Below are 142,500 nucleotides of genomic sequence, written 5' to 3'. Positions count from 1 at the left end.
TCACAACAGATGCCTATCACCTACAAAGACAAGTCAGGCGTGGTACGAAATAGGAAACAGCAGCCTCCAGCCCAGCCCGGAACCTGTATTTGATGCATGGACATCAGAACTGCCTCTTTTAAACCCAAGGTTAGCCCTCGGAGAAGGACCTCCGTTTTTTGTTTCGAAAGGCCCCAAGGGTGCAGAGGAGGAGGAGGAGGAGGCGGCCTCAAAGCACTTGAGAACATCCAGACTTTCTTCTTGGCGTCGGCGTCGGCGCCTCAGTTGGCTCAGTTCGGCACTCGCTCCGTCTTAGATCCGCCCAATCCCGTTAACGCCGGGCGGCTCCAACATTTTCCGGTTGCTCCCCTTCGTCGGTTTTAGACCTTCCGTGGCATGTCCTTTGGCAGACTTCTCCACCCACAAAGGTTGGCCTCAACCAGGAAGAAGCTTTAAAAAAAAGACCGGTTTATGGAACTTGACTTTTTTCCCTCCAGGTTGCCTAAGAAAGAGCGTAGCTAATGCCGGTCAGTTCTCTGCCCTCGGTCGCTACAAGATTTCAGAAGAAGCTGTCTTAACTTCCCCCAGGATCCCACGATAAACCCAAGGTCTCTATTTATTTCTTCTATGAACAGGCCTTGGCTTGCATCAATGTGGTAGCGTTATTTTTTCTCCAAGTCAAGGTATTAAAATTTGGGGCGGAGCAGCCCTGCACGGTTGAACTCTACCCCTTGTTTCCCTTTAAAAAAAAAAAAAATCCTATTTCCGGAGGGTATTTTTGTCCCGTGACGTGGGCTTGTGTAGCGACGGACATTGTCACCCCATGTCCAACGGGGTTTTAAATAGATCTAAGGAAAGCATGGGATTAACGCAGTGATGGTTTTGCACACGCTCCGTATTCTCCCGCCAACCCCCCCTTCCCCCCCCTCTCCGTGTTCTTTTTTTAACTTGGCTACCTGGATTCAGGGGGAGAGAACCGCAGCGACGGACAGACGAGAGACGGTAACGCCAGAGCAGAGCCGGCGGGTAGACGGGCGGGCGGTACGGCTTGTCTGTGCTCTCCACGGCGGCCGACGCGATGACTTTTTTTTTTCCCTCTTTGGCGGTTCCTATATCTTCTTTCTCCTTGGCTGCTTGGCTCAAGGGAAGGGCCGATTCCTACCTTGCCCAGGTTCAGCCTGAAATAGCTCCTGAGGGGTGGTGGTCTGAAGGCCCCTGAGTCTCCCACACACCACACACACACAGTGCACCCAGAACAACTCGCTTACGTACTGCAGACCCAGGATAATAACCCCGCAGGTGGGGTTCAGCTGAGCTTCCTGACTGGCACCTCAAGGGAAAAAAATGCAGGCGCTATTATTCCCCAGGGCCAAAGGGGTCCTGAGACCCCTTTGGATAATCTTTGGATGTGAGTCGTTACTGGAAAGCTAGTTTGAAAATCACCTCCTTTTCTTTTCCGTTCGTCAGCCCTGAGACACGGCGGCCTCCTTGCCTATTGGAGAGAGAAATGGCTTCATTATTCATCAGGCCAGACCGGGAAATGCTGGTTTGTTTTGGATGCTAAGTTAGCAGTAGTTTTTTCTTGCTGTCACCCTCCCTGAAGCTCTTCCCCCAAGGCGGTGTGTTTGGGAGAGAGCAGCCAAGTTTCCAAAACCGCCCCACCTCATCCCACCCCACCCAGCGGTGTGGCCTTTCCCTCCGCTCCAGAGCAGCCGCCAGCACTACACTGACCGAAAAGATGCGTGCAAATCCGACAGGCAGCGATGAGCAAACATCGGTGGTCCCGATTGCTACAACGGCATGTTTGTGCCAAGCTCTTCTCTTGTCTCTTTCTCTCTCTCTCTCTCTTTTTCTCTCTCCCTCTCTCGCCATGCATGCACGGAAACGCTGCACACCGTGAGAACCGGTTCTCCTCGCGCTTCGTTGCGTTCCGCGGCACGCACGGTCTGCCGCGGGCCGTGTCGAAGAGCGAGGCGGTATCGAAACACCGGGGGGGGGGGCAGGGAATTGCTCGGCCGCGCCAAATTTTACGGGCTCGAGGTGAACTCCCTTCTTCCCGCCCTTCCCGAAACGCAGCAATGTATAATAGGTTTTTTTTAAAAAAATAAATAAATAATAAAAGTTGGAAATTTGGGTGAGGGGAGGGGGAACGTTAAAGGATTCTCAGGCTGTTTCACCGGAACCAAACCGTTCCCGTCTCCTGATCCGCGGATGGGCCGAATACTTGCTTAATTTGGGTCAACAAGCCACAAGTATGGCAGTTTTGCATATTGCTGAATCTGTACGCACGGACTTTTGCAAAACTGGAACCAATGTATAATTAAAAAGCATATCTCGGTCGCTCCACCTTCCCCTTTTTTTCCTCTCTTCCCCCTAAAGCTGTGAATCCAATGAATTGTCCCCGGAAAGCTGAAGTCTGTAGACTGGGAATCAATCTTGAATGGCTGAGAGCTCACTACGAACCCGGGGTGGTCCCAATTCTTTTCGGTCTCCCAGTAGGAACCAGTTTGCCGCCTTCCTGGTCCACTGGTTGTCCCAGGAGCTCAAATCCCAAGATGTTTTAGGCAAGATGATTCAAATGCCTCTCGCCCCGGGCCGTGATATTTTTATTTGCAACATTGGAGGGGTGAGAAATCATCAGATTTCTTTCTTGGATTTGGGCCGGGTGGGGAAAAAAAATTCAGCCTTGTTGGACTTGAACCCAGAACCGAAAACAGGGCAGGTTCAATCTTCCTCATCCTGCCTCACGTCTCTTCAATCCAGAGCAGATCTGTCTCAGTGGGGAAGTAGGTCTCTGACCCAGGGACCATTTAAACCAGGGGTCTCCAACCTTGGCAACTTTAAGACTTGTGGACTCCAACTCCCAGAATTCCCTAGCCAGCATTGCCATGGTTAATTATCCTTATGGCCGGATGGGGAATTCTGGGAGTTGAAGTCCACAGGCCTTAAAGTGGCCAAGGCCGGACAGGCCTGTTCTATCCTCTTGCCATAATGTCAGAGTTGCAAAGGGTTGTGTGTGTGTGTGTGTGAAACTACATATTGGTGTGAGATTCCGCACGAAGCACAAAGCCAAACTTTGCAAGGGACGAAAAGCGGACTTCTCTGAGGAGAACTAAAATGGCGGCCTGCTGTGAGGATGATGTTCACGCCCAGAATTCTGGGAGTTGAAGTCCACAGGTCCTAAAGTCGCCAAGGCTGGACACCTCTAGTATATTAAAATACAAAATGCCAACACAGAAGCAGGCCTATCGTTCTATATTTCCCACAATTAAGACGAGGACGGTAGAATCGCAGAATGTCTGAGTTGTGAAGGACCACAAAGAAAAGGGGGTCAATCTATTTGCTAAACTCAGGGTCTCCAACCTTGGCAACTTTAAGACTTGTGGACTTCAACTCCCAGAATTCTGGGAGTTGAAGTCCACAAGTTTTAAAGTTGCCAAGGTTGGAGACCCCTGGTTCAAACTCAATTGACTCCTCATTCCCGAAGCTTAGCCGAAGCTTAAATTGCTAGCTTAGTTGGAAGGAGGCCGCCGGAGTGATCCTATTGAGTCAGCAGCTCCTTCCCAGAGAGGAAGAAAAAATGTCTTTTCCTAATTTGCAAACACTTCCCTTGGTTTAAAGGGAAAAAAAAAAATAATTTTAAAAAATCAGCCCAGAGACAGCATAACGCTACTTTGGCATTTGCAACGAAACGCTGAAGCATTTTTCCTCGCGATGAAAACTTGGTTGCAGCGTCGTTGCCCAAAAGCATCGTTGGCCTTTGCAACGAAAAGCAGTGGGGAAGGTGCCAAGGGGGTGGGTGGGGGGGGGTTTAACCTCACTCCAAAAATGGAAAGAGAACCTGAAGGAGGGAGACGGCTGTCTTAACAATTTGCCTGGTTTACGCCAGGCGAAAAGCTGAAGAGCTTTTAAGCTGTCATCTTATTTAAGCACCACATCGTCGGGCACGGCGAAAAACAGAGACGGCGTATTCCTTTTTTTAAAAAAATGGGGGTGTGGGGGGGGTCTTATCGTTTTGCACCCCGTCTAGCCCTCCGGAATTCACACATCGGCCAACCCCCGTCTTCCTCTTCCTCCATCTTGGCGACCGCGTTGGGTCATCTTGAGTCGGAAAGGGCGCGCCAAGGAGCGAATTCGAGAGGAATTTATTTATTTATTTTTTTTGCAGAAAGCCTTTTGTTTAAAAACCTCCAAGATTGCCATCCTGGGTCTCTCTTAATCGTCCCAGTGTGTTCTGTTTGCTTGCTCGTAATTGCACATTTCTGGCAAGCTGAGGGAGCCCTGCGGGCAATTATCTGACAATTATCCTCCGTCGTTTGGGGTTAGGAGTCGGTTTGCTGGAGAAGGGATAATGCCGCTTTGCTTGCGCATCTGGCTCAGAAGGGTCCAACTTTTACCCCGCGCCTGACACATTTCCTTTTTCTTCCTCTTGAATCTTCTCCGCGAATTACGTTTCCTCACTCAGTGTGGCGAATCGCAAAGCCTCCGGGAACAGACAGGCTGTAAAATGCCTCTTGACAGGTGTGCTCTTCGCCTCCCAGCTCCAAAGAAACACACAGACCTCCCCTTACCTCCCCCACCCTCCCCAATATTCAACTTGATCTCCAAGGTGCTTTTAACACGACTGTCACAAAATGAGCTTGGATGAAAGGAACTCGGGTGGAAATGAGGCGTTCCTTGAGCAAAGGCAGTGGAAAACAGAGCCAGGGCACAGTTAGGATGAATTTTGGTATCTGCTGTGATGCCAAAGGAGTCTCCGGCAACTGGCCGGCCTCCTCTCTTAATCCCCAGATTGAAAATCTGGAAATAATTTGGATTCCTTTACAAACATGGAAACGGGACAGATCTCTTAAGCATTCCTTCCTGTAGACAAAATTCAGCATTTCTTCCAGTAGGTGTAAAGCATTGGGAGAATGTAAGGCAGAGGTGGTCCAACCTTGACCACCACGTTTTAAGATCTGCGGACTTTAACTCCCAGAACTCCCCAGCCAGCATTTATATTTGCTGGCTGGGGAATTCTGGGAGTTGAAGTCCGCAAGTCTTAAAGCGGTCGAGGTTGGACACCCCTGATCTAAAGTCAACATGGACCTGTGAACCCTTGCAAAGGTTTAAGCCAGGGGTCTCCAATCTTGGCTTAAACCTCTCCAAGCTGGCTGAGGAATTCTGGGAGTTGAAGTCCACAAGTCTTAAAGTTGCCAAGATTGGAGACCCCTGGCTTAAAATGTCCTTACTAATTTAGCCGGCTCAGATTTGACCAATTCTTAGCCAATTCTCTGGTTCCCATCCACTTTGGGTATGGAGTCCTGCAAAGTCCAGAGGAGCTCTGAGGCTGATCGATGTGGTAGTCCATCTGTCTTGGAGGACGTCAAGTGGTCAAGGCTTGCGTGGAAATGGTCTTTGAAAAAAAACTCTCCCCATCATCCCACCCAAGCTTGGGATGAAAGGATATTCCTGAATGTAGTTTAGATGAGTCTGTTATTTCCACCCTGACTCATTATCTTGAGTTGAAGACAATTGAGTGTATCTCGAGTTGACTCTTTCTTTCAGCTTTCCTAACCTCCGAGTCACTGGGTTCATTGGGTTTTCTAACTAGGCAGTATGGATTTGGTTGCTGTCTATCGCCATTCCCAATACTGATGAGGTCCAATGTCCCTGTAGGAATTGTGGCTGTGTCTACTTCATGTTGTTTTTGGAGGACAGCCATGGTGGAAGATCCTCATCATAGGAAGACACCTTCAGGCCCAGATTCTCACCTTCTAGCTGACCCATATTCCCACCATCTAGCTGACCCAGGTCCTCACCATCTAGCTGACCCAGTTCTCACCTTCTGGCCGTTCACCACGAGTATTGGAAGCGCCGAGATTTCGCTTTGCATTTTCATCTCAAGAGACCCTCTTCTTCCAAGAGTAGATGACACGACCGTCCTCCCAAGTTCTCCTGGAGCTGGAACCCAAGATCTGAGTTCTCCAAAATCCGAAAAATAGGATTGCAACATCCAAAAAATAGGTTGTTTTTTTTCCCCTCCCTTCTGCCCCAAGCGACAGTATTCAGCTCAAGCCAGAGGAGCGAGGCACGGACGGTGCCCAAGGACAATTCTTGGAAGAGAGACCTACCAGAAGTGGAGGGTCCATCTCTTGGATGGAGCCTCCAACTTGCTCCATCTCAGGGAATCGAAGTCTCCTGGCCCCACAACGAGCACGGTCTTCAGCTCTTGCTAATCTAAGGGATGAGGAAAATCAAGCTTTTAATTGCCAAACTGAGTTAAAAAGATGGGACATTAGCTGACATCAACTAATCGTATCACAGGTTTTCTCAACTTTGGCAATGTTAAGACGGGTGGACTGCAACTCCCAGAATTCCCCAGCCAGCATTTGCTGGCTGGGGAATTCTGGGAGTTGCAGTCCACCCGTATTAACTTTGCCAAGGTTAAGAAACTGCTATGTCAGAACAGCTGCTATTAAATTTAGGGGGAATTTTGCAGTGTTGTTAACATTGCAACCTCCTGCCCTCCGGCCCCCTCCCCAAATCTGCACTAGAAGAAATAACTCAGATTGGGTCCCTGAAAGAAAAAAAAAAAAAAGAAAGCCGGCCCTTTAAATGAAGGAAAAAAGGGGGGAAACCTCCCCACCCCCTTTTCTTTTATTCTGAAAATATGTGCATAAAATCTGCTTTCTTTCGGGCGCTTTTAATTTTATTTTATTTTTTAAAAAAATGTTTTCCTCTTTCCGTTGCAACTTTTTTTTTTGCTCTTCTCCTGTATTTTGGATCCGAACTTAAGTTTTTTTTTTTTCCCTTGCATTCATATGTAAATAATGAGTATTGTAAAGAATTTTATGGCTGGGAGTGGTATTAAAAAAACACGTTTTAGGGCTGCTGAGTGTTTTTTTTTTTTCCCTCCTTTTTGTTTCGTTTCTTTTGGGGGGGGGGATATTTTTTTGTATTGTAAAAAAAAAAAAAAAACCACATTAATTTAAAAGCAGAAACGAGGTGACGAGAACCTGCATTTTAAAAACAGCAATGTGAAGTAATGTGTATAAATAGAAATAAAGAATGAAACTTTGTCCCCCTTTTTGGAATTAAAAAGAGGAAAAAGGAGAGAGATTCTGGTTTAAAGAAAACTCGAGTTTGCCGTTGCTGTATGTGAATTTCGATACGAAACGAATTTCGCATCTGGACGTATTTCACAAACGCAGTGTAAGGCCGTGTTTGGGTTATAAGGGGGAATCCTCAACGTGCGACATTCTTTAATGACCGTTCAAAGTTACAGCGGCACTGAAAAATGTGACTTACGACCGTTTTTCACACTTACGACCATTGCAGCATCCCTGTGGTCACGTGATCAAAATTCAAATGCTTGGCAACCGACTCATATTTATGACGGTTGCGGTGTCCCGGAGTCACCTGATCCTCTTTTGTGACCTTCCAACAAGCAAAGTTAAGGGGGAAGCCAGATTCACTTAACAACCGGGTTACTAACTTAACAACGGCAGAGACTCGTTTAACCATATTGCCATGGAAGGTCATAAAATGGGTCAAAGCTCCCTTAACCACTGTCTCGCTTAGCGACAGAAATTTCCAACTCGATGGCGGTGTTGTGGCCCACCAGAGACTCGGACGATGAGGAGGTTGGGGAGGAACTTGGGCCAGTTCTGGAGTCTGGAGAAGGCTCTGACGGATGCTCTGCGTCGGACGCAGAGATAGAGCCAGGGCTGTCCAACAGTTCCTAGCCACCAGAGAGGCAGCGGCCTTTGGAGGCTGAGATGAGTGAGGAGGAAGAACAGCTGGGGCCTGTTCCAGATGCACGTATGCACAGAGCTTTTAGGAGAGGAGAACAACGGAGGACAAGGAGTCGACTCGGGAAGCAAAGCACACATGGACTCTGAATGGCTCCTCCACGGCTGGGGAATAAATAGAAGGAAAGGGGAGTGGTGGTCGTAGGAGACAACTGTTCGTATTTCTGAAGATTTGGCTCATTGTGTTTCGTTCACTTGCACTTCATTTGCAGCTTTGTGGCTGGGAGCTCACGGCCTGGCAATTATCGCAAGGAACCGATAAGGCTGGGTCAGAACAGGCGGTTGTAAGTCGAGGACTGCCTGTCTTCTGTTTTGAATCTAGGCACCCAGTCCTTCCCTAACCAGAAAATTATTCATCCCAAATCAGGAATGTCCAACTGGCTGTGGGGTTAATTTTCTTAACAGAAATGTTTTGGCCCAATGGCGGTTGTAAATCGAGGACTACCTGTAACTCACCTGCTCCTGCCCCCTCACACACACACACACACACACCCGATCCTTTCCCTTCTGCCCCATTTAGTAACATCCCCGCTTCCGGCCGTCTTCCGCAACGGCGTTTCCAATGATGGATTTAGCCGCGGCGGTGAGCCGAACATTTCCCCGTCTCCCTTTGCCGTTCGCCCACCGCGGCTCCCAGATTTAATTCTTCTAAAAAGCCCGGCATTCATAAATCATAACAGGCGGGAGAGAGGATTGAAAGTAAAAAATCAGTCTCCTGGCTCTTTTACAGACTGACTGTGTCTGGCTCTCTAAATCTCCCTTCGATTTCTTTTTCCTTCCAGAAAAGTCACCCGGACACCACAAATCTCCTCTTTCGCGCACATGGGGGGAAGGGGGGGGGTATCCGGTATGATCAAAGTTACACCGCTAACGCCAAGGTTTTGGGGTGGCCAGGTCTGTACGGAAGCATCGCGGCCCAGCTGCTCAGAAAGGCAAATGCTCTTTGAGGCAGGACAGATAGGAATACGTTTCCATTGGGGTCCTGGGTGCCCAAATGGGCCATGGAATGTTGTGGATTCATGTACGGTTACGACAGCACTGATGGCGTTACACAGTTGGGTAATGAAACGTCTGCAAGAAAACGAACAAGCTCAGAGAGCACAAGGACCGCACGTTGCCTCCTCTTCCTTTCCCTCTCCTTCATCATCTCCTCTTCCTCCATCTATCCACAATCCCTGTTTCCTTCTAGCACTGATAATGTTACCCAGTTGGATTGTAAAACATCTTCAAGAAAACCCTAACTCCATAGCCGCCGCCTTCTTCTTCTTCTTCTTCTTCTTCTTCTTCTTCTTCTTCTTCTTCTTCTTCTTCTTCTTCTTCTTCTTCTTCTTCTTCTTCTTCTTCTTCTTCTTCTTCTTCTTCTTCTTCTTCTTCTTCTTCTTCTTCTTCTCTCCTCCTCCTCCTCCTAGTTCTTCTTTCTTCTTTCTCCTAGTTCTCCTCCTTTCTTCTTCTTTCTTCTTCTCCTCCTCCTCCTCCATCTCCATCTCCTCCTCCTCCTCCTCCTAGTTCTCCTTTCTTCTTCTTTCTTCTCCTCCTAGTTCTCCTTTCTTCTTCTTTCTTCTCCTCCTCCTCCATCTCCTCCTCCTCCTCCTCTTAATTCTCCTTTCTTCTTCTTTCTTCTCCTCCTCCCCCCACTCCTCCCCCTTCTCCTCTCCTTCTCCCCCACCCCCTCTTCCTCCACAAACCCCACTCCCTTCTAGCACTGATGATGTTCCCTAGTTGGGCAACGGAACATCTGCAAAAAAATCCCAACCAAGCTCAGAATACATCAAGGATTCCGTAGTCCTTTTCTCCTCTTCCTCCTCCTCCTCCTCCTCCTCCTCCTCCTCCTCCTCCTCCTCCTCCTCCTCCTCCTGCTCTCTCCATACACCCCACTCCCTTCTATCACTGATGATGTTCCCTAGTTGGGCAACGGAACATCTGCAAAAAAATCCCAACCAAGCTCAGAATACATCAAGGATTCTGTAGTCCTTTTCTCCTCTTCCTCTTCCTCCTCCTCCTCCTCCTCCTCCTCCTCCTCCTCCTCCTCCTCCTCCTCCTCCTCTTCCTGCTCTCTCCATACACCCCACTCCCATCTATCACTGATGATGTTCCCTAGTTGGGTCATGAAACGTTTCCAAGAAACCCACCAATCTGAGCAAGCACCAAGGACACCCCCAATTCAACCCCGAGCTACAATCACACCCTCTTATTTTTTGACCCCTAGCGACCTCACGTGTTCCCCTTCCCCACGACCTCAGGAAACACACCTAAGTTAAACAGAGACGGGCCTTCCAGCCCCTTCAAAGTCTCTTCAGGACGGAACTGCCGGTGGGCTCGTCGACTAGCCAGACTTTAAATTTTCCCCAGTGCTTTAATTACCTGTCTCCTTCCCGGTGGATCCTCAAAAGGAACGGCCGCTTGGCTGAAATACGGCCCCTTTGCTCCTTCATGGTGGCTGGCGGGAGATACCTGAGCCAGTTCAATGGCAAACTTGAAAGTCACCTCTTCTCACCTGGCTTCCCTTAACGGAGCACTCGGTGCTCAATGCGCATTTTGAAACAAGCTTGTTACCATCGCACGCCAGGCGAGATGGCCCTCAATTAATGGACTGCACACTCGCTAATCACTTCCCTCGGGTGGCGATGCGCAGAGAGGTCGGAGCACCAGGTGCAAAACGCCAGGCAGGGTGCCAAGGGTGTGTGCCACAGGGCGAAATACGGGTCAATTGTCGACAGGGCAAAGGTGGCAGCGATGCCCGGCCTCAGGAAGATTTGCAAATGTCTCGAAAGGACCTTGAAGGATGATCTAGACACTGACGAAGCTATTTCTTCTTCTAAAAAGGATCTGGCGCTCGGAGTTAGCAAGAGCAGCTTCACAATTTTGGTCACCGTCAAACGTATCCAACGTGGAGAGCCATTTTGGCCTAGTGGTGAAGGCACCAGGATAGAAAGCGAGAGACGCTGAATTAAAGTCCTGCGTTAGGCATGAAAGCCAACTGGGTGACTTTGGGCCAATCCCCAGGAGACTGTGAGTTCTAGTCCTGCCTTAGGTATGAAAGCCAACTGGGTGACTTTGGGCCAAACCCCAGGAGATGGTGAGTTCTAGTACCTCCTTAGGCATGAAAACCAACTGGGTGACTTTGGGCCAATCCCCAGGAGACGGTGAGTTCTAGTACCTCCTTAGGCATGACAGCCAACTGGGTGACTTTGGGCCAATCCCCAAGAGACGGGGAGTTCTAGTACCTCCTTAGGCATGACAGCCAACTGGGTGACTTTGGGCCAATCCCCAGGAGACGGAGAGTTCTAGTACCTCCTTAGGCATGAAAGCCAGTTGGGTAACTTTGGGCCAATCCCCAGGAGACAGTGAGTTCTAGTCCTGCCTTAGGCATGAAAGCCAACTGGGTGACTTTGGGCCAGTGACTTGGCCCAACTCACCTCACAAAGTTGTTGCTGTGGGGAAAATAGGACGATATAGTAGCATTGTGTGTATTCATGGCCTTGTATTATTTATAAAATAATAAAGGTGGGATGCAAACAAAGAAACAAATTTATATGATTAAAGTTAGGATGCAAAAATCAGTTGTCCTTTCCTAGCAACCAGCACCTTTGAGTACGGCAATTCTTTTCATTGCTCCTAACTGGTTAATTTGGGATTTCAATTAAATCCGGTACTGGAGACTCCTTGGCAGAACCATGTGGGGCTGGGAAGCTGATGGAGATGATTAATGGGAAGGAGGGTTGCCAAAATTTACAACAATTTGTTCAGCGACCATTTGAAGTTACAACAGCACTGAAAAAAGTGACTTATGACCGTTTTTCACACTTACGACCGTTGCAGCGTCCCTATGTTCACATGATGTAAATTCAGACGCTAGGTAACTTGGTTCCTATTTATGATGGTTGCAGTATCCCGGGCATTCCGTGATCCCTTTTTGCGACCGTCTGACAAGCAAAGTCAGCGTGGAAGCCGGGATTCGCTTAACAACCGTGTGGCTAGCTTAACAACCTCAGCGGTTCCCTCTTAGGACCTGCGTCAAGCAAAGTCGTAAAATGGGGTAAAACTCACTTAACGAACGTCTCACTTGGCAACATCAACTTTGGGCTCCATTACGGTTGTACGTCGAGGACTACCTGCATTATTATCGTTGTTGATTCATTTCACAAATGTGGCCAGGAAATAGCGTAAAGCGGGGCAAAATTCACTTCACGCATTTCTCACTTTGCGACGTCCATTTTGGGCTCCGTTGTCGTAAATTGAGGACTACCCGTAGAGCGGGGACAGATTATTCTTGGAAGCAAAAAAGGGGAGGAAAAAACCCCATCTCAATGACTCTATTAACCCTATTTGGGACTTCCAAACCCCCCCTCCAAGTTCTCTCCCCTCTTTCTCTCTCTCTCGCCTGATTTCTGCAGATAATTTACTCAATGCAGTGGGAAGATTGGATTCTGACCATTAATCTTTCTCGCTCCCGGGCAAAGCAAAAGAAAAGCTGACCTGAGTCTCCCTTAATGACTGGACATCTCAACTTGAGTGCTCCAGAAAGAAAGGGAAAAAAAAAAAGAGAGAGAGAGAGTTAATGCAAATGAGAAACCGGGATGGTGGATTTATGGCTGTCCCACCCGAAAAGCTCCCACTGATGGGTCACACTTCAGTTAAAGGGCAGTTAAAAAGATAGATTTTCTTCGGCTTTTGTTTCCCCTCTATTCTGGACCTCCACCACCCACCCACCCAGTTCCCTCCTCCTCCAGCATCTGAGTTAGTTTGTTAATGAGGAGAGAGGAAAATGAGCAGTTGGGGAAAAGGAAAGAAATGGTCTGTTGTAACAATACAAGAACAGAATAGGAATAGGAATAGGAATAGAATAGAATAGAATAGAATAGAATAGAATAGAATAGAATAGAATAGAATAGAATAGAATAGAATAGAATAGAATAGAATAGAAAATATGGAATGGAAAATATGGAATAGAGAATAGAATAGAGAATAGAATAGAATAGAATAGAATAGAATAGAATAGAATAGAATAGAATAGAATAGAATAGAATAGAATAGAATAGAATAGAATAGAAAATATGGAATGGAAAATATGGAATGGAATGGAATAGAGAATAGAATAGAATAGAATAGAATAGAATAGAAAATATGGAATGGAAAATATGGAATAGAGAATAGAATAGAGAATAGAATAGAATAGAATAGAATAGAATAGAATAGAATAGAATAGAATAGAATAGAATAGAATAGAATAGAATAGAATTGGAAGGGAACTTGGAGGTCTTCTAGTCCAACCCCCTGCTTAGGCAAGAAACGAGAGTCTTTGCAGCTTGGGTTGAACTCTGCGGTCTTTGGTGCTCTCTGAGCTTGGGGGTTTTCCTGCAGACGTTTCATGACCCAACTAGGTAGCATCATCAGTGCTAGAAGGGAGTGGAGTATGTGGGGGGGATGGGGGAGGAGGAGCAGGAGCAGGAGGTGGAGGTGGAGGAAGAGCAGGAGGAGAACTCTCGGTCCTTGGTGCTCTATGGGCTTGGTGTTTTTCTTGCAGACATTTCATGACCCCACAAGGTAACATCATCAGTGCTAGAAGGGTGTGGAGATTGGGAGGAGGAGGAAATGGGAGAATTGTGAGGTCCTCTATGTGACTGTTGATAGCCAGTTTGTCTGCGTGCCAGACTTCCAAGAATTCTCTCACATATTTTTGGGGGGGACTTAACTTGATCTAAGATGCTCACAGTTTCCCAGTTGAGACTATGGAGAGGTCTGTCCATATTTGAGATGGACGGCCTATAAATATAATACATAAATTGGAGCTCTGTATCTATGTGTATAGTAGCTACCATTTTGACTTTCTTGACCTTTTGTGGCCGATTTTATATTTTTACTGCACTATAGGCTGCCCAGAGTCGCTTTGGATAGCAAGAGAAGTGGCATATCAATTTAGATAGATAGGTAGGTAGGTAGGCAGGTAGATTAGGTAGCAGTGGTGCTATTCATCCGGTTGTATCCGGTTCAGGAAACCGGTAGCGGCGGCTGCGGGAGGCTCTGCCCACCTACCCGGACATCATCATGTCCCACTTTTTACACTCTTCGTATGTGCCCGCTTCCATTTGCGAACCGGTAGTGAAGGTAAGTGAATATGATAGATAGAGAGAGAGAGAGAGAGAGAGAGGGAGGGAGGGAGGGAGGGATAGAGAGAGAGATAGGGATGGATGGATAGAAGGATAGATAGATAGAGAGAGAGAGATGGATAGACAGACAGAGAGACGGATAGATAGGGGGATAGATAGGGAGGGAGGGAGGGATAGAAGGATAGAGAGAGAGAACGGATGGATGGATAGAAGGATAGATAGAGAGAGAGAGATGGATAGACAGACAGACAGACGGATAGATAGAGGGATAAATAGAGATGGATGGATGGATGGATAGATAGATAGATAGATAGACAGAAATGGATAGAGGGATAGATAGATAGATAGATAGATAGATAGATAGATAGATAGATAGATAGATAGATAGATAGATAGATAGATAGATATAGACAGAGATGGATGGATAGAGGGATAGATGGATGGATGGATAGACAGACAGACAGACAGACAGACAGATAGATAGATAGGAGCTCTGAGTGGGGGTTTTTTGGGTGTTGTGGCCGCCATTTTGATTTTTGGGCCATTTTATATATATACATTTATCTATAGTTATGTAGATAATGTATATTGACACATTTGTGTTTATATAGGTTATATATCGATACATTTATGTTTATATAGGTGATACATTGACACATTAAATTGACACACATATATAGGTTCTATATTGATAACATTAATATATATCTCAATATTTCACCCTGCATTGTGTAAGCCACTTATGAGTTGCTACGGATGGAGAAACGGGATGCATGATAAATTTAACACATAAATAAAATTGGAGCTCTGGCTATTCTTTTTTTTTTTTTTAATGGATGCGGCAACCGCCATTTTGACTTTTTTGGACCGCTCCTGTCCAAGAAATGGCCCCCTTTTCTCCCCTTTCGGGCTCCTCCTAAATCCCGCCACTTTCAGGGAGCTTTTGCCCGTCCTCCTTAATCCCTGTCAGTGCCGAAATAAATGCCGATTCCTCCTGCCAATCTGAGCCTTTATATCTTGTCCTTTTTCTGCATTAGCTCCCCTGTCAACTTTAGATTGTAAGCTTTTCAGGGAAACAAGCCGTATTTTCTCGTTCGCCACGTTGTAAAGGGTTATCGTACCGCAGAGCGGCCACAAGAAATAAATCTCCTCTTTTGTATTCGAGGCTTGCTTTTCCTTTCTTCCTTCCTTTCTTTTTTTTCTCTTCTTCTTGTTTTTTTTTAAAACTGGATCTCCTACTTCCTCTTATAGCTTCGTTTCTCTTCAAATCCGGGCCTGGAAAAAAAAAATTTCCATTTTCAACTGGGTTTTTTTTAATCCCTCGTAACTAAATGTCGTTTGAACTGGTAGCGGCGGTGGTGGGAGGCTTTGCTCGTGTCAGGTTTCGATGCTATCTCAAAATAAATGAATTTCCAAACTGCCGCCCTTCTCCGGAGACTCAGGGCGTCTTACAAGGCGTTAAGCAATAGCCTTCATACTTTTTTGTATATTTATACAAAGTCAGCTTATTGCCCCCACAATCCGGGTCCTCAATTTACCTACCTTAGAAAGGATGGAAGGCTGAGTCGACCTTGAGCCTGGTGAGATTTGAACTTACAGTAATTGCAGGCAGCTGGTGCTACTTAACAGCAGTTTAGTCTGCTGCGCCACCAAGGCTCATTTGGGTACTCTCAAATTGGGTACTCTCAGCTAACCAGCAGTGCGAAGTAAAGCGTTCTATTGGAAATATCACAACATAGACACGCCTGCCCACCCACTCACCCACTCATGTCCCCAGTGGGCGACTAATCTTCCCTCTGCTGAGGAGCATCACACGCCATGGAAGCAACTCCTAACGGCCAGGAGGGACACAATCAGCAGGAACCCAAATTCAAGCATCTTTGAGTGATGACTGTCCAACATCTATCTCTCTGGACACGGTGAAGACTAGCAGAATAAGAGAGTTTTGAAAGGGGCCTTCGAGGTCATCTAGCCCAACCCCCTGCTCAGGCAGGGGACCCGATACCCGAGATGGCGAACCTATGGCACATGCGCCACAGCTGGCACGCAGAGCCATATCTGTGGGCACGCGAGTTGTTGCCCCAGCTCGGCTCCAGTGCGCATGCGTGCGCCGGCCAGCTGATTTGCAGCTGGCCCCGCCCACGCCACCTCTCCTCTCCAAGGAGTCGCCATGCCGCCCGTTTTGGATGCCAGGTAAGTACAGGGCTCGCCCGGAGGATCTGGGAGGGTGTTTTCGGCCTTCGGAGGGCCTCCGGGGGAGGAGGGGAGGCAGTTTTCACTCTCCCCAGGCTCCAAAAAATGCCTCTGGAGCCTGGGGAGGGCAAAAAAACAGATCTACCTCACCCACCTGTAACTTTTTTGCCATCGCGTGGCAAAAGCGGGAGCACAGAGGGGTCACGCGCGCATGCAGGGGGCATCGAATTATGGGTGTGGGCACACGCGCGTGCGACCTCTCTGCCCTCCCCCTGAGTTTGGCACACGATGGCAAAAAGGTTAGCCATCACCGCCCTATACAATTACGGACTGGTTGTCCAGTCTCTTCTTGAAGACATCCAGTGATGGAGCAGCCACAACTTCTGGAGGCAAGACGTTCCGCTGATTAATCGATACAGGTAACCAGTATAACAGAGTCGGAAGGTACTTTGGAGGTCATCTAGTCCAACCCCCTGCTCAAGCAAGTTACTCTATACAATTTGAGACAAATGGCTGTCCAGGAGCCTGAGTGGCGTAGGAGGCTAATGCCTCCTACTAAGGCAGCATTTAACATCCAGCTGTCTGCAATTAAAGTAAGTTCGAATCTCGCCAGGCTCAAGGTTGACTCAGCCTTCCATCCTTTCTAAGGTAGGTAAATTGAGGACCCAGTTTGTGGGGGCAATAAGCTGACTTCGTATAAAATATACAAAAGAATGAAGGCTATTGCTTAACGCACTGTAAGCCGCCCTGAGTCTCCGGAGAAGGGCGGCATATAAAAATGAATAAATAAATAAATAAATGTCTTCTTAAAAACCTCCAGCGATGAAGCACCCACAACATCTGGTGGCGAGCTGTTCCACTGGTTCAGAAGTTGGCAACCCGCAGCTCTGGAGCCTCATGTGGCTCTTTCATCCCTCTGCTGCGGCTCCCTGTTTGCTCAAAGTATGCGTCACAAACTGCCAATGTGCGACACCCACCAACGCATAATTTATTAAGCTTTTCAACCTCCGGTAGGCCAACCATGGATAACTCCAAGAAAAGAAAAGTTTCAGGAGAAAACAATGTTTAATTCAACTACATATGCTAGTTTTGTGGCCGCTCAAGAAATAAGTCAGGCACAGGAAGGGTTTTGTGGCTCCCGGTGTTTTCTTTTCTGTGGGAAACGGGCCCAAATGGCTCTTTGAGTGTTTAAGGTTGCTTAACCCTGCACTGGTTAATTGTTAAGGAAGTTTCTCCTTAATTCCAGGTTGTTTCTCTCCTTTTATTTTATTTTTATTTATTTTATTAGTCATATTTCTTTTTATTATTATTATTATTATTATTATTATTATTATTATTATTATTATTATTATTATATTTTTATTGTTAAAGAATAACAGAAAGGAAAAAAAAATCAATACAAAAAATCAATAGTAAGGAAAGAATTTCCCCCCCCCCCAACGTGTTATACAAACGGAAAGGAAGTTTTAGGAACTTGAAGTCTTCAATTCTTCCAGAAATCTCTTTGATAAGGTACTGGTGCCGATTCATCCAATCTCCCAAGTGCAGATATTGGAAATTAAATGTTGACTTAAAATTAGAAGAACGGTACAATGAAACATGGAAATTTGCATTAAATGATAAATTGACTTGTGATATTAAAAGTAGAAGTGGTATATATAAAGAAAATGTTTTTTTGGAACACTTGGCAACCATTTGTGGACTTTGCACTTTATTAGTCATATTTCTATGCCGCCCACTCTCCGAGGACTCCGGGCGGCTTACACCAAAGACAGTATACTAAATAGCATATTGCCGCCCAAGAATCTGGGTCCTCATTTTACCCACCTCGGAAGGATGGAAGGCTGAGTCAACCTTGAGCCGGTGAGATTTGATCCGCTGATCTGCTGAACTAGCAGTCAGCTGAAGTAGCTGCAGTACTGCACCCTAACCACTGCGCCACCTCGGCTTGGTGAGTTTCTATCTGTTGCTTCTTGTCTTGCCTTCAGGGGCTTTGGAGAGTAGGTGGACCTCCTCTTCTTTGGGGCAGCCCCTCAAATATTGGAAGATGCTAACATGTCACCCTCAGTCCTTCTCTTCACTAGACTAGACATTCCCAATTCCTGCAATCATACTTCTAACGCTTTAATACCTCTCCAGTCACAGATTTCATTGCTCAGCTGTTTTAATGGTTGGGAAGAAATCTCGTCATGTTCCATCAGAATCTGCCTTCCCATAATGTAAAATATACAGTAGGTAGTCCTCGACTTAACAAACAGTTCATTTAACGACCATTCAACATCATAATGGCGCTGAAAAAAGTGCCCTGTGGCCATTGTTCAGCCTTATGCCCGTTGCAGCACTCCCCATCGTCACACCATCAAGATTCAAGACCCTTGGCCACCGACTCGCATTTATAACAGTCGCAAGATCCCGGGGTCTCCTTCTGCGACCATCCGACAAGCAAAATCTACCAGGTTCACTTCACAACCGTTTTACTAACTTCACAACTACGGCCGCCATTCGCTGAACAGCTGCGGCAAGGAAGGTCGTAAAACGGGGCCAAACTCCCTTAAGCTGTCTCGCTTATTAGCCATGGAAATTTTGGGCTGAATATGTGGCCGTCAGTCCAGGCACTCCCTGCGTGTTTTGTTCAGCGCCGTGCAAACTTGGTTGAGGCATCCGGGCTTTCCGTTGTATGGATCCATCTTGAATTTTTGACCCCCTCCACTCCCCACCCCTGCCACCCCAGAGGTGGGTTTCACATATTTTTTATCACCGGTTCGAGGCGCACCGAAAATGTGAGTGCGGGTGTGCGCATGCTCACTTCACGCATGTGCTTTGCTCTGTTGTGACTCCGACCCCCAAGCCCGTTTTATCAGAGGGAGAAGGCTCCAAAAGGGAAGGAGAGGAGTTGGCCGGGCCTCCCTCTCCAGGACCCTCCTCTCTGGCAATGCCTCAGGTGTCTCCCGAAGGAGAAGAGATAGGCCAGGAGACAGGCATCTCCGAGCAGCCACAGTTAGACAGTGAAGGAGATAAGTCTTGTCTGGATCCCCGACAGCGTCGGAAAGACAAGCACGTGCAGCAGAGAAGGAGGCGTGCCAGAGATTAAGCTGAGTCACTGGACCACACCCCACAGGGGATAAAAGAGGGTGTGGTGGCCATTCAGGCTTTGTGACGGATAAAACTGTACAGCTAGCAAGTCATACTGTGTTCCTGAAACTTCGTTATCTGCCTTCCTTGGATTTATTATGGACCGGACTTGACAATTCTTTGGCTTTGTGAATTTATTTTGGTTTATCTGACGGAGGAGGAACACCTCCCTTTGTGAGTAAAGTTTTTGGCAAGCAGCTACTGGGTTGCTGCCAATTCTGTTATCAAAGTAAATTCCTGACTGCTGGTTTTATTAACTCCTGGCTGAGTGTTTGTGTGCGTGTGTGAGACGGGGACAGAACATGCTTGCGCAAGGGGCTTGCACGCATGCGTGCGGCTTAGAAAACGTGGCTAAATAGGACGGCGTAGTTTTCCCGAACCGGCTGAATGCCACCACTGCCCCAACCCCAGTAGAAGAAAAATAGGGTAGAAAGAAACCAGAGAAATCCAGGAATCTGATGATCATTGTGGTTGAGTTGCTAGCAGGGAGCCCTCAGCTTCTCTTGCCCTCTCGCTGCGAATTTCAACTTAGAGGGGCTCTTAACTCTTCAGCCGGCCGCTCCAAGTAATAAGCCGCCATTCATTTGTGAGCCTCTTAACGTCCTCTTCTTCGCCCCGGGAGACTCGGCCCTCAGAAAATCAGCCCTCATCTGACTCTCAGAGAGTCAAGTGCTTTAACACACGTCCCTGGGCCTGTACACCCGCACTGACACGGGCTTCAGAAGAAGAGTTGGGGGGGGGGGTCAGGAGGATGGGGGGAGGCAGGGGGGGTGTCTGCAAATGGCCTGGTTTTGCATTGGCCTTGGGGGGTCCTTCTGGAGACAGTGGCGTCAGTCGCTATGTGAGAAGGGAGGTGGGCTGAATAAACGTGAGAGGGAGAAATGGTGATAAGCAGACCGAGATAGAAAGATGATGTTAGATAGATAGATAGAAGATAGTGAGAGAGATACAAACAGATAATAGATGATAGATAAATAGATAGATAGATAGATAGATAGATAGATAGATAGATAGATAGATAGATAGATAAAGATAGAGATAGATGGTAGGTAGGTAGGTAGGTAGGTAGAGATAGAGATAGAGATAGATGGTAGGTAGGTAGGTAGGTAGGGATAGATAGATAGATAGATAGATAGATAGATAGATAGATAGATAGATAAAGATAGAGATAGATGGTAGGTAGGTAGGTAGGTAGGTAGAGATAGAGATAGAGATAGATGGTAGGTAGGTAGGTAGGTAGGTAGGTAGAGATAGATAGATAGATAGATAGATAGATAGAGATAGAGATAGATGGTAGGTAGGTAGGTAGGTAGGTAGGTAGAGATAGATAGAGATAGATAGAGATAGAGATAGATGGTAGGTAGGTAGGGAGAGAGAGAGAGAGAGATGGTAGGTAGGTAGGTAGGTAGAGATAGAGAGAGAGAGAGAGAGAGGTAGATGGTAGGTAGGTAGAGATAGATAGCTAGATAGCTAGATGACAGACAGACAGACAGATAGATAGATAGATGATAGATAGATAGATATAAATGATAGAAGGTAGTGAGAGATATAAATAGATGGTATAGATGACAGATACCGTTTCCCCCAAAATGAGACACCCCCTGATAATAAGCCCAATGGGGCTTTTGAGCGCATGGCAATAAGGCCAAGCGCTTATTTCAGGGTTCAAAAAAATATAAGACAGGGTCGTATTTCCAGGGAAACACGCTAGGTAGATCGATAGAGGAGGAGGAGGAGATGGGAGAACTGTGGGGTCCTTGGTGCTCTCTGAGCTTGGTGGTTTCCTTGCGGACGTTTCCTGACCCAACTAGGTAACATCATCAGTGCTACTGCAAAGCAACAAATCTGCTCTTTTGGATTCCCTTCCCTCCTCCCACGAGGACTTCCATGGGTCTCATTTGGGGTCCCCCCAACCCTTCTCCTTTCAGGGACATTTCATCACACACACCCCCAGAGACCTCAGAAGGAGAGAAGGCAGCTTCCTGATCTCTTCCTCCACCCACCCCCCACCCCCACCCCCGATGCTGGCTACCCCCAAGGACGATTAGGACCGCCTGTGCAAGCAGCACAAATGGAATAGAGGAAAAATGCACATTTTCTTTTATTTCCAGGTACAAGTTTTTGGAATACAGATACATACAGAAAGAACAGGTAAGACCCCTCCCCAAAGTATAACCAACACCAGTATAAACCCTTTACAGTCTTTGAGTGGTCACCTCCTCGCCACGAAGGACAAATTTTTTGTGTGTGCGTTGGCTTACTGCAGAGATGAGATTCTCTGCAAACCAGGTTTTCTGCTGGTCTATCCCGTCGCTCTGCCTATGGAAATGTGGGGTAAACACGACCAGGGAAAGACATAAACGTGGGAAGAGTGCAAGAAAGGCTGCCATTTGCGACCAAGACTCTTCTCGAAGCATTCGCCTGAATTCCTTGCATCCAACGAGGAAGGGGAAGAGACTTGCCCTATTCACACAACCTCCTTAACCAGGTTAGTGACATCTGCGTGCTTCAGGGTTCATTGCAACCCTGCAATCGGCCTTCTCGGCTCTTCGTCGATGGTGAGAGAATGCAGCTCATGCATTCCGAATGTTGGGCAAAGCTCCAAGATTCAGTAACTGGGTTAAGCCGGTTGTGTGAACACGGTTACTCCAATGTGGCAAGGCCTCGTCAGTTTGACGGACGCTATGAAATTAAGTCTGGGATGCTGGAAAGGGACGGAGGACGATAATCCGGATATGGGGATGCAGCACCATTTCAAAGGATGGAGGGGGCGGGTTCAAACCCTCTTTGGAGGCATCGTTTCATTTCGTGGTTGGTCAAGATTTATAAACCGCTTTGCTCCGCGGAACTCCACGCCACTAATTATGTCTCAGTTTCCCTTATTTCTTAAGAGCTGAATCGGAATTTTGGCCCCAAGGAATCGAGACAGGCTTAATTTGTGATTTTTCATCAAACCTGGAAGATTTAAGGTGGGGGGTGTCCAACGGGGCTGGATTTCATATAATTTTACCACCGGTTCACCGCACACCGAAAATGTGAGTGCGCAGGCGCCTTCCGCGCAGGTGTGTGGCCTTCCGTTCATGCGTTTTGAAATGTGCTAAATAGGATGGCCTACCAATTTCACCCGAACCGGCTGAATACCAGTTCTGGTGTCCAACCTTGGCAACTTTTAAGATCTGTGGACTTCAACTCCCAGAATTCCCCAGCCAGCTTAAGTTGGGTAACCCCTGCTTAAACTTCTTTTAAGGCCATGGGGCCAGTGTAAAAAAACCCCCAAGCAGTGGGTTTCCTCCCCATGTGCAAAGCAACCGTATTTTCATGGAATAAATAAAGCACTCATGTGAACAAGTTGCAAATCTGAAAGAGGTTCGTGAGGATAAAATAAAATTATGATTGAATTCATTCGTTAGATGTCTATCCTGCCTTTCTGCTTTATTATGACTTTATAGTTACCACTTTATAATTAACGCAAGGCAGTGAGCATATATACTTTCTTCTTCCTATTTTTCCTGCAACAACAACCCTTTGAGGTGGACTGGACTAGGAGAGGTTGATTAGCCTAAAGTCACGCAGCCACGTTCCTGCCTAAGGTGGGACTAGAACTCCCAGTCCCCTGGTGATTGGCCCAAAGTCACCCAGTCATCTTTCCTGCCTAAGGCGAGACTAGAACTCACCATCTCCTGGTGATTGGCCCAAACTCACCCAGTCATCTTTCCTGCCTAAGGCGAGACTAGAACTCACCATCTCCTGGTGATTGGCCCAAAGTCACCCAGTCATCTTTCCTGCCTAAGGCGAGACTAGAACTCACCGTCTCCTGGTGATTGGCCCAAAGTCACCCAGTCATCTTTCCTGCCTAAGGCGAGACTAAAACTCACCATCTCCTGGTGATTGGCCCAAAGTCACCCAGTCATCTTTCCTGCCTAAGGCGAGACTAGAACTCACCATCTCCTGGTGATTGGCCCAAAGTCACCCAGTCATCTTTCCTGCCTAAGGCGGGACTAGAACTCACCATCTCCTGGTGATTGGCCCAAAGTCACCCAGTCATCTTTCCTGCCTAAGGTGGGACTAGAACTCCCAGTCTCCTGTGATTGGGCCAAAATCACCCAGCCAGCTTTCATGCCCAAGGCAGGACTAGAACTCCCGGTCTCCTAGTTTCTAGCCTGGCGCCTTAACCTTTGTTTTACAAAGGGAAATCCAGGAGCAAAACTCAAGAAAAAAAGCAAATTCTACTAAAATAATATCTAAGATCAAACAGTACTGCATTTATATCGATTGTACAATTTATTTGAAAAACACAATTCAATTTCCATGAATGATAAAAGAAGAAGAACCAAAATGAATTTTGAAAAATAAAGGACTGTCCTTTATAATAAAGGACGATCATTATATGATTATCTCTGCAGTGTCGCCTCTTATACAGAAAAGGAACCCTTGGAGCAGAATCCTCCTTGCTCCTGAAAAACTACAGGTAGTCCTCGAATTACGACCGTGAGTGAGTCTGCAATTTTAGTCGTCAGTCACAGCCATCCAAAAATGGGCCATCGTGCGACCGCACCTGATTTGACAAACATCCTTGCAATGGCAATAAAGCAAATGCAACCACGGTGGTCATTAAGCAAATGCACAGTCATTAAATGAACCCATGGTTCACTAAGGGGTGATTTTTGCGGCAAAACCAGGAGCAAATCCTTACGTTAAGTGATTCACTTAACGACGGTGGCAAGAAAGGTAGTAAAACGTGGCACAACTCACCGAACAAATGTCCCACTTAACAACGGAAAGGTTGGGCTCAGTGGTGGTCGTAAATCGAGGACTACCCATATATAATGGTAAAACTGGATGGATTGCTTTTAACATGCGAAGGAGCAACAAGGATGATGTTATTGGCTATTAAAAATGTGTAGAGATATCAATTTCCTTTTTAATTAGTACGAAGCCGCGCCACATTAAAGAAATGTATTGTTAATAGGATCGGTGTTTGTGAATTTTAATCCATTATTAAGGAAATGTTGGTTTTGCACCAACGTTTCAAGAGAGAGTGAATGCGTGTGATTCCCCAGAGAATAAAACTGCGGATTTGATGGAGCTGATTATTAAAGGATACGATACATAAAAGCTTTGGATTTTATTCATTTGATTAGATGGCGCGCTATTAAAAAAAAACAACAACACCAGAATATTTGCTACTTCGCACGTTTAACTTTGGATAAGATTTAAAAAAAAAAAACAATTATAGACATGAAGGATAATAGTTAGTCCGTGTTACATTTGTTCCAAGTTTGGGGTTACTTTTAGTTATTTTGGGGAGTAATTTTTTTATTTATTGGTTAGGTTTTCTCTAAACTCATTCTGATCTGGGTTCTTTTTTTATTTTAAGGAATACATTCCTCCGTCTCGTGCACTACAATGCAAAAAATTGGGTCGAATTGTGGAATACTTTTTGTGCACGAAAATGGGGTGGTTTTGGGTGCAAGGAAATGGATTTAACATGTCCAGTGCCTGAAGATTTGGAAAAAATATAGGAGAGATATTTGACAGAAGAGTTTTTCAATCTTGGTCATTTTAAAAGGATTTTTTTTTTCAAGCATGGTCACTTTAAGACGTGTGGACTTCAACTCCCAGAATTCCCCAGCCAGCCATGGCTGGCTGGGGAATTCTGGGAGTTGAAGTCCACACGTCTTAAAGTGACCATGCTTGAAAAAAAAACATCATTCTAAGAGAAGCTAAATCAACCAAATGCCCTTGAATTCTCCAAAATCTCCTTGTCATATCTTATACGGGCCATTTCATAATTTCTTTGCTTCTTTGGAGAAAAAAAACAAACGCAGAAATTGCTAAGAGTTCTGGAAATGCGGCAACGCGGGGAAAAAATTTCACAGCCAGCCTTCCGTTTTTGCTGAGAAAAATGCCCACCGTAACACAAATCGCGACTGAACCCAAATAAAAGGTAATCCTCGATTTACAACGGTTCCGTTTAGTGACCGTTGAAAGTAGCAACAGCCCTGTGACTTATGGCTGTTTTTCACACTTGCAGCATTCCCACCGCAACGGACTCATATTTATGACGGTCCCGGGGGTGGGGGTGTCACACGATCCCCCTTTGCGACCTTCGGACGAACAAACTCAACGGGGAAGCCCGATTCGTTTAACAAACGTGTTCCTAACTTAACAGCTGCAGTGTTTCACTTAGTGACGGTGGAAAGGTCACCAAAATGGGGGGCAAAGCTCGCTTAAAAAATCTCTTGCTTAGCCAGAGGAATTTTGGGCCTCAATGGTGGTCGTAAATCGAGGACTACCTGCGCTGTATATAAAATTGGGCCGACTCTAACTGCCCGCTGATAATCCACCACTAATCATATTATATTGTCTGTTTATTATGGATTTTAATGCTTTTATTTGCAACGGTGGTCTGTGAGTGTTAATAAAATTGGTTGATGGCAACCTTTGGCGAGTGTGTGGTGCCGTAGCGGAGTCACAATCGAGGCCTCTAAAGGAGCATCTTCTTGTGGCAAGGTGGGACTACTATAACCTGGCCCCATTTTGCTGGGGATACCTCCTGCCACCCCCCAATTCACCTGGAACGCTTGAACAGACCAGCAAGATTAGTACAAAATAATGCAAAATGAATATTTCTTGCTTCGGCGGTGGAATTCTGACGTTGTGCACGGAGCACCGAACGATAGAGCGAAAGGCGAAGTGGGGGCCGTTTTCCTTCCTATGAACCCCAGCGGTCACATCCAACCTTGCCACGGCCGCCTCCGATTGCCAGGGTACGCACGCCGTGTGGCACAGTTGCGGTGTCTGCAACGTTTCCGAGGCATGTTCGATTTTTCACCCTTTTTAGCAGGACCTGGCGCCCTGCTGCAGAGTCCTGGAGGGTCAGAACGATTTCCCCGGAGCTGCAGAAGGACCCCCCCCACCCGTACAACCTCAAATCCCCTCTCGGTTTCAAAGGCCGGATAGCTCCAAGCTGGGATTAATTATGGTCTGAACGTGGTGATGGGACATCATGACGCTCATCCATCATTGCCGTGATTGAGACAGGATGGAAAGCCGCTTATTACGAAGCTCTCGGTTGGTGCTGCTTTCGGTGCCTCCTGGTGAGGTCGAGGGGTGAGCAGGGGCTGTGAAATCGGCAGGGATCAATCCAGATAGACCATCTGTTCTCGTTTAATCATTTAGCCTCGGCTCAAAGCACCGACCTTCTCCGGGAAATCAACTCAGGCTGAACGGAGTGGTGATTTCGGTCGAGAAACACAATTCGGCTTTGAAATCCAGGTTGCTACCATCGTAGATTGGATGGCCAAGACTCGGAGGCACCAACAGTGATGGGTTTGCTTTTGAAAACACCCCCCTCCCCTCCCAATTTTGAAACCTAAGTGTGAGACGTCCATCTCGTGGAGATCTAAGTGTGAGATGTTCATTTCATGGAGACCTATGGGTGAGATGTCCATCCCACACACGCTTTTGAGACTTCTACTCACGCTGAGAATGGACCGGGGAGAATCAGAAGATGTCCCCGGAAAGACACACCACACGTCAACCCCGTAGGAGAATTTCCAGTTCCTGTACAAAGCTCCCTTGGTGAAGAACCTCAACTGAACCCAAGCGATGCATTGCCCATAAGAAGAGTGGACAATTTCCATCTTCCAGCAAAGATCCCACCCAAGACCACCTCTCAAAACACATCTCCCTACTTTCTGGTTCTCACCAGATCACTGTGGCTGGAAGGTTCTTCTCGTTGGGTTGTGTAGACACTCTGGGGGCGTGGGGTGGGGTGGGGGGTTGGGCCTTGCTCGACTTCATTAAAACCATTTGAAAAATAAGGGGGCTGGCCACAATTTTGATACCACACATCACATTGGTTTGGGGTGGCAGAGCAATCATCTCACGCCAAGCATGGAGAACTTGGATCTCCACCTGGTTTCGGAAGGTTTTCCCAGAAGACATCAAGAGCTTCTCATTCTCAAGCAAGAGGGCTTCATTGCACCAGAAAAAGAAGAAGAAGAAGAAGAAAGAAAAGGCAGCTTTGACTCACTGGTCAAAGATGAAGAAAAAGACGCTTGTGTGAATTGGTTCCTGTCTGCGACTTCACGTCGATGATGAAGTGCGCAGAAGTTCTTGAAGACATTCATGGTTGACTCTTTCGCTGGAGAACCATCCTTGCTCTCCAGAAAGATATTCAGAGACAAGCTCATGGGATGAGTTTCTTTTTTGTTTTGTTTTGTTTTGTTCTCTTCTCTTACTACAAAGTCCACGCGGAGGATGGTGGTTTTGGGTGCGACCACCTTCCTGAGTCCCAAGTTGGAAAATAGAAGACCCGAGTAGCTCCTCGGTTGGTGGGCGGTCTTGAGCAAGGCCTCAGGCTGGTTCACATGGCCATCAGAAGGACAGTACTGGTGGCCGTGGAGCTCCACACCATCATCCAGAGGTCAACGGTCAGTGCCAGGGCAGCGTCCGAGGCTCCAGCTCCAAGGTGAGATGCGTCGTGCAACAGCTTCTCTTCTGCGGACACCTAGAACGACAACAAGAGTAATGGAGAAGGTGAAGAGATGGGACATGCCGGATTCCCCCGGTGGTGAAGGATTGAGCCCAAGTCAAGAACAGGAGGGACAGGAGGGAAGTTCAGAAGAAAGGTATTCTCACCAGTGGTGGGTTCCTTCCGGTTCGGCCCGGTTCGGCTGAGCCGGTAGCAGTGACGATATGATGTCACCGAACCGGTTCTCTTTGTTCGGGAGCTGGGCCCTCCCTCCCAGCATTATTCTTACCTTTTATTTGGCCCCGCCCCCAATCTATTCGCTGCCTCTCAAGTCCCAGCTGATTGGCTAGAAGGAAAAAAACTGTTTAAACTCTTGCCGCGGGGCTTCAAAGGGCCGCCCTACAGCTGATCAGTGTTAAAAGGCAGTATGGTGGTAGACCGGTGCCTCCAAAAACAAATGAGTAGACCGGTGCCTGCAAAAACAAATGGGTAGACCGGAACGCTCCCCCCCAAAAAATAAAAAAATGGGTAGACCAGGACGCTCCAAGAACAAATGAGTAGACCGGTACAGCTCTGTAAGCAGTTAAAAGCTTGGTAGACCAGTACCTCTGCTAAATCCTAAAGAATTGTCACATGACCATCAAACCACGCCCACAAAATAAGCCACGCCCACAGAACCGGTAGTAAAAAAATTTAGAACCCACCCCTGGTTCTCATCCAGCTCCCCAAACACGACCAACTCTCTGAAGCTAACTCAATGATTCCTTTATTAGGAATGCCGGCAGCCCCGGCAAATAGTTTCTCTCTCACCGCAGGCTAACAAGTCCGTCTGGCAGGGAGACGAATAGTTGTCTGCCACATCTATTCATCTCCGCCCCCTGCCTTTTATCCCCAGAGCCAGGGTGGGGCTTCACTAGTAGCGGTGGCTCTTCCGTCCCAAGGACCGGCCCATAGATTTCCACTGCTCTCCTCTCCTCTTGCCTTCTGTGCATCAGGCACTGGACCCAGCCGTTCCTCCTCTTCCTCATCAGCCACCTCCGGACCTGGGGGCTGTTGACTCTCCATCTGACGGCTGACGGACGGCCCAGGCTCCACCTCCATCTCTCTCTCTGTGCCAGCTCCATTCCCTCTTCCCCCTCGGAGCTCCAGATTCTGACCCTGACTCCCACACTCCCTCCTCTTCCTCCTCTGATTCGGCTCCTGGAGGGGCCGGCATGTTAGAAAGTATGACAGGTAATCCTCGACAATTCGTTTCGTGACAGTTCAAAGTTATAACGGCACCGAACAAAAGGAGTTACGACCATTTTTTACACAACCATTGCAGCACCCCCTGGTCATGTGATCAATATTTGCACGCTTAGCAACGGGCTCATATTTATGACGTTTGCTGTGTCCCCGGGTGTCGTGTTCCCCTTTTGCCACCTTCTGAAAAAGCAAAGTAAAACGGGTCAGCCAGATTCACTTCACAACCGGGTGCCTTAAGTTAACAGCTGCAGGGATTCCCTTAACGACTGTGGCAAGAACGGTCGTACAATGGGGCGAATCTCGCTGAAGAAATGTCCTGCTTAGCAACATACATTCTGGGCTCAATTGCCGTCGTAAGTCGAGGGCTGTGGTTTCTTCCTCTCACTTTTTTTAAAAATTTTTTTTTCTGAAATGGCATAGGGCCGTGATGGCGAACCTATGGCACGCGTGCCACAGGTGGCACGTGGGGCCATATCGGTGGGCACGCGAGCTCAGCTTCAGCATGCCTGTGCGTGCCGGCCAGCTGATTTTCAGGCCTTTTGGGCCTACTGGAAGTCGGGAAAAAGGCTGTTTCTGGCTTCCGGAGGGCCTCCGGGGGAGTGGGGAAGGAAGGCCATTTTTGCCCTCCCCAGGCTCCTAGAAAGGCTCTGGAGGCTGGGGAGAGCGAAAAACGGGCCTACCTTGCCAACGCATGCCAAAAGTTGGGGGAAGTGCAGGAGGTTGCACACACATCCGCGGGGGGTGGGGTGCATAGAATTATGGGTGTGGGCACGCGTGTGAGTGACCCCTCCCACTCCCCCCACTTTTTGCCCCCACGTGATGGCAGCAGGGATGGCTAACCTTTTTGCCATTGCGTGCCAAAAGTGGGGGGAGCACAGTGGGGTCACACCCACGCATGCCCACATCCATAATTCTATATGCCCTGCCCCCCACCCCATGCTCCCCCTGCTTTTGGCACGTGATGGCACGATGGTAGACCCGTTTTTTGCTCTGGAAAGGCTCTGGAGTCTGGGGAGGGCAAAAACAGCCTTCCCCACACTCCCAGAGGCCCTCCGGAGGCCGGAAACAGTGTGTTTCCTGATTTCTGGTGGGCCCAGGAGCCCGAAAATCAGCTGGCTGACGCACACATGTGTGCCGGAGCTGAGCTCATGTACCCACCAATATGGCTCCACGTGCCACCTGTGGCACCCATGCCATAGGTCCGCCATCACTGGCATAGGGTTTTATGCCTGAGCAGGGGGTTGGACTAGAAGACCTCTAAGGTCCCTTCCAACTCTCTTCTTCTGCTATTCTTGAAAAGCAGGCAGGGAGAGAGCTCCGACACCCAGATTCTCAGTGGGAAGGCTTTTATCGCTCCTTTGAAATCGACAGTGCTTGCAATTGGCTTCATGCCTTTTTTTAAAAAAAAAAATCCAGATCGGTGTTTAATACGACTAGCAAATTTCACCTGGAGGGAGAGAAGCCTTAACGGCAACAACATTACAGGCGGGTATCCTTATCACGCCAAGCTCGGCGGGGTTCGCCGGTCTTTCAAGAAATGGTGAGGATTAAGGCTCTCCCTGTGTGTGTTTTTATTTAGTTTTTTTTTTTCCAGAGATAGGATACCCTGGAGAAGAGCTGCAACTCCAGCGAATTTGGATTTAATCCCAGCATTTAAGGTTCAGTTGGATACCATCCAGAGGCCCCTCTGTGAGCTGGACGGGTGGTTAAGGAGTGTGAGATATAAAGAAATATAAATAACTTTGAGTCTCTTTTTAAGGAAAGGGTGGTAGTTGTTAGGAAATGATTATTATCTACGTTGTTGGGTTGGCAATATAGAAACCATCACTATAGCTTTAAGACTGCTGTATTGCATCATACTGTGTCCTGATTGGTTAGCTCTGTAGCCGATCTCCTTAAGAAGGAGCTTGAAACATGGTTTGTTTCTCTTTGCTGTTCTGTATCTCTGTATGCTACTGTTTGCAAATCCAGAAGAACTGTTTATTGTGAATGACTATGACGACTGGTAAGAAGACTTTGTTATTGGATTATCCCTGGACTGTCATTTTGCTATCTCCTGCTTTATATGTGTATGACCTGGACTGTTTATTGGACTGTGCCTTACTATTTCCTGAAAGTAAACACAACTCAGTGTATCTCTGTGTTAACTGTGATTATTCGTACCTACTCTCAATCGCTTTCATGTACACACCCTTGCTACTCAAGGGTTACTCTGCGAATTCCTTAACAGTAGTGGTGGAGGGTGGGGCTGGGGGCCTTGAAATCTGCTCTTTTCTTCTGCACCCCTTTCCTCAATCGGGGTTCCCTAAAAGGGGACAAACCAGACTGACATTTAGAGTATTGGAGACCAATAACCAAGACCACGAAGAGATTGGACTGCCATTTGTCAGAAATGGTGTAGGGTCTCCTGCTTGGACGGGGGGTTGGACTAGATGACCTACAAGGTCCCACTCACCTCTGTTAACCTGTAATCTGTAAAACCTAGAGCCGTGACCGCGAACCTATGGCTAAGCTGATTTTTGGGCCTTCCAGGCCCACTGGAAGGCTATTTCCGGCCTCTGGAGGCCTCTGGGGGGGGGCTGGGAAGGGCATTTTTGCCCTCCCCAGGCTCCTAGAAAGGCTCTGGAGGCTGGGGAGAGCAAAGAATGGGCCTTCCAATCCCACCGGAAGTCAGCAAACGGGCCATTTCCGGCCTCCGGGGGGATGGGAGAGGCTAGTTTTCGCCCTCCCCAGGCTCCAAGTAAGCCTCTGGAGCCTGGGGAGGGCGAAAAACGGGCCTACTGGGCCCACCGTGCCATTGCGTGCCAAAAGCGGGGGGAGCGCAGGGGTGTCACGCATGCCTGCGTGGGGGGAGTGGGGTGCACTGAATTATGGGTGTGGACATGCGTGGGTGCGACCCCCCCCGCACTCCCCCCGTTTTTGGCACACGATGGCAAAAAGGTTAGCCATCACTGACCTAGAGGAAGAGTTTGCAGATAAAAAGCGGGGTTTTTTTCTCCCCCAGCAGGTGGCGCCCCTGAGCAATGTTGACTGATGTTGAAAAAGGAAAGAGGTTGCTTTAGGTAGGACGTGGATGGGAGACCAAGAAGAAATCAGGAGTCCTTGGTGCTCTCTGAGCTTGGTTGTCTTCTCTTGCAGACATTTCATGACCCAACTAGGGAACGTCATCAGTGCTAGAAGGGAGTGGGGTCTGTGGAGAGGAGGAGGAGGAGGAGGAGGAGGAGGAGGAGGAGGAGGAGGAGGAGGAGGAGGAGGAAGAAAAAGACAGTGGGGTCCTTGGTGCTCTCTGAGCTTGGTGCTTTCCTTGCAGACGTTTCTTGACCCAACTAGGGAACATCATCAGTGCTAGAAGGAAGTGGGGTCTGTGGAGAGGAGGAGGAGGAGGAGGAGGAGGAGGAGGAGGAGGAGGAGGAGGAGGAAGAAAAAGACAGTGGGGTCCTTGGTGCTCTCTGAGCTTGGTGGTCTTCTTGCTGACGTTTCATGGCCCAACTAGGGAACATAATCTGTGTAGGAGAGAGGGAGGTTATAGGGAGGAGGAGGAGGAGAAGGAGGAGGAGGAGGAGGAGGAGGAGAACTCTGGGGTCCTTGGTGCTCTCTGAGCTTGGTGCTTTTCTTGCAGACGTTTCTTGACCCAACTAGGGAACGTCATCAGTGCTAGAAGGAAGTGGGGTCTGTGGAGAGGAGGAGGAGGAGGAGGAGGAGGAAAAAGACAGTGGGGTCCTTGGTGCTCTCTGAGCTTGGTGCTTTTCTTGCAGATGTTTCTTGACCCAACTAGGGAACGTCATCAGTGCTAGAAGGAAGTGGGGTCTGTGGAGAGGAGGAGGAGGAGGAGGAGGAGGAGGAGGAGGAGGAGGAGGAGGAGGAGGAGGAGGAGGAGGAGGAGGAAAAAGACAGTGGGGTCCTTGGTGCTCTCTGAGCTTGGTGCTTTTCTTGCAGACGTTTCTTGACCCAACTAGGGAATGTCATCAGTGCTAGAAGGGAGTGGGGTTTGCAGAGAGGAGGAGGAGGAGGGTGGCACCTTCTGACAAGCAAAGTCAAGGGGGGAAGCGAGATTCACTTTAACAACCATGTTGCCAACTTAACAACTATCGTGATTCCCTTAACACCTGTGGCAGGAGAGAGGTCATAAAACGGGCTAAAATTGAGCAAATGTTTCGCTCAGCAACAGAACCTGTAGGGCTCAAATTATGGCTGTATGTTGAGGACTTCTTGGAGTTCAAATTTCAGCTTTATGCCTGACGTAGTTTTAGACAAAAAATAGTCCGTTGGAGTTTTTTTTGTTTTGTTTTGTTTTGTTCCTAGAGAGACACAGTTTCTGTGTCTCTCACACTATCACACAATAGTGACAACAAAAGTCCGTATTATTCTTTTTTAGCTCGATTCGTATGTTTGGTTCCTTTCCTTGTTCCTTTCAACAGTTTGTTAGTGGTTTGGTTGCAAGAAATAATTAAATTTGACTGACAATTATTCTCTGGAAACAAAGGTGGAAGCAGGCCTCACTTGTACCACCCCCCCCCTTTTCTTTTCTTTTCTTTTTTTGTACTTTCTCTCTTTTGGATTTTGTTTTGTGCGCTACGGACTGTATTGAAAAATGCGAATAACATTCTAATAAAAATGCATTTGAAAAGAGAAGCAGAAAAAGAGCTTTGGAGCTCTTCAAAAGCTTCTTTAGAGCAACAGAAGCACCGGAGATGAAACCGATGTTTGCTGGAAAGGAAATAAAATAAAGCCGGGGGGGGGGGGGAATCGCAAGGTTTCTGGGGCGGAAGTTTTTATCACGCCATCCCAGCGAGGAGGGTCAGAATGGGTGAGGGGGAAACCGAAGGGCTGCCTTTGGACCCGGGGCTCAGGCCAAGAGAGGCCACGAGGCAAAAGGTGCTGTCCAGCGCCAACCTACCTGAGCTGCAATACTATGGTCCGTCCCCAGAGGGCAGCAGAGGGTGTTTCTCTTTGCTGCCACCCAGAGGCCACTGCAATTGGTTCAGTCAGATATAGGATAGTTTAGTAAGAGTTGTGACTGAAAAGAGGGGTTTTACTCACCCCATGTTTGTAGACTTCTTTCTTTCTTTCTTTCTTTCTTTCTTTCTTTCTTTCTTTCTTTCTTTCTTTCTTTCTTTCTTTCTTTCCTTCCTTCCTTCCTTCTTTCTTTCTTTCTCGTTCTCATTTATTTTCTTACTCTTTCTCTTTTTCTTCCTCCCTCCCTCCCTCCCTCCCTCATTTTCCTTCCATCCATCCTTCCTTCATCCGTTCCGCCCTCCCTCCCCTCATCTTCCTTCCTTTGTTATCTTCCTCCCTTCCTCCCCTCATTTTTCTTCCTTCTTCCCCTGATTTTCCTCCCTCCCTCCCTCCTCTCCCTCCCTCCCTCCTTCCTTCCTTTCTTCCTTTGTTATCTTCCTCCCTTCCTCCCCTCATTTTTCTTCCTTCTTCCCCTGATTTTCCTCCCTCCCTCCTCTCCCTCCCCCCTCCCTCCCTCCCTCCCTCCTTCCTTCCTTCCTTCCTTCCTTTGTTATCTTCCTCCCTCCCTCCCCTCATTTTCCTTCCTTCCTCCCCTGATTTTCCTCCCTCCCTCCCTTCTCTCCTGCCCTGTCTCCTTCCTTCTTTCCTTCCTTCCTTTATCTTCCTCCCTCCCTCCCCTCATTTTCCTTCCTTCCTTCCTTCCTTCCTTCCTTCCTTCCTTCCTTCCTTCCTTTATCTTCCTCCCTCCCTCCATCCCTTCATTTTCCTTCCTTCCTTCCTTCCTTCCTTCCTTCCTTCCTTCCTTCCTTCCTTCCTTCCTTCCTTCCTTCCTTCCTTCCTTCCTTCGAAAGAAAGCTAAAACCAAGACAATTGACACTGGCTGACTTTGCTTGTTTGCTAATTCTCCCACACCCAAATTATAGGCTGCAGCCTTCAGTTCTGATGCTATTTTACACAAAATAGTTTGTCGTGACAGCAACTGCCTGAGGGCCCCTGGATTGGGACTGAAAGGCGAAAGGAAGCAATATATATATTGAATATATATGAAACTGGAAGATCCGTGTTCTTTGACGCTGGGTGCTCAAACACTCTGATGTTTTCCATTTTATTTGTTGGGATGCTGCCCACGGAAAAGACCCCCTGACGTTTATGTGACTTTTCACAAGCAGCTTTTAATAGGGATTAGAAAGCAATTAGGAGGAAATTGAGGCCGATTACAAGGGATATAATCAGGTTCCCCAACAAGCCATCCATTGGCTGGGGAGCCAGCCGCCTGTTGCAGAGGAGGGGAGCAGGAGATCATAGCCGGAGAACCCCCCCCCCACCCCGGCTTCTCCCAAGGGCAGGAAAAGGGTCATGGAAACCCTGCAGCTGAAGGAAGGAAGCTTTCAAGCTGGGAATGTAAATGTAACTTGATAATAGGTACCCGGTTTCCCCGAAAATAAAACCCAACTGGAAAATAAGCCCTAACACGATTTTTCAGGATGCTCGTAATATAAGCTCTACCCCCAAAATAAGCCCCAGTTAAGATCGTCAGCAGACGGAGGCATTTAGTACTGTATTTCCCCCCAAAATAAGACCTTACGGAAAATAAGCCAATCATGCGTCTTTTGGAGCAAAAACTAATATAAGACCCGGTCTTATTTTGGGGGAAACATGGTTGGTAGGTAAGTAGATGATAGATAGATAGATCTAAGCAGGTATATACAAAAGTATGAAGGCTATTGCTTAAAACGCATTGTAAGCTGCCCTGAGTCTCCAGAGAAGGGCGGCATATAAATCAAACCAATAAATAGATAGATAGATAGATAGATAGATAGATAGATAGATAGATAGATAGATAGATAGATAGATAGATAGATAGATAGAAAGAAGATAAATAGAAATGATAGACAGACAGACAGACAGACAGATAGATAAGGTGGGTGGGTGGATGGATGGATAGGAAAGTAGGTACATAGGTAGGTATGTATGCACATAGACATGTAGATGGACATGTAGATAGGTTGGTAGGTACATAGACATGAAGGTAGGTGGATGAGTGGATGGGTGGTTGGATAGGTAGATAGATAGATAGAGAGATAGAGAGATATAGAGAGCTAGAGAGCTAGATAGATAGATAGAGAGAGATAGAGAGATAGAGAGATAGATATATAGAGAGATAGATAGATATAGGTAGATAGATAGATAGATAGATAGATAGATAGATAGATAGATAGATAGATAGATATAGATATAGAGATAGATTAGATTGATAGATAGAGAGAGATAGATAGATAGAGATAGAGATAGATAGAGATAGATAGATAGATATATAGATAGATAGAGATAGATAGAGATAGATAGAGATAGATTAGATAGATAGATAGAGATAGATAGATAGAGATAGAGATAGATAGATAGATAGATAGATAGATAGATAGATAGATAGATAGATAGAGATAGAGATAGATAGATAAGATAATAGATAAATGCTTATATAGGTAGGTAGATAGGTAGATTATAGAGAGAAAGAAGAGCTAGGAGATCAGTAGATAGATGATAGATATATAGACAGAATAAACAGCAGATAGATAGATAAAGTCACTTTTTTCAGTGTTGTAGTAACTTCAAACAGTCACTAAAGGAAGGGTTGGTTGTAAGACAACTACTCCCACCACGTGATAAGCACAGACAAGAAGCCCAGGCTTGAGAAGCAAACAGAGCTTTGGGTCCAGATGGAAGCTGGAGATCTGAAAGCATCCGGTCGGTCGGTCCCAAAGCGGCAGCCTCCCCCTTCCCCGAATCCTTTGCCTACCTTGGTGGGTTCCAGCTGTTCCAGGACGTTCTCCTGGCGGGTGGCAGCCACTTTGTCGGTGTTCCTCTCCTGCTTTCTCATCTGGGTGGTGGGCGAGGTGGATGGGCTGGTGGCGGCACTCAGATACGTCCCGTTGCCGAAGGCCTGGATGGCATTTTCTGAGGAGGAGGAAGGGGTGTGAGAGAGAGAGCCATATACAGCCATAACACCACACCTGGAGTCCCGCTTCCAGTTTTGGTCACCACGTTACAAAAAAAAAAAAAAAGACGTTTGAGACTTTGGTAAAAGTGCAAAGAAGAGCAGCGAAGATGATCGAAAGGCCTGGAGACTAAAACCTTCGGAGAACGATTGCAGGATTTGGGTTTGGCTACTCTAGAGAAAAGAAGGACTAGGGGGGACATGATAGCAATATTCCAGTATTTGGAGGGCTGCCCCAAAGAAGAAGGGGTCAAGCTATTCTGCAAAGCACCTGAGGGCAGGACAAGAAGCAACGGAAGGATGGAAACTCATCAAGGAGAGAAGCAACCTGGAATTAAGGAGAAATTCCCTAACAGTGAGGACAATTAACCAGTGGAACAGCTCGCCACCAGAAGTTGTGTGTGCTTCATCACTGGAGGTTTTTAAGAAGTGTTCTGTCCCCGTACCCAACACCCCCCCACCCATAGATGGCCCGGAGTTAATAAGCCACATGACAAAACTCTTTGAAGATAGAGCTGGCAGCAACCCAGTGGCTAGCTGCCAATTCAGACTTTACTCACACAAAACAAAGATTAGACTGCAAGCATTCCGATAAAACAGGCAAAGTTTCAGCAATACAAGGATTAGTCCAAATGCAGTCCGACAAGGCAGGCAGAAGTCCAGTAACGCAGAGATCATGGATTATTTCCAGTTTTTGCTCGTCACAAACTGAACCGGCCACCACACCCACATTTATACCCTGTGGGGTGTGGTCCAGTGACTCAGCTAATCTCTGGCACGCCTTCCCCTCTGCTGCGCACGCTTCTCCCTGCGCCGTTGCCGAGGGTCCAGCCAGCACTTATCTCCTTCGTCGCTGTCCACCTGTGGCTGCGGGGACGTGCTTGGCTCTGGGCCTATCTTTTGGCCTTCGGTGTCCTCCGGAGGCATTGCCAGAGAGGAGGGTCCTGGAGAGGGAAGCGTTGCCAACTCCTCTCCCTCACTCTCAAGAGTCTGCATCTGTCGATAGTCCAGGCTCAGGCAACGGAGCCACAACAAGAAGAGACTAGGACAGCCACTTGTCTGAAACGGTCTACCTCAGAGGTCTGCAACCTTAAAGGCTCAAAGAGCCATTTGGACCCGTTTCCCACAGAAAAAGGGAACGCTGCAACTGTCATAAATGTGAGTCAGCAGCCAAGCGTCTTAATTTTGATCACGTGACCACGGGGTAGGGGGCCAGCTGCTGCAAATGTTGTACATTTGAAAAAACGGTCATAAGTTTCTCTCTTTTTTTCATGCTGTTGTAACTTTGAAGGGTCGCTAAATGAACTGTTGTAAGTCGAGGACTGCCTGTGGCTTCCATCCCCTGTTTATGGAAAGGTGGACTGCAAGCCGTTAAAAAAAGAAAAAAAGAAAAAGAAAAAGAGAGCCAGTGGCAAAATGACCCGCTGAGAAGATGCTGAGATGCCAGACTTCAGGCCGAGTCTTTTTGCATCCTTGATGGGCTCTGACACATGGAGACTTGTTTCCTCCTGGGATGAGGATGTCCTCCCTCCACCCTCCTCTACCTCCCCTTACAAGGCTCTCTTCTTTGATCCTCAAGGAGACGTCGGGGTGTCTGTCGAAGCACGAGGAGTTTTTTGCTCTTTCCAAAGAAGCATCAGGCCTCACAATAAATCTCCCCTCTTCAGCAAAGGAGGAGGAGGAGGAGATGAAAGAGGGAGGAGGAGGAGGAAGAAGAAGAAAAGAAGAAGAGGAAGAAGAGGAAGGAGGAGGAGGAAGAGATGAAGGAGGGAGAAGAAATAGAGGTAGAAGAAGAAGAGGAAGAGGAGGAGGAGGAGGAAATAGTAGAAGAGGAAGAAGCAGTAGGAGGAGATGAAGGAGGGAGAAGAAGTGGAGGTAGAAGAAGAAGAGGAGGAGGAGGAAATAGTAGAAGAGGAAGGAGGAGGAGGAGGAGATGAAGGAGGGAGGAGGAGAAGGAAGAAAAAGAAAAAGAAGAGGAAGAAGAGGAAGAAGGAGGAGGAGAAGGAAGAAGAAGTAGAGGAAGAGGAAGAAGAGGAGGAGGAAATAGTAGGAAGAAGGAGGAGAAAATGAAGGAGGGAGGAGAAGAAGGAAGAAGAAAAAAAGAAGAGGAAGAAGAGGAGGAGGAGGGGGAGGAGGAAAAAGACTGCGGGGTCCTTGGTGTTCTATAAACTTGGTTGTTTTTTTGCAGACGTTTCATTACCCAACTAGATAACATCATCAGTGCTAGGAGGAAGTGAGGTTTGTGGAGAGGAGGAGGAGGGGGAGGGGGAGGAGAAAGACCATGGGACCCTTGGTGCTCTCTGAGCTGTGAGAAGGAGATGAGGGGGGGGTGGTGGAAGGAGCGGGAAAACAGGAAGAGGAGGAGGAGGAGAACTGTGGGATCCTTGGTGCTCTAGGGTTGTTTTCTTGTAGACGTTTCATTACCCAACTAGGTAACATCATCAGTGCAAGAAGGGAGGGAGGGTTGCCCTTTCTCTCTCTATGAGTGGCTTGCCCTGTCAGTCTTTTTCCAGGCAAAGCAAACCAGCAGGGAAGCTTCCTTTCAAGGCCTAAATACCCTCGCATCTAATTGCCCCCAAAGGCACCGGAGGTCCACGAGGCCAGAGGCCCTACTTACGGAGGCAGAGGTTGTCGGTGAAAAGGTGCAGGAAGCGTTCGCATTCTTCCTGCCGGTTCCCGCTGGCGTTGCAGGTGCACCAGGGTGCAATGTTGGCGGTCGAGTTATCGATGTAGTTGGGTGTGATGGTGCTGCCTGCCGAGAGGGGGAAGGAACAGAGAAAATCTCTGAGAAAGCAAGGAAAACTTTAAAACTTTTAAAACTTTTAAAAGTTGCTATGGACAATCTAGAGCAGAGCTCTGCAAGTTTGGCAACTTTTGAAGGCTTGTGGACTTCAACTGCCAGAATTCCCCAGCCAACATCTCCAAAGTTGGCAATTTTAAGACTTGTGGACTTCAACTCCCAGAATTCCCCAGCTGGCAACTCCAAAGTTGGCAATTTTTAAAGACTTGTGGACTTCAACTCCCAGAATTCCCTAGCCGGCATCTCCAAACCTGGCAATATTTTAAGACTTGTGGACTTCAACTCCCAGAATTCCCCAGCCGGCAACTCCAAAGTTGGCAATTTTAAGACTTGTGGACTTCAACTCCCAGAATTCCCTAGCCGGCAACTCCAAAGTTGGCCATTTTTTAAGACTTGTGGACTTCAACTCCCAGAATTCCCCAGCTGGTAACTCCAAAGTTGGCATTTTTTAAAGACTTGTGGACTTTAACTCCCAGAATTCCCCAGCCGGCAACTCCAAAGTTGGCATTTTTAAAAGACTTGTGGACTTCAACTCCCAGAATTCCCCAGCCGGCAATGCCAAAGTTGGCATTTTTTAAAGACTTGTGGACTTCAACTCCCAGAATTCTCCAGCCGGCAACTCCAAAGTTGGCATTTTTTAAAGACTTGTGGACTTCAACTCCCAGAATTCCCCAGCCGGCAATGCCAAAGTTGGCATTTTTTAAAGACTTGTGGACTTCAACTCCCAGAATTCTCCAGCCGGCAACTCCAAAGTTGGCATTTTTTAAAGACTTGTGGACTTCAACTCCCAGAATTCCCCAGCTGGCAACGCCAAAGTTGGCATTTTTTAAAGACTTGTGGACTTCAACTCCCAGAATTCCCCAGCTGGCAACTCCAAAGTTGGCATTTTTTTAAAGGCTTATGGACTTCAACTCCCAGAATTCCCCAGCCAGCATCTCCAAAGTTGGCAATTTTAAGAGTTGTGGACTTCAACTCCCAGAATTCCCCAGCTGGCAACGCCAAAGTTGGCATTTTTTAAAGACTTGTGGACTTCAACTCCCAGAATTCCCCAGCCGGCATCTCCAAAGTTGGCATTTTTTTAAAGGCTTATGGACTTCAACTCCCAGAATTCCCCAGCCAGCATCTCCAAAGTTGGCAATTTTAAGAGTTGTGGACTTCAACTCCCAGAATTCCCCAGCCGGCAATGTTAAAGTTCGTAATTTTTAAAGACCTGTGGACTTAAAATGGCCCAGGTTGAGAAACGTTGTTATACAGGTAGTCCTCGACTTACAACAGTTCTGGTGTCATGTGATTTACTTCGGCCACTTGGCAACGGACTCACACTTATGACGGTTGCAGTATTCCGGGGTCACGCGATCCCCTTTTGTGACCTTCTCAATGGGGAAGCCAGATTCACTTAATGACCGGATTTACTAATTTAACAGCTTTGGTTCTAACTTAACAAATGCAATGATTCACTTAACAACTGTGGCAAGAAAAAAATGGGGCAAAGTCACTTAACAATTGTTTCACTTAGCAGCATACATTTTAGAGTCAATTGCGGTTGTAAGTTGAAGTATATCTGTGTGTTTTTTTTAAAAAAAAACCTTTTATTTTATTTCAAGCCTGAAAAAAAGTAGACATTTGTTTTTTCCAAAAGTACAGAACAAACTAGAAATGTCAGAATTAACGACGAAAAATAAATTGCCTAACAAAATAAAAATTGTATAAACATTCGAAGCCTATTACTTTGCTTTCAATTATTTAACAGTATACTGTAGGAAGATTTCAAAGGCAAAAGAGAAGACAGTGTTACGAATTCCATGCGAAGGGAAACAGATTGCAGCTTTTTTGGAAGAGCAGAAAATAAATTTATTTTCAAAAACGGATAAGTTATTTTTTTTTTTTAATATGGGGGCTTTATTTTTATAAATGCTGCAAATTGCCAGTGCTTACACAAAGGGAAAGTTTCATTTTTTTCCCCTTTTAATATGCAAAAACAAGTAACAATACCATGGAGACCTCAGTTTTAAGTATTAAGCTTCAGATAGAAATCTTTAGCATATAATAAATAATTTATCATTATTTGGCAGTTGTTTATCGATGCCACACTCGGCTTTAGGTATCTAAAATCTAAGCAACCTTAGGCTTATCAACATTAATATTTTAGAAATCTTAGTTAACATTGATATAAATCTATTTTCCCTAGTTTTAAAGGTTAAAGGATCCTAAGTCATCAGAATGCGAACAATCTCCAGACCAGTCCCCATGGAGTAAGTACCAATGTATCCAAAGAACGCAGTGTATTATTCATATTTAATTTTTTTTAAATGGATATATTACACATGGCCTGAATCCAAACCTTAATATTTGAAATAATAACACTTTCCCAATTATCAAAATAATTACCTATGTCTGATGTAGCCAAAATTCTGCAGCAAAGATTATGTTTCACAATTTCTGAATATAATTCAACCTAACATTAACTTATTTATCACTAAGTTATTTCACACTGTCTCTGTCTATCCATCCATCTTCTATTTATGATCAATCTGTCTGTCTGTCCATCTGTCTGTCTATCTATCATCTATCTATCTATCTATCTATCTATCTATCTATCTATCTATCTATCTATCTATCTATCTATCTACTATCTATCTATCTATCTACTATCTATCTACTATCGTCTATCTTTATCTATCTATCTATCTATCTATCTATCTATCTATCTATCTATCTACTATCTATCTATCTATCTATCTATCTACTATCTATCTACTATCGTCTATCTTTATCTATCTATCTATCTATCTATCTATCTATCTATCTATCTATCTACTATCTATCTACTATCGTCTATCTTTATCTATCTATCTATCTATCTATCTATCTATCTATCTATCTATCTATCTATCTATCTATCTATCTATCTATCTCCATCCACCCATCCATCCATCGTCTGTCTGTCTATCTATCTATCTATCTATCTATCTATCTATCTACTATCTTTCTATCATCTATCTATCTCCATCCACCCATCCATCCATCGTCTGTCTGTCTGTCTGTCTATCTATCTATCTATCTATCTATCTATCTATCTATCTATCTATCTATCTACTATCTTTCTATCATCTATCTATCTCCATCCATCCATCCATTGTCTGTCTGTCTGTCTGTCTGTCTGTCTGTCTGTCTATCTATCTATCTATCTATCTATCTATCTATCTATCATCTATCTATGTATCTATCTATCTATCTATCTATCTATCCATCCATCCATCCATCGTCTGTCTGTCTGTCTGTCTATCTATCTATCTCTATCATCATCATCATCATTCATCATCTAACATTTTGCCAAAAGTTGCCAGCAACCCACAAAACACCTTCCTATATGATTCCAGACCTCTCTGGCATTCAGCTATTCATCTTAGCAAGTTCCCAGTCCTCATTATCACTGGTGAAAAGAAGAAGGAAAGACGAGCAAGATTGAGACAGTAGGGGACTAAAATAAACGTAAAATCTCGTACCAATCATACTCAACTTTGAGTATGATTCTAAGTTCTAAGTTGCTTCTCTCCTTGATGAGTTGCTTCTTGTCCTGCCCTCAGGGGCTTTGGAGAATAGCTTGACTCCCTCTTCTTTGGGGCAGCCCCTCAAATATTGGAAGACTGCTATCATGTCTCCCCTAGTCCTTCTTTTCATTACACGAGACATGCCCAGTTCCTGCAACCGTTCTTCCTATGTTTTAGCCTCCAGTCCCCTAATCCTCTTTCCTGCTCTTCTCTGCACTCTTTCTAGAGTCTCCGCATCTTTTTTACATCGTGGCGACCAAAACTGGATTCAATATTCCACGTGTGGTCTTACACTTGTAGAGTTGAGAGAGGTTTCCCAGGAATTTCTCAAGGATCGTGAAAATAATGTCCTGGGAGGGGGATTTTCCTCCTGGAGGCTTCTCTTGAGATTAGGAACCTCTACAGAAGCGTTTGTCCGAATGGGCAACATACTGGATGCATCGCGAGCCGTGTCCGTCAACTTGTCCATTTGCCCAGCCTGCCACTGGACGCTGCTTCTGGGGATCAGAAAAGCAGCGTGCTGTTCTGAGCAAGGCTTCCACAGCAGCGCAAAGCCGAGCCCTCGTCCCGATAAACCCCTTCGATTTCATTGACAGTGAATTCCTCTCCAGCAAAGTCTTTCCTCTCCCACAGTCTTTCAAGATCGTTCACAATTACCAACCGTTATCAGGCTTGGAGAGTGGCCAGGCCGATATCTTTCAGACGCCGCAATACTTGGCAAGAATGCAGGAATGAATGAAATTGCCTCCTGCAAACTCCACTCCCCTGTTGCTCCTCTTTTATTCCCTCTGGGAGAGGCCATTCATTGTCCACCTGTGGCCTTACTCCCAAGTCGACCCTTGTTCTTTAGCTGTTCCCTTTGTCTAGCCACTCTGCGAATGCGCACACTGGGAACAGGCCCCAGCTGTTCCTCTGCCTCACTGATATCCGACTCCGAAAGCAGCTGATAACTGTCAGACGGTCCTGGCCCCCTCTCTGCCTCCGACGCAGAGCTCTCATCAGAGCCCTCCCCAGGCTCCAGGACTGGTCCATGTTCCTCCCCAACCTCCTCACTGTCCGAATCTGCTGCCAGATCCGCTGACCGCTGACAGGCCACAACACATGCCAATAGACCAATGATTTTCAGAAGTCAGGATTGTACAATGAGCAACTGGATGCATTAAATTAACTACATCAATGCAAAATTCCCCTTGCCCGTCGTTCTTGATAGCATTGAAAAAAAATAAATAAACCTCAGATTCCCTACCGATGATGCCGGTGTAGGCCAACAGACAGGCGGCGTAGTTCTCTTTCTGGCATCCGGTTCCCGAGAGGAGCCCAGAAGGCTGGCAGTTGACTTGGAACTCGGCATAACGAGACCTAGGAGACAGGAGGAAGGGGTGCAAATGGGGTGCCGTTAAGGGCGGGTGGGGGGGCGGAGGAGGAGCTGCTGTTCCTAGTTGGCAGGATACGAAAAGGAGGGATGGAAAACGTGGGAGCCCAAGAGAGGAAAAAATTGATAGCTGGATGGATGGATGGATAGAGGAATGGATAGAGGATTGAATGGAGGAATGGAGGAGGATAGATGGATGAAAGAAAGATAGATACAGTAGATAGATAGATAGATAGATAGATAGATAGATAGATAGATAGATAGATAGATATAGATATGGTGTGAGAGAGGTAAGAGATAAATAGATAGAGATAGGTAGAAATAGGTAGTTAAATAGATAGAGGATAGAGACAGACAGATATAGAGAGACAGATGGATAGAGATGGGTAGATAGATGATAGATAATAGAAGATAGATGATAGATAGATAGATGATAGATAGATAGATAGATAAAGAAAGAAAAGACAGAGAAAGAAAGGGAGGGAGGGACAGAGATGATAGTTATGGAAGAGATAGATGGATGGATGGATGGATGGATGGATGAACTGACAGGCAGGCAGGCAGGCAGAAAGAGAAGGAAAGAAAGAAAAAAGAAACAGAAAGAAACAAAGAAAGGGAGGGAGGGAGGGAGATATAGAAGATATAAAAAGGATATTGATAGATGATAGATAGATAGATATAGACAGACAGACAGACAGATATAGATAGATAGATAGATAGATAGATAGATATGGTGTGAGAGAGGCAAGAGATAAATAGATAGAGATAGGTAGAAATAGGTAGTTAAATAGATAGAAGATAGAGACAGACATATAGAGAGACAGATGGATAGATAGAGGGGTAGATAGAAGATAGATGACAGATAGATAATAGAAGATAGTTGATAGAGAGATAGAGATAGATAGATAAAGAAAGAAAAGAAAGAGAAATGGAGGGAGGGAGGGACAGAGATGATAGATATGGAAGAGATAGATAGATAGATAGATAGATAGATAGATAGATAGATAGATAGATAGATAGATAGATAGATAGATAGATAGATAGATAGATATAGATAGAGATGGATGGATGGATGGATGGATGGATGGATAGATGAACTGAGGCAGGCAGGCAGGCAGAAAGAGAAGGAAAGAAAGAAAAAAGAAAGAAACAGAAAGGGAGGGAGGGAGATGATAGATATAGAAGATATAAATAGGATATTGATAGATGATAGATAGATATTGATAGACAGACAGACATATACAGATAGATAGATAGATAGATAGATAGATAGATAGATAGATAGATAGATAGCGATAGATATAGGAGAGAGAGAGGGAGAGAGATGGACAGAGATAGGTAGATAGATATAGGCAGACAGACAGATATATAGATATATAAATAGATGATAGATAGCTAGACAGACAGACAGAAAGAAAAAGAAAGAAAGAAAGAAAAAAGAAAGATGACGGAGAGACAGAGACAGACAGATATAGAACTGCAGTGGGTGATTTCCACCTTAGTTTGCAACCAGGACATTCCTAATCTCTTCTCTTTCTCTATCAGAGCATGCACACCTGCCACTCAACTCAGCAAGGATTAAAAAAAAAAAAAACCCCAGTCTTCATTTATTTATTAAACATCAGCCAAGATCAAAACAGTTAACAAGCGAAAAAAGGGATGAAAGGCATGCTAAAGCCCAGAGGCAGAGAGAGATGCGAACAACAGAATTTTACATTATTTATATTTCTATTTACACTTATCAAAAGGAGGCAAAACTTGCTAGACTAGAGCCACTGGGAAGCATGGCCGGGAGAAGAAGAGAGATGGAAAAGGGGGACACAAGGTGCTCCTTGCTGTAATCCGCGTCGACCATTTGGGCTGATGGCAGCTCCCGGAAGTCATGTGGACTTCAACTCCCAGAATTCCCCAGTCAGCAACGCTTAAAATATCTCCCAGGCTGAGAAACAATGGTTTTAAGGCAGAGGTCCTCGAACTTGGCGGCTTTAAGACTTGTGGACTTCAACTCCCAGAATTCTTCAGCCAGCATAGCATAGCATAGCAGGCTGGAGAATTCTGGGAGTTGAAGTCCACAAGCCTTAAAGCCAAGGGGGATTCTGGGAGTTGAAGTCCACCCATCTTCAAGCTTCCAAGGTTGAGAAACACTGTGTTAATCTCTGCTCTTGTGGGTATTTTATTTCTGGCCAGGAAGTGCAGTGATCTTTTAGCTTTTGGATTGTCTCTTTTGAATGGTGTGTAAATGTGGTCCATCTCTATGTGCCCGTTGATGGCCGTTTTGTCTGAGTGCCGCTGGCTGGGGGATTCTGGGAGTTGAAGTCCACCCATCTTCAAGCTACCAAGGTTGAGAAACACTGTGTTAATCTCTGCTCTTGTGGGTATTTTATTTCTGGCCAGGAAGTGCAGTGATCTTTTAGCTTTTGGATTGTCTCTTTTGAAGGGTGTGTAAATGTGGTCCATCTCTATGTGCCCGTTGATGGCCGTTTTGCCTGAGTGCCGCTGGCTGGGGGATTCTGGGAGTTGAAGTCCACCCATCTTCAAGCTTCCAAGGTTGAGAAACACTGCACTAGATGGAGCTCCTTAAGAGAGATAACATCCCTGGCCTTCCTGTCCTGGTAGGTTGGGGACGTGTAATTGGGAAAAGACGGGCCTTCAACTTACCTGCTTCCAAGCCAGGTAGGGCTTTGAAGGCTGGAAATCGGACCCGGAAATAAATCGGCAACCAACGCAGTTTGGAAGAGAGGTAAACCCTGATTACAGAATGAACCTCTGTTCCCGTGTAAGGCTCCTTTATCTGTAGCTTGACTTAAATGTAATGAACGTGGCTGTAAGTCGAGGACTCCCTGTGCCGCAGAAGGAGCCTCGCGGCGAAAGAGCCTCGTTTTTTATCGGGATAGAAGACACGTTTGGCGTTCGCCGAAACAGGGATGTGATAAAGACATGCAGCGGTGCGGTGGGTTTTACATTTTGTTACCGCCAGTTCGCCGCCTGGGCGCACGCTGATGGTACAGTGGGCCCGGTAGGCCCGTTTTTCGTCCTCCCAAGGCTTTCTTGGAGCCTGGGGAGGGTGAAAACGGCTTCCCCACCCCCCCAGAGGCCCTCCAGAGGCTGGAAATGACCTGTTTCCTGACTTCCGGTGGCCCGGAAGGCCTGTTTTTTGCCCTCCCCAGGCTCCAGAGGCTTTTCTTGGCGCCTGGGGAGGGCGAAAACTGCCTTCCCCACCTCCCTGGAGGCCCTCTGGAGGCTGGGAACAGCCCGTTTCCTGACTTCTGGAGGGCCCAGAAGGGCAGAAAATCATGCATGCTGGAGCTGAGCTAGGGTAGGGAAGCTTTGGTACCTGCAAACGTAGTTTCCCCGGCAGGCGTCCAGCGGCGTCAAACAATTCGGCTTCTCCTTGGCTTCGTAGGAGCAGGTGGGCACAATCGTCTGCCGGCGTCTCTCAGCGCAGGCCGTGTCAAGGCAGGGACAGAACAGGAGCTCATGCGTGTACTCGGGCGGCACCCGGTCAAAGAACTTCCGCAGCGCCTTGTGGCACTTGGAGCGGTTGCAAGGGTCCGCCCGGGGCCCCCGACGGATACAGGAGGAAACGTACTCGGTCCGGAGTCGCTGGCACAGCTCGTCCACGTTACAGGCTTTGGCGGCATCCAGGCAGCGGTTCACCTGCGTGACCTCGTTCTCGGAGCCTGCAGAGCGGAAAGACACCATGGAGGCTATTGCATGTCATTCTGCGAGGGAAGGGACCCGTGAGGTCATCCAGACCAACCCCCCTCCTGCTCAGGGTAGGCATTGCAGTGAAAATCCCGAAGGTGCTTTTTTTTTTTTTCTTTCTTTTCAAGACGCAACTGGACTTTCTGGGTTTTTTTTTCTTTAAAGACGTTTCCCTTCTCATCTGGGAAGCTTCTGTAGAGTTGAAGAAGCTTCTGGGATGAGAAGCGAAACGTCTTCGAAATGAACCAGAAAGTCCAGTTGCCTCTTGAAAAAAAAGGACCTTCGGGACACCCAGGATCTGGACGACGGAGAATCTCCAGAGACATTGCAATGAAAAAAAAACCCCAGACGAGGTTATGGTTTAACCTCTCTTAGGATCCCCGCCATTTTCTCTCAGGGGACGTTTCTCCGACACTCAGCCGGCATTTGACTTCCTGTCATGGAAATCTCCGGTTCTGTGACAGCCAGTCAAGACTTAAGTTTCCACAGGGGTGAATGTGCGACTGTCACAAATATCAAGAAGTGAATTTGGGCAGCCACAAACCCCTTCTTCGTTGTTGTGGCCGCCTCCCCGGAGACCCTCAGTTTTCAAAACTTTTAGGAGAGCGATTGTGTCCATGTTTCATTTTTCTTCTTCTTCTCGGGCCTAAAGAGGGCCAGAAACTCCGAACTGTCTCCATGGAAGTGAACGGAGCCATTTCAGTGATATATATATATACCCTGTTTCCCTGAAAATAAGACCTCCCCTGATAATAAGCCCAGTCGGGCTTTTGAGCGCATGCCCTAAAATAAGCCCCAGCTGAAAATAAGCCCTCCCCGAAAATATTTAAACACATGCACAGCTGTTCCCCGCCATTTGTTCTGGTTTCCTCCATGCACCCCAAAATAATAAGACCTCTCTGAAAATAAGGCCAAGTGCTTATTTCGGGGTTCAAAAAAAATATAAGACAGGGTCTTATTTTCGGGGAAACACGGTAGATAGTCCTCGACTTACAACCATTCATTGGTTGACCATTTGAATTTACAACAGTACTGAAAAAGTGACTTATGACTGTTTTTCAACTCCCAGAATTCCCCAGTCAGCAAGCTTTAAGATGGGAGGATTGCAACTCCCAGAATTCCCCAGCCTCCAAGCTTTAAGATTAGTGGACTTCAATTCCCAGAATCCCTCATCCGTCATGCTTTAAGATGGGAGGACTTCAACTCCCAGAATCCTCCAGCCAGCAAGCTTTAAGATGCGTGGACTTCAACTCCCAGAATCCCCTAGCCAGCAAGCTTTAAGATGCGTGGACTTCAAATCCCAGAGTCCCTCATTTGTCATGCTTTAAGATGCATGGACTTCAAATCCCAGAATCCCTCATCCATCATGCTGTAAAATGCATGGACTTCAAATCCCAGAATCCCTCATCCGTCATGCTTTACGATGGGAGGACTTCAACTCCCAGAATCCCCCAGCCAGCAAGCTTTAAGATGCGTGGACTTCAAATCCCAGAATCCCTCATCCGTCATGCTTTAAGATGGGAGGACTTCAACTCCCAGAATCCCCCAACCTCCAAGCTTTATGATGGGTGGACTTCAACTCCCAGAATTCCTTTGCTGGCTGGGGAATTCTGGGAGTTGAAGTCCCCCCCCCCTCATTTTAAATTTGCCGTAGTTGAGAAACAACCGCTACAGACCGCCAAGTGATACTTTCTGCTCGAGTCTCTCTGGCGGAGTTCAGGCCGCCTCGGCTGGGCGACCTCCCTCTGATGGGATTGTCTAATGGAGCATGTGGTGAATCCATTTCCCCGGGCCTCGGTAACCTTGAACCCCACTCGGCAAGTGGAAAGCGGGAAACCAGGATTGATCGGCCAATTACCGAGCATAATGGCACTCCTAATTAGGGCCCTTGCAGAACATATGATGTGTTCTCGTAGAAGCGGCTGGAGCTGTCCGTCTCTGTCGGCCAGGCGCAAGGGAGACCGAGCCGGCCTTTGGGAAAACGCTCCCCGGGGCTAACAATGTTCCCCGGATAACCAGCTTAGCAAAGATCTCAGGAAACGGAAAAGAGTTTGGCTGCCCTGAGCATGTGCCGAATGCCTCTTTTGTACAGAGGGACTAGAAAAGAGACAGTCTGGCCTAGTGGTTAAGGCAGCAGGGTAGAAAGCAGGAGGGGGTGAGTTCTAGAATCTTGCCTTAAATGTGAAAGAAAGTCACTGGGTGACTTTGGGCCAATCACCAGGGGACGGTGAGTTCTAGTTCCACCTTAGGCACGAAAGAAGACTGAGTGATTTTGGGCAAAATCACCAGGAGTCTGTGAGTTCTAGTCCCTCCTTAGGCAAGAAAGAAGGCTGGGTGACTTTGGGCCAATCACCAGGAGACGGTGAGTTCTAGTCCCACTTTAGGCATGAAAGAAGACTGGGTGACTTTGAGCCAATCACCAGGAGACAGTGAGTTCTAGTTCCACCTTAGGCATGAAAGAAGACTGGGTGACTTTGGGCCAATCACCAGGAGACGGTGAGTTTTAGTTCCACCTTAGGCATGAAAGAAGACTGGGTGACTTTGGGCCAATCACCAGGAGACGGTGAGTTCTAGTTCCACCTTAGGCATGAAAGAAGACTGGGTGACTTTGAGCCAATCACCAGGAGACGGTGAGTTCTAGTCCCACTTTAGGCATGAAAGAAGACTGGGTGACTTTGAGCCAATCACCAGGAGACAGTGAGTTCTAGTTCCACCTTAGGCATGAAAGAAGACTGGGTGACTTTGGGCCAATCACCAGGAGACGGTGAGTTTTAGTTCCACCTTAGGCATGAAAGAAGACTGGGTGACTTTGGGCCAATCACCAGGAGACGGTGAGTTTTAGTTCCACCTTAGGCATGAAAGAAGACTGGGTGACTTTGAGCCAATCACCAGGAGACAGTGAGTTCTAGTTCCACCTTAGGCATGAAAGAAGACTGGGTGACTTTGGGCCAATCACCAGGAGACGGTGAGTTTTAGTTCCACCTTAGGCATGAAAGAAGACTGGGTGACTTTGGGCCAATCACCAGGAGACGGTGAGTTTTAGTTCCACCTTAGGCATGAAAGAAGACTGGGTGACTTTGAGCCAATCACCAGGAGACAGTGAGTTCTAGTTCCACCTTAGGCATGAAAGAAGACTGGGTGACTTTGGGCCAATCACCAGGAGACGGTGAGTTTTAGTTCCACCTTAGGCATGAAAGAAGACTGGGTGACTTTGGGCCAATCACCAGGAGACGGTGAGTTTTAGTTCCACCTTAGGCATGAAAGAAGACTGGGTGACTTTGGGCCAATCACCAGGAGACGGTGAGTTCTAGTTCCACCTTAGGCATGAAAGAAGACTGGGTGACTTTGGACCAATCACCAGGAGACTGTGAGTTCTAGTTCCATTTTAGGCATGAAAGGAGACTGGGTGACTTTGGACCAATCACCAGGAGACTGTGAGTTCTAGTTCCATTTTAGGCATGAAAGAAGACTGGGTGTCTTTAGGCCAATCAACAGGAGATTGTGAGTTCTAGTCCTGCCTTAGGCATGAAAGGCAGCTGGGTGACTTTGGGCCAATCACCAGGAGACGGTGAGTTCTAGTCCCTCCTTAGGCATGAAAGTTGTCTGGGTGTCTTTGGGCCAATCAACAGGAGACGGTGAGTTCTAATTCTACCTTAGGTATAATAGTCATTGGGTGACTTTGGGCCGATAACCAGGAGATTGTGAGTTCTAGTCCCGCTTTAGGCATGAAAGCTGGCTGGATGACTTTGTGCCAATCACCAGGAGACGGTGAGTTCTAGTCCCGCCTTAGCCATGAAAGCCAATTGGGTGACTTTGGGCCACTCCCACCCCCATCTGTTAGCCCAATCCACCTCACAGGGTTGTTGTTATGGGAAGAAAAGGAGGAGGTTATGTTTGCCACCTTGAGTTACTTACAAAAGTAAGATAAGATAAAGAATACCTAACAATACATAAATTAAAAGGGGTTTCTTAATTCCGCCAGATTGCAACAATATGGCTCAATATGATTTTCACACCTTACCTGCCGTGATGGATGCCAGTCGGACATAGTCAAACCCTCTGACAAAAGGCTCGTACGGAGAGCTTTCCATGACGTTCATGCCTAGGGAAGAACATAATGCCATTGCTTTTATTCTGCATATTACTTACTACATGAATTAATAAAACCTGACCCTTTGCTCCAGGGCTCCGAGAGAACCGCCTGGGGCCTCTTCGAGAAGTGAAGCCCAATTAAAAGCAGATCGCAAGGGCAGCTGAAATGCAGAAAGCATGAAGGGGACACAGGAAAGCCCACCCCCCAGGCTCTTGTCTACTTTGGGCGGATTTCAAACGCTTTTGAGACGTTCTCCAGGTAGGCCAGTGTGTTTCAAAGCTGGCAGCTGGGAGATGGAAGACTTCAAATCCCAGAATCCCCCAGCCACCAAGCTTTAAGATGGGTGGACTTCAACTCCCAGAATCCCCCAGCCAGCAAGCTTTAAGATGGGAGGATTGCAACTCCCAGAATCCCCCAGCCAGCAAGCTTTAAGATGGGTGGACTTCAACTCCCAGAATCCCTCAGGCAGCAGAGTTTAAGATGGGTGGACTTCAACTCCCAGAATCCTCCAGCCACCAAGCTTTAAGATGAATGGATTTCAACTCCCAGAATCCCCCAGCCAGCAAGTTTTAAGATGGGTGGACTTCAACTCCCAGAATCCTCCAGCCACCAAGCTTTAAGATGAATGGATTTCAACTCCCAGAATCCCCCAGCCAGCAAGTTTTAAGATGGGTGGACTTCAACTCCCAGAATCCTCCAGCCACCAAGCTTTAAGATGAATGGATTTCAACTCCCAGAATCCCCCAGCCAGCAAGTTTTAAGATGGGTGGACTTCAACTCCCAGAATCCTCCAGCCACCAAGCTTTAAGATGGGTGGACTTCAACTCCCAGAATCCCCCAGCCAGCAAAGTTTAAGATTAGTGGACTTCAACTCCCAGAATCCCCCAGCCACCAAGCTTTAAGATGGGAGGATTGCAACTCCCAGAATCCCCCAGCCACCAAGCTTTAAGATGGGAGGATTGCAACTCCCAGAATCCTCCAGCCAGCAAGCTTTAAGATGGATGGACTTCAACTCCCAGAATCCCCCAGCCAGCAAAGTTTAAGATGGATGGACTTCAACTCCCAGAATCCCTCAGGCAGCAGAGTTTAAGATGGGTGGACTTCAACTCCCAGAATCCCCCAGCCACCAAGCTTTAAGATGAATGGATTTCAACTCCCAGAATCCCCCAGCCAGCAAGTTTTAAGATGGGTGGACTTCAACTCCCAGAATCCTCCAGCCACCAAGCTTTAAGATGGGTGGACTTCAACTCCCAGAATCCCCCAGCCAGCAAGTTTTAAGATGGGTGGACTTCAACTCCCAGAATCCTCCAGCCACCAAGCTTTAAGATGAATGGATTTCAACTCCCAGAATCCCCCAGCCAGCAAGCTTTAAGATGGGTGGACTTCAACTCCCAGAATTCGGTGGGATTCTGGGATTTGAAGTCCACACCCTTAGAAGATTTTGCGTCTTGAGCCCTCCCATGAGTTCATGGCTCAGGTTTTAGCCAGGATCTTCCCTTGGTTCCTGAATTAATCCATTCCTTGACTTCATACTGTGCATGAAGGTATTTCTGTCCTCCAAGATTGACACCAGTCTTGATAGGCAGCTGAAGGAGTTGAGAGAGGGGGGAGATTTTGGGGAGGGTCCGAAGTGATCAATTTTGAAAAAAAGCTTTCTAAAAGAATTTATCATCCTTCCTTTCTTCCTTCCTGCTTTCCTTCTTTCCTTCCTCCCTCCTCCCCTTCCCTCTCCCCCCTTCCCTTCTCTTCCATTCCTCCCTCATTCTTTCCTTCCTCCCTCCCTCCCTCCTCCCCTTCCCCTCTCTCTCCCTCCCTCTTCCTTTCCCTTCTCTTCCCTTCCCTTCCACATTCTTTCCTTCCTTCCTTCCTTCCTTCCTCCCTCCCACCTCCCTCCCCTTCCCCTTCCCCCCTCTCTCCTTCCTTTCCCTTCTCTTCCATTCCTCCCTCATTCTCTCCTTCCTCCCTCCTTCTCCCCCTCCCCTTCCCCTCTCCTTCCCTCTTCCCTTCCATTCCTCCCTCATTCTTTCCTTCCTTCCTCCCTCCCTCCCTCCTCCCCTTCCCCTCTCTCCTTCCCTCCCCTTCCCTTCCTCCCTCATTCTTTCCTTCCTCCCTTCCTCCTCCCCTTCCCCTCTCTCTCCCTCCCTCTTCCCTTCCCTTCCCTTCTCTTCCCTTCCCTTCCCTCCCTCCCTCATTCTCTCCTTCCTCACTCCCTCCTCCCCTTCCCCTCTCTCTCCCTCCCTCTTCCCTTCCCTTCCATTCCTCCCTCATTCTCTCCTTCCTCACTCCCTCCTCCCCTTCCCCTCTCTCTCCCTCCCTCTTCCCTTCCCTTCTCTTCCCTTCCCTTCCTCCCTCATTCTTTCCTTCCTTCCTCCCTCCCTCCCTCCTCCCCTTCCCCTCTCTCCTTCCCTCCCCTTCCCTTCCTCCCTCATTCTTTCCTTCCTCCCTTCCTCCTCCCCTTCCCCTCTCTCTCCCTCCCTCTTCCCTTCCCTTCCCTTCTCTTCCCTTCCCTTCCCTCCCTCCCTCATTCTCTCCTTCCTCACTCCCTCCTCCCCTTCCCCTCTCTCTCCCTCCCTCTTCCCTTCCCTTCTCTTCCCTTCCCTTCCTCCCTCATTCTCTCCTCCCTCCCTCTCCTTCCCCCCTCTCTCCTTCCCTTCCCTTCCATTCCTCCCTCATTCTCTCCTTCCTCCCTCCCTCCCCCCTCCCCTTCCCCTCTCCCTCCCTCTTCCCTTCCATTCCTCCCTCATTCTTTCCTTCCTTCCTCTCTCCCTCCTCCCCTCCTCCCCTTCCCCTTCCCCTCTCTCCTTCCCTTCTTTTCCATTCCTCCGTCATTCTCTCCTTCCTCCCTTCCTCTCCTCTCTTCCCCTCTCCTAACCTCTCCTCTCCTCTTCTCCCTCCCCTTTTCCTCTTTTATCTCTCCTCCCCTCTCTGCTGGCTCTCTTACTCAACCTGGGTCGGAGCTGTTTTGAACAATAAGCTATTTAACCATCCCTTGTTTTCCGAGGCAGTAAAATGCGCATACATGATATATCTCTCTTCCCGAGCAGTGGGGGGAAAAATCTATAATTGTTCAAATAAATGCAGATTGCTTCAGATGGTTGCCACAGACAGAAGAAACCCAGGGAGAACTGCTAGTGCCACTGTAAATCAACCGGTTTTTACTGTTATACAAAAAAAAAATAATAAAAAAAATACTACATATCATTTAAAAGAAAGTAACCGAATACCCAAGGGCCAGAGAGAGAGAGAGAAAGGCTAACATCTTTTTTTTATGAAGCTTTTCTTTTTTTGGTGCTCCAGTCTAGAGAATCTCACTTCTGGATCTTGGATACGGGGTCCCTGCCCTCCCGATTATTTCCTTCACGGTGCAGAGTAGGAGAAGGATCACCTGGTGTCCTACTTTCCATCTCTGTGCGGCTATTTGACACACTCTGTTAGGGGCTCAATGTGCTAATTTCTCACAGGTTTGGTTCCAGCAGCCCGGGAAGGTTTTGTGTTGTTTTGATAGATGTTAAATAGATACATAGGTGCAGGGAGATATATAACCTCTCCTTTATTTTGCATGCTCTTTAATCTCTCTTCTTTTGATCTTTGCTGATGTTTATTACATAAATAACAAGATTTTTTCCCACCTAGCAATTGCTCTGATCTGGATAGAACAGTGTTTCTCAACCTTCCTTCCTTCCTTCCTTCCTTCCCTCCCTCCCTCCCTCCCTCCCTCCCTCCTACCTACTCTATCCATCCATCCAACCATCCATTCTCTTCCCTCCTTCCCTCCTTCCTTCCTTCCCTCCTTCCTCCCTCCCTCCTACCTACTCTATCCATCCATCCATCCATCCATCCATCCATTCTCTTCCCTCCCTCCCTCCTTCCTTTCCTCCCTATCCATCCAACCATCCATTGTATTCCTTCCTTCCTTCCCTCCCTCCCTCCTACCTACTCTATCCATCCATCCATCCAACCATCCATTCTCTTCCCTCCTTCCTTCCTTCCTTCCCTTCCTTTCTTCCCCATCCATCCATCCATCCATTGTATTAATTGTATTCCTTCCTTCCCTCCCTGTTTGCTTCCCTATCCATCCATCCATCCATCCATTTTATTCATTGCATTCCTTCCTTCCTTCCTTCCCTCCCTCCTTCCTTCCCTATCCATCCATCCATTGTATTTCTCCCTCCCTATCTACCCTATCCATCCAACCATCCATTCTCTTCCTTCCCTCCTTCCTTCCCTATCCATCTAACCATCCATTGTATTCCTTCCTTCCTTCCTTCCTTCCTTCCTTCCTTCCTTCCTTCCTTCCTTCCTTCCTTCCTTCCTTCCTTCCTCTCTCCCTCCTTCCCTATCCATCCATCCATCCATTGTATTCCTCCCTTCCCCCCTTCCTTCCACAATTGAGCCCAAAATTACCATTGCTAAGTGAGACTTAATACCAGTGTTGCCACATTTTACTGCTTTTCTCTCCACAGTCGTTCAGTGAATCACTGCACTCTGTTTTTTTGTTTTTTGTTTTTAAATTTGATTTATATGCCGCCCTTCTCCGGAGACTCAGGGCGGCTTACAATGTGCTAAGCAATAGCCTTCATCCTTTTTGTATATTTATACAAAGTCAGCTTATTGCCCCCACAATCTGGGTCCTCATTTTACCCACCTTGGAAAGGATGGAAGGCTGAGTCAACCTTGAGCCTGGCGAGATTCGAACCTGCAGTAATTGCAAGCAGCAGATGTTAATCACAATGCTATCAGTCTGCTGAGCCACCAGGCCCGTTAACTTAGTCACCTGGTTGTTAAGTGAATCTGGCTCCCCCGTTGACTTTGCTGCTCAGAAGGTCGCAAAATGGGATCAGGTGAGCCCACGGCACTGCAACCGTCATAAGTACGAGCCAATTGCCAAGCATCTGAATTTCGATCACCTGACCATGGCGTAGGCTGCAACGGTCGTAAGTGTGAAGCACAATCCCAAACCGCTTTTTCAGTGCCCTTGTAACTCCGTACGGTCACTAAAGGAGTGTAGTTGTAAATCCAGGACGGATTTACATCTCGCTGTTTTAAAAAAAAAAATGGAAGAAGCTGCCAAAATATTTATTCAGCGGAGAAGATCCAGAGAGCTATCAGTGTGCAGAGAATGTTATGGAGTCCAAGAGGGCATTATTTTTTCCCCTCTCTTCTGAAAAATTAGAATATAAAATTCGACACAGGCTGGATAATAGATGAAAAGGGAGGCGAGAATAGAGGAGAATAAAACGCGCAGTTTTCTTTTAGCGACGTACAATCAAGTTTAATTTTCAGTCAGCCAGAGTTTCGTGAAACGAGGAAATTTCGAAGCGGGGACCGAAAAGCGAGATTGACGTTCGCCACGCTAGAAATTGTTCGTTTTCCCACAAAGTTCCCATCTTGAGACGGATGCCATCCAGGCGGTCCTCAATTTACGACCATTCATTTATTGACCGCTCAAATGGCATTGACAAAAGTGGCTTTTTCACACTTACGACCGTGGCACCGTTGTTACTTACTATTTTTTCTTTTTCAAAGCAATTTGAAAAATCGCCTCGCAATTTTCCTCCCTATTTATCCTTTTGGGCAGTGTGGTAAGTCACTCGACCTTATTTAATTTAATTCATTTAAGCTCACTTAGTGACCGTTCAAAGTTACAGCGGCAGTGTAAAAAGGGCAGGGATGATCGTTTTTCACACTTAACGACCGTTGCAGCAACCCCACAATCACGTGATCAAAATTCTCCCTCCTTCTTCCCCCATGCTTGGCAACTGGCTCACATTTATGTCACTGGCTGCAGTGACGAGCCAAGTCAAGGGGGAAGCCGGATTCACTTAAGGACGGTGTTCCTAACTTAACAACTGGAGGGATCCACTTAACAACTGGGGCAAGAAAGGTCGTAAAATGGGGCAAAACTCACTTAGCGACGGAAATGTTGGCCTCCATTGTGGTCGCAAGTCGAAGACTACCGATATGGATAAGAACTTTCAATCTTGCTAGCCCATGTCAGGCTAACAGAATAACAGAGTTTGCTAGTCCAATCCTTCAAGCTGGAAACCCTCTACCATTTCAGACAAGTGATTGTCCAATCTTTTCTTGAAAGCTTCCAATGATGGAGCACCCATAACTTCTGGTGGCAAGCAGTTCCACTGGTTAATTATTCTCGCTATTAATAAGTTTCTCCTTAATTTGAGGTTGAATTCCAGGATTCCCACCATCCTAGATCCCTCCTTAGTTCCAGGTTGCTTCTCTCCTTGATTAGTTTCCACCCGTTGCTTCTTGTCCTGCCTTCGGGTGCTTTGGAGAATAGGTTTATTAATTAATTAATTAATTAATTATATTTCTATACCGCCTTTCTCCCGTAGGACTCAAGGCGGTGTACAGTCAAGAAAAATATAGATACACAAACATCATAAAATTGCTAATTAAAATTATTATTATAACATAGTTTTTAACCCAATTAAATAGAACCTAAAATTAGATAACATTTAAAAAACATTCACGTGTTCATATGTTTAGGTTGACCCAGTGGTGAGTTTTTACCGGTTCGCCCCGGTTGCGCAGAAGTGCCACGAGCGAGCAAAGCGAGCAGTTCCGAATGGGTAGCAGAGGTAAGTGAAACTCACTACTGGGTTGACCCCCTTTTCTTTGGGGCAGACGCAGCCCCTCAAATACTGGAAGACTGCTATCGTGTCTCCCCTAGTCCTTCTTTTCATTAAACCAGACCTACCCAATTCCTGCAACCGTTCTTTCAGTGGTGGGTTCCTTCTGGTTCGGTCCGGTTCGGCCGAGCCGGTAGCGGTGACGATATGACATCACCGAACCGGTTCTCCCCCCCACCCCCCGATGTTTTTCTTACCTTTTATTTGGTCCCACCCCCAATCTCTTGCTGCCTCCTGAGTCCCAGCTGATGACTAGAGGGAGAAAAACTGTTTAAACTCTTGCCGCGGGGCTTCAAAGGGCCGCCCTACAGCTGATCAGTGTTAAAAGCAAACAAATGAGTCGGGTCGTAAGTGCGAGGACTGGTCGTAAGTGCGAGGACCTTCCAGAAATGACTCTGACCAGCTAGCCACGCCCACCTAGTCACATGACCTCCAAGCCACACCCACAAAATAAGCCACGCCCACAGAACCTACCCCTGCGTTCTTCGTACGTTTTAGCCTCCAGTCCAGTGGTGGATTCAGCCGGTTCGCACCACTTTGGGAGAACCGGTTGTTAACTGTCTGAGCAGTTTGGTGAACTGGTTGTTGGAAGAAATCATTAGGGCAGAGAACCGGTTGTTGAATTATTTGAATCCCACCCCTGCTCCAGTCCCCTAATCCTCTTGATTGCTCTTCTTTGCACTCTTTTCCAGAGTCTCAACAACTTTTTTTTACGTCGTGGCGACCACAACAGGATGCAACACTCCCAAGTGTGGCCTTAATGTCCTATATTTTCCTCAAGCTCTTTAAACCTGAATATTGGATGCTGGGAAACCGTTTTTTTTTCACACCAAGTCCCTTCTTGAGTCCCGGCCTGAGATTTTTCTGCAAGTTCTGAAAATATGATCTCGGTGTCAAAAATAGACCCGTTTGGCAGGAAAGGACAACGCACAGACCCCGGAGGGCTGAGCGTTTAGTCACTTCCGATGACGCTCGTTTTCACGCCCGGCGGGGAAGATTTTTACACCACCTTTTCGCGAACAGATCTGATCATTTTTCCTCGGATCAGGCCAACCCGTATGTAGAGCATCACGAACCCACCTCTTCCCTCTCCCCGACGCCTCCGTGGCTCCTGCCCATACAGGTAGTCCTCGACTTATCAACAGTTCATTTAGTGACCGTTCGAAGTGACAACAGCACTGAAAAAATTGACTTAAGACCGGTTTTCACACTTACGACCTTTTGCAGCATCCCCAGAGTCACGTGACCAAAATTCAGACACTTGGCAACTGACTCGTATTTATGACAGTCGCAGTGTCCCGGAGTGACATGATCTCCTCTTGGGACCTTCAGATGAGCAAAATCAAGAGGGGAAGCCAGATTTCACTTAACAACCATGTTATGAACGTAAGAACCGCAGTGATTCACTTAACAACTGTGGCAAGAATGGTCGTAAAACGGGGCAAAACTCACTTAACCATTATCTGGCTTACCAACAGGAAATTTGTGAATGTGAGGTGAGTTCCGTCTCTATTCAAATCCCACCTTTGCTTTCTTCGGAGTTAAGTCAATAATACAGTCCACCGATTGCAAAGGCCTGGGTTGAAATACAGATAGTCCTCTACTTACAACAGTTCACTGAACAAATGTCTTACTCAATGAAGAGATGCAGTGATTCGTTTGATGACTGTGGCGAGAAAGGCAGTAAAATGGGCAAACTCACATAACAACTGTCTCACTTAGCAACGGTAATTTTGGGCTCAATTGTGGTAGAAGGAAGGAAGGGAGGGAGGCAATGGATGGTTGAATGGATAGGGTAGGTAGGCAGGAAAGAAGGGCAGAAGGAAGGAAGGAGAGGATGGAAGAGAGGAAGAAGAAGGAAGGAAGGGAGGGAGGGAGGAAGGGAGGCAATGGATGGTTGAATGGATAGGGTAGGTAGGCAGGAAAGAAGGGCAGAAGGAAGGAAGGAAGAAGAGGGAGGAAGAGAGGAAGAAGAAGGAAGGGAGGGAGGGAGGGAGGAAGGGAGGCAATGGATGGTTGAATGGATAGGGTAGGTAGGCAGGAAAGAAGGAAGGAAGACGATGGTTGGAAGGATAGGGTAGGTATATAGGAAGGAAGGAAGGAAGGAAGGAAGGAAGGAAGGAAGGAAGGAAGGCAATGGATGGTTGAATGGATAGGGTAGGTAGGTAGGAAAGAAGGGCAGAAGGAAGGAAGAAGAGGGAGGAAGAGAGGAAGAAGAAGGAAGGAGGAAGGAAGGAAGGAAGAAGAGGGAGGAAGAGAGGAAGAAGGAAGGAAGAAGGAAGGAAGGAAGAAGAGGGAGGAAGACAGGAAGAAGAAGGAAGGAAGGAAGGAAAGGAAAGGAAGGAAGGGAGGCAATGGATGGTTGAATGGATAGGGTAGGGAGAGAGGAAAGAAGGGAGGAAAGAAGGAAGGAAGTAGATGGAGGAAGGAAGGAAGGAAGAAGAGGGAGGAAGAAAGGAAGGAAAAGGAAGGAAAAGGAAGGAAGGAAGGAATACAATGGATGGTTGAATGGAAGGTAGGTAGTTAGATAGGTAAGTAGGTAGGAAAGAAGGGAGGGCGGGAGGGAGGAAGGAAGGAAAGAAGGAAGGAAGGAAGGAGGGAGGAATGGGAGGGAGGGACGGAGGGAGGGAGGGAGGGAGATTGGGAGAGATCAGGAAAGCAAGCCAAGCTGCAGACACGCTGGCTGGGGAATTCTGGAAGTGGAAGTCCACTCACCTTCAAGCCGCCAACATCGGGAGACCGAGAGCCCTGCTATATCCAAATCAGAGCACATAACAACCCTGTTACTAACTGAACAAGGGCAGGGATTCGTTTAAGAAACGTGGTAAGGAAAGTCGTCCAACGGGGCATTTTAGCCAAGTTCTCGCTTTGCAAGAGAAAGTTGGGGCTCACTCCTGATACGTCAGGTGGGATTCAGGTGCCCCAACCTTCCTCTCTTTGCTTTCTTCGGGAGTTAAGTAAATAATACGCTCCACCGATTGCCAAAGGCCCCGGCGGAGATAATTGATTGTGTAAATGACATCTCTCGCAAGCGTGGATGGCCTCTGGAGGCCAGTGTGTGTGTGTGTGTGTGAACGCTGATGCTTGGCAAACGTGTCTCTATCGTCTCGGTGCCTCCCGCTCGAGACTCATCCATCACTTAAACGTTGGGCGACAAGGCAGGGCGGGGAGAAGCGGCCTTCCCCGCGTGAAACAACGCTTGCCGCCGCCGTTTGTCGCCTCCGAGAAAGATGCAGAGGCATCGCAAGAGGCCAGCCGGGGGTTTGTGCGATGAATTGCCTTTGACAAGGGAAGCAATTGGAAGAGGAATGGGGCCCGGAATGAAAAACAAGAGGCGTTCTGGGGAAGACAAAATGAGGCCAGATAGTTGGAGGTCAACGTCGGAGAGGAAAGGGCCATCCTGCTTTCTGCAAGGGAGTTTGGAGGAGAAGAAGGAAAAAAAAAAAGGAAAGAAAGAAAGAAAAGCTATTACAGATGTGGCAAAGGTCCCGGACAGGACAAGTGGGATGATTAGGTGTCTTTAAAAAAAAAAAAAAAAAGCCCCGTTTGGAGGAAAAAATTGCAGTTTCTGGGGGAGAGAAGGAAAATAGACTCGGCAGCTGCGAAGAAAGTGGGATGCGAAAAGAAGAAGAAAGGGGCAAGGATAGGTGATAGCAATAGCTGTAGCATTTCAGAGGATCATTAGGACTGCAGAAAAAACAATGGCTACCAACCTGCCTTCCATGGAGGACCTGTATCCTGCACGAGTCAAAAAGAGGGCTGTGAAAATATCTACAGACCCCTCGCATCCTGGACATAAACTGTTTCAACTCCTACCCTCAAAACAACGCTATAGGCCACTGCACACCAAAACAACTAGACACAAGGACAATTTTTCCCCGAATGCCGTCACTCTGCTAAACAAATAATTCCCTCAACACTGTCAAACTATTCACTAAGTCTGCACTACTATTAATCTTCTCATCGTTCCCACCACCCATCTCCTCCCACTTATGACTGTAACCTTGTTGCTGGTATCCTTACAATTTATATTGATATTGTTTCCTAATATGATTTGATTGCTAATTTGTACCCTATGACTATCATTAAGTATTGTACCTTATGATTCTTGATAAATGTATCTTTTCTTTCATGTACACTGAGAGCGTATGCACCAAAGACAAATTCCTTGTGTGTCCAATCACACTTGGCCAATAAAGAATTGAATTCTATTCTATTCTATTCTATTCTATTCTATTCTATTCTATTCTATTCTATTCTATTCTATTCTATTCTATTCTATTCTATAGCCGAGGTGGCGCAGTGGTTAGAGTGCAGTACTGCAGCTACTTCAGCTGACTGCTAGTTCAGCAGATCAGCGGATCAAATCTCACCGGCTCAAGGTTGACTCAGCCTTCCATCCTTCCGAGGTGGGTAAAATGAGGACTCAGATTGTTGGGGACAATATGTTATTTAGTATACTGTCGATTGTTGTAAGCTGCCCAGAGTCCTCGGAGAGTGGGCGGCATAGAAATATGATAAATAAATAAAATATTCTATTTTATTCTATTCTATGGGGAATTCTGGGAGTTGAAGTCCAGATACAGAAGATGGAGAATTGTGGGAGTTGAAATTCCCATGTGTGGCTGGGGAACTGTGGGAGTTCCACACATTCTGGCTGGGGAATTCTGGGAGCTGAAATCTACACATTCTGACAGGGGAATTCTGGGAGTTGATGGCCACGCATGCTGGCTGTGGAATTCTGGGAGTTGAAGTCTACATATGTTGCCTGGGAGATTCTGGGGGTTGAAGGCCACACATTCTGACTGGGGAATTCTGGGACCTGAAATCTACACATGCCGGCTGGGGGATTCTGGGAGTTGAAGTCCACATATGCTGAGAGGGGAATTCTGGGAGTTGAAGTCCACGCAGTTTAAAGTCGCCATGCTTGAGAAACACTGGCCACCACCTTCAAACAACTTTCTCAAAGAACACTCAGGTTTGCTGGGGTTACTCTGAAGTCCTCCTGCATTTATTCAGGGCCTGAGGCAAAATGCTGTGGATAAATATATCTTTATGCTTTTGATTGATACCTTCGTCCCTCTACTCCGCTGAAGAGTCAAGGGAAAAACACAGTTTAAATTCACGATCAAATACATCCCACAATCCTCAAAGAAGTGAAGGCCCAGCAAAAGAGATTTTCTACGTGCTGAAAGAGCAAACGCCCAATACGACTTTTGAAAAAACATAGGCAGTTAGGACGGGGTATGGAAGGCAGTTTGGAGGCCAAGCATAAGAAAGGAAGGAAGGAGATGAAAGAAAGAAAGAGAAAGAGAAAGAGAGAAAAAAGTATAAGAAAGAGAAAGAGAAAGAAGGAGAGGAAGAAAGAGGAAGAAAGAGAAAGGAAAGGAAAGAGAAGGAGGAAAGAAAAAGAAGAAAAAGCAAGCAAGAAAAAAGAAAGAGAGAAAGAGAAGGGAAAGAAAGAGAAAGGGAGAAAGAGGAAGAAAGAAAGGAAAGGAAAGAGGAGGAAAGAAAAAGAAGAAAAAGCAAGCAAGAAAAAAGAAAGCGAAAGAAAGAGAAGGGAAAGAAAGAGAAAGAGAGAAAGAAAGAGGAAGAAAGAGAGAAAGGAAAGGAAAGAGAAGGAGGAAAAAAAAGAAGAAAAAGCAAGCAAGAAAAAAGAGAAAGAGAAGGGAAAGAAAGAGAAAGAGAAAGAAAGAGAGAAAGACAGACAGAGAGAGAACTGAGAAAAACAGAGAGAGAGAAAGAAAGAGGAAGAAAGAGAGAAAGGAAAGGAAAGAGAAGGAGGAAAGAAAATGAAGAAAAAGCAAGAAAGAAAAAAGAGAAAGAAGGGAAAGAAAGAGAAAGAAACAGAAAGACAGAAAGAGAGAGAACTGAGAAAGATAGAGAGAGAGAGAAAGAAAGAGGAAAGGAAAGGAAGAAAGAGAAGGAGGGAGGAAAGGAAAGTGAAAAAGCAAGCAAGCATGCAGGCAGGCGAGAAAGAAAGAAAGGAAGAAAGAAAGAAAGAAAGAAAGAAAGAAAGAAAGAAAGAAAGAAAGAAAAAGAAAAGCAATTATGGAAATATTTAGATATCACAGGCATGGAAGCAGCCTGAATCTTTTAAGAGAAGAATGAAGTATCGGCGGTTGCAGTTTCATTACCTGCATTATCTTTAGCTGGCTGGGATGGGTCTCTCTCCATATCTTTCTCCGGCAAAATAATTTCCCTTCCCTTCCTCCCCCAGTTCCCCAAATTGATTGCAATTCAACCCCAACCCCCAACCCCCTTTTTTGCCCCCCCCTCCTCAGCCTGCCTGCCTGCCTGCCTGCCTACCTTGGCTGTCAGTCCCCGGTGGCATTTTATTAATCCATCTATTTCCCAGCCCAGGCTCGCTCGGGCGGGCCTGTTTCACTCCCGGTTTAATTTCCACGGCACATAAAACACTCCCGTGTCCTGACAAGACAAGAGTTATGATCCCGGAGTTAACGGACGCAATTTTTTTACGAGGTCCCTTTGAAAAAACTCCCGAACTTGCCAAAAAATTAGTGTCTCGGAGGGATAAAATATATCGGCCACGGCTGAGATGCTCTCATTATCATGCTTAAGTGGCTATTATTACAATTTGGGCGCCTGGGTGTGCCCTCTCGCCCATCGCACCTGCCGTGGAAAGCTAACCCGTGGCCGCTGGGGTGGTGTATGTGTATGTGTGTTTGTGTGCAGCCGTTGTGGTTTGCGAGAGGATTTACGCACAGCAACACAAACTCCGCTTCCTGCCGAGTCTCTGGGTTGCAACATCTGCCAAATTCGTGCCCTCTGGGTCCTAATCAGGACATTGGTGCTAAAGCCAATTAGCTGCTAAGGAAGCTGAGAAGAGGAATAATAAGAGTTATTTGACCTCTTTCTCCCTGGTGCAGCCAGGCTGAGTAAATCACCCATTACGGAAGCTGGAATTCTGCCATTTGTTTGGAGATCCAGGACAGAGCTGGACAATATCTAAGGGCATCTCTCGGGCCTGAGCGCCAATTCTCCACCTCCTTTTCGCTTCTAGACAGAGGAAAAGATGGATCCTGGCCTGGTCTCAGGATTAGGGGTGACCGGATAGAAGTCTTCCAATATTTGAGGGGCTGCCACAAAGAAGAAGGAGGTCAACCTATTCTTCAAAGCACCAGACGGCAGGATGGAAAGTAATCAAGGAGAGAAAGAAGGAGAAACTTCCTGACAGTGAGAACAATTGTTCTGTCCCCAACCCCACGCACACACACCAACAGACGTTCAGGAGTTAAAGACCAAACCAGCCGGAAAAATCCTTTTCCTTATGATAACGGAACTTGGCAACAACCTAGTGGCTGCCTGACAAGAGTTTATTATTTACGAAGAGGAGAGATAACTTCTCCCCACTTCTGGTACATCAAAAGAAACAGCTCAATAATTACGGAGTCAATCAAGTCCAGAGATAATCCAGCAAAGTCTATAGCCAAAAGTCCGGCAATGCAGAATGGCGTGGAAGCTTTCAGCTTTGTTCGTCACAAGGTTTGACTGGCCACCACGCTCCCTTTTATATCCTGTGGGGCGTGGTCCAGTGACTCAGCCTAATCTCGGGCACGCCTTTTCTTCTGTTGCGTGCGCTTATCTCTGCGACGCTGGCGTGGATCCAGCCAAGACTCATTACCCTCATCACTGTCCACCTGTGGCTGCGTGAACGTGCTTGGCCCCGGCCCTATCTCTTGCCCTTCGGCGGACACCGAAGGCATTGCCAGAGAGGAGGGTCCTGGAGAGGGAGACCTTGCCAACTCCTCCCCTTCACTCTTGGAGTTCTCTCCTGACGATGACACAGGCTCAGGTAACGGAGCCACAACAACAATGAATCAGTGGGCTTGTCTTCAGAAGCTGTAGTGCTCCATCACTGGAGGTTTTTAAGAAGAGACTGGGCAGTGACTTGTCAACCTTCATTCAACCTTGAATGAAGGAGAAACTGCCTGACAGTGAGGACAATTAACCAGTGGAACTGCTTGCCACCAGGAGTTGCAGGTGCTTCATCACTGGAGGCTTTCGAGAAGAGACTGGACAGTCGCTTGTCTGGAATGGTATAGGGTCTCCTGCTTGGACTAGAAGACCTCCAAAGTCCCTTCCAACTCTGTTATTCTGTAAAAGATCAGAAGAGAAGGACCAGGGGTGACCTGATAGGAGTCTTCCAATATTTGAGGGGCTGCCACAAAGAAGAGAGAGGGGTGTGTGTCAACCTATTCTCCAAAGCACCAGAAGGCAGGACGAGAAGCGATGGATGGAAACCAGTCAAGGAGAAGAAGCAACCTAGAATGGAGGAGAAATTTCCTGACAGTGAGGACAATGAATCAGTGGGCTTGCCTTCAGAAGTCGTGGTGCTCCATCACTGGAGGTTTTTAAGAAGAGACTGGGCAGTGACTTGTCTATCCAGCCTCTTTTTAAAAACCTCAAAAGATGGAGCAGTCACTTGTCTGAATGGTAGAGGGTCTCCTCCTTGAGTAAGGGGTTGGACCAGAAGACCTCCAAGCCAGGTCCCTTGGCTCTGTTGTTCTGTTATTCTGTACCAGGACTATGGGTAGCATGCTAGAAGTTTTCCAATATTTGAGGGGCTGTTACACAGAAGAGCGGGAGGGTCAGGTCAACCTATTCTCCAAAGCACCTGAAGATAAGACAAGAAATCACAGGTGGAAACCAATCAAGGAGAGATCTAACCTAGAACTAAGGAGGGATGTCTTAGAAGAATTAACCAGTGGAACAGCTTGCCACCAGAAGTTGTGGGTGCTCCATCACTGGGGGCTTTCAAAAAAAGAGAACGGTAGAGGGTCTCCTGCTCAAATAGGAGATCGGACTAGAAGAGTATTGAGTATTACCTACCTTGTTGAGTTGGCAATATATAAACCATCGATATAGCTTTAAGACAGCTGTATTGCATCATACTGTGTCCTGATTGGTTAGCTCTGTAGCCAATCTCCTTAAGAGGGAGCTAGAAACATGGTTTGTTTCTCTTTGCTGTTCTGTATCTCTGTATGCTACTGTTTGCAAATCCAGAAGAACTGTTTATTGTGAATGACTACGACGACTGGTAAGAAGACTTCGTTATTGGATTATCCCTGGACTGTCATTTTGCTATCTCCTGCTTTATATGTGTATGACCTGGACTGTTTATTGGACTGTGCCTTACTATTTCCTGAAAGTAAACACAACTCAGTGTATCTGTGTGTTGACTGTGTTTTATTCGTACCTGCTCTCAATCGCTTTCATGTACACACCCTTGCTACTCAAGGGTTACTCTGCGAATTCCTTAACAACCCCCACCCCCCCAGCTCTATTATTCTATGTTCTGTGTGTGTGTCAGACATCTTCAGTCCATCTTCCACCAAACATTTCCGATGGCTTCAAGATCTAACTTCTGGAAGTTGGGCAGGTCTGGTCTTCTCGCCTGCCTCCGTCCTTCTATTTTCTCCACCACTCCGCCACCGCCCCCAGACCCTGAAAGGCCCACCTTCAGCTCCAAAGGCTTGAAAGGGTTGTCATGCCAACGAGCATGGCACGATGATGCGCGACACAAAACTCTGCAAAGAAGGTCATGGAGATAACTATTTGGAAACCGGAAAGCCCTTTGAGGACAACCGGAGCTCTTCTACTCACCCACCCACCCCCTCACCTCCCCCGAGACGATAGGCTGGAACAATGGGACAAAAACCTAAAAGAGAGAGATTTCCATCTGCTTTCCATCTGCGGGAAAGTAAACTATAATAATAACCAGACAAGCAATTGCTTCTTTGGCAACATCACACCATCAAGGACACACAAACAAAGGATGTTCCAGTCTTCAAATCCTCCAGCTGCATGGAGGGTTCTCCTTTCTTTTCTTTTCTTTTCTTTTCTGTTTTTTTTTTTTTGTCCAAGGGTGGAATTTGGAGAGAGAGAGAGAGTAAAAACGCCCAGTGGGGAGGGAAAAAAAAATCAGATTTTTTTCCCCATTCCGCTTACTTTAAAGATAGCAACAAGGAAGCAGAAAGAATCGGCTCTCGGGGGATAATAAAAACGTAGAGGAACCAAATGGAAAGGGAGTGGAAAAACCCGCTGACGTGACGGTGTTTGCTAAATCTGGCCGTCCTTTCCGTGTTTTGTCTGCCTTCTTTCCGCCATTTTGTCCTTTGAACGTCTCGCTTTTTCTCTTGTTCACAAGCGCGTCCGTCAACTCAATGTTGTCATCTTCCTCCTCCTCCTCCTCCTCCTCCTCCTCCTCCTCCTCCTCCTCCTCCTCCTCCTCCTCCTCCTCCTCCTCCTCCTCCATTCATTCTTCCTTTCTATCACTTCGCTGCAGTCCAATCCTCTTTTGTTCTCTCAGCCATTTTAAGACGCGTGGACTTCAACTCCCAGAATTCCCCAGCCAGCGGCTGGGGAATTCTGGGAATTGAAGTCCACGCGTCTTAAAATGGCTGACATTGAGAAACATCACCCTTGGAGGTCTTCTAGTCCAAACCACTGCCCAAGGAAGGCGTTCTTATATCTTCCAAGACAAATGGTTGTCCAATCTTTTCTTGGAAACTGATAGATTAGATTAGATTAGATTAGATTAGATTAGATTAGATTAGATTAGATTAGATTAGATTAGATTAGATTAGAGAAGAGAATAGAATAGAATAGAATAGAATAGAATAGAATAGAATAGAATAGAATAGAATAGAATAGAATAGAATAGATAGGGATGGATGGATGGATGGATAGAAGGATAGATAGACACACACAGAGAGAATTGGATGGATAGAGGGATAGATAGATAGATAGATAGATAGATAGATAGATAGATAGATAGATAGATAGATTAGAGATAGAGAGAGAGAGAGAGCGATAGAGGGATAGATTAGATAGATAGATTAGATTAGATAGATAAGAGAAAGAGAGAGATGGATGGGTAGAAGGATAGATTAGATAGATAGATATCGATAGGTAGGTAGATAGATTAGATAGGTAGATAGGTGGGTAGGTAGGTAGGTAGGTAGGTAGATAGATAGATAGATAGATAGATAGATAGATAGATAGATAGATTAGATTAGATTAGATTAGATTAGATTAGATAGATAAGATAGAAAGAGAGAGATGGATGGGTAGAGGGATAGATTAGATAGATATCGATAGGTAGGTAGGTAGATAGATAGATAGATGATAAATAGATAGATAGATAAATAGATAGATTAGAGAGAGAGAGTGATAGGGGGATAGATTAGATAGATAGATTAGATTGGATAGATAGATAAGAGAGAAAGAGAGAAATGGATGGATAGAGGGATAGATAGATAGATAGATAGATTGATTGATAGATTAGATTAGATAGATATGGATGGATAGAGAGATAGATTAGATAGATTAGAGAGAGATAGAGAGAGAGATTAGATAGACAGAGAGAGAGAGATGGATGGATAGAGTGATAGATAGATAGATAGATAGATAGATAGATAGAAAGAAAGAAAGAAAGAAAGAAAGAAAAATAGGGTCTCCTGCTCGAGCAGGAGGTTGGAGTAGAAGACCTCCAAGGTCCCTTCCAAGGCTGTCATTCTGTATTCTGTAAAAGTTCAGAAGAGAAGGACTAGAGGTGCCATGATAGTCTTCCAGTATCTGAGGGGCTGCCCCAAAGAAGAGGGGCGGGTGGGTCAAGCTATTCTCCAAAGCACCCAAAGGCAAGACAAGAAGCAATGGATGGAAACTCACCAAGGAGAGAAGCAACCTGGAATGAAGGAGAAACTTCCTTCATTCCAGGACAATTAATCAGTGGAAGGACTTGCCTTCAGAAGTTATGGGTGCTCCATCACTGAAGGTTTTTAAGAAGAGATTGGACAGCCATTTGGTCTAGGGTTTCCTGCTTGAGCAAGGGGTTGGACTAGAAGACCTCTGAGGTCCCCCCCAACTTTGTTATTCCCTTATTTTTAATTACCCACTTCTAAGGCAGCTGTCAGCACTTCAAGGTGCATTTACTCTAGTGCTGACATAAGAAGGAGAAGCGGAGGCGTCTGGAAAGGGACGTTTGACTTTTCACCTATTTATTTTCCCTGGAGATAATATCCCCTAGGAGATGGGATGGGAGGGGGGAAATTCCTTTGAGCTGGAGCAGTAGATTAGGAGTAGAGTGACTTGGAAGATGGCCAATGAGTGCAGAGGAGTGGGCAACGGAAAGGGAGGGTTTTGGGTCTGGAAGTCAGTGTTGGCTACGATGGAGTCGGAGTTAGAATGTCGTGCTTAATAAATAGAAGTTTTTCATCAAATACTTTGTTTGAAATGCAATTTATTTGAGACGACCTCGAAACCTGACAGCAGCCATGGAAGAGATGTGCTAGAAGCACCCTACTCCTCCAGAATAGGCAGGAGAATCAAAGTCATTTGGCCACCAATCGTATTATAGGAGAACATTTGCTTCAAATTGCATTTTGATACCTAAATGTAGAACTTGGATGCCTTCGCCACACGTTTCCCCACTTGTCTCCGTTTGCTGAGAAAATACTTGCGTTCTCGTTAAATAAAAGCGATCTCTCAAGATGTCTGAGAGGGTTTAAACGCCCCCCCCCAAAAAATCAAAAGTCAGCATGCTCGAAGGATTCTGCAAGAGGCCTCGGAGAGCGATTGTATTAATGAAGATTGTTGCTTGCTACTTCGGCGCGTGGGCACGCATTCAAAAGCCTAGATGTGCGTAGACAAAGATCCCACAGAACGGAGAAGGCTGAATTCTTTAGAAGAATGGGTAAAAGAGGTGAGTAATGTTAGAGTAAAGGAGCGAAGAAGCTGAGAGGGCACTCGATAGCTTCTTCCAATTCTTGAAAGATTGTCGGTAGGGAAGAGACTGTTTGAGTTATTTTCTGTGGTGCCTAAAGGTAGACATGAATTGTGTGAGAGTGTGTGTGGGGAGCTATACAAAGGGAACTCAAAATAAAAAAAAGGAATTTTTTTTCGACCAGAGGAGATATAAAGCAATGCAACAGCCCTCTCTCTTCTGATGTCATCTGGCCTCCATCCTGGGAGATTTTCTTTTCTTTTTCCCCTGCTCCAAGTTTTATTTTTTTTTATTTTTTTACAAACATATCAATGTGTTGTGACTCCTTTATCTGAGCCTGTGTCATCGGCAGGAGAGGACTCCGGGAGTGAAGGGGAGGAGTTGGCAAGGCCTCCCTCTCCAGGACCCTCCTCTCTGGCAATGCCTTCGGGGTCCGCCGAAGGGCAAGAGATAGGACCGGGGCCAAGCACGTCCACGCAGCCACAGATGGACAGTGATGAGGGTAATGAGTCTTGGCTGGATCCACGCCAGCGTCGCAGAGATAAGCGCGCACAACAGAAGAAAAGGCGTGCCCGAGATTAGGCTGAGTCACTGGACCACAACCCACAGGATATAAAAGGGAGCGTGGTGGCCAGTCAAACCTTGTGACGAACAAAGCTGAAAGCTTCCACGCCATTCTGCATTGCCGGACTTTTGGCTATAGACTTTGCTGGATTATCTCTGGACTTGATTGACTCCGTAATTATTGAGCTGTTTCTTTTGATGTATCAGAAGTGGGGAGAAGTTATCTCTCCTCTTTGTAAATAATAAACTCTTGGCAGGCAGCCACTAGGTTGTTGCCAAGTTCCGTTATCATAAGGAAAAGGATTTTGCCGGCTGGTTTGGTCTTTAACTCTTGAACGTCTGTTGGTGTGTGTGCGTGTGGTTGGGGACAGAACATAATGCATGAACAGTGTGGTACCTGGTGTCATGCATTCTAATACAAATAAACCTAATAAAATTAATCGTAGTTATTACATTCAATCAGCTTATATATTTCTAATAATAATAATACACCTTTGTATTAAGTTACAGTCAATCATTATTCCATTATGCCATATTTTCTCTTCTTATTGCTTTTATTTTATTATAAAAGTTGCAGAAAAGGATCAGGAGACATTTGAGCAAATCCACATCAGGGAGAAAATGTTCCTTGAAAACAAGATCACAATTGAACCCAACGTTTCTGTTGTTAAGTGAGACATTTGTTAAGTGAATTTTATGAACCTCCATGCCCCAATTGTTAAGTGAATCATGTTCTGTCCCCGTACCACACACTCACCCCCACAGACGGCCCGGAGTTAAGAAGCCACACGACAAAACTCTTTGAAGATAAAGCTGGCAGCAACCCAGTGGCTAGCTGCCAATTCAGACTTTACTCACACAAAACAAAGATTAGACTGCCAGCATTCCGATAAAGCAGGCAGAGTTTCTACAATACAAGGATTAAACCAAATGCAGTCCGATAAAGCAGGCAAAGTCCAGTAACGCAGAGATCATGGAGTATTTCCAGTTTTTGCTCGTCACAAACTTATACCCTGTGGGGTGTGGTCCAGTGACTCAGCTAATCTCTGGCACGCCTTCCCCTCTGCTGCGCACACTTCTCCCTGCGCCTCTGTCGAGGGTCCAGCCAGCACTTATCTTCTTCATCGCTGTCCACCTGTGGCTGCGGGGACGTGCTTGGCTCTGAGCCTATCGTTTGGCCTTCGGTGTCCTCCGGAGGCATTGCCAGAGAGGAGGGTCCTGGAGAGGGAGGCCTTGCCAACTCCTCCCCCTCACTCTCAGAGTCTGCATCTGTCGATAGCCCAGGCTCAGGCAACGGAGCCACAACAAATCGCTGTAGTTGTTCGGTTAGTAACACCGTTGCTAAGTGAATCAGGTTTCCCCATTGACTTTGCTTGCCAGAAGGTCACCGCAACCGTCATAAATACGAACCAGTGGCCAAGCATCTAAATTTTGATCACGTGACCACGGGGGGGGAGGGCGATGCTGCAACGGTCGTTAAGTGTGAAAAACGGTCATCGGTCCCTTTTTTCAGTGCCCTTGTTAACTTCAAGGTCACTAAATGAACCATTGCAAGTCGAGGACTTGCCACACTGCCCGAAAGGATAAACAGGGGGGGAAAATTGTGAGACGGAGTAACCTACTTTGCTGTGAAAAAGAATAAATAATATAGAAAAAGACATTAGGAATCGGCACAAGAGCCGAAGCGAGTGGGTGGGTCTGTATTTCATATTTGGCTGTGAAATTAGCTGTCGGAGTAATAGTATCCGAATGCCTCTGGGATTGGTTAGATTGATTCCCTGAAATGGATTCCGTGATTCTTCTACGATTTTCTTTCCTTTTGTCTTCCTGCAGAAAACGGGAAGAGGAGATGGGGCCGGAGGTTTGAAACGGCCCCTTGCAACGTTATCATTTTGTGAGCCTCGCAATTGTTGCGGACCTCTGCATTTTAGAATCAGATGCCTTCAGATCAGGGGTGACATGCTCCCGGTTCGGACCGGATCGCCCGATCCGGTAGCGATGGTGGCGGGTGGTTCGGAGAACCGGTAGCAAAAATCTCTGCCCCCCTATCCCCCATTGCCCAGCTGAGCCGCGCAATCATCAGAGGCTATTTTTTTTATTTTTAAAAGCATTTTTTCTACAAGCTCTTTGGCCGAAAAAATGCTTTTAAAAGTTAAAAAAAAAGCCTCTGATGATCGCGCGGCTCAGCTGGGATCGTCAGAGGCTTTTAAAAGCATTTTTTTTACAACCGCTTCAGCCAAAGAGGTTGTAGAAAAAATGGTTTTAAAAGTTAAAAAAAAAAAAAAACTTGGCCACGCCCATTCAGTCATATTACCCACCCACCCCACCAAGCCACGCCCACAGAACCGGTAGTAACAAATTTTACATTTCACCACTGCTTCAGAGAATAATTTGACCCCCCCTCCTCCCTGTGGGAGCCCCTCAATTACTGGAATACTACTAACATGTCACCCCTAATTCTTCTTTTCTTTCGATTAGCCAGACCCAAATTCTATAGCCCTTCTTCATATGTTTTAGTCTCCAGGCCTTTGATCAGAGGTGGGATGCTGCCGGTTCGGCCCGGTTCGGCCCGGTTCGGGAGAATTGGTAGTTCTAATCACTGGCTGGGCCAGTGGTGAAATTCAATTTTTTTTACTACTAGTTCTGTGGGTGTGGCTTGGTGGGTATGATGTGGTGTGGTGGGCGTGGCTTGGTGGGCGTGGCAGGGGAAGGATCAGAGGTGGGTTTCAGCAGGTTCTGACCAGTTCTGGAGAACCGGTAGCGGAAATTTTGAGTAGTTTGAAGAACTGGTTGTAAAAATTCTGACTGGCCCCACCCCCATCTATTCTCGGCCTCCTGAGCTCCAGCTGATCAGGAGGGAATGGAGATTTTACAGTATCCTTCCCCTGGAGTGGGGAGGGAATGGGGATTTTACAGTATCCTCCCCCTGCCATGCCCACCAAGACACGCCCACCAAGCCATGCCACGCCCACCAAGCCACACCCACAGAACCGGTAGTAAAAAAAATATGAAACCCACTACTGGGAAGGATACTGCAAAATTCCCATTCCCTCCCCACTCTGGGGCCAGCCAGAGATGGCATTTGCCAGTTCTCCGAACTACTCAAAATTTCCGCTACCGGTTCTCCAGAACTTGTCAGAACCTGCTGGATTTCATCCCTGGTCTTTGAACTCTGGTGCTGGAGAAGACTCCTGCGAGTCCCTTGGACTGCAAGACGATCCAACCGGTCGGTCCTAGAGGAGATCAACCCCGACTGCTCTTTAGAAGGCCAGATCCTGAAGAGGAAACTCAAATCCTTTGGCCACCTAATGAGAAGGAAGGACTCCCTGGAGAAGAGCCTAATGCTGGGAACGATGGAGGGCCAAAGAAGAAGGGGACGGCAGAGAACGAGGTGGCTGGATAGAGTCACCAAAGCAGTCGGCGGGAGCTTAAATGGACTCCGGGGGATGGTAGAGGACAGGAAGGCCTGGAGGAACATTGTCCATGGGGTCGCGATGGGTCGGACACGACTTTGCAACTAACAACAAACTACTACTTCATGTGAAGCCCATCTGATGACCAATCTGATTACCGTATTCTGGAAGTCATCATGCGGTGACCGCACCACAAATCAATCTGAATTCTCCCAACAGGGAAGCTACAGGGGATCCTCGACTTACAACCGCAATTGCACCCAAAATTTCCACTGCTAACCAACAGAGTTGTTAAGTGAATCCGCGCACCACCATTTCACGAGCTTTCTTACGTCACGTTTCTTAAGTGAATCGCCGCAGTTGTGAAGTTAGCAACACGGTGGTTAGGCGTTAAGTGAGCCTTGCCCCATTTTATGACCCCTCTTGGGACAGCAGTTAAGGGAAGCCGTTCAGTTATTCGCCCGGTTGTTAAGTGAATCTGGCTTCCCCGTTGGCACTGACTTGCCAGAAGGTCACAAAAAGGCATCACGCAAGGTTGACTGGAGGAATTCTGGGAGTTGAAGTCCACAAGTCTTCAAGCAAGGAAGGCTGGCTGAGGGAATTCTGGGAGATGAATTCCACAAGTCTTATAATTGCCCAGGTCGGATGCTCACCCCTTTAAACGTTAGTATGCAGCTACCTAAATCTATCACTCAGCAGGTGTCTTGAGAGCATCTTTTCAGATTAGCAAATTCTATAAAAAGTTAGGATGAGCCAAGGTTGTTTAATCCGATGATCAGCTGCTTCACCAAACCCTGGAAGGCTGAGAAAATAAACTTTTCCACGAGCTGAGCAAACAGGAGGTTGAACAACTAGCCTTGTGGTGCGACCGGAACAATCTGGAACTGAGCACACTCAAAACCGTAGAAATGGTGGTGGACTTTAGGAGAAACTCTTCCGTACTTCCACCTCTCACAATACTAGACAACACTGTGTCGACAGTAGAGGCTTTCAAATTTCTAGGTTCTACTGTATCTCACGACCTAAAATGGACACCCAACATCAAAGACGTCATCAAAAAAGCACAACAAAGAATGTTCTTTCTGCGCCAACTCAGGAAGCTCAAACTGCCCCAGGAGCTGCTGATCCAGTTCTACGGAGGAATTACGGAGTCTGTCATCTGCACCTCCATCACTGTCTGGTTTGGCTCTGCAACCCAACAAGACAGACAGAGACTTCAGAGGATCATTAGAACTGCAGAAAAAACCATGGCTACCAACCTGTCTTCCATGGAGGACCTGTGTCCTGCACGAGTCAAAAAGAGGGCTGGGAAAATATCTACAGAGCCCTCGCATCCTGGACATAAACTGTTTCAACGCCTACCCTCAAAAGGACGCTATGGAGCACTGCACACCAGAACAACTAGACACAAGGACAGTTTTTCCCCGAACGCCATCACTCTGCTAAACAAATAATTCCCTCAACACTGTCAAACTATTCACTAAGTCTGCACTACTATTAATCTTCTCATCGTTCCCACCACCCATCTCCTCCCACTTATGACAGTATGACTGTAACCTTGTTGCTTGTATCCTTACGATTTATATTGATATTGTTTCCTGATTGCTTATTTCTACCCTATGACTATCATTAAGTGTTGTACCTTATGATTCTTGATGAACATATCTTGTCTTTTTATGTACTCCGAGAGCCTATGCACCAAAGACAAATTCCTTGTGTGTCCAATCACACTTGGCCAATAAAGAATTCTATTCTATTCTATTCTATTCTATTCTATTCTATTCTATTCTATTCTATTCTATTCTATTCTATTCTATTCTATTCTATTCTATTCTATTCACTAAGTCTGCACTACTATTAATCTTCTCATTATTCCTACCACCCATCTCCTTCCACTTATGACTGTATGACTGTAATTTTGTTGCTTGTATTATTTGTACCCTATGACTATCATTAAGTGTTGTACCTTATGATTCTTGATGAACGTATCTTTTCTTTTATGTACATCGAGAGAGTATGCACCAAGACAAATTCCTTGTGTGTCCAATCACACTTGGCCAATAAAAAATTCTATTCTATTCTATTCTATTCTATTCTATTCTATTCTATTCTATTCTATTCTATTCTATTCTATTCTATTCTATTCTATTCACTAAGTCTGCACTACTATTAATCTTCTCATCATTCCTACCACCCATCTCCTTCCACTTATGACTGTATGACTGTAATTTTGTTGCTTGTATTATTTGTACCCTATGACTATCATTAAGTGTTGTACCTTATGATTCTTGATGAACGTATCTTTTCTTTTATGTACATCGAGAGAGTATGCACCAAGACAGATTCCTTGTGTGTCCAATCACACTTGGCCAATAAAAAATTCTATTCTATTCTATTCTATTCTATTCTATTCTATTCTATTCTATTCTATTCTATTCTATTCTATTCTATTCTATTCTATTCTATTCACTAAGTCTGCACTACTATTAATCTTCTCATCATTCCTACCACCCATCTCCTTCCACTTATGACTGTATGACTGTAATTTTGTTGCTTGTATTATTTGTACCCTATGACTATCATTAAGTGTTGTACCTTATGATTCTTGATGAACGTATCTTTTCTTTTATGTACATCGAGAGAGTATGCACCAAGACAAATTCCTTGTGTGTCCAATCACACTTGGCCAATAAAAAATTCTATTCTATTCTATTCTATTCTATTCTATTCTATTCTATTCTATTCTATTCTATTCTATTCTATTCTATTCTATTCTATTCTATTCTATTCTATTCTATTCACTAAGTCTGCACTACTATTAATCTTCTCATCATTCCTACCACCCATCTCCTTCCACTTATGACTGTATGACTGTAATTTTGTTGCTTGTATTATTTGTACCCTATGACTATCATTAAGTGTTGTACCTTATGATTCTTGATGAACGTATCTTTTCTTTTATGTACATCGAGAGAGTATGCACCAAGACAGATTCCTTGTGTGTCCAATCACACTTGGCCAATAAAAAATTCTATTCTATTCTATTCTATTCTATTCTATTCTATTCTATTCTATTCTATTCTATTCTATTCTATTCTATTCTATTCTATTCTATTCTATTCTATTCACTAAGTCTGCACTACTATTAATCTTCTCATCATTCCTACCACCCATCTCCTTCCACTTATGACTGTATGACTGTAATTTTGTTGCTTGTATTATTTGTACCCTATGACTATCATTAAGTGTTGTACCTTATGATTCTTGGCGAATGTATCTTTTCTTTTATGTACACTGAGAGCATATGCACCAAAGACAAATTCCTTGTGTGTCCAATCACACTTGGCCAATAAAGAATTCTATTCTATTCTATTCTAAAGATTCTACCTAATCTGAAAAAAATATATATTTTAAAAAAAACCTGACCCCTTTTTCAGAAGAAAATCGGTAACGGAGCTGTTTCAAGCACGGACAGTGTGAATTCATGAATCAACACGCTTAAAAAAAAAAAACTTGGAAGTGTGTGTGAAAAAATTAGCTGTGAAATATCTGGGCAACTTGATGACAAGTGGAGGGTGGAAGATTTTTGTAATAAGGTCACCAAAGGAGATCACACGGTCGTAAGTGTGAAAAAGGGTCGTCAGTCACTTGTCAAGTGAATCTGTCTTCCTCCTTGACTTTGCTTGTCAGAAGGTCGCAAAAGCGGATCACGTCATAAATACGAGTCCGTTGCCAAGCGTCTGAATTTTGTTCACGTGATCGCGGGGATGCGGCCACGGTCGTAAGTGTGGAAAATGGTCATAAGTCACGTTTTTCAGTGCTGTTGTAACTTTGAACGGTCACTAAATGAATCGTCGTAAATCCAGGACTACATTTTCTGTCTATAAACTGGCTTTTACTTGGAAAGTCTGAACTACAGGGAGTCCTCAACTTACAACAGTTCGTTTAGTGACCATTCAAAGTAACAACGGCACTGAAAAAAAGTGACTTATGACCGTTTTTCACACTTATGACCGTGGCAGCATCCCTATGATCATGGGATCCAAATTCAGATGGATGGCAACTGGCATGTACTTATGACGGGAGTCCTGTTTGGCGACCTTCCGGCAAGCCAAGTCCATGGGGGAAACCGGATTCACTTAACAACCATGTGACTCACTTAACAACTTCAGGGATTCACTTAGGAACTGTGCAGTGATGGGTTTCAAATTTTTTTACTACTGATTCTGGGCGTGGCTTGGTGGGTGTGGCTTGGTGGGTGTGGCATGACTTGGTGGGCGTGGCTTGGTGGGCATGGCAGGGGAAGGTCACTGCAAAATCTCCATTCCTACCCCACTCCAGGGGAAGGATACTGCAAAATCCCGATTTCCTCCCAATCAGCTGGGACTCGGGAGGCAGAGAATAGATGGGGGCGGGGCCAGTCAGAATTTTTACTACCGGTTCTCCGAACTATTCAAAATTTCTGCTACCGGTTCTCCAGAACTGGTCAGAACCTGCTGAAACCCATTTCTGGAACTGTGGCAAGAGAAGTTGTAAAAATGGCTTACTTTGCAAGAGAAATTTTGGGCTAGAACTTAAGACTAACTTTATTGTCCCTTTAAATCAGTGGTGGAATTCGAATTTTTTTACTACCAGTTCTGTGGGCGTGGCTTGGTGGGCGTGGTGTGGCTTGGTGGGTGTGGCAGGGGGAAGATACTGCAAAATCCCCATTCCCACCCCACTCCTGGGGGAAGGATACTGCAAAATCCCCATTCCCTCCCCACTCCTGGGGGAAGGACACTGCAAAATCCCCATTCCCACCCCACTCCTGGGGGAAGGATACTACATAATCCCCATTCCCTCCCCACTCCTGGGAGAAGGATATTGCAAAATCCCCATTCCCTCCCCACTCCAGTGGAAGGATACTGCAAAATCCCCATTCCTTCCCCACTCCTGGGGGAAGAATATTGCAAAATCTCCATTCCTACCCCACTCTGGGACCAGCCAGAGGTGGTATTTGCCAGTTCTCCGAACTATTCAAAATTTCCGCTGCCGGTTCGCCAGAACCTGTCAGAACCTGCTGGATTTCACCCCTGCTCTAAATGTACATTAATCAGCACACGTTAAAATGAAATGGGGAGATCGGATTCACTCAACAACCCTGTGACTCATTGAAACGACCGCAACGCTTCCCTTAACAAACATGGCATGGAAATTGTAAAAATGGGGCAACGCTCAGTTAACGAATTTCTCACTCAGCAACGTAAATTCTGTGTTCGATTGCGGTCGTACGCCGAGGACCACAGTCCTTGCGTAACCTGGCCTGTGTTTAAGGATTAAACGTCGTGCTTTCAAAAATTGGGCTGTGCCATTGTTTTGATGGGATGGGTTTTCTGTGTTTGCATTGCAAAAGCAACGAACGAGCGTCATTAAAATAAACGGAATATATTTGCAAAGCCGAAGCTGCAATAGAGCTGCGTCTTCGGAGAGAAAAGGAAAAAAAAAAAAAACCCCAATGTACCTTATTAAGGAAAAACGTGTATCGCATCCGGCTAAATTGCAGAATCCGCCAGTGCCAAAATGCGCCCCCGAGGAAATGTGCATGTAAAAATGTCAGCGCCGTGAAAAAATGCCCACTTTGTTGGCGTGAAGGAATCAATTCACCAGGGGGCCTAAATTGTTCAAAAAAGAAAAAGAAAAGAAACAAAGGTAAGTGGTTGGCCACAACGCCACAATTTAAGGGCTGCCTGGTGTTGTTGTTGTTGTTTTTTTATGAGTATTGCCTCTGCGTCTGGATTTTTTTCACGCTCTAAGGCAGTGTTTCTCAACCTTGGAAGCTTGAAGATGGATGGACTTCAACTCCCAGAATCCCCCAGCCAGCGGCACTCAGACAAAACGGCCATCGACGGGCACATAGAGATGGACCACATTTACACACCATTCAAAAGAGACAATCCAAAAGCTAAAAGATCACTGCACTTCCTGGCCAGAAATAAAATACCCACAAGAGCAGAGATTAACACAGTGTTTCTCAACCTTGGAAGCTTGAAGATGGATGGACTTCAACTCCCAGAATCCCCCAGCCAGCGGCACTCAGACAAAACGGCCATCGACGGGCACATAGAGATGGACCACATTTACACACCATTCAAAAGAGACAATCCAAAAGCTAAAAGATCACTGCACTTCCTGGCCAGAAATAAAATACCCACAAGAGCAGAGATTAACACAGTGTTTCTCAACCTTGGAAGCTTGAAGATGGGTGGACTTCAACTCCCAGAATCCCCCAGCCAGCACCGTCGTTAAGTGAATCGCTGCTGTTGTTAAGTCGGGAACAAGGTCGTTAAGCAAATCTGGCTTCCCCCATTGACTTTGCTTGTCAGGAGCTTGCAAAAGGGGATCATGTGACCCCAGGATGCTGTGACCGTCATAAATATAAGTCAGTTGCCAAGCTATCTATCTGTCTATCGAACAAACCACCTTCTGTCTCTTTACTTTCCTTCTATTCCCACCATCTTTGTGGCTTGACAGCCCCAATCAGGACTTCTTGAAAGCTTCTATGAGAAAAGGTTATCATAGGCAACCCAAAACTAAATCTATCTATCTTTCTTTCTTTCTTTCTTTCTTTCTTTCTTTCTTTCTTTCTTTCTTTCTTTCTTTCTTTCTTTCTTTCTTTCTTTCTTTCTTTCTTTCTTTCTTTCTTTCTTTCTTCCTTCCTTCCTTCCTTCCCTCCCTTCCCTCCCCTCTCCTCCCCTCCCCTCCCCTCCCCTCCCTTTCCTCCCGCCTTCTCTCTTTTCTTTCTTTCCTTCCTTCCTTCCTTCCTTCCTTCCTTCCTTCCTTCCTTCCTTCCTTCCTTCCTTCCTTCCCTTCCCTTCCCTTCCCTTCCCTTCCTTTCCTTTCCTTCCCTTCCCTTTCCTCCCCCACTCTCTCTTTTCTTTGTTTGTTTCCAAAAACTCCATTCCCTTCTAGCACTGATGATGTTAACTCGTCGGGTCATGAAATGTCCTCAAGAAAACAACCAAGCTCAGAGAGCACCAAGGACTCCACAGTCGTCGTCCTCCTCCTCCTCCCTCCCTTCCTCCCTCCCTTCTAGTACTGATGATGTTACCTAGCTGGGTCATGAAACATCTGCAAGAAAACCAAGCTCAGGGAGCACATATGGACCTCACAGTCCTCCCTCCTTTTCCTTCAGAAACCCCTTTCCCTTCTAGCACTGATGATGTTCCGTAGTTGGGTCATGAAAGGTCTACGTAGAAAGAACCAAGCTCGGAGAGCGCCAAGGACCCCGCCGTTCTCCTCCTCCTCTCCACAAACCCCACTCCTTTCTAGCACTGATAGTGTAACCTAATTTGGTAATGAAACGTCTGCGAGAAAATAACCAATCTCAGGGAGCACCAAGGACCCCACAGTTCTCCTCCTCCTCTTCTTCCTCCTCTTCCTCCTCCTCCTCCTTCCCCTCCCCCTTTTCCTCCTCTCCACAAACCCTTCTTCCTTCTAGCACTGATGACGTTCCCTAGTTGGGTCATAAAACGTCTGCAAGAAAACCACCCAAGCTCAGAGAGCCCCAAGAACCCCACAGTTCTCCTCCTCCTCTTCTTCCTCCTCTTCTTCTTCCGTCGCTTGCTGGGTACCCCCACAGGCAGAATATCCCCAGCCCCCCCTTAACCCCCCCCTCTGTGGGGACTGACCTTCCATCAGGGTATGATGAATGCTCCAGTAGACGCTCAGGCAGTGTTTTTCCTTCTTCATCCCCCGTTTGCACTTGCAGCCGTACAGCTGGCTGGACAGAAGGGTGGTCAGCGTGTTGCGGCACTGGCTCTTGGCGCCCGGCCCTAGCTTGTTGGCGCCGTTACCAGCGATGCACTGCCGGAGAGTCCGGAATTTGGAACTGCAGCTGGGGTCATTGGTGCAGGCTTCGCCGGCCTGCAGGCAGTCGTGAGCTGAGCTGATGGTCATCCCTTCTGGAAAAGAGCGAGACAAAACGAAAAAGAGAAGTGAGGACTCTCCTGCTTCTGCAGGGGGCTGGACTAGATGACCTCCAAGGTCCCTTCCAACTCTTGTTTTTTCTGATTCTAAGTGGATCTGCTGGAAGGGTCCCAGAGGTATTCCTTGGCTCACAACCATTTGCTCAGTGACAAAAGGACAAGTAGTCCTCGGCTTACGACCACAACTGAGCCCGACATTTACGCTGCTAAGTGAGACATGAGTTTTGCCCCGTTTTATGACCTTCCTTGCCACATTTGTTGAGCGAATCGCTCCCGTTGTTCAGTTAGTGACACGGTTGTTAAGTGAATCCGGTTTCCCCGTTGACTTTGCTTGTCAGAAGGTCACAAAAGGGGATCACTGTGACCGTCGTAAATGTGAGTCAGTGGCTGAGCGGCTGAATTTTGATCACGTGACCACGGGGACGCTGCAACGGTTGTAAGTGTGAATAACGGTCCTAAGTCCCTTTTTTCAGTGCCCTTTTTAACTTCGAACGGTCCCTAAACGAACTGTCGTAAGTCGAGGACTATCTGTAACCACGGCACTAAAAACAGTGACTTGCAAACTGTCCTCGCACTTACAACCGTCTCAGCGTCCCCAAAGCCAGGTGGTCAAAATTCGCCGCTTGGCCATTGGCATGTTTTACGACGGTTGCAGCGTTCCAGGGTTACGTGATTTCCCCTTCTGCGACCTTTCCAGCCAGCAAAATCAACGGAGGGGATCCAGATTCTCTTAATGGCCGTGGGATTCACTTAACAACGGCGGCGATTCCCTGAACAAACGGTGGCCAAGAAGGCTGTAAAAATAGGGGGCGACTCCTTTCACCGTCGCCTTGCTTAGCGATGGAAATGCATGGTCGTAAATCGAGGACTACCTGTTCTTGTGTTTCTTTCAAACTTGCCAAGAGACTTAGAGATGTGTGGGAGTTGAAGTGCGCTCAGCTTAAACACCCATGTTTGAAAAACCCTGGTTTAGAGGCTGAGCGAGAAAGACAAATATCTCTACATCGCAGCAATAAAATAAGGGGAGTGTCAGGTTGCGAAGTCGCCTCAAATAAATTGCATTTCAAACAAAGTCTTTGATGAAATCTTTCATTTTATTAAGCACGACAATCTGTCCCCGATTATGTCGCAGCCAACACTGACTTCCTGACCCCAAACCTTCCCTTTCCGTTCCCCAATTCTCTGCGTGTCATTGGCCCTCTTCCAAATCACTTTCCCCATATCTACTACTTCAGCTCCCAGGAATGTCCCCCCTCCCATCTCATCTCCTAGGGGATATTATCTTCAGGGAAAATAAGTAGGTGAAAAGTCAAGCGTCCTCTTGCCAGCTGCCCCCTCTTCTCCTCCTTATGTCAGCACTGGAACGAATGGAGTTTGGAGTGCTGACAGGGAGATCTCATCACAGCTGCTTCAAAGAAATGCTGCTTTCACGGATAGAAGGGATCTATCTATGGGAGCAATTCCCATAGCTGGCTGGAGAATTCTGGGAGTTGAAGTCCACAAGTCTTTAAAGCTGCCAAGTTTGAAGACCTCTGTTCTAAAGGAACGATAGTTTCATCATCGTTTATTTCTTGGTGAGATAAACCATGTTCTACACAAGGGCAGAAAGGCGTGTAGAAATTGGTGTCCACAGTTTTTCCACCGTGGCCAATGGCCAGAGTGGATCACCGGATGACCTAGTTGGAGCCCCCCAACTGAAATAGTGACGGAGAGCCCCCTGGATAGCGTAGGGATATGTTTGGGTCTGCAGTTAAATTTAATGGATTTGTTGGTAGGATTTTATTTTGGGATGCAAACATAAACTAGGATTGGCACACACACACACACACACACACAAAATGCATCGCAAAGGAAATCATCTAACGGTGCCCTCCAGGAAGATCTCTGCTTCAAGAGAGGGAGCAACAGAGCGGACATTTAACACCCTGAGTTCTTGGAGTTTATGTCAAAATTAAATGCTGCAGCAACTGGAGTGTTGCAAATGACCCCTTCTTTTATTTGTATCATGGGGGGGGAAGGGAGGGGGAAAGGGGGGGGAGAGAGAGAGGGAGAAGGAAGTAAAGAAAAAAGAAGGAAGGCAAGAAAGAAAGAAAGATGGAAGGAAGGACAGGAGGGAGGGAAGAAGGAAGGAAGGCAAGAAAGAAAGAAAGAAAGAAGGAAGGAAGGAAGGACAGGAGGGAGGGAAGAAGGAAGGAAGGCAAGAAATAGAAAAAAAAGGAAAGACAGAAAGAATAAGGAAAGGAAAGAGAAAAGAAAGAAATAGAAAGTCAGACAGAGAGAAAAAGACAGACAGACAGACAAGAGAGAGAGCGGAAGGAAGGAAGGAAGGAAGGAGGGAAGAAGGAAGGAAGGCAAGAAATAGAAAAAAAAGGAAAGACAGAAGGAAGAAGGAAAGAAAAAAGAAAAGAAAGAAATAGAAAGTCAGACAGAGAGAAAAAGACAGACAGACAAGAGAGAGAGCGGAAGGAAGGAAGGAAGGAAGGAAGGGAAGGAGGCAAGAAAGAGAAAGACAGGAAGGAAGGAAAGAAGGAGAAAGAAAGAAAGGAAGAATGAATGAAAGGAAGGCAAGAAAGAAAGGAAGGAAGGAAGGAAGGAAGGAAGGAAGGAAGGAAGGAAGAAAGAAGACAGATAAGAAAGAGAGAGAGAAAGAACAAATGGAAGGAAGGAATACATTGGATGATGGATGAGTGGATGGATGGGTGGATGGATAGCTTAGGTAGGTAAGTAGCTAGGTAGGTAGGAAGGAAGGAAGGAATAAATGGATGGGTGGATAGGGTAGGATGGGAGGGAGGGAGGGAGGGAAGAAGAAAGGAAGGACGATAGGAAGGGAGGGAGGGATAGAGGGAGGAAGAAAGGAAGGGAGGGAGGGAGGAAGGGAGGGAGGAAGGAAGGAAGTAAGGAAAGAAGGAGAAAGAAAGAAAGAGGAAGAATGAATGAAAGGAAGGCAAGAAAGAAAGAAAGAAAGAAAAAGACACAGATAAGAAAGAGAGAGAAAGAACAAATGAAAGGAAGGAAGGAAGGAATACAAAGGATGATGGATGAGTGGATGGATGGGTGGATGGCTAGATTAGGTGGGTAAGTAGGTAGGTAGGAAGGAAGGAAGGAAGGAATAAAATGGATGGATGGATAGGGTAGGATGGGAGGGAGGGAGGGAGAGAGGGAAGAAGGAAGGACGATAGGAAGGAAGGGAGGAAGGAAGGGTTGTGGTGAGACTTTGACTGTCTCCCCTTCTTTTTATCTTGTGCACGCAGGGAAGTTGCTTGTGGTCCTTAGAATCAGTTTGAAGACATTTAAAGATCCCCTGAAATGCAATTCTGAGCGCCAAGGTCTCACGTGGCCCGAACGTCTCACAAACGAGAAATTCCCAGGTTTCGATCTCACCTCCGGTTGAACTCACACAACCGAATTAGCTCACGGCCTTGAGGCTTGGCTTCATTACCCCTAATGAGTTCATGAATAAAAACGGAGAGAGAATGTGCAGCGCTGCAGTTGTGTCTTGTAAAAAAACAACAACAACGGAAGCACAAACACACATGCAGACACGCGGCCACGTCAAGATTTCGCTGGTGTTTCTCAGGACAACAATCTCCTTGGTCACAGAAATTGTGGTCCCAGTTTCTCTACCTTGGGAGCTTGAAGATGGGTGGACTTCAACTCCCAGAATCCCCCAGCCAGCGGCACTCAGACAAAACGGCCATCAACGGGCACATAGAGATGGACCACATTTACACACCATTCAAAAGAGACAATCCAAAAGCTAAAAGATCACAGCACTTCCTGGCCAGAAATAAAATACCCAAAAGAGCAGAGATTAACACGGTGTTTCTCAACCTTGGTAGCTTGAAGATGGGTGGACTTCAACTCCCAGAATCCCCCAGCCAGCGGCACTCAGACAAAACAGCCATCAACGGGCACATAGAGATGGACCACATTTGCACACCATTCAAAAGAGACAATCCAAAAGCTAAAAGATCACTGCACTTCCTGGCCAGAAATAAAATACCCACAAGAGCAGAGATTAACACGGTGTTTCTCAACCTTGGTAGCTTGAAGATGGGGGGACTTCAACTCCCAGAATCCCCCAGCCAGCGGCACTCAGACAAAACGGCCATCAACGGGCACATAGAGATGGACCACATTTGCACACCATTCAAAAGAGACGATCAAAAAGCTAAAAGATCACTGCACTTCCTGGCCAGAAATAAAATACCCACAAGAGCAGAGATTAACACGGTGTTTCTCAACCTTGGTAGCTTGAAGATGGGTGGACTTCAACTCCCAGAATCCCCCAGCCAGCGGCACTCAGACAAAACGGCCATCAACGGGCACATAGAGATGGACCACATTTGCACACCATTCAAAAGAGACGATCCAAAAGCTAAAAGATCACAGCACTTCCTGGCCAGAAATAAAATACCCAAAAGAGCAGAGATTAACACGGTGTTTCTCAACCTTGGTAGCTTGAAGATGGGGGGACTTCAACTCCCAGAATCCCCCAGCCAGCGGCACTCAGACAAAACGGCCATCAACGGGCACATAGAGATGGACCACATTTACACACCATTCAAAAGAGACAATCCAAAAGCTAAAAGATCACTGCACTTCTTGGCCAGAAATAAAATACCCACAAGAGCAGAGATTAACACAGTGTTTCTCAACCTTGGAAGCTTGAAGATGGGTGGACTTCAACTCCCAGAATCCCCCAGCCAGCGGCACTCAGGCAAAACGGCCATCAACGAGCACATAGAGATGGACCACATTTACACACCATTCAAAAGAGACAATCCAAAAGCTAAAAGATCACTGCACTTCCTGGCCAGAAATAAAATACCCACAAGAGCAGAGATTAACACGGTGTTTCTCAACCTTGGTAGCTTGAAGATGGGTGGACTTCAACTCCCAGAATCCCCCAGCCAGCGGCACTCAGGCAAAACGGCCATCAACGGGCACATAGAGATGGACCACATTTACACACCATTCAAAAGAGGCGATCCAAAAGCTAAAAGATCACTGCACTTCCTGGCCAGAAATAAAATACCCACAAGAGCAGAGATTAACACAGTGTTTCTCAACCTTGGTAGCTTGAAGATGGGTGGACTTCAACTCCCAGAATCCCCCAGCCGCTGGGAGTTGAAGTCAAGCTTCCAAAGTTGAGAAACTCTGCCTTAGAAGCCCTTGCAAAGGATCCTGGGAGTTGTAGTTTGCCACGATTAGCCTTCACAGGTAGTCCTTGACTTACGACCACAAGTGAGCCCAAAATTCATATCGCTAAGTGAGAAACGCGTTGGTGAGGGAAACTCACTTAGCAAATGTCTTACCTTAACAACATGAATTTCTGGGTGAATGGTGGCCGTAAGTCTACCTGTGTTATATTGGTTTTTTTTTCCTGCCTAAATGTAGAATCTTACTTTTCCCTCCGTTGAATTTAATTTTATTAGACAGGGCCCTGCGTTCATTAATTTTATTTGAATGGAGACCCGTCTTCTTATTAACAACGCTCGTCCGCTCATCCATTGTGAGGCTAATTTTGCTAAAGTTCAGACATGTTGGGGGTGCCAAATACATTTATTTTCCCCTTGCATCGTTCTGTGAGAGAGACAATGCCCGAAGATTTACAAAGAGGGAAGATTGAAGATTCGGGAACTTTTACGGAGTGGGGGGAACCATGTTCTCTTAAGATTCCCGCCGTTTGTTTTTCCACCTTTCTATCGACTCAGCCTTAAATAGGGAATTACGTTTTCTATTACATAATCAATTGGGGTTAATCGACCCTCTCGGGGGGGGGGGGGGTTGCTTCTCCTTGTTCTTCCAATTGGTCCATTTCTCCGAAAATTTAGCGCTTAATCAGATACCAAGTGCTGAGAAGACTTTGGGGGAAATGGAGCCAGGATTTTATCAAGCCCAATAACGGAGAGGATTCCCCTCATAAAGTTCTATTTATTTATTTTTTTGAAAGGACCCTTCCTGTTAATTTTAGCCAATTTCCCACAGCATTAATATTCTATTCTATTCTATTCTATTTTATTCTATTCTATTCTATTCTATTCTATTCTATTCTATTCTATTCTACTCTACTCTACTCTACTCTACTCTACTCTACTCTACTCTACTCTTTTCTTTTCTATTCCATTCCATTCCATTCTATATTTTCTATTTCATTCCATTCCATATATTCTATTCTATTCTATTCTATTCTATTCTGTTCTGTTCTGTTCTGTTCTGTTCTGTTCTGTTCTATTCTATTCTATTCTATTCTATTCTATTCTATTCTATTCTATTCTATTCTATTCCATTCCATATTTTCCATTTCATTCCATTCCATTCCATATTTTCTATTCCATTCCATTCCATTCCATTCCATTCCATATTTTCCATTCCATTCTATTCTATTCTATTCTATTCTATTCTATTCTATTCTATTCTATTCTATTCTATTCTATTCTATTCTATTCTATTCTGTTGGGCTGTGGGCTATTTAGCGTGATCGGAAGGAAGACCCAGTAGATCCCGGAATCTGGGATTGAGTCTCTAGTGAGAAAATGAGGTTCCTGCTTAGTGTCATGTGTGAATCAAGGCTGGGAGATTCTGTGATGACCCAGGACAAGGCACGAAGGTCACATAGCCAGCTGAGAGTTCAAACTCCCCTTTAATGCTCCAAATTTTCCCCCAAACGCTCCCACGTTCTTGGCAAATACACACACACACACACACGGCAGCCTCTGGCTGCGCCTGGTCCAGCAAAACAAGGAACAGGGAAAGGAGTCCATGAACCAAGGAACAAACAATGAGTCCACAAAGTCAGGAAGAAAGCAAGCAGTCCTGCAAACTCCAAATGTCTGCCCCGCCACACACAAAACTCTACCAATTCAGCGTTAGTTCCTGACAATGCCCCTTCCCACAGCGTCTCTTTAAAGCTCAGTCCCCAGGTGTGCCTTGTGAAGAGGGCCAGGGCACTTTCCTCCCAAGTCGTCTGGATCGGCCTATGCTGTTCCCACCTTCTCTCCACTCTCCATGTTTGGGGATCAGGAGGGGATGTTCCTTGCTCATCGCCTGAGCTCTGTCTCTCATGTTCACTGCTTAGCATCTCTTGGTCATCCTGCCCCCCATCCCACCCCGTTCCTCTCTCCCTACAAGCTGTCCCAATCCTGAATGGCTCTGGCCTGACTTGGCCTGCTCCTCCCCACTTTCCTCCGAAGCCAACGAAGCCCCCCCCACTCCGGCTCCAGATCCGGCTTGTCTTCCTACGCAGATTCGGGCTCCGATGGGGCCATGACAGATTCATTAAAAGAGTACACAAAACTCACAAGGATAGCACAAGATGAGAATGGAGCTTCTTTGTCTGTACAGCTAGTCCTCAAGTTACGACCACAACGGAGACCCCAATTTATGGCACTAAGTGAAACATTTGTTAGCTGAGTTTGCCCCATTTTTGCGACTTTTCTCACCGCCGTTGTTAAGCGAATCATTGCATTTGCCACTGTTGCTAAGCGAATCGCTGCACAATGGAGCCCCAAATTTATGTCACTGAGCAACCCATTTGTTAAGTGAGCTTGCTCCATTTTTACGACCTTTCTTGCACAGTTGTTAAATGAATCACTGCATTTGTAAAGTTAGGAAAACGGTTGTTAAGTGAATCCAGCTTCCCCATTGACTTTGCTCATCAGAAGGTCGCAAAAGGGAATCACGTCACCCCGGGTTGCTGCGACCGTCGTAAGTATGAACCAGTTGCCAATCATCGCAGCATCCCCAGGATCACCTGATCAAAATCCAGACGCTTAGCAACTGACTCATATTTATGACAGTTGTTGCAGTGTCCCGCGGGGGTGGGGTGGGTGTCACGTGATCCCCTTTTGCGACCTTCTGACTGGCAAAATCAACGGGGAAGCCGGATTCGCTCAACAACCGTGTAACTCACTTAACAAATGCAATGATTCGCTTAGCAACGGTGGCAGGCAGGAGAGGTCGTAAAACGAGGTAAACTCACTTAACGAACGGGTTGCTTAGCGGCATGAATTTGAGGCTCAATTGTGGTCGTAAGCTGAGGACCACCTGTATTTTAATAACTAAGGAAAGCATTTTTTTGTCAAAAATTAGATCATTTCTTGCTGAAACGCAACCGGTAGCAACATCTGGCTGCACATTGGAATATTGTTTTTGGGGGGAGTGGGGGGGGGGCTGCCCGTAGTATTTTAAAATGTACCTCCCCCCCCCTTTGTTGTCCCCAAAGGAACTTTGCTTATTAAATGCTTTGGACTCTCCTTTGCAATTGAGAAAGAGCTTTGCGGCAGCTTTGTGAAAATCGATGCCAACAATAAACAAGTCAATGAAACAATTAAAAGCCGAGCGGGACGGCTGATGAAGAAACATCACCCCCAAAGGGCAGAAGAACGATTGGCTCCCGGATGGAGAGGGAGGGAGGGAGGGAGGGAGGGGAAGGGAAGGGAAGGGAAGGGCTTTCCACCCGCTGCCCTGAGAGAAAAGATGGATCCTAAGCTAGGAGGGGCCTGGGGAGGGAGGAGGAGGAGGGGGGCACATTTCAAAAAGGAGGGTCCCTCCGTCCCTCCCTCCATCATTTAACCATTATATATCTCTCTTTATATCTATCTATCTATCTATCTATCTATCTATCTATCTATCTATCTATCTATCATCATCCATCTGACTCTCTGTCCGTCCATCCATCCATCCATCCATCCATCCATTTAACCATTCTCTCTCTCGCTCACCTATCCATCCATCATTTCCTCATCATCTATCTATCTATCTATCTATCTATCTATCTATCTATCTATCTATCTATCTATCTATCTATCTATCTATCTATCATCCGTCCCTCCCTCCCTCCCTTTAACCATTCTCTCTCTCTCACCTATCCATCCATCATTTCCTCATCATCTATCTATCTATCTATCTATCTATCTATCTATCTATCTATCTATCTATCTATCTATCTATCTATCATCCATCTGTCCCTCCCTCCCTCCCTTTAACCATTCATTCTCTCACACATACCTATCCACCATCCATCCCTCCATTTACCATTCTCTCTCTCTCACCTATCCATCCATCATTTCCTCATCATCCATTTTTCTATCTATCCATCCCTCCCTCCCAACAAGAAAAAAGGAGAGAGAGAGGGAAGAAGGGAAGGAAGGAAAGAAAGAATGGAAGGAAGGAAGAAAGAAAGAAAGAAAGAAAGAAAGAAAAAAGAAAGAAAGAAAGAAAGAAAAGCAACTTGGAATTGAGGAGGAATTTCCTAACAGTGAGAACAATTAACCAGTGGAACAACTTGCCACCAGAAGTACATTGGAAGTTTTAAGAAGAGATTGGGCAGCCATTTGTTTGAAAAAGGTATAGGGTTTCCTGCCTGAGCAGGGGGTTGGTCTAGAGGACCTCCAAGGTCCCTTCCAACTCTGTTATTCTGTTAAAAAACAACAAAATGGGAGGTGCTAAAGCACATCTCGGATACGGTTGTTTTAATAGGACAATTTTTTCTGCTGCTTCATGATGAGCCATGACTATTTCTTCGTGTTTTATATTTTTTCCTGCTTTATTATTTTTAATCTACGGCATCCGAGCTCTTCAGGGCCATCAGGCAGGGGAGCAGGAAGGAGAGGAGAGATAATGAATAAAATAAAATGATATAACGGAGAAAAGGGATAAAATATCCTGCTATGCAATTGTACCGGGTATGACAAATGGATTTTTACCACCCGAAAAGTGAAGAGAAATTGGAAGACGAAGAAGGATTCAGCCCGTGCGCTACGAAAATGGTCACTTTTTTTCCTTTTTGCAATTAGTAAAAATATATACAGTATATATAAGGCAACCGTCCTCCAGATGTTTCTCTCATTTTAATGCTACAGCAGGACACAAAAAGAGACCCCTACAGTGAGTAAAAGCCCCACTCCCTACAGCCCTAGATAGTGGTTCAAACTTTTCCCCAACTGTTTCATTTGTTTTGAAATTTCCCAAGACAGAAAGAAAGAAAGAAAGAAAGAAAGGAAGGAAGGAAGGAAGGAAGGAAGGAAGGAAGGAAGGAAGGAAGGAAGGAAGGAAGGAAGAAAAACAGAACATGCATAACGTCCGTTAGCACAAATGAAGAGATTGGACAACCATTTTGTCTGAAGTGGTGTAGGGTTGCCTGCCTAAGCAGGGGGTTGGACTAGAAGATCTCCAAGGTCCCTTCCAACTCTGTTATTCTGTTCTGTTCTGTGTTCTGCCCCATTCCATTCCATTCCATTCCATTCCATTCCATTCCATTCCATTCTATATTTTCTATTTCATTCCATTCCATATATTCTATTCTATTCTATTCTATTCTATTCTATTCTATTCTATTCTATTCTATTCTATTCTATTCTATTCCATTCCATTCCATTCCATTCCATTCCATTCCATTCCATTCTATATTTTCTATTTCATTCCATTCCATATATTCTATTCTATTCTATTCTATTCTATTCTATTCTATTCTATTCTATTCTATTCCATTCCATTCCATTCCATTCTATATTTTCTATTTCATTCCATTCCATTCCATTCCATTCCATTCCATTCCATTCCATTCCATTCTATTCTATTCTATTCTATATTTTCTATTCCATTCCATTCCATTCCATTCCATTCCATTCCATTCCATTCCATTCTATTCTATTCTATTCTATTCTATTCCATTCCATTCCATTCCATTCCATTCCATTCTACATTTTCTATTCCATTCCATTCCATTCTATTCTATTCTATATTTTCTATTCCATTCCATATATTCTATTCTATTCTATTCTATTCTATTCTATTCTATTCTATTCTATTCTATTCTATTCTATTCCATTCCATTCCATTCCATTCCATTCCATTCCATCCATTCCATTCCATTCTACATTTTCTATTCCATTCCATTCCATTCCATTCCATTCCATTCTATTCTATTCTATTCTATTCTATATTTTCTATTCCATTCCATTCCATTCCATTCCATTCCATTCCACTCCACTCTACTCTACTCTACTCTATCCGAAATGGACTGACGTACTCATAAATTCCATAAATTCCTCCTTTAATGGACATGTTTGCAGTGGACAAGCCAATGGTTTTACCCTCTCCGATTCTGGTTTAGGTTGAGCGTTGTCTTATTTTAGGGGTTTTTAAAAAGAAAACTCACTTAACAAATGTCTCGCTTAGCGACAGAAATCATGGTTTCTCGATTGCGGTTGTAACTTGAGGACTTATTGTATTTGGGGCACATTGATCTTCACGAGCGGAGATTTTCTCCGGGTTCTTGATGTTCAGAAAAGAAAGAGACAGTTGGTTGCGTTCACGGAGCATTTTTTTTCCGAGTTCCCCAACTCTTTCTTCCTTTCCAGTGTCAGTTTTCCCCACCAGAGTTATCATTTTGGGATAACAGATATATTTCAGGTGGTGGCAGTTTGCAGACAAAAATTGCACAATTAGGGGAAAATTTGGCTTGGGGGCGAGTGAGAAGAAATTGGATCCTGGACAGATGACTCTACAGGTCAAAGTATTTTCTTCAAGGAGAAGAGGCAGAATAAATGGGAGATGGCCTCCTCTGATATCCTGCCCTCCGGATGAGTTAGGAACAATTTCTCAGAATTTCTGACCCTGCAATAAACTATCGAAAAGACCTCTGGCGACGGTAGTTTAACACGGGACGTGCAGAAGACTGATTTAAGGTGTGCGCGCAGGCGGTCCTCGACTTACGACCGTCACTTTTTTGGGAGGCCAACATTTCGGTCGCTAAGTGAGACGGTGGTTAAGTGAGTTTTGCCCCATTTTACCACCTTTCCGGACCGCGGTGGCTAAGTGGATCGCTGCGGTGGTTAGAAGTTAGAAACACGGTCGTTAAACGAATCTGTCTTCGACGTCGGCTTTGCTCGTCAGAAGGTCGCAAAAAGAGAATCCCGGGACTGCCGTCATAAATACGAGCCAGTTGCCAAGCGTCTGAATTTTGATCACGTCACCAAGGCGATGCCACTGAATAGATTGGCCCCCCTTCTCTTCTTTGGGGCAGCCCCTCAAACACTGGAAGACTGCTATCGTGTCCCCCCCTGGTCCTTCTTTTCATTAAACTAGACCAGGGATGTTAAACTGGATTTGTTTGAGGGCCGGATCAGCATTGTAGTTCTCCTTCGTGGGCCGGCCAGTTTGGGGGACCCACAGCTGACCCCCGCATGGCCCGTTTTCGGCCTGGACGGCCTCCTGCAACACTTTGCCGGCCAAAAGAGGTTGTAGAAAAAATGCTTTTAAAAGTAAAAAAAAAAAAGAGCCTCTGATGAGGTAGGCGGGGTAAGTGAGCGGCGACCGGGCCGGGGACCAGTTCGGGGGCGTGGCCAGCTAATGTTATTACCGGTTCTCCGAACTACTACAAATTTTTATTACCGGTTCTTGCGAACCGGTGTGAACCAGGAGCAACCGACCACTGGTCTCGTATCCCGCCTCCCCCGGCCATTCTCATGAAGACCCCTCCTCTTGAGTTGTGAACATCTCTTTTCTTCTGGATGGCTTCCCTGTCTGTTGGCTCCCACGCTGACCTCCGGCAAGTCTCAGGGGAGCCCTGGACATTCTTGGCAATCGATGGTACCCATGCCGGGTGCCTCATCCATTCATCCATCCTTCAGTGGAACTTCCATCCAGTTGGCGCGTCAAGAGCCTTGGTAGTACAGTGGTCTAAAGCACCCTGTTATTAACACCAGCTGCCTGCAATTACAGCAGGTTTGAATCTCGCCAGGCTCAAGGTTGACTCAGCCTTCCATCCTTTCTAAGGTAGGTAAAATGAGGACCCAGTTTGTGGGGCCAATAAGCTGACTTTGTATAAAATATACAAAAGTATGAAGGCTATTGCTTAACTCATTGTAAGCCGCCCTGAGTCTCCGGAGAAGGGCAGCATATAAATCAAATTAAAAAAAAAGAACATTCTTGGCAATCGATGCGGCATTGTGGTACCCATGCTGACAGTGAGAGCAATCCACTGGTGGAACAGAAGTTGCCTTCGGAAGTTGTGGGAGCTTCATCACTGGAGACTTTCAAGAAAAGATTGGACTGCCATTTGTCAGAAATGGTGTAGGGTCTCCTGCTTGGGTGGGGGGGGTTGGACTAGATGACCTACAAGGTCCCTTCCGACTCTGTTAATCTGTTATCTTTCAGACAAAAAAATCCCCTAGAACTGGCTTTTCATGACTTATTGAGAGGACAAGAGTGACTTTTGATCTTCTCCCTAGCTTCTGGCCTCCTCTGCTAATTGCTGCAAGAAGAGGTCTCCTCGGTCCTAACTCCAAGGCGGACCTCCCCTTCTTCTTCTTCTTCTGCGGAGACTAAATGAAAACCTCTGCCTCTTCCTTGGCAGCACCCCCAAATCAGGGGTCACCGAAAGGCAGGCCTGTTCCTTTCTCCACTGTAGGAAGTTAGCACCCACCCCTTTCCTAGAGGAATGAAATATTTTGGGAAATATTAAAAAGGCAGAATATTATGTTTTCCTGGATGAGAAATGGAGAAGCATGTTTTAAGGATGAAGCAGCTCCCATCTTCCTGCCCCCACCCTTATGTTAATGGACCAGAGGCAGAAACTCAATCTTTGTCAATGGACCATCATCTGCAACACAATAGGACCCATCTAGCAACAGAAACTAACACAATAGGACCCATCTAGCAACAGAAACTAACACAATAGGACCCATCTAGCAACAGAAACTCAGCACCTGGCACCTGGGAAGATTACATCAGCCAGCAAGGCTAGCTAAGACCCCCACCCCCTGGGAGTCTGACAACCAATCAGGATACTCTTTCGGGGTTCCAGGAAGTTCAAAGCCAGAGAGGGCATAAAACCCGGGGACTCACTGCGTCGCGTCCCCTTTTCTGTTCAGGAACTCAAGCCATGTGATCCTGTCCACCATTAAACCATCTTTCCAAGCAGTCTCCAGGTTTCCAGTGTCTTTTCCCCCACTTGGAGCAGAACCCAGAAGGATATTTCTTCCTACACCACCAAGCAGGGTGGATGGAAAAGAAGCAGGCAAAACAAGCCAGACTTCCAGAAATCGGGCACCCCAAGAAGAAGAGCAGCTAATTCTGGCTTGTTTGCACCTCCAGCTCCTTTGTGTAAATACTGAAAATTATGCTTCGGCTCTCATTAACGTCTGTTTTGCACGGTGCTGGAGATGAATCATCGGATGCAAATGGGAGAGAGAGAGAGAGAGAGAGATTTCCATTAAGCTAACTTCTCCTACAGTGCTTTCACGGGTTTGATGAACTGGGAATTAACCCATGTGTGACGCTGGTATCGGTTTTAAGACTCTATAAAGCCTCCCAAGCCTTGGATCTGACTGGCCTTCATCGATTCTAGAGGGACAATATCTGGTGCAAAAAACAGGACGCAGCTGGGTGACTTTGAGCCTATCACCAGGAGACAGGGAGTTCTAGTCCTCTCCTTAGGTATAAAGTGGCTGGGTGACTTTGAGGCAATCACCAGGTGACAGGGAGTTCTAGTCCTCTCCTTAGGTATAAAGCGGCTGGGTGACTTTGAGGCAATCACCAGGTGACAGGGAGTTCTAGTCCTCTCCTTAGATATAAAGCGGCTGGGTGACTGTGAGGCAATCACCAGGTGACAGGGAGTTCTAGTCCTCTCCTTAGATATAAAGCGGCTGGGTGACTGTGAGGCAATCACCAGGTGACAAGGAGTTCTAGTCCTCTCCTTAGGTATAAAGTGGCTGGGTGACTTTGAGGCAATCACCAGGTGACAAGGAGTTCTAGTCCTCTCCTTAGGTATAAAGTGGCTGGGTGACTTTGAGGCAATCACCAGGGAACGGTGAGTTGTAGTCCTATGCTAGGCATGAAAACTGGCTGGGTGAATTTAGTGCTCTTCTTTGCACTTTTTCCAAAGTCTCAACATCTTTTTTGTAGTACGGTGGCCAAAACTGGATGCAGGTGCGGCCTTACTAAGGCTTTACAAAGAGGTACTGATACAGGTGGACTAACCCTGTCCGATAGCCCCTTTCAGAACGATAAGTGGGGCACCCTCTCAATTTTAGTTGCATTCAACGGTGGCTCCTTTTTTAGTCGCCCTGCTGACATCTGATTATTTTAAAAGACTTTCTCTGACGTTAAAAAAAAACCCGCTTTTTCTGACGGCTTTTGAAAGAACCTGCGGAAAGTTTTTGTCTCAGCCTGCGCCGCTCTTGATCAAATGCAGGAATTGCAAGAAAAGTGAATAAAAATTAACCGTTGGGGAGAGGGAGGGAGCATCCAAAGCTGGGGCTGTTTTGCAAAATGTCAGAAAAATCCAGCCGGGGGGAAAATGTTAACTTTGCTGGGAAAAACAACAAAAAAAAAGGATCAGAAATGATTTTGAGAAAAAAAACCACGAGACAAATTGCTTCGTAAGCAGGCAGGAAGGCAAGGGAGAAAAACTAACCTCAAAATGCAGGGGATCCTCGACTTACGACCACAGCCGAGCCCCAAAATCTCTGTTGCTAAGCGAGACGTTTGTTAAGTGAGTTTTGCCCCATTTTACGACCTTGCTTGCCACGGTTGTTAAGTGAATTGCTGCGGTTTTATTTATCGATGTCCTGCCTTCGTTGTTTTTACAAAGAACGCAAGACAGAGAATGTACCCAATACAGCTCCCTCTTCCTGTTTTCCCCAAAACATCAACCCTGTGAGGTAGACTGTGCTAGGAGAACGTGACCGGCCCAAAGTCACCAAGCCAGTTTTCATAACTAAAGCAGAAGTAGAACTCCTAGTTTCCCAATGATTGGCCCAAAGCCTCTGAGCCAGCTTTCAGGCCTAAGGCGGAACTAGAACTCCCTATCTCCCGGTGATTGGTCCAAAGTCACTCAGCCAGCTTTCATATCTAAGACAAAACTAGAACTCATCATCTCCTGGTGATTGGTCCAAAGTCACCCAGATGGTTTTCATATCTAAAACAGAACTAGAACTCCTAGTCTCCCAGTGATTGGCCCAAAGTCACCCAGCCTGCTTTCATGCCTAAAGCAGGACTAGAACTCACCATCTCCTGGTGACTGGCCTAAAGTCACCCAGCCTGCTTTCATGCCTAAAGCAGGACTAGAACTCACCATCTCCTGGTGACTGGCCCAAAGTCACCCAGCCAGCTTTCATGCCTTAAGCAGAACTAGAACTCACCATCTCCTGGTGACTGGCCCAAAGTCACCCAGCCAGCTTTCATGCCCAAAGCAGAACTAGAACTCACCATCTCCTGGTGACTGGCCCAAAGTCACCCAGCCTCCTTTGATGCCTAAAGCAGGACTAGAACTCACCATCTCCTGGTGACTGGCCCAAAGTCACCCATCCGGCTTTCATGCCCAAAGCAGAACTAGAACTCCCCATCTCCTGGTGACTGGCCTAAAGTCACCCAGCCTCCCTCCTTTCATGCCCAAAGCAGAACTAGAACTCCCCATCTCCAGGTGATTGGCCCAAAGTCACCCATCTGGCTTTCATGCCTAAAGCAGGACTAGAACTCACCATCTCCTGATAATTGGCCCAAAGTCACCCAGTTGTCTTTCATGCCTAAGGCAGGACTAGAACTCACCATCTCCTGGTGATTGGCCCAAAGTCACCCAGCCTCCCTCCTTTCATGCCTAAAGCAGAACTAGAACTCACCATCTCCTGGTGACTGGCCCAAAGTCACCAGCCAGCTTTCATGTCTAAAGTAGAACTAGAACTCACCGTCTCCCGCTTTCTAGCTTAATGCCTCAACCACTAGACCAAACAGTCTTTTTCTGTCGCCGCGGGTTCGGTCCTTTTCGAAAAGAAAGAGGCTGGGTAAATTTAGCAGCCTTCGCGGGGAGGTTAACTGGTGCAGAAGTTGTTGGAAGGAAGAAGAGCGTTAATTGCTGTGCGGGCTTCACAACAATTTGCACCTTGTTGTCGAGTTTCCTCTGTGCGCGTGTCTTCAGTTGTGCTTTACGCCTCTACAGTTTTCATATTCTATTTGCTCCTTTCCAAAGCTGAGCGACCAGAGGGGTTTTCGTTAGCCTTGTCGGAAGCCCCGCCCACCCCTTCCCGCCCAAAATAAAATAAATTCCTCATTTCTTCATCTTAAAAAGAGGCAGGAGAGAATATTTTCCCAAAGGAGAAAGGGAGAAACATGTTCTTCAAGGCAGAAAGCAGCCCCCGGTTGAAAAGGCTGGTCATTAGGAATGGAGACTCGGAAAGGCTGAGCCATCCTATTCCTAGACAAAACACCGTCAGCCACAAAAGAAGAAAAAGGTAAAGAAAAGAAACAAGGAAGTCCAGTTGCCTCCTGGAAAAAGCTCCTTTGGGACAACCATGACCTGGACGAGTGAGAATCTCTACAGACTTTTAGCTCTCTACAATTTGGGATGGACACCCTTGGAATGGTGTGGGAGTAGGAATGGATTTCCAGAGGGGGGAAAAAATTGCAGATTACAGGAACCATTTGCACCACTCAAGGTGATCCTGAGGACACAGATAAACCACCAAGCAGGGGTGGGATTCAGCCGATTCAGACCAATTCGGGCGAACCGGATGGTAATTTTATATCTGGTTCGCCGAACCGGTAGTTGCAAGGACTGGCTGGCCCTCCCACCCCTCCCCTCCCCTCCCCACCCAGGAGGCTCCATGTGGCCCATTTTGGATGCCAGGTAAGTGCAGGGCCTGTGCGGAGGCTATGGGAGGGTGAAAAACGGGCCTCTCGGAAGTTCTGGAAGTCTAGAAACGGGCCTGTTTCCAGCCTCCGGAGGGCCTGCGGTGCCCGTTTTCGGTCTCCTGGAGGCTCAAGGAAAACCTCTGGAGCCTGGGGAGGGCGAAAAACAGGCCTCTCGGAAGTTCCAGAAGTCTGGAAATAGGCCCATTTCCAGCCTCTGGAGGGCCTCCGGAGCCTGGGGAGGGCAAAAACGCCCCCGTCATGGTGCAGGAGGCTGCGTAGGCCACTCCCAGAATGGCCACGCCCACCCAGCATCCAGGCAGAGAACTGATTGCTAAAATTTTTGAATCCCACCCCTGCCTCCTAGTGCTTCAGGGACCCTCTAAAAGGATGCAAATGACCAGCTGTCTGCAAGGAATATCAATCCTTCCCTTCCCCACCATCCAGTCAGAGCTGAAGAAGCTTCTTGGATGAGAAGCGAAACATCTTCAAAAGAAAAGGCAAAGGAAGTCCAGTTGCCTTCTGAAAAAAAAGCATCTTTGGAACAACCATGACCTGGGTGGTGGAGAATCTCTACAGACCTTCATCCACATCTCCCCCCCAGGCTGGGGTTAAGAATTTACATCCCCCACCCAAATTCTAAGAACAGGACATGATTTTTAGGACATAATAGGATTAACCCACCACCATTAGAATAACAAAAGACACAAGGCTCACTACATTGCGCAACCCCCCTGGAGCATCTCAAAATCCATCCATTCCTTAAACCAAGGGGTCAGCCACCCTAGAAACATTTGCTGCCGTCACTGAAGTTTCTGGAAACCAAATAAACTTTGTGGAGAAATCTGATTTTTTAAAATTAGACTATGAGGGTTTTTTGTCCATTTAAGACCTCTTCAACAGCTAAGGCGGGGTTCATAGATGTCAGCTCCCTTAGCTTAGATGAGCTTTCTACAACTACCACCCAGTTGTCATTCTCCTACCAGAATATAGGTAGTCCTTGTTGAGTGACTACCTCGTTTAGTGACCGTTTGCAGTTACAGCGATGGTGAAAAAGGAACTTCGCAACCAATCCTTGCATTGCTAACCTCTGCAGGTCTGTAAAGCAAAGGGGAATGGAAGTCAGATCAGAAAGACAACTGAGAGGTCCTTGGTGCTCTCTGAGCTTGGTGGTTTTCTTGCAGACGTTTCTTGGCCCAACTAGGTAACATCATCAGTACTAGAAGGGAGTGGGGTTTGCAGAGAAGAGGAGGAGGAGGAAGAGGAGGAGGCAGCCTATGAGGTCTTTGGTGCTCTCTGAGCTTGGTGGGGAATGGAAGGATTTATATTCCTTGCAGTCAGCTGGTCATTTGCATTCTTTTTAGAGAGTCGTTGAGGCCACTTGGAGGTTTATCTGACAATTGGAGGCTTATTTAGGACCCAGATAAGCCTCCAAGTGGCCTCAACGACTCTCGGAGAGAGCGCTAACAACCAGATGACAGCACGGAATATAAATCCTTCCATCCTCCACCCTTCGGTCAGAACCCATGAAGCTTCTTTGGATGAGAAGTGAAACGTCTTCAAGGAAAAACAAAGCCCAGTTGTCTTTTGGGGAAAAAAATGCACCTTTGGGACAATTCCAGAAAAGGGCCTGGAGAGAGAGAGAGAGGCCTTTTCTTTCTCTTCTCCTTTGGCAAAGACTCTCTGGCCGAGCCCTGAGCCCTCCGTGCTCCTCACACCTCCGCACGTCGTGTGTGCGCCTTGCAAAATTTAATTTCCCGGTTGCCCACTCGCTTTCGTCTTTCTCAGACTGACAAAAACGCCACGTCCCGAATTTCCAAGGCTCCACATCTTATCTTAGCCAACCACATTCGCTGCTGCTCCTCTTCACTTCCCCCAGGAGGAACCCACTTCTCCTCCCCCAGCAGGAAGGGAGTAAGGGAGTAAGGGAGGGAGGGAGGGAGGGACCCTCCTGATTAAAAATGGACCCTTTTGCTGCTGCCAAAAAAACCCACGATGGAGTTCTTTTTACCCTGCTCCTTGGTGGTCGTTCTGGAGTAGGGGTCTCCAACAGTGGTGAAATTCAAATTTGTTTACTACCGGTTCTGTGGGTGTGGCATGGCTTGGTGGGTGTGGCTTGGTGGGCGTGGCAGGGGAAGGATACTGCAAAACCTCCATTCCCACCCCACTCCACGGGAAGGATGCTGCAAAATCTCCATTCCCACCCCACTCTGGGGCCAGTCAGAGGTGGTATTTGCCAGTTCTCGGAACTACTCAAAATTTCCGCTGCCGGTTCGCCAGAACCTGTTAGAACCTGCTGGATTTCACCCCTGGTCTCCAACCTTGGCAACTTTAAAACTTGTGGACTTCAACTCCCAGAATTCCTCAGCCAGCTTTGCCCACCAAGCCACGCCCCACCAAGCCACGCCCACAGAACTGGTAGTAAAAAAAAAAATTGGATTTCACTACTGAAGCAAAGTCTCTAGAATTAGTAACAGATCCTAGAGGGAATGCAACAAGATCTCTTTGGCACCATCTGTGAATGATTAGGAAATGAGTTTTAGATACCCCCATTTTTGGTGGGGGGGTTGCCAGGTCAGTGGCCAGTCTCCCCTAGCTCAATTTATTCCTTAAAGCAGGGATGTCCAACCTTGGCAATTTTTTGTCTCTTCTAAAAGACAAATAGGAAGGAAGGAAGGAAGGAAGGAAGGAAGGAAGGAAGGAAGGAAGGAAGGAAGGAAGGAAGGAAGGAAGGAAGGAAGGAAGGAAGGAAGGATGGATTATGCACCGGAGACAAATTCCTTGTGTGTGTCCAATCTCACTTGGCCAATAAAGATTTCCATTATTTTGGATTATTATTATTTTGGAAGAAAGAAGAAAGAGAGAGAGGGCAGGGAGGAAGGAAGGAAGGAGGGAGGGAGGGAGGAAAGGAAAGAAAGAAGGAATAGGAAGGAGGGAAGGAAGGAAGGAAGAAGAAAGAGAGAGGGAGGGAGGGAAAAAGAAAAGAAGGAGAAAGGGAGGGAAGGAATAGGAAGGAGGGAAGGAAGGAAAAATAAATTCTTAAATTTCTTGGATTTCAGCTGTAGACTGGCTGGGGAATTCTGGGAGTTGAGATCATAGGTCTTAAAACTGCCAAGGTTGGATATCCTTACCTTTAAAGTATTTTCTTTTTCCAAGCTGGCAGTTTGGCTCAAAACTCCCAGAATTCCCTTCCAACACAAGGGTGCATTCTGGGAATCGTAAATCAACCTATCTATAGGGTTCCAGCTGCAGAACCTAAAGAGATATAGTTAGGAAGGGCAGTACCGTTACGATATTAATTAGTTTTCTAATTTGCTCATTTCTCAAACTCTTTTACTCGGAGCACAAAGTTATTTAAAAACTTAAGGCAAGCATGACAGACTAACTCAGCAGTTTCTTAGTCAGTGCAAAAAAAGAAAAAAAATTAGGGTCAGCTGGAAGATTTTATTATGAAATCTAGAGAGGAGAAAAGTGAGAGATTCATTTACAGCGAGTCCTCAACTTACAACAGTTCATTTGGTGAGCCTCCAAAGTTACAACGGCACTGAAAAAAGTGACTTATGACCGTTTTTCACCCTTACGACCATGAGAGCATCCCCCCCCATGGTCACATGATTTACCCTTGGCAACTGATTCGTATTTATGACGGTCGCACGTGAGCCCCCATTCGTGAACTTCTGACAAGCAAAATGAACGGGGAAACCTGATTCATTTAACAACCGTGTGACTGGTTTAACAATTGCGGTGATTCGCTTAACGACTGTGGCGAGAAAGATTATAAATGTTCTTGCAGTTTGCAAAAATGAATGTACGGTAACGGATTTACGCCCTGTGAGACATCGGGAAGCCAAAAATAAATAAATTGCTCCCTACTAAATGGACGCAGGCAAAAAGCAGAAGTCTACCATCGTCAAAATGGCTTCTAAGAAAATTTTCCTTCCAGCCACGAACGCTTTGCAATTGCCGTGGAAAAAGGGCTGATAAAAGAGAATTTCCCACGGAAAAATTGTCAGTAATGCGTCTCCCCCCTGAGGGAAAATTACCGGCTCCCTTCCCAAAATGGCGAGGAACGGAAATTAGGGATGTTAGTCCTGATAGCAAACATCCCTGTGCTAGACGGTTATTGGAAGTTGGATCTTTTAAGCTTAGCTGGGAAAAGAAATTGCAGGTAGGTGGACCAGGGGCTGAATGGAAAAAAACGTGGAAAATGAACAGATCCTTCGTTGAAAATCATGAATGGGGAAAAAATCTAAGAGCCTTGGTGGCGCAGCAGGCTAAAGTGCTGTTAAGTAGCACCAGCTGCCTGCAATTACTGCGAGTTCAAATCTCACCAGGCTCAAGGTTGACTCAGCCTTCCATCCTTCCGAGGTAGGTAAAATGAGGACCCGGATTGTGGGGGCAATAAGCTGACTTTGTATAAAAAAGAAAAACTGCTTGGTGGTGGGGGGGGGGGGCAAAAATCCCTACTAAGCAGGTATATACAAAAGTATGAAGGCTATTGCTTAAAAGCATTGTAAGCTGCCCTGAGTCTCCGGAGAAAGGGCAGCATGTAAATCGAACCAATCAATCAATCAATCAATCAATCAATCAATCAATCAATAAAAACAAGAAAAAAAAAGAGCCTTGGTAGTACAGTGGTCTAAGGCACCCTGTTATTAAGACCAGCTGCCTGCAATTACTGCAAGTTCAAATCTCACCAGGCTCAAGGTTGACTCAGCCTCCCATCCTTCCGAGGTAGGTAAAATGAGGACCCGGATTGTGGAGGCAATAAGCTGACTTTGTATAAAAAAGAACACCGCTTGGGGGGGGGGGGCGAAAGCCCTACTAAGCAGGTATATACAAAAGTATGAAGGCTATTGCTTAAAAGCATTGTAAGCCGCCCTGACTCTCCAGAGAAGGGCGGCATATAAATTGAACCAATAAATAAATAAATAAATAAATAAATAAATAAATAAATAAATAAATAAATAAATAAAATCGGGAAATTCCTTTTTTTAGAGAATTTCTGCCAACAGAAGGGCGAGGGACCCGTTTAGAATGGCTCTGCAAATGGAGACAACAATGTGGCTCAACTCTGATGGCTTGAAGACGGGTGGACTTCAACTCCCAGAATCCTCCAGCTGGCATAGCCCCCTCGACTTCAGAAAACCCCACTCCCTTCTAGCGCTGATGATATTACCTGGTTTGGTAATGAAATGCCTGTAAGGAAACCTCCTAGCTCAGAGAACACCATCACCTCCTGCTCCTGCTCCTCCTCTTCCTCCTACCTGTACACCTCACACCCTTCTAATGCTGATGATATTACCTAGCTGGGTAATGAAATGTCTGCAGGAAAACAAACAAGTTCAGAGAGTACCAAGGACCCCACAGTCCTCCTCCTCTTCCTCCTCCCTCTACTACTACTACCCTGTTTCCCCCCAAATAAGACACCCCCTGATAATAAGCCCAATCTGGCTTTTGAGCACGGCAATAAGGCCAAGCGCTTATTTCAGGGTTCAAAAACATATAAGACCGGGTCTTATTTTCAGGGAAACACGGTACTCTCTGCAAACCCCACTCCCTTCTAGTACTGATGATGTTACCTAGCTGGGTAACGAAATGCCTGCAAGAAAACAAGCAAGTTCAGAGAGTACCGAGGACCCCACAGTCGCCCTCCCCAGGCACACTGTCCCATCGTATTCCAAAATGGAGATGGAGAGAAGATCAAAAAACTGGTTTAATGTTCCATGAAGAAGAATTGGTTAGACAGATAAAAGAGAAAGGTCCAATGCATATTAAGAGGGTTTATAATGTTTTGTTAGAAAGAGATTCAGAAAATGAATTGGTTAAAGATTGTATGATAAAATGGACACAAAATTTTGGAGAACCAGTTATGATGGAAACTTGGGAAAAAATATGGGCTCAGAATGTTAAATTTACACAGTCGCAGAATTTGAGGGAAAATTTTTATAAAATGTTTTATAGGTGGCATTTAGATCCTAAGAAACTGTCATGCATGTATCCTAATGTTCAGCCGAAATGTTGGAGATGTGATTGTTTAGATGCTACATATTATCATATATGGTGGACATGCAAGAAAGCCAAGGCTTTTTGGATAAAAATTTGGTGGGTTATGCAAAATGTCTTGAAGAAAAAAATTCAATTTTCTCCTCAATTGTTTTTACTGGGTATAGTTAAGGATTTTTCATTGGGTGAAACAAAATTGATATTGTATATGGTGACAGCAGCGAGATTACTGATTGGTCAATATTGGAAAAGGGATGTTATGCCTACAATTCAAGAATGGACTTTGAAGGTGGCCAGTTTTGCAGAAATGGCGAAGATATCAGCATACTTAAAAGACCGGACTCAAGAGACTTATGCATGGGAGTGGAAGAAATGGATAGATTATGTGCAGAATAAATATCAAACTAGGAAGTACCAGATAGCTTTTAGCTGAATGTTGTGTAGAAATGTATAGTATGTAGGGGGTACAATAGCTTAATATTATGGAAAAAATGTATAGTACACAGGGGGGAGAATAGAGGGGTGGTAAATTTTGATATGATAAATGTGGATGGATTTCACCTTGGGGAAGTCATGGGGGGTGGGGAGGGCTTGGGGGGGTTAAGGGAGGGATGGGGAGGGGGAAAAATGGGGGGAAAATTGATGTTTGTAAAACTTTTTCAATAAAAAAAAATGGGGGGAACACAGGGTATGTGTGTGTGTGTGTGTGTGTGTGTGTGTCATACACTTATGAGTGGGGGGCAGGGCGCATTGAATTATGGATGTGAGCACGCGTGTGCGTGATCCCCCCCCGCACTCCCCCGCTTTTGGCACACGACAGCAAAAAGGTTAGCCGTCACTGCCTTAGAGGAATGCAGGCAAGAAAATCCTTGGGTGGGGGGAGGATGGGGGGGCATTCCTCCCCACCCCAAGCCCCCCGAAGCCGAGGAACTGCGGGGCCTGTGAATGTTATGCATGAATGACATCGTTAATGAAAAGGCTGGGAAAAACGGCTGAAGGGTTTTTTTTTTATTATTATTATTATTATTTTTATTATTAATGCTTTCTCTTGCTCTTCCCCGCCAGGGCTCCCCCTTCCCTTCCCCTCCCCACCTTAAATTAATTTCATGGTAGTAGTAAAAACAAAACAAAACAAAGGCAAGGTCGTAACTCAGAAGAAGGAAGGAAGGAAGGAAGGAGAGGAAGCGAGGAAAGAAGGAAGGAAGGTTGATTTTAAGAGGAAGGAAGGGAAGGGAGGGAGGGATTGAGGAAGGTTGATCTTAAGATGGGAGGGAGGGAGGAAGGAAGGAAGAAAAGGAAGGAAGGGAAGAAGGGAAGGGGGAGCGGGGAAAGAAGGAAGGGAGGAAGTTAAAGAAGGAAGTAAAGAAAGAAGGGAGAGAGGGAGTGAGAAAGGAAGGGAAGGAGGGAGAAGGAAGGAAAGTTGATTTTAAAAGGGAGGAAGGGAAGGAAGGAAGGAAAGAAAGAAGAGAGGGAGGAAGAAGGAAAGTTGATTTTTAGAGGGAAAAAGGGAAGGAAGGAAGGAAGGAAAGAAGGAAGGAGGGAAAGAAGGAGAGGAAGCGAGGAAAGAAGGAAGGAAGGTTGATTTTAAGAGGAAGGAAGGGAAGGGAGGGAGGGAGGGATTGAGGAAGGTTGATCTTAAGATGGGAGGGAGGGAGGGAGGAAGGAAGAAAAGGAAGGAAGGGAAGAAGGGAAGGGGGAGCGGGGAAAGAAGGAAGGGAGGAAGTTAAAGAAGGAAGTAAAGAAAGAAGGGGGAGAGGGAGTGAGAAAGGAAGGGAAGGAGGGAGAAGGAAGGAAAGTTGATTTTAAAAGGGAGGAAGGGAAGGAAGGAAGGAAAGAAAGAAGAGAGGGAGGAAGAAGGAAGGTTGATCTTTAGAGGGAAAAAGGGAAGGGGGGAAGGAAGGAAAGAAGGAAGGAAGGAAGGAAAGGAGGAAGACTACCTCTTTGGAACAAAGACTTTGCAACAAATATCCGTGATCAGCAAGCACCTGAAATAAAATCTTACTCCGTTAGTTGAGAGGTGGCTGCTAGTGCTGCTGTCACTGGAAAGTCCCCAGGGAAAGGGGGGGGGGAAAAAAGCAAATTTAATTTTCTTGGCAAACCTGCTGATTCTTCCTCCTAAAGAATCACAAAAACAACCCAACTCCAGACGAACATCCGAGGCAGCCAGCTGGGCTTGGCAAGGGAGGAAGGAAGGAAGGAAGACCCTCAAACTGCCCGGTTAGCCACAGCGTAGGAATTACAAGGTAGTCCTCGAGTTACGACTATAATTATTGAACCCAACATTTTTGCTGCAAACCAACAAAGTTGTAAAGCGAATTTTGTCCCATTTTACCTTTCTTGCCAGAGTTATTCAATGAATTGCGGTTATAAGCTGAGGACTACCTATGCTCACAGCTATCAATAGTCCTCGATTTATGGCCACAATCGAGCCCATAATTTATGTTGTTAAGTGAGACGTTTGTTAAGGGAGTTTTGCCTGATTTTACGACTTTTCTTGCCACGGTTGTTAAGCGAACCACCGCAGGGGTTAAGGTAGTAACATGGCCGTTAAGTGGCTTCCCCATTGACTTTGATTGTCACAAAAGGGGGTCACAAAAGGGGACCATCATAAATATGAATCATTTGCCAAGCGTTTGAATTTTGATCACGCGGCCATGCGGATGTTACCATGGACGATAAGTGTGAACAACGGTCATAAGTCACATTTTGCCGGGCCGTTGTAACTTCGAACGGTCACTAAATGAACCGTTGTAAGTCAAGGACTGCCTGTAGACTCATATCGGAGCCCTGCTGAGGTTAATATTCCAGAACTCCCTGTAAGCCTCTAGAGCAGTGTTTCTCAACCTTGGCCGCTGGACGATGTGTGGACTTCAACTCCCAGAATTCCCCAGCCAGCTACAGGTGGTCCTTGATTTACATACATTTGCTCAGTGATTGTTCCAAGTTATGATATCGTTGAAAAAAAAGTAGCAAGAGGTCCTCGCACTTACGACCATGTTGTAAATCAAGAGGCCCAGGCTTTTGCTCTGTGCGAAGATGTTTTTCTCGCTCTTGCAGAGAGCTTTATTTTTTATACAGTTTTACACAGGCAGATAAAAAGGAAGGACAGCAACAGTGTCCTAATTGGTAGAAACTATTCACCCCCCACTCAAGATGCCATCCTCTGAAGGTGAGATGAGATAATCCAGATCAGAGCCAAAATGAGATCATAGGCATGAGCTGCTCTTAGCCTGGCACTATGACCTTTGACCTACCTCTACACGACCATCGCAATATTCCCTGTGATTGAGTGGGCAGAAAATCAGCTTGGCATAATATTGGGGCCAGATTCCTATTTTTAAATGCAGGAGACGGTTTTAAAATGAAAGAATAAAATTTAAATTTTTTTCTTATAGGATGACGGGACCAGGAACTTGGAAAACAATCTGGAACTTTTGTCGTTGGATATGCTGACTGCAGGCAGAATTCCTGCTGGGCAAAAATCGAAAGTTATATTAACCCTCCCAATGGAAGAACGGGTGGAAAATTTGATGGAGCTCGCAGAGATGGCCAAATTAACTGTTTTAATCAAAGAAAAAAAAGAATTTATTCTGCTTTTACTTGGGAACCGCTTCCAGACAGCAAAATATATATATATGAAATTTTGATGTTGGGATCCGCTAATTACAGGGAGTCCTTGACTTGCAAGCAGTTTAGTGGCTGTGTGGAAAGAGAGAGAGAGAGAGAGAGAGAGAAAAGAAAGAAAGAAAGAAAGAAAGAAAGAAAGAAAGAAAGAAAGAAAGAAAGAAGGATAGTAAAAGAGAAATAGGAATTACAAAAAAGAGAAAGAAAAAGAGAAAGAAAGAGAGAAAAAGAAACAGAGAGAAAGGAAGAGAAAGAGAGAAAGAAAGAAAAAGAATAGAGAGAGTAAAAGAGATAAAGAGGAAGAATAAAAAAGAGACAAAGAGGAAGAAATAGAGAAAGATAAAGAGAGAAAGAAAGAGAAAAAGAAACAGAGAAAGAAAGGAAGAAAAAGGGAGAGAAAAGGAAGGAAGGAATAAAGAAAGAAAGAAAGAGAAAAGTAGAGAGGGCGAGAGAGAATGGAAATAAACTTTATTTTAATTGTGTTAGAAATTCGTAGAAATCATTTCCCAGTAACCGGGTATCTCAGCGGACTAAGCCTCTAATAAATTCAGGCTTATATTATTTAAATTACCACTAATATTATTATTATTTCTCATCTACACAATAACCAGCACCCTTTGGGCTAATTACAAGGCTCTGCAAAAATTGGAAAACAGAAGCCCAACAAACAAGAAAAACAACGAGGCCCATTAATAAACACAATTGGAGACAGTGTTAAAACCCACAAAACTCATTATCCTGCTATAACACGGCTATTTCCAAGAAAGCTCTAACAACTATAAAAACGCCTGGCAGATTAGGAATGAGGGTGGGGGGAAGACCGACAGGGGGGCACCAAAAATCCTTGGAAATTGCTGACTAGATCTCCTAGGAGGATCTGGCAGGGGGATCTACAACAGGAATTGTTGTGAGATTGACAGGGAACACTTAAGACGATGTTTCTCCATCTCGGCTAATTTAAGATAGGCGGACTTCAACTCCCAGAATTGCCCAATCAGCAAGCTTGGACTTCAACTCCCAGAATTGCCCAATCAGCAAGCTTGGACTTCAACTCCCAGAATTGCCCAATTAACAAGCTTGGACTTCAACTCCCAGAATTCCCCAATTAACAGCTTGGACTTCAACTCCCAGAATTCCCCAATCTGCAAGCTTGGACTTCAACTCCCAGAATTGCCCAGTTAACAAGCTTGGACTTCAACTCCCAGAATTCCCCAATTAACAAGCTTGGACTTCAACTCCCAGAATTCCCCAATTAACAAGCTTGGACTTCAACTCCCAGAATTGCCCAGTTAACAAGCTTGGACTTCAACTCCCAGAATTGCCCAGTTAACAAGCTTGGACTTCAACTCCCAGAATTCCCCAATTAACAAGCTTGGACTTCAACTCCCAGAATTCCCCAATTAACAGCTTGGACTTCAACTCCCAGAATTCCCCAATCTGCAAGCTTGGACTTCAACTCCCAGAATTCCCCAATCAGCAATCTTGGACTTCAACTCCCAGAATTCCCCAATCAGCAATCTTGGACTTCAACTCCCAGAATTCCCCAATTAGCAATCTTGGACTTCAACTCCCAGAATTCCCCAATCAGCAATCTTGGACTTCAACTCCCAGAATTCCCCAATCAGCAAGCTTGGACTTCAACTCCCAGAATTTGTCAGCCAGGAAGCTTTAAGATGGACAGACTTCAGCTCCCAGAATTCCCTAACCGACAAGCTTTAAAACGCATGGACTTCAACTCCCAGAATTCCTCAGCCCACAAGCTTTAGGAGGCCAGGCTGGCTGGGGAATTCTGGGAGTTGAAATCGACGTATTTTAAACTATCTGAGGTTGAGAAATACTGATCTAATGTCTTGAATGGGGCATAGAAACAGACAAAAAATGAGGTATTTACACCAACAAGTGATCCCATTGAAAAAATTGGCTGCCCATAGCTTTCCATAGGGTCGGAAGGCTTCAGGGTAAGGTCTGTACAGAATTAGCATCTCCTCTTTACACTTATGGAATAAATAACGCCTTTATCAGGGGTGAAATCCGGCAGGTTCTGACAGGTTCTGGCGAACTGGTAGCGGAAATTTTGAATAGTTCGGAGAACCGGCAAATACCACTCTGGCTGGCCCCAGAGTGGGGTGGGAATGGAGATTTTGCAATATCCTTCCCCCAGGAGTGGGGAGGGAATGGGGATTTTGCAGTACCCTTCCCCTGCCACGCCCACCAAGCCCACCAAGCCACGCCCACAGAACCGGTAGTAAAAAAAATTGGATTTCACCACTGGTCTACATACAATTCAGAAGAGACGATTGAAAGCTAAAAGACCACAATACCTCCTAGCCAGCAATCTGAACACAGATAAGCGAGGATTGATACCAGACAAACAATCGAGCAGAAAACTGCCAAGAACATTCCCACCAAAACTGACAGGGCAAGCCACGTGTATACAAGCAGATAGAAAACCCCACTCCCTTCTAGCACTGATGGTGTTACCTAATTGGGTAATGAAATGTCGGCAACAAAATCATCAGAGAGCGCCAAGGACCTCACATTCTCCTCCTCCTCCTCCTCCTCCTGACGACACTTATTCTGACTCCCAAATCCCACTCCCTTTTAGCACTGATGCTGTAACATAGCTCGGTAATGAAACGTCTTCCAACAAAATCACCAAGCTCAGAGAGCAGCAAGAAGCTCACAATTTTCGTCCCCCTCCTTCTCTCCGCAAACCCCATTCCTTTCTAACACTGATATTGTTACCTAGTTGGGTCAAGAAATGTCTGCAAGTAAATCACCAAGCTCAGAGAGCAGCAAGGACCCCACAGTTCTCCCCTCCTCCTCCTCCTCCTCCTCCTCCTCCTCCTCGAAAAGGTTGAAGTCTCCACTCAACACCAGGTGAGTTTTGCCAATATATCCCACACTGCAGGGTTGTTGTTGTTGTGGTTGTTTTTAGCAAGATGGACATTCTACCAAAGGCAATACTACAGCTCTTTAGCTGGGCTTCTTGAGAACTATTCAATGATGCCAGAAGCATTCCAATGATTTGACTGTCAATGTCGTCGAAAAACTGAGGACTAGAAACTTGCTTCGCAAAAGATAAAACTTGCAAAAATAGCCTGGCCACCCAGCGTTACTACCAATCCATACTAGGTTTGCCTTTGAGATCCTTGAATCCCACTAGAGGTGGTCCTCAACTTACAACAGTTCATTTAGTGACCACTCAAAGTTAGAACGATACTGGGGGAAAAAGCGACTCACGACCATTTTTTCACACTTACGACCGTCGCAACATCCCCATGGTATTATGATCAAGATTCAGACGCTTGGGCCACGGTCTCATATTTACGACGGTCGCAGTATCCCGGGAAGGGGTGGTGGTGTCACGTGATCCCCTTTTGCGACCTTCTGACGAGCCAAGTCCATGGGGAAAGCTAGACTCACTTAACGACGGTGTTCCTTCTCAACAGCAATGATTCACTTAACAACCGCGGCAAGAAAGAATGAACTGCCCCCGGAAATACGTAAGATGTCCGACCTCCGGGTGTTTCGCTGCGCACTGAAGACCCTGTTGTTCCGCCAGGCCGGGCTATCAACATAATAATTTTAAATTGGGGTATTTTAAATTTTTGGGGTTTTAAACTGGCCAAATCTATTTAATTATTATTTTAAATTTTAATCATTGTTGTGTCTTGTGTTTTTAAATTGGCTGTACACCGCCCTGAGTCCTTCGGGAGAAGGGCGGTATAGAAATAAAATTATTATTATTATTATTATTATTATTATTATTAAAGGTTGCAAAACGGGACAAAAGAACAAATGTCTCGCTTAACAACAGGAATGTTGGAACCATTCGTAGATGGTCGTAGATCGAGGATCACGGAATGTCTCCAGCCCCGTCGTTGTGTTGTGAAGACACAATTTGTAGGGCGTGAGGTGTGCTAGATCCATTTACATAAAAAGAAAGGTAAACAGGCGGTGGTACGTGTGTTTCCACTCGATATTTTTTTTTTAAAAGAAAGCACTTTCCACTCTTCTGAGATTTTTTTAAAAAAAACAGCTTTTGCATTAAGTATGTAAATTAAAAATGCATCTCGGACAAGAACAAATAAAATAAGCCAGGAGGAAAAAAAAAATAAATAAAAGAGAGACGTTAAATAAGTGCATATTTTAAGCAGCGTTTTCTCTGAATAAAAGAATTAGAAAAGAGGGGAAATGCCAGGCAGGTAACAACATTCGAAGCATCTCATAAATGAAAATATTGCTCCCTCTGTTTTCTTCTGTTATTAAATTAGAGATTAAAAAAAAAAAGGAAGACTTGGCAAATAGATAAGATGGAGATATATATATATATCTTCTCTTTGTGCAAACTTTTGTGTGTTCAGCTGCTGGCAGCTTGAAAGTGGGAAGAGGCGGGCAAAAGATCCCTTCCCGCTTTTCTTGCAAAGAACGGTCGTAAAACGGAGCAAATGTTGCGCAGAACAAACGTTTCGCTTAGCCGTGGAAATCTGGGGCTCAACAATGGCCGTAAATTGAGGACTACCTGTAGTTACAAAGTGGGAAGAGACGGGCAAAAGATCGCTTCTCGTTTTTTTCTTCTTTCGGAAAATTCGAAAGAAAGTGGTCCTCCACTTACAACAGTTCACTTACTGACCATTTCGGAGTTACGACGGCACTGGGAAAAAGCGACTTACGACTTACGACCGTTGCCGAATCCCCGTGGCCGCATGATCAAAATTCAGACGCTCAGCCACTGACTCCTATTTACGACGGGAGTCACGCGATCTGCTTTTACGACTGTCTGACAAGGGGGAAAAGCCCGATTCGCTTAACGACTGTGTGACTCGTTTAACAGCTGAGGCAAGAACGGTCATCAAATGGGACAAATCGTTTCGCTGAGCCATGGAAATTTTGGGCTCGGCGATGGTCATAAGTCGAGGACTACTTGTTGTTACGAGATGTCTACACCACATTCCAACATGAATGCATATAAAAATTGCGGATAAAACCATCCTGTTCTACATGGCAGTGCATGTTATCCAGCGAACAGTAGAACCAGTCCTCAAGTTACGACCACAACAAGGTGATTTCTAAGTGGGTCAGGCCTGATTTTTTTTTGGCCACAGTTGTTGAGTCAGCTTGCCAAGTTTCGGAATTTTGATTACGAGACGCCACAGAGGTCGTAAGTGTGAAAAATGGGTGCCAGTTCCTTTTTTTCGGTGCTGTTGTTAACTTTGAACGGTCACTAAACGAATGGATGTAAGTCGAGGACTACCTGTATAGGGGGAGGAACAATCCAGCCATGCTGGCTGGGGAATTCTGGGAGTTGAAGTCCACACCTCTTCGAGGGGTTGAGGTTGGAAATGACCGGTCCGGATTATAAACATTCGAAGCGTCTCGCTTAGCGGAATCTTGAAATCTCACTTAATGTCGAGCTTTTCCGTTTGCCAAATAAGTAAAGTCAACGGAGGCATATGGTCGCCGGGGATTTGGGCTGCCAATAAAGCCGGATTTCCTACACGTAAACTCCAACGGGCAGTTTTTTGCAACCCGATCAAGGCCTGCTTTTATACTCAGTCTGAGCGGTTTTACTACAGCTGTTAATGAGATAATCTACAATTTCAGCCTTAAATTTACACAACCGGCATCTGGCATTGTTGGAACTGCGATCAGTGTTGGCTTTGATGGGAATCAGTTTGCAGGGCTGATGGCTTTCTCACTCATGATATTCCTATCCTCTTCCTCCTCCTTTTTCTTCTCCTTTTCTTCCTTTTCCTCCTCCTCTCATCCTTCTCCTCCTCTTTCTCCTCCCTCCACCTCTTCTCCTCCTCCTCTCCCTCTCCTCCTCCTCTCTTCCACCTCTCCTCTTCCTCATCCCCTCCTCCTATCTTCCTCTCCTCCTCCTCTTCCTTTCCATCCTTCTCCTCCTCTTCCCGTTCCTCCACCTCTCTCTTCCACCTCTCCTCTTCCTCATCCCCTCCTCATCCCCTCCTCTCCTCCTCCTCTTCGTTTCCATCCTTCTCCTCCTCTTCCCCTTCCTCCACCTCTCTTCCTCCTCCCTTCACCTCTTCTCCTCTTCCTCTTCCTCCCCTCCTCCTCTCTTTACCTCTCCTCTTCCTCATCCCCTCTCCTCTTCCTCCTCCTCCTTTTTCTTCTCCTTTTCTAACTTTTCCTCCTCCTCCCATCCTTCTCCTCCTCTTCCTCCTCCCTCCACCTCTTCTCCTCCTCCTCTCCCTCTCCTCCTCCTCTCTTCCACCTCTCCTCTTCCACATCGCCTCCTCAAATCTTCCTCTCCTCCTCCTCTTCCTTTCCATCCTTCTCCTCCTCTTCTCCTTCCTCCACCTCTCTTCCTCCTCCCTTCACCTCTTCTCTTCCTCCTCTCCCTCTTCCTCTTCCTTTCCATCCTTCTCCTCCTCTTCCCCTTCCTCCACCTCTCTCTTCCACCTCTCCTCCTCCTCATCCCCTCCTCATCCCCTCCTCTCCTCCTCCTCTTCCTTTCCATCCTTCTCCTCCTCTTCCCGTTCCTCCACCTCTCTTCCTCCTCCGTTCACCTCTTCTCCTCCTCCTCCTCTCCCTCTCCCTCTTCCTCCCCTCCTCCTTTCTATCTCTCCTCTTCCTCATCCCCTCCTCTCCTCTTCCTCCTCCTTTTTCTTCTCCTTTTCTTCCTTTTCCTCCTCCTCTTCCCCCTCTCATCCTTCTCCCTCCTCTCCTCTTCCTCCTTTCCTCCCATCCTTCTCCTCCACTCCCTCCTCCCTCCACCTCTTCTCCTCCTCCTCTCCCTCTCCCTCCCCTCCTCCTCTCTTCCACCTCTCCTCTTCCTCCTCCCCTCCTCTCCTCCTCCTCTTCCTCTCCATCCTCCTCCTCTTCCTCTTGCTCCACCTCTCTTTCTCCTCCCCTCCCCTCTTCTCCTCCTCCTCCTCTCCCTCTTCCTCCCCTCCTCCTCTCTTTACCTCTCCTCTTCCTCCTCTTCCTCATCCCCTCCTCTCCTCCTCTTCCTTTCCATCCTTCTCCTCCTCTTCCCCTTCCTCCACATCTCTTCCTCCTCCCTTCACCTCTTCTCCTCCTTCTCTCCCTCTTCCTCCCCTCCTCCTCTCTTTACCTCTCCTCTTCCTCCTCTTCCTTCTCCCCTCCTCTCCTCCTCCTCTTCCTTTCCATCCTTCTCCTCCTCTTCCCCTTCCTCCACCTGTCTTCCTCCTCCTCCTCCTCTTCCTCCCCTCCTCCTCTCTTTACCTCTCCTCCTCCTCTTCCTCATCCCCTTCTCTCCTCTTCCTCCCAAACAATGGATGGAAACTAATCAAGCTGAGAAGCAACCTGGAACTAAGGAGGAATTCCCTGCCAGTGAGAACAATTAACCAGTGGAACGCCTTGCCACCAGAAGTTGTGAATGCTCCAACGCTGGAAGATTTTAAGAAGAGACTGGACAGCCATTTGTCTAAAATGGTGTAGACTCTCCACCTTGAACAGTGGGGTAGACTAGATGACCTCCAAGTTCCCTTCCAACTCTGTTATTCTATGTTCAACCTATTCTCCAAAGCAGAGTAAGAAGCAATGCACGGAAAAGGAATCAAAGAGAGATCTAACCTAGAATTTAGGAGAAAATTCTTAACAATTAACCAGTGGAACAGCTGGCCACCAGAAGCTGTGAATATTCCAAGCACTGGGAGGCTTTTAAATAGAGACTAGACAGCCATTTGTCTGAAATGGTGTAGGGCAGTGTTTCTCAACTTTGGGAGCTTGAAGATGGGTGGACTTCAACTCCCAGAATCCCCCAGCCAGCGCTGTTGGCTGGGGGATTCTGGGAGTTGAAGTCCCTCCATCTTCAAGCTACCAAGGTTGAGAAACACTGTGTTAATCTCTGCTCTTGTGGGTATTTTATTTCTGGCCAGGAAGTGCAGTGATCTTTTAGCTTTTGGATTGTCTCTTTTGAATGGTGTGTAAATGTGGTCCATCTCTATGTGCCCGTTGATGGCCGTTTTGTCTGAGTGCTGTTGGCTGGGGGATTCTGGGAGTTGAAGTCCCCCCATCTTCAAGCTACCAAGGTTGAGAAACACTGTGTTAATCTCTGCTCTTGTGGGTATTTTATTTCTGGCCAGGAAGTGCAGTGATCTTTTAGCTTTTGGATCGTCTCTTTTGAATGGTGTGTAAATGTGGTCCATCTCTATGTGCCCGTTGATGGCCGTTTTGTCTGAGTGCCGCTGGCTGGGGGATTCTGGGAGTTGAAGTCCCCCCATCTTCAAGCTACCAAGGTTGAGAAACACTGTGTTAATCTCTGCTCTTGTGGGTATTTTATTTCTGGCCAGGAAGTGCAGTGATCTTTTAGCTTTTGGATCGTCTCTTTTGAATGGTGTGTAAATGTGGTCCATCTCTATGTGCCCGTTGATGGCCGTTTTGCCTGAGTGCCGCTGGCTGGGGGATTCTGGGAGTTGAAGTCCACCCATCTTCAAGCTACCAAGGTTGAGAAACACCGTGTTAATCTCTGCTCTTGTGGGTATTTTATTTCTGGCCAGGAAGTGCAGTGATCTTTTAGCTTTTGGATTGTCTCTTTTGAATGGTGTGTAAATGTGGTCCATCTCTGTGTGCCCGTTGATGGCCATTTTGTCTGAGTGCCGCTGGCTGAGGGATTCTGGGAGTTGAAGTCCCCCCATCTTCAAGCTTCCAAGGTTGAGAAACACTGTGTTAATCTCTGCTCTTGTGGGTATTTTATTTCTGGCCAGGAAGTGCAGTGATCTTTTAGCTTTTGGATTGTCTCTTTTGAATGGTGTGTAAATGTGGTCCATCTCTATGTGCCCGTTGATGGCCGTTTTGTCTGAGTGCCGCTGGCTGGGGGATTCTGGGAGTTGAAGTCCCCCCATCTTCAAGCTTCCAAGGTTGAGAAACACTGGTGTAGGGTCTCCCCCTTGAATGGGGGGTTGGACTAGATGACCTCCAAGGTCCCTTCCAACAAAGTCATTCTGTTGATATTTATTGAGCCGGAAAGCCATTCAAGAGCCCAAACAATGGTTTCTTCTGGGGGGGGGGAGGGCTTGAGAACATAAAATCTGGTGAAGGGGCAGGCCTGGATTATGGACCCCCTCCCCTCCCTCTCCATTCTTTCTGCAGGAAGAAAGCCAGAAAGATCATTTTTAAAGGAGAAGCGTGGGGGCTACCCAAACAGGCTTCTCAACGAGCCCACAGACCCTAATCTGTCGTCGGATGCAGGAGCCACCTTGGCGGTCCAGAACTGCGTGGCCTCCATGTATATTGACCCCCAACTCACTGATGGAGGGGGTGCTTCTGTGCCAGACACCCCCCTCCCCGTCACCAGCTGCTCTCGATAAATCAAGGATAAAATAGAGGTCTTTTTAGAGCCTCTTTAGCAACCGGCATTCCCCTAAGGTTTTTTTTTAGGAAGATGGATGGTACAGTTCCAGGCTGATTGTAGGTAACAAAGGACCACCTGGGGAGGCAGAAGCCGAGATGGGGAAAAGAGAAGGAAGAACGATAGGATAATAATTTGGTCTAGTGGTGAAGGCATCAGGCCGGAAGCCAGGAGACGGTGAGTTCTAGTTTCCCCCTTAGCATGAAAGCCAACTGGGTGACTTTGGGCCAGTCAACCAGGAGACAGTGAGTTCTAGTCCCACCTTAGCTAAGAAAGCCGGCTGGGTGACTTTGGGCCAATCACCAGGAGACGGTGAGTTCTAGTTCCCCCTTATCATGAAAGCCAACTGGGTGACTTTGGGCCAGTCAACCAGGAGACGGTGAGTTCTAGTCCCACCTTAGGCACAAAAGCCGGCTGAATGATTGTGGGCCGATCACCAGGTGATGGCGAGTTCTAGTCCCATCTAAGGCATGAAAGATGAATTCTAGTTATGACTTAAGCATGAAGGTCGACTGGGTGACTTTGGGCCAATCATCAGGAGACAGTGAGTTCTAGTCCCGCCTTAGCATGAAAGCCGACTGGGTGACTTTGGGCCAGTCAACCAGGAGACAGTGAGTTCTAGTCCCACTTTAGGGATGAAAGCCAACTGGGTGACTTTGGGCCAATCACCAGGAGATGGTGAGTTCTAGTCCTACCTTAGGCACAAAAGCCGGCTGAATGATTGTGGGCCAATCACCAGGAGACTGGAAGTTCTAGTCCCGCCTTAGGCATGAAAGTCGGCTAGGGCCAATCACCAGGAGATGGTGAGTTCTAGTCCCGCCTTAGGCATGAAAGCTGGCTGGGTGACTTTGGGCCAATCACCAGGAGACGGTGAATTCTAGTCCTACTTTAGGGACAAAAGCCAGCTGAATGACTGTGGACCAATCACCAGGAGACTGGGAGTTCTAGTCCCGCCTTAGGCATGAAAGCTGTCTGGGTGGCTTTGGGCCAATCCCTAGGAGATAGTGAGTTCTAGTCCCGCCTTTGGCACAAAAGAGAGCTGGCTGACTTTGGGCCAGTCAGTCCCTCTCTCTCTCTCTCTGCAAAGGGTTGTTGCAAAGGGTTGTTGTAGGGAAAATAGGAGGAGGAAGGAGCCTTAGATTGAGTAATCGATTTATAAAAGGCAGGCTAAAATAAAATACGTAATAAAATTAAATTAAAACCTAGGCAAAGTATGACAGTAAGGCTTACCAAGTGGCCCACAGAGGCAGAGCAGGGCACAAAGAAGTCTTGAGTTCAGATCTTCCCATGACGCAGTCTGTGAATGTTGCTGTGCCCACTCCCACAGATGCCTATTGGGAATAAACCTATTGGTTTAATTTTATAGTCTTGGTGGAAGAAATACTGAGATTTCTAAAAGTGGGGCGTTTTCGGAAGGCGGTTGGCCGATGGGAATGTGTCCAAGAGAAAGAAAATACAATTAAGATAAGAATGCTGGCAGGAAAAATACAGAAAGATTGACTGGAGGTATCAGGAAAGATGATTTTTTAGGGCTTTTTGATGAGGCAGAAATGGTCCAGAATGGCTCCAGAAGACAGGAAAAGGGGCAATGGGATTAAATTGCAAGGAAGATTTTTTTTTTCCCCAGGCAGGAAGAATAATTTCCTAATGGTAAGAAGAATGATTTAAGAATGGAATAGACTGCCTTACATCCATGGCTGCCCCACATAGCATATTTTAAGACATGTGGACTTCAACTCCCAGAATTCCTCAGCTAGCATGTTGTTATTTTTTTATAGATATTTTTTAATTTTTTCAAACATAAACATAAAATATAAATTTCAAGAACGAAGTCTCGATCCGGTCATAGATAGGTACAATGCTTACATTTCTTTAACAAGCGCCATTCACAATTTTTTTAAAAAAAATTTGATTTATATGCCGCCCTTCTCCGGAGACTCAGGGCGGCTTACAATGCGCTAAGCAATAGCCTTCATCCTTTTGTATATTTTATACAAAGTCAGCTTATTGCCCCCACAAACTGGGTCCTCAATTTACCTACCTTAGAAAGGATGGAAGGCTGAGTCAACCTTGAGCCTTGGAGAGATTCGAACCAGCAGTAATTGCAGGCAGCTGTGTTAATAACAGGGTGCCTTAGACCACTGTACTACCAAGGCTCTATATTTATTTATTTGTTTGTTTGTTTATTTATTTATTTATTGGTTCGATTTATGTGCTGCCCTTCTCCGGAGACTCAGGGCGGCTTACAATGCGTTAAGCAATAGCCTTCATATTTTTGTATATTTATACAAAGTCAGCTTATTGCCCCCACAAACTGGGTCCTCAATTTACCTACCTTAGAAAGGATGGAAGGCTGAGTCAACCCTGAGCCTGGTGAGATTCGAACCTGCAGAAATTGCAGGCAGCTGGTGTTAATCAGTCTGCTGAGCCACCAGGCTCTTTCCCATTACATCTTTTAAAAGTAAAAATCAAAACATAAGAAGAAATTTTTTTTAAACATAGATTCTAGCATCTTAAACAATTCTATTATATCACCACAGATTTAGTTTCCAGATAAACTTAACTCATTTTTATATCCATGTATCAATCCAAATTATATCTGTTTCTTCTCCAAATTGTCTTGGGTACATCTTTTAACATCAATATCAAAATATAGATTTTAACAATATTCTAACCTCGTAGTCTAATTATTTACCTTACAATTTTATCACCACGAATCTTAATTTCAAATTCAATACAACTCTATTTTTATTTCAGTTTATTTTACAGGCTGCCTTAGATCCATGCTTGCCCCACTTTTAAGCATCTTTTAAGATGGGTGGATCTCAACTCCCAGAATCCCCCAGCCAGCATGTTTTAAGACACTTTAAGTCAGTGTGCTTTTAAATGAGTGGACTTCAACTCCCAGAATCCCCCAGTCAGCATGCTTTTAAGACATGTGGACTTCAATTCCCAGAATTCCCCAGCCAGCATGTTTTAAGACACTTTAAGTCAGTGTGCTTTTAAATGAGTGGACCTCAATTCCCAGAATTCCCCAGCCAGCATGTTTTAGAACAGGGGTCTCCAACCTTGGCAACTTTAAGACGTGTGGACTTCAACTCCCAGAATTCCTCAGCCAGTGAGGAATTCTGGGAGTTGAAGTCCACACGTCTTAAAGTTGCCAAGCTTGGAGACCCCTGTTTTAGAAGGTGTGGACTTCAACTCCCAGAATTCCCTAGTCAAATATGCGGCTTTCAACCCCCGGAATTCCTCAGCCAGATGCTAGTTAGGGAATTCTGGGAGTTGAAGTCCACCCGTCTTAAAGGGGCCGAGATCGTAAATCCCTGCCTTGAGGGAACCGATTGTAAATGGAACAATTATTCAGATGGACGCAATCTGAGATCTCCTGACGATATTGTTTCAGCTCTGGGTTTTATAACGTTGACCGAAGGTCAACAGCTGGGAGGAGGGAGGCGGGCAAATGTTTCCCCCCCAGCTGTTGACTTCCTCTGGAGTTCACCAAGATGCTCATTTTGTCCGGGCCCTCAATCACCGATGTCTGTTAGGCGGGTGATAAGAGTGACAGATACAGTCCTTGAAGTGCTGAAGTCGGAGGGAGGAAGATTTCTCTCTTCTCTACCCCCTTCGATCCTTTCCCATGGGTGGGTGGGTGATGGTAGGCAGGGGGTAAGGGGTGGGAATTGTTGGAGCCCCTCCAGACCCAATTTCAAGAATTAAGTTTCTGTCATTTGCAATCAATTGTCTACCTGCCTGCTTCCTTCCTCCCTTCCTCCCTCCCTTCCTGTCTTTCCCCTCCCCTTCCCCCTCCTTCCTCCCTCCTCCCCTCCCTCTCCCCTCTCCTTCCTTCCTTTTCTTCTTTCCTCTCTTCCTCCATTCTGCTCTCTCCAGGATCCTTCCTTCCTTTCTTTTCCTTCATTCCTTCCATCCTTTCTTTCCTTCCTTCCTATCTTCCCTCCCTCCCTGTCTCTCCTTCCTCCCTTCCTCCTTCCTGTCTCTCCCCTCTCCTTCCTTTCTTCCTTCTTTCTTAACTTCCTTCCTTCCTGTCTCTCCCTTTTCTTTCTTTCCTTCTTTCCCTCCCTTCCCCCTCTCCCTTCCTGTCTCTCCCCTCACCTTCCTTCCTTCTCTCCGTTCTGCTCTCTCCAGTTTCCTTCCTTCCTTCCTATCTTCTCTCCCTTCCTCCCTGTCTCTCCTTCCTCCCTGCCTCTTTCCTGTTTCTCCCGTCCCCTCTCCTTCCTTCCTTCTTTACCTTCCTTCCTTCCTGTCTCTCCCCTTTCCTTCCTTTTTCCCTCACTTCCCCCTCTCTCTTCCTGTCTCTCCCCTCTCCTTCCTTCCTTCTCTCCCTTCCTCCGTTCTGCTCTCTCCAGTCTCCTTCCTTCCTTCCTTCCTTCCTTCCTTCCTTCCTTCCTTCCTTCCTTCCTTCCTTCCTATCTTCTCTCCCTTCCTCCCTGTCTCTCCTTCCTCCCTTCCTCTTTCCTGTTTCTCCCGTCCCCTCTCCTTCCTTCCTTCTTTACCTTCCTTCCTTCCTGTCTCTCCCCTTTCCTTCCTTCTTTCCCTCCCTTCCCCCTCTCCCTTCCTGTCTCTCCTCTCTCCTTCCTTCCTTCCTTCTCTCCCTTCCTCCATTCTGCTCTCTCCAGTCTCCTTCCTTCCTTCCTATCTTCTCTCCCTCCTTCCCTGTCTCTCCCTCCTTCCTTCCTCCTTCCTTTCTCCCCTCCCCTCTCCTTCCTTCCTTCTTTCTTACCTTCCTTCCTTCTTTTCTCTCCCCTTTCCTTCCTTCTTTCCCTCCCTTCCCCCTCTCCTTTCCTGTCTCTCCCCTCTCCTTCCTTCCCTCTCTTCCTCCATTCTGCTCTCTCTAGTCTCCTTCCTTCCTTCTCTCCTTCCCTCCCTCCCTGTCTCTCGTTCCTCCCTTCCTCCTTCCCTCCTTCTGCCCCCTCTCCCCTCCCCTTCCTTCCTTCTTTCCTTCCACCCTCCCTCCCTCCTGCTCTCTCCCTTCCCCTTCCTTCTTTCCTTCCTCTCTCCTATTCCCTCTCCTCCCTTCCTTCTTTCCCTCCCTCCCCCCTCTCCTTTCCTGTCTCTCCCCTTTCCTTCCTTCCTTCCTTCCTTCCTTCCCTCCCTCCCTCCCTCCCTCCCTCCTTTCCTGATTGGATTACAGACTTCTTAAAGGAGGCTTTATTTATTTATTTATTTGTTTGTTTGTTCCTTCCATTTGTACAGCTGCCCAGGTCCCTGGATTGAGACCGGCAGCTCTGCAAATTGAATGAATGAGTCAATAAATAAAAGACAAGAGCTCTAAGCAGGAGATTCCACCCCCCGCCCCCTCCCTCCCTCCCTCTCCATACGAGGCATCCGGCTGCCTCTTTCCCCAAATGGGCATCTATAATAAATCGAAGCTTAATACGGACGGCCTGTCAGGATGATCTGCAGCCTTGATGGAATTGTCAAGACAAAAGCAGCCGCTCTCCGGGCTGAAGGGTGAAGAGGACTCCGGGGTAGAGGAGGCTGGACCGGAGCCTGCCTGGATGGCTGCAATTCAGCCACCGGGAAGAGCTTTCACGAGACCCTTTGAGCTCCTTTTATCTCCAAATAATTTTCTCCTTCTGCCAAGGTCTTTTCCCCCCCTTCTTCTTCCCTTAAACCAGTGTTTCTCAACCTTGGAAGCTTGAAGATGGGTGGACTTCAACTCCCAGAATCCCCCAGCCAGCAGCACTCAGACAAAACGGCCATCAACGGGCACATAGAGATGGACCACATTTACACACCATTCAAAAGAGACGATCCAAAAGCTAAAAGATCACTGCACTTCCTGGCCAGAAATAAAATACCCACAAGAGCAGAGATTAACACAGTGTTTCTCAACCTTGGTAGCTTGAAGATGGGTGGACTTCAACTCCAGAATCCCCCAGGCAGCGGCACTAAGACAAAACGGCCATCAACGGGCACATAGAGATGGACCACATTTACACACCATTCAAAAGAGACCATCCAAAAGCTAAAAGATCACTGCACTTCCTGGCCAGAAATAAAATACCCAGAAGAGCAGAGATTAACACAGTGTTTCTCAACCTTGGTAGCTTGAAGATGGGGGGACTTCAACTCCCAGAATCCCCCAGCCAGCGGCACTCAGGCAAAACGGCCATCAACGGGCACATAGAGATGGACCACATTTACACACCATTCAAAAGAGACGATCAAAAAGCTAAAAGATCACTGCACTTCCTGGCCAGAAATAAAATACCCACAAGAGCAGAGATTAACACGGTGTTTCTCAACCTTGGTAGCTTGAAGATGGGTGGACTTCAACTCCCAGAATCCCCCAGCCAGGTAGATATAGTGGTTGGTATATACCATAGAGAGGTAGGTAGGTAGGTAGGTACATAGACATGTAGGTAGGTAGAGGTACATACCGTAAGGTAGGTAGGTAGGTAGGTACATAGACAGGTAAGTAGACATGTAGATAGGTAGGTAGGTACATACCATAGATAGCTGCTTAGGTACATAGGTAGGTAGGTAGGTGAATGAGTGGATGGATGGGTAGGTAGGTAGGTAAATAGGTAATAGGTAAATAGGTAGGTACATACAGCAGATAGGTAGGTAGGTAGGTATGTATGTAAGTACATAGACATGTAGGTAGGTAGGTGGATGAGTGGATGGGTGGGTAGATAGGTAGGTAAATAGGTTAGATAGGTACATACAGTAGATAGGTAGGTAGGTAAGTACATAGATATATAGGTAAGTAGGTGGATGAGTTGGTGGATGGGTGGGTAGGTAGGTACATAGGTAGATAGGTCAATAGGTCAATAGGTAAATAGGTAGGTACATACAGTAGATAAGTAGGTAGGCAGGCATGTTATGTAAGTACATAGACATGTAGGTAGGTAGGTGGATGAGTGGATGGGTGGGTAGATAGGTAGGTAGGAAATAGGTAAATAGATAGATAGGTACATACAGTAGATAGGTAGGTAGGTAAGTACATAGATATATAGGTAACTAGGTGGATAAGTTGGTGGGTGGGTAGGTAGGTAGATACGTCGGTAGGTAGATAGATAGGTAAATAGGTAAATAGGTAGGTACATACAGTAAATAGGTAGGCAGGTAGGTATGTAAGTACATAGAAATGTAGGTAGGTAGGTAGGTGGATGAGTGGATGGGTGGGTAGATAGGTAGGTAGGTAAATAGATAGGTAAATAGGTAATAGGCAGATAGGTAGGTATATACTGTAGCTAGATAGGTAAGTAGGTAAATAGACATATAGGTAAGTAGGTGGATGAGTGGGTGGGTGGGTAGATAGATAGATAGATAAGTAAATAGGTAGGTACATAAACACACAAACTTCTTACTGACCCCCTGCTGAGCACAGGCTCTGCAGACCATGATGGTTTGCTTTCACCATGGCTTATGAAACAAACCACAGTCTTCAGCTTTGCACCGCCGGCTAAGCCATGGGTCACGTTTTACCAACCATGAAATCTGGCTACCTAAGGCTCTTAAAACCTCCAATAAACCCCGGTTCAGCTTAGCAGATTCTGCAAGGCCTTGTTTGCAGCCAAAACCGTTCTAAAAAGCGCCCTTGAGCTTATTCTGCCATAATTTCCTTTGCAGACTTTCCAACAGGGTGAAATCTCGGTTTAAGTGCAGCTGTTTGGATCTGCCGGGGACCCATCAATGGGTTTTAAGAGCTCCTGAAGGAGCGATAGGAACATCTCTGGTGCCATCAGTTGGTGAGAGTCCGTATCACAAGACCGACAAATCGACAAACCCTGAAATATATCTCCATGTTTCTAATCTTCACTTAATGCTTTTAAATCTCTGTGGGTCACTCCCAAGACCTATGCTGACAACTTTCTTGAAATATGGGCAATTTCTCAGCCTCAGCTATTTTAAGATGGGTGGACTTCAACTCCCAGAATTCCCCAGCCAGCATGTTTTAAGATGCATGGACTTCAACTCCCAGAATTCCCCAGCCAGCATGTTTTAAGATGCATGGACTTTAACTCCCAGAATTTCCCAGTCAGCAAGTTTTAAGATGGGTGGACTTCAACTCCCAGAATTCCCCAGCCAACATGTTTTAAGATGCGTGGACTTCAACTCCCAGAATTCCCCAGCCAACATGTTTTAAGATGGGTGGACTTCAACTCCCAGAATTCCCCAGCCAACATGTTTTAAGATGGGTGGACTTCAACTCCCAGAATTCCCCAGCCAACATGTTTTAAGATGCGTGGACTTCAACTCCCAGAATTCCCCAGCCAACATGTTTTAAGATGGGTGGACTTCAACTCCCAGAATTCCCCAGCCAACATGTTTTAAGATGCATGGACTTCAACTCCCAGAATTCCCTAGCCAGCATCCTTTAAAACGTGTAGATTTCAACTCCCGGAATTCCTCAGTTAGGATGCTGGTTGGGGAATTCTGGGACTTGAAATCCACCCATCTTAAAGTGACTCAGATTGAGGAAAACTGCTACAGAATTTCTTTTTCTATATTTCCTAGCTGATCTTGAATGCTAAACAGGATTAGCATGTTAGATCACTGGCAACCAGGAGATTCCCGAATCTAAGTGAAATTTGGATGAGGGGAAGCTTGATTCAATGGACTTTGCACACAATTTCTGTATTGTCATCATCATCATTACACAAGCGACATCAACGCAAAATGTCCTACCAGACAGATGGTTGAGAAGGATGGACCAATTCTTCCCATTAGTTCCTAAAAACCACATTTTCCCATATCAGCAAATTATTCCCATCTTATTGCCCGGAAAATTATGTGGCTACGTCCCTAATGTTCATCTGAACATGAAGCAGAATTTATTCTCTTTGGGAATATTCTGTTATCTGATCCTTTGAAGGCAAATGATGGTAGCAACTCTAAATGCAGGAAGAGATAGTGGTAATATTACAGAGTGTCTTTGCAAATATATATATTTGCAAAGACACTCTGTAATATTACCACTATCTCTTCCTGCATTTTGAGTTGCTACCATCATTTGTCTATATTGTCTATATAAAATTCAATATATATATATTGAATTTTGCACACTGATTTGGTCACCTCTGGAAGGAAATCCTCCAAGCCACAGGATGTTAAAAGCAGATGTGTAATTCTTCGGGACACAGAAGGCATTCTGGGTGCTGAACCAAAATCCAGAGGCATATTTAGGGACGGTCAGTAGCTAAGCAAGGAATGAAAACCAGAATAGAGGCAAGCCCCCCAACCTAGAATTAAGGAGAAACTTCCTAACAGTGAGAAGAATTAAGGGATTAAGTAAATTAATTAATTAAAAGAATTAAGGGAGAAGAATTAATTAAGAATTAAAGAATTAAATTAATAACCTCCAGAAGTTGTGAATGCTCCAACACTGGAGGTTTTCAAGAAGAGGTTGGACAGCCATTTGTCTGAAGTGGTAGACGGTCTCCTGCTTGAGTAGGGGGCTGGACTAGATGACCTCCAAGGTCCCTTGCATCAGGTCTGCTCTGATGAAACTTTCAGCCGTCCCGCTCCCTTGCCTTCTCTAGAAGAGGCCGTATTAATTCCACAAAAACCGTCGATTTCATACACCAGGTTTTATACACACAATCCATTCCCATCAGAAGAACAGAACGGGAGAAGAAGAAGAAGAGAATAACGATGTTGGAAGGGACCTTGGAGGTCTTCTAGTCCATCCCCCTCCTCAGGAAGGAGACCCTCTACCCACTTCAGACAAATGGTGGATCTAGTCTCTTCTTTAAAACCTCCAATGATGAAGCACCCGCAAGTTCTGGTGGCAGGTCGTTCCGCTGATTCATTGTCCTCACTGTCGGGAAGTTCCTCCTTCATTCCAGGTGGCTTCTCTCTTTGGTTAGTTTCCATCCGTTGCTTCTTGTCTGGCCTTCTGGGGCTTGGGAGGATTGGTGGACCCCTTCTTGCGTTGACTTGGTTGAGTAGCCAAGGCCAAGAAGTTTGCCAGGGGAGGCAAACATCCTCAGGTGGGTTGGACTAGATGACCTCCAAGGTCCCTTCCAACTCTATAACTCTCTAATATCTGGCTTGTGCCATCTTCTCAATTGAAAACACTGGATAAGTTTAGCCAAGGGAAGAGTCGTCAGATTTGAAACCGGAATAGAATTGGCTCAGGAGGTGAGGGGGCTGCTCCCAGTTTGGACACTGGGGGTGGGGGGTGTCTGGGAGGGGGTGCCCCAACTGCCCAGCCCTAGCCGTTACAAAAAAGGCTGGTGAATTTTTAGGATTGTCTTGAGGATTGCTCCAAATTTGTGCTATTGTTGTCCTCGGCTTACAACAATTCATTTAGCGACCGTTCGAACGGCACTGAAAACAGTGACTGATGACCGTTTTTTCACATTTACGACCGTTGCTGCGTTCCCCGCGGTCACATGATCTAAATTCAGACGCCTGGCAACGGATTCGTATTTACGACTGTCGCAGCGTCCCTTTTTTGAGACCTCCCGACAAGCAAAGTTCAAGATTCGTTTTAACAACCATCGGACTAACGTAACAACTGCCTGGATTCCCTTAACCACGGCGGCAAGAGAGGTCGTAAAATGGGTCGCAAAACTCACTCGCTCGGCAAACGTTTCGCTTAGCGACCGAAATGTGGGGTCTCCGTTGTGGTCGTAACTCGAGGGCTACCTTTCCATTCACGATGCCATCAACAACATTTTTCAGGGGACTTATACTGAATTAACGCGGGCACGAATTCTCTTCCAATCCACTGTACTTGTTAATCTTACTGCTATTCTCATTTTAGCACCCGTTTTCTATCAATCTGGGATTGTCTGTATGGGTTGGACTACATGTCCCATCCTCCCCACTCCAAGCTGAGCAGGGACGGGAGTCGTAGGTCTAATATGTCGAAGGATGCCAGGCCAGGGGAAGAGGCAACCTCTCTGCCATCTCTGGATCACTTCCTCTGCCTGCTGGGGATAGTGGTGGCCTACCTCGCAAGTTTGTCGTGTGGCTACCCCAAAGGCTGGGCCAGATCCTCATCCTTCGGTAGTGCAACCCTTGAGGATCTGCACAAGGGAAATTCTAATGCAAAGTGTGTGTGTGTGTGTGTATGTTTGTTAGAAGGTTGGACTGGGAAAAGCCCGAGTTCGAATCTCAACTCTATCCCATAATCTTCCAATGATCAGATGAAAAGGCAGGTATTAAAAAAAACATTGACTTACACCCAACTTAACAGATGCTTTTTTATTTCTCTGGATGCAACCCATATTCAGTGACCATTCCCAAGTCCCATCATCCACTGCCTTCGTTCCATCTCTGTTACTGATCCTGAATCGGAGAGGCCACATTTCAGTGACCATCCCAGGCTCCCCAATCCCATCATCCACTGCTTTCATTCCAGCTCTGTAGCTGGTTCTGAATTGGAGAGGCCACGTCTCAGCGAACATCCCAGGCTCCCCAATCCCATCATCCACTGCCTCCATTCCAGCTCTGTTACTGGTCCTGAATAGAAGAGGCCACATTTCAGTGATCACCCCAGGCTCCCCAATCCCATCATCCACTGCCTCCATTCCAGCTCTGTTACTGGTCCCGAATAGAAGAGGCCACATTTCAGTGACCATCCCAGGCTCCCATCATCCACTCACTGCCTTAATTCCAAATATATTACTGGTCCTGAATCGGAGACGCCACATTTCAGTGACTATCCCAGGCTCCCAGGTCCCATCATCCACTGCCTTCGTTCCAACTCCGTTACCGGTTCTGAATCGGTGAGGCCACCATGAAGCCGGTCAACTCCCACACAAACAACTCCACTGAGAAACCTTGAAAAAAAAAAATCTGGACAATGTACTGCAAATAATCTGGATATTTCTTGAAAACTGCCCCGTTTCCAAAGAGACTTCACCAGGTCGCAGGAGCCTGCCCTTCCAGCCTTCTCTTACACCTCTTAGTAAAAACTCTGCTTACTAAGGCCCACACACAAGGCTTTTTTTCCCCCTTACACAACCCTGGTGTCACACACCTGCCCACCTCTTGGAAAACCTGGTGGACAGGAATGGATTTCCCACCCAGCCACTTGCTCCCTTCTCTTTTCCCTTCTCTCCTTCCAATTGCTCTTCTTACAAGTGTGAGTAACTTGCACAAAAAACAAACAAACCAAAAAAAAAAAAAAACAGAGGAAAAAGAAACCCCAGACAGGTTTAAAATATATATATATATATATAAATTCAATGCATGCAGTTCTAACATTTTATTTTATTTTATTTTTCCAAGAAGGGCTCACGGCTCCTTCATCAAGGAAAGGGCACCATTCAGGCAGCCTGGCATTTCCAGTCTTGGTGGTGATTGTGGTTTGGGGGGAAAAGGAGATTTAACCAAAAATAAAAAAATAAAAAATAAAGACAACACAACTGCACAATTCTCCAACCGAGCGCGAGCTAAGCAATCCGAATCAACTCGTTTCGACAACCCGCACAGAATTGGAAGCTCCGAATCAAGGCTAAATTTGGCCAACCCAGTTGGAAGAAAGCGGGGAAGCTTGAGCTTCAAAAAGAAAAAGAAAATGAAATAAAAGCAATAAATAAATAAATAAATAAAAACAACAACAACCATGTTTCCATCCAAAGGGGTTTTAGGATTTGGGCTTAAAAAAAAAAAAAAAACGCTGAAGGGGATCCGGTCTCCGAGAGCTCCAATTCGAAACGCACGCATACAAAACACGCGTCTGGGTAGGCATTCCCACAAACACACAAACCAGCTTTTGGCTTAGAAAGAAAAGAAAAGAAAGGAAAAAAAAAAACCCACCACCGCTCCCGATCCTGTGTGCCACTATAAATCTGCTCAGCTGGCTGAAAAGAGAACCGAGCCTGCCTCCTTGGGTAGATCTCTTCCAGATCGACTCCCCCAACCCCTTCCCAAGGCAAGAGGAGATGATCTGGCTTCCTCGGGGTATCCAAAAACTAGGAGAGTGGGGTGTGTGTGTGTGCAAGCAAGATCCGGGGGCGCCTTCTGACAAACGCTTGACCCCAATTAACCTGGGGAAGGAGGGGGAGGGGGGGAGAAAGAAAAGACACATCCGTGCAGCCCACCCACCCCCCGAAACGTCGGGAAAGAGGAACCCTGCCTCCCGAGACACGGGTCTTCCTCCAGGCAGATCCAGAGAAGCCGCAGCAGCCGCTCGCCTGTGCCAAATTGCCAACCAGCATCTTTTTTTTTCTCTCTCTCTCTCCCTCTCCCGCATCCCCACGACCCTCCTGCCAAAACGCCCACCTGGCCGACTTCGCCTCCCACCTGGCCGCCCTTCCCTGAAACTTCGCCCGGGTTTTTTTGAGGGGAGGGGAGGGGGGGCTCAAGCAAGGCAGACGAAGTCCTTAATAGGCGCGGGATGGCTGGGGGAAGGGGAAAAGGTTGGATTTTGGGGAGGGGGCGGCTGCCCATCACTCACCTGTCAGGATGAGGGTGAAAATATACACGATCCTCGTCATTTCGGCTGCTCCTCCCGGGCTTTCTTCTTTGCCAAAAATTAATAATATAATAATAATAATGGGGAGGGGGATAAGGGGGTCTGGGGTGGGGGGAGGTCTGGGGGAAAAGGATCCGATCCGGAGCGCTGCGCCTCTTCCTCCTCCTCCTTTCAGTCCCAGGTCGATAAGAAGCCCCCGCGGCCGGTGCTGATGCTGCTGGGGAGCCCACCTTGGTCCTCCGGATGGGGAAGCATCGCTGCCGCCTCGGGCACCTGCCAAGCAAGGTGTGCTCGGGGGTCTCCTTGCCTTGCTGGCGGGAGAAACTTGCAGGCAAAGTGCGCTTCGGTGGGTGGGTGGGGGGAGCTTGGAGGCGCCCCCTCGGCCCCTGGGCCAGGGGAGCTGCGGGGGTCGGGCTCCCCCCAGGACACCCCCCCTCCCCCCGGTTGGAAGCAAGAGCCAAAAGCTGGAGTTTTTTTTTTTTAAGGGGGTTGGGGGGGCTTTTCTTCCCGGCTGGTAAACGTGCCCGGTCCTGTCCTCGCCAAAGGCTCCGCAGGCGCGCCTCCCTGCGCTCGTTCGCTGGCTCGCCTGGGCAAGGATGGGAAGGGCTGGAGCGGCTCTTAAAGGAACAGGCGCGGCCCCATCGGTGGAGGCAGCCTTCCTCCTCCTCTTCCTCCTCCTCCTCCTCCTCCTCCTCCTTCTCTTCCTCCTTTTTCTCCTCCTCTTCCTCTCCTGCTCCTCTTCCCTCTGCTTCTTCTGCTTCTTCTCTCCTCCTCCTCCTCCTCTTCTCCTCCTTCTTCTCCTCCTCCTCCTTCTCCTCCTCCTCTTCTCCTCTTCCTCCTCCTCCTCTCCTCCTCCTCCTCCCCTCCTCCTCCTCCTCCTCCTCCTCCTCCTTTTCCTCCTCCTCTTCCCTCTGCTTCTTCTGCTTCTGCTTCTTCTCTCGTCCTCCTCCTCCTCTTCTCTCTGCTTCTGCTTCTTCTCTCCTCCTCCTCCTCCTCTTCTCCTCCTTCTTCTCCTCCTCCTCCTTCTCCTCCTCCTCTTCTCCTCTTCCTCCTCCTCCTCTCCTCCTCCTCCTCCCCTCCTCCTCCTCCTCCTCCTCCTCCTTTTCCTCCTCCTCTTCCCTCTGCTTCTTCTGCTTCTGCTTCTTCTCTCGTCCTCCTCCTCCTCTTCTCTCTGCTTCTGCTTCTTCTCTCCTCCTCCTCCTCCTCTTCTCCTCTTCCTCCTCCTTCTCTCCTCCTCTCCTCCTCCTCCTCCTTCTCCTCCTTCTCCTCCTCCTTTTCCTCCTCCTCTTCCCTCTGCTTCTTCTGCTTCTGCTTCTTCTCTCCTCCTCCTCCTCCTTCTCTTCCTCCTTTTTCTCCTCCTCTTCTCTCTGCTTCTGCTTCTTCTCTCCTCCTCCTCCTCCTCTTCTCCTCCTCTTCCTCCTCCTTCTCTCCTCCTCCTCCTCCTCTCCTCCTCCTCCTCCTCCTCCTTTTCCTCCTCTTCCCTCTGCTTCTTCTGCTTCTGCTTCTTCTCTCGTCCTCCTCCTCCTCTTCTCTCTGCTTCTGCTTCTTCTCTCCTCCTCCTCCTCCTCTTCTCCTCTTCCTCCTCCTTCTCTCCTCCTCTCCTCCTCCTCCTCCTTCTCCTCCTTCTCCTCCTCCTCTTCCCTCTGCTTCTTCTGCTTCTGCTTCTTCTCTCCTCCTCCTCCTCTTCTCCTCCTCTCCTCCTCCTCCTCTTCCTCCTCCTTCTCTTCCTCCTCCCCCTCCTCCCCTCCTCCTCCTCTTCCTCTTCCTCCTTTTCCTCCTCTTCCCTCTGCTTCTTCTGCTTCTTCTCTCCTCCTCCTCCTCCTCCACTTAGGGAGCGGCTGATGGGTCCCTTCCCCCCAGCCAAGAAAGTGGCCAGGCTGGGGAAGAAAAAGGGGATTGGGTGGGTGGGTGGTGGGCTTGGCTTCTTTGGTCACCACTACCCCACCCCAAGCTTTCTTTCCGGCTACCCCACCAGAGCAGATTGTCTCGAGGAGACCCCCATGAACGACTCCCACCTCTCACCCCCCCCAGCCTCAATTCGCAGCCCGAGGCGGTTGCCAAACTTAGCAGTCGCTTGCCCCCCCCGCCGGCCGGCTGGCTGGCAAAATAGAGGAGGGGATCATCAGCCAGATCTTTGCTTTAGGTGGGGGTGTGGGGTGGGGTGTGGGTGGGGGGGGTGGGGGGACCCCAATCCTGCTGCAAAAAATTAAAATGAATGAATGAATAAATAAATAAATTGAATGACTGACTGACTGACTGACTGACTGAATGAATAAATGAATGAATGAATGAATAAATAAATGAATGAATGAATGAATGAATCAATAAATCAATAAATCAATAAATCAATAAATCAATAAATCAATAAATCAATAAATCAATAAATCAATGAATGAATGAATGAATGAATGAATGAATGAATGAATGAATCAATCAATCAATCAATCAATCAGTCATTGCAGGCTGGGGCTTTTGTGACACAGGGTATAAGCCCTGGTTAAGCTGGATGATGGCTTAAGTAAACCAATCTAGGTTTCTATTGACAGGCACAATCAGAAGCTAACCCTGTTAGCTGCCTTTGAACCTCAAACTTGATGGATGAGTTGGTTGGTTGGGAGCCTGGTTTGAGATGGCTCAAAAACCTTGTGTGGGATTCGGGTGTAGGTTGGGCTGTTGGGCTGGGGGGAAAAAAAATCAGGATCGGAATAGAGCTGGAAGAGACCTTGGAGGTCATCTAGTCCAACCCCCTGCTCGAGTGGGAGACCCTCTACCGTTTCAGACAAATGGTTGTCCAGTCTCTTCTGGAAAACCTCCAGGGATGGAGCACCCACAACTTCTGGTGGCAAGCAGTTCCACTGGCAAAGGCTCTATCTAGTGAAAAGAAGGACTAGGGGTGACCTGATAGGAGTCTCCCAATATTTGAGGGGCTGCCCCAAAGAAGAGGGGATCCACTTCTTCTCCAAAGCCCCTGAAGGCAGGAGAAGAAGCAACGGATGGAAACTCATCAAGGAGAGAAGCAACCTGGAACTAAGAAGGAATTTCCTGACAATTAGAACAATTAACCAGTGGAACCGCTTGCCACCAGGAGTCGTGGGTGCTCCATCACTGGAGGCTTTCAAGAAGGGACTGGAACAGCCATTTAACTGAAATGGTATAAAGTCTCCTGCTCGAGCAGGGGGTTGGACTAGATGATCTCCAAGGTCCCTTCCACCACTGTTATTTTATATTCTATGCTCTAATTGAGGAGATGAGGCTGTGAAGCTCTTTTTGCAGGTCTTGTCCTCTACTTTAGTGACCACGGTGGAGGCCTGCGTTTCCGTTGCTAAGTGAGGCAGTCGTTCAGGGAGTTTTTGCTCCATTTTACGACCTTCCTTGCCACCGTCGTTAGGCGAATCACGATCGTCGTTATCTTAGTCACCCGGTTGTTAAGTGAATCTGGCTTCCCTCCTTGACTTTGCTTGTCAGAAAGTGGCATTAAAGGGATCATCACGTGATCCCTGGGACACTGCAACTGTCATAAGTACATGCCAGTTGCCAAGTGTGCAACAGTTGTGGAAAATGGCCCTAAGTCGCATTTTACAGTGCCGTTGTAACTTCACAACAGTCACTAAATGAACGGTTGTAAGTCGAGGACTACCTATAATTCTTTTTTTTTTATCCTACGTCACTGTCACGGAACCATGTCTCGGGGTGTGGGGGGGGTGTGTCTCATACTGGCTGAGACTGATGGGACCTGGAGTCCTGGGAGTTTAGAGCTGACTCTGGGACTACCCTGAAGGGGAGAGGCAAGGAGGAAGTAGCTGTTGAGTGGTTGGGGGAAAGATGACCCGGTCCAGGCTAGGTGTAAGGTAGTAGTAAAAAAATCCAGCTCACCTGGATTTAAGTCTGTTGTAAGTAGAGACGGAGGAGAACTTGGAGGGCTGCTTATTTATTTTATTTTTTACTGCCATAGACAATTGGGTCTCTTCCTAGAACGATCCTATCCCTGCTGCCTCCTCAACTGGCCTACCTCGCAGGGATGGCCACGATAAGCAACTGGCCCTCAGTGGCCCTCCCTAGATATGAGGCTGGCTGTGGGTGAAAGATGAGAGGTCTTTCCTCTCCTCGCTTCCCCTCTTTCTTTTTCTTTCTTCTCTTCCTCCTTTTTCTCCTCCTCCTCTTTCTTTTTCTCTTTCTTCTCTTCCTCTTTCTTCTCTTCCTCTTCCTCCTCCTTTTTCTCTTTAACTCCTCCTCCTCCTCTTTCTTTTTCTCTTTCTTTCCTGTTCCTCCTTTTTCTCCTCCTCTTCTTCCTCTCTCTTCTTTTCCTCCCTTTCCTCCTCCTCTGTTTTTTCTTTCTTATCCTCTTCCTCCTTTTTCTTCTCCTTCTTCCTCTTCCTTCTCCTTCCTCTTCTTCCCTTTACTCTTCCTCCTCTTCCTCCTCTTTTTTTCTCCTCCTCCTCCTCTTTTTTCTTTCTTATCTTCCTCCTTTTTCTCCTCCTCCTCCTCCTCCTTTCTCATCTCTTTTTCTCTTCTCCTCTCCTTCTCTTTACTCTTCTTCCTCCTCCTCCTTTCTCCTCCTCTTCCTTTCTTTTTCTCTTTCTTATCTTCCTTCTCCTCCTCCTTTCTCATCTTTCTTTTTCTCTTCTCCTCTTCTTACCTTTACTCTTCCTCCTCTTCCTCCTCTTTTTTCTCCTCCTCCTTTCTTTTTCTCTTTCTTCTCTTCCTCTTTTTTCTCCTCCTCTTCCTCCTTCCTCATCTCTTTTTCTCTTCTCCTCTTCTTCCCTTTACTCTTACTCCTCTTTTTTCTCCTCCTTTCTTTTTCTCTTTCTTATCTCCTCCTTTTTCTCCTCCTCCTCCTCTTCCTCTTCCTCCTTTCTCATCTCTTTTTCTCTTCTCCTCTTCTTCCCTTTACTCTTCTTCCTCCTCCTCCTTTTTTCCTCCTCTCCTTTCTTTTTCTCTTTATCTTCCTCCTTTTTCTCCTCCTCCTCTTCCTCCTTTCTCCTCTTTCTTTTTCTCTTCTCCTCTTCTTCCTTTTACTCTTCTTCTTCCTCCTCCTCCTTTTTTCCTCCTCCTCCTTTCTTTTTCTCTTTCTTATCTTCCTCCTTTCTCTCCTCCTCTTCCTCCTCCTCCTCCTTTCCCCTCTTTCTTTTTCTCTTCTCCTCTTCTTCCTTTTCCTCCTCCTTCTCCTCCCCCCTTTCCCAGCAGACGCAGGATCTGTTTTGGGGACCCACAAACACCGTTTCAGACAATCACACCCAGCAACTGGGCCCACAACGGTGTGGCTTTGCACAACCATTATCTGATTGCACGGTTGTGTGTGAATTATTCTGGCCCTCCCTCTTACCGCCTTCGCAGGGACCCTCAGCCGCTTAGAAGGAGCACACTCGGCATTCATACGCCACTAAAAACCCAATGCAAAATCTAACCTAGGAGTAAAAACTGAAAGCCTCAATTGTATCCGTGAAATTACCCATAAAAGCCCTCTAAGAGCTCTTGTTTTGACTGCCTGCCTAAACTCAGTTATCGGCTGGCTTGGGAAATTGCAAAGGGGAGGAAGGGCTTCCGGAAACACACGGTGCTTTTGCCCCCCCCCTCACTTTTACACCTGGACGGAGTGGAGGGAGCTGGACTCTCGGCATCCCCAACTTAAGATTTATGTCCTGGATAAGTTGGTTTGACTAACAGTGTTTCTCAAACTTGGCCGCTTGAAGAGGGGTGGACTTCGACTCCCAGAATTCCCCAGCCAGCAGCTAGCTGGGGAATTCTGGGAGCTGTAGTCCACCCATGGGGCTGGGGAATTCTGGGAGTTGAAGTCCACCCATGGGGCTGGGGAATTCTGGGAGTTGTAGTCCATCCATGGGGCTGGGGAATTCTGGGAGTTGGGCTGGGGAATTCTGGGAGTTAAACTCCATCCATGGGGCTGGGGAATTCTGGGAGTTGAAGTCCATCCATGGGGCTGGGGAATTCTGGGAGTTGAAGTCCATCCATGGGGCTGGGGAATTCTGGGAGTTAAACTCCATCCATGGGGCTGGGGAATTCTGGGAGTTAAACTCCATCCATGGGGCTGGGGAATTCTGGGAGTTAAACTCCATCCATGGGGCTGGGGAATTCTGGGAGTTAAACTCCATCCATGGGGCTGGGGAATTCTGGGAGTTGTAGTCCACCCATCTTAAAGCATGCTGGCTGGGGGATTTTGGGAGCTGAAGTCCACACCTGTTCAAGTGGTCAAACGTAAGAAACACTGTACAGGCAATCCTCGATTTACGATCACAATTGAGTTCCCAAATTTCTGTTGCTAAGTGAGACAGTTGCTAAGGGAGCTTTGCCCCATGCTACGACGTTTCTTGCCATTGTTGCTAAATGAATCCCTGCAGTTATGAAGTGACTGACATGGTCGCTAAGTAAATCTGCCTTCCCGATTGATATTGCTTGTCAGAAGGTCACAGAAGGGGTTCTCGTGATCTTCAACCGTCATAAGTCCATGCCAGTGGCCAAGCGTCTAAATTTTGATCACGTGACCCAGCGGATGCAGCAACCGTCATAAGTGTAAAAAACGGTCATAAGTCGCTTTTTTCGGTGCCATTGAGTAACCTCGAACAAATGGTTGCAAGTCGAGGACTGTATTGTGAATTCTTGCAACGCCTTGTGACCTTCGGAGAAGCAAAGTCAATGGGGGATCCAGATTCTCCTAACAACGGTTTTACCAACTTATCGACTGCAGCCATTCGCTTCACAACGGTGGTAAGAACGGTCGTAAATGGGGCAAAACTCATTTCACGACCGTCTCGCTTAGCAATGGAAAGCCAGATTCACTTAACAACCGGGGGACTAACTTAACGACGATCGTGATTCGCCTAACGACGGTGGCAAGGAAGGTTGTAAAATGGAGCAAAAACTCCCTGAACGACTGCCTCGCTTAGCAACGGAAACGCTGGCCTCCACCGTGGTCACAAAAGTAGAGGACACGACCTGCAAAAAGAGCTTCAACAGCCTCATCTCCTCAATTAGAGCATAGAATATAGAATAACCGTGGTGAAAGGGACTTTGGAGATCATCTAGTCCAACCCCCTGCTCGAGCAGGAGACTTTATACCATTTCAGTTAAATGGCTGTTCCAGTCCCTTCTTGAAAGCCTCCAGTGATGGAGCACCCACGACTCCTGGTGGCAAGCGGTTCCACTGGTTAATTGTTCTAATTGTCAGGAAATTTCTTCTTAGTTCCAGGTTGCTTCTCTCCTTGATGAGTTTCCATCCGTTGCTGCTTGTCCTGCCCTCAGGTGCTTTGGAGAACAGGTGGACCCCCTCTTCTTTGGGGCAGCCCCTCAAATATTGGAAGACTGCTATCAGGTCACCCCTAGTCCCTCTTTTCACTAGATAGAGCCTTTTCCAGTGGAACTGCTTGCCACCAGAAGTTGTGGGTGCTGGAGGTTTTCCAGAAGAGACTGGACAACCATTTGTCTGAAACGGTAGAGGGTTTCCTGCTCGAGCAGGGGGTTGGACTAGATGACCTCCAAGGTCCCTTCCAGCTCTATTCCGATCCTGATTTTTTTCCCCCCAGCCCAACAGCCCAACCTACACCCGAATCCCACACAAAACCTCCAGTCCACCCACGACTCCTGGTGGCAAGCTGTTCCACTGATTAATTGTTCGAAGTGTCAGCTTGTCCTGGGGCAGATTTAAACCCCGAGGCACCAAAGGACCTGTGACATCTTGGAGAAAAAATATGGGCATGATATGGGAAGCCCATTTTTATCCGAAAAGTCTAGCTTTAACAGGAGCCAATTCTCTTCTGAACCGTTCCCCTGCTGCTGAGCTGGCTTTGGGAAGACAGCTGTGAAAAATGCTTCATTCTGATATTCTGGGTTTTTTTTTTATTTTTTCCCCCTCCAACAAAGTTGGTTTCTTTTTTTTGTGCTACCAGGGGAAAGTCGGGTTAAACGTCAAAACAAGCCGGGATCCGGAGCCACCCCAAAGGGAGCGATTTGCTCTCTTGCACCCTTCCCAGGTGCACAAGGCTCAGCCTGGGACCAAAATCGAAGCCGAATTAAATGCGTATCGGCTCGTGGGTGGCATTTTCGCTTGCAGCTCCCAGCTTCTCTTAGCAGGTATTGATTCTATAGAGTTACTTGGGAGGAAGAGCTGAGAGGCTGGTTTTTGCAAGGGAAGGGAGAGGAAGAGGAAGAGGAAGAGGAAAGGGGTGAGGAAGAGGAAGGGGAAAGAGAAGGGATAAATGAAGGGAAGGAAGGAAGGAAGGGAGGAAGGAACGGAGGAAGGAAAGAAGGAAGGAAGAAGAAAGGGGAAAGGAACAGGATGAAGAAGGGAAAAAGAAAGGAAAGGGATGGAGGAAGGAAGGAAGGGGAGAAAGAAGTGGAGAAAAAGAGGAAGCGAAAGAAGAAGGAATAGAAGAAGGTGGAGGGAACGGGAAGGGCAAGGAGGGAATGGAAGGAGGGAGGGAGGAGGAAGGAAGGTACAGAGGGAAGGATGGAGGGAGGAAGGGAGGGAGGGAGGAATAAGAAAGGGGAAAGGAAGAGGATGAAGAAGAGAAAAAGAAAGGGAAGGGAGGGAGGAAGGAAGGGGAGAAAGAAGTGGAGAAAAAAAGGAAGTGAAAGAGGAAGGAACAGAAGAAGGTGGAAGGAAAGGGAAGGGCAAGGAGGGAATGAAAGGAAGGAAGGAAGGAGGAAGGAAGGTACAGAGGGAAGGATGAAGAAGGAAGGGAAGGGAAGGGAAAGGAGGAAGGAGGAAGGAAAGAAGGAAGGAAGGAAGGAAGGAAGGAAGGGGAGA

General features: G+C 46.5%; 2 protein-coding genes and 1 pseudogene across 3 annotated transcripts in view; 2 read left to right on the top strand and 1 right to left on the bottom strand.

Moving 5' to 3' along the window:
• Positions 1–631, top strand: part of ATRN (attractin) — a 211,724-nt gene extending 211,093 nt beyond the window's left edge. Inside the window, exon 29 of the mRNA XM_087874805.1 lies at positions 1–631. This exon is cut by the window's left edge and continues 32 nt beyond it. Coding sequence (XP_087730931.1) covers positions 1–93 — 93 coding nt within the window. The 3' untranslated portion in view covers positions 94–631.
• Positions 632–24,911: 24,280 nt separating this feature from the next.
• Positions 24,912–134,466, bottom strand: GFRA4 (GDNF family receptor alpha 4). Of its 2 annotated transcripts, XM_087874806.1 has the most exons (8): positions 133,725–134,466; positions 83,443–83,715; positions 52,329–52,409; positions 47,937–48,282; positions 44,477–44,589; positions 39,497–39,631; positions 36,682–36,839; positions 24,912–27,719 (listed from the first exon to the last, which is right to left on the bottom strand). In XM_087874806.1, the coding sequence occupies exons 1-8, from the start codon at positions 133,762–133,764 to the stop codon at positions 27,576–27,578; spliced, it is 1,290 nt and encodes a 429-aa protein (XP_087730932.1). In that variant the 5' UTR covers positions 133,765–134,466; the 3' UTR covers positions 24,912–27,575. The 2 variants fall into 2 exon arrangements, with proteins under 2 accessions (XP_087730932.1, XP_087730933.1); XM_087874807.1 differs by lacking the exon at positions 24,912–27,719 and having other exon boundaries at positions 36,481–36,839; positions 133,725–134,305.
• A 5,855-nt stretch (positions 134,467–140,321) lies between these two features.
• The window catches only part of LOC148112541 (uncharacterized), a 148,844-nt pseudogene continuing 146,665 nt past the window's right edge, over positions 140,322–142,500 (top strand).

The sequence above is a fragment of the Pantherophis guttatus genome, chromosome 8, assembly GCF_059756535.1.
Source record: "Pantherophis guttatus breed Tessera chromosome 8, ASM5975653v1, whole genome shotgun sequence".
NCBI lineage: Eukaryota > Metazoa > Chordata > Lepidosauria > Squamata > Colubridae > Pantherophis > Pantherophis guttatus.
Note: the sequence above shows the minus strand (reverse complement) of the source record. Positions and strands in the feature narration are given on the sequence as shown.

Bases quoted from the DNA above. Each gene is read 5' to 3' on its own strand.
- GFRA4 (XM_087874807.1), bottom strand. From the start codon at position 133,764: ATGACGAGGATCGTGTATATTTTCACCCTCATCCTGACAG. The intron at 83,716-133,724 runs GTGAGTGATGGG...GCTCTTTTCCAG, and splicing joins TTTCACCCTCATCCTGACAG to AAGGGATGACCATCAGCTCA. The intron at 52,410-83,442 runs GTCAGTCCCCAC...GTTCTTCCCTAG, and splicing joins TCATCATACCCTGATGGAAG to GCATGAACGTCATGGAAAGC.